General features: G+C 38.0%; 3 protein-coding genes across 4 annotated transcripts; 1 reads left to right on the top strand and 2 right to left on the bottom strand.

The window, feature by feature from the left end:
* Window positions 1–13,044: 13,044 nt before the first annotated feature.
* Window positions 13,045–25,289, bottom strand: LOC145999998 (uncharacterized). Its single transcript, XM_083137298.1, has 2 exons — window positions 25,174–25,289; window positions 13,045–13,834 (listed from the first exon to the last, which is right to left on the bottom strand). The coding sequence occupies exon 2, from the start codon at window positions 13,816–13,818 to the stop codon at window positions 13,303–13,305; it is 516 nt and encodes a 171-aa protein (XP_082993424.1). The 5' UTR covers window positions 13,819–13,834; window positions 25,174–25,289; the 3' UTR covers window positions 13,045–13,302.
* An 11,442-nt stretch (window positions 25,290–36,731) lies between these two features.
* Window positions 36,732–44,270, bottom strand: LOC145999997 (ribitol 5-phosphate transferase FKRP-like). The gene is made up of 2 exons (XM_083137297.1): window positions 43,363–44,270; window positions 36,732–37,597 (listed from the first exon to the last, which is right to left on the bottom strand). The coding sequence occupies exons 1-2, from the start codon at window positions 44,135–44,137 to the stop codon at window positions 36,906–36,908; spliced, it is 1,467 nt and encodes a 488-aa protein (XP_082993423.1). The 5' UTR covers window positions 44,138–44,270; the 3' UTR covers window positions 36,732–36,905.
* A 7,747-nt stretch (window positions 44,271–52,017) lies between these two features.
* Window positions 52,018–127,140, top strand: Task7 (TWIK-related acid-sensitive K[+] channel 7). Of its 2 annotated transcripts, none has more exons than XM_083137296.1 (5): window positions 52,018–52,078; window positions 82,055–82,210; window positions 94,781–95,124; window positions 97,327–97,445; window positions 126,525–127,140. In XM_083137296.1, the coding sequence occupies exons 2-5, from the start codon at window positions 82,072–82,074 to the stop codon at window positions 126,799–126,801; spliced, it is 879 nt and encodes a 292-aa protein (XP_082993422.1). In that variant the 5' UTR covers window positions 52,018–52,078; window positions 82,055–82,071; the 3' UTR covers window positions 126,802–127,140. The 2 variants fall into 2 exon arrangements, with proteins under 2 accessions (XP_082993422.1, XP_082993421.1); XM_083137295.1 differs by lacking the exon at window positions 52,018–52,078 and adding an exon at window positions 71,242–71,515.
* Window positions 127,141–144,179: the final 17,039 nt, after the last annotated feature.

Here is a 144,179-nt window from a genome sequence, read left to right as displayed (position 1 = left end):
CCAAATTTATAATAACATCCTTCAGATCGGAACTAAGTTCCTTCACCTTGCCCATTTCGAACACGCTGATAGATAGACGGCAGGCCTACAACAATACCTACGCCAGCATTCCGCTTGACGGGGAGCGCGCCTACATGTTCAAACTTGTTACGAAGTTGCAAACTGCACGAAATCACCCGAATAGCTGTGGCGCTGTATGCGAGAAAGATTGAAACTCCTGCCTGTACGAATAACAATGTTGCATGAAACAGCGTGTTTTTCTCTTTTCACACAAATTATATGCTCTGTTTATACACTTTGAACATACATTTTTATTGACATTTGTTGGTGAAACCTTATTTAACATTAATTTCCAGGTACATATGAAAATGATTATATTTACTAGTAGATATGACATTTTTTCCTCGGAAATTCTATGTGTACGAATAACAATGTTACATACTGTATATATCTCGCAGGGTTGCAATTTACGAGCAAAAGAAATGCTGAACTGGTGACAGTCTTTGTTGTGTCGGGGGAAACCACCATGCGCCCGCCTGGGGCAAACTCAGATTTAAGATCAGATAAGGAGAGGCTTGAAATACCATAGCTAGACCCCGTTTGCACTGAAAATCCTCGTTGCATATTTTAATTGAATGTGCATGTGCTATCATTTGGTGCCCTTTTTTTTAAAGCAAGATTGCATTTTGTTTAATTTAATTTTCATTTCAAATTTTAAACTGAAACTAACAAATTTGATGGTCATTTCTTGCATTTTACGTCATTTTTTCCCCATTTTTTAGGATATTCTATAGGTCATATACCTATATTTTTTAGGTCATCAACTTCCGCTCCCTACTTATAAATATATTAAATTATGTGGATACCTGATGTGAAACGTACGATGCACGATCAGAGAACCTGAATGTTGCATTGAAAACTGCAGAGAACAATGACTGACTTATGAACAGTGAAAGGTTTTTCCATGCTCCAATGGGATTTTATTTATAACTATAAATAAACAAGGGAGAATGTCACAGGTTGGTATGATGAACTAAATTGTAATCTAAAAGTTTTAATTGAAGAAACAAAACACGTTCGGGGTTAAAAATAGAGCATTCAATTTCAGACACATTACACTAACTGAAAGAGTATTTTCAAAATTAATAGTATCCTTGTTCTTCACCTTTTTCTCAGTTGTGACACATGTCAATTTCCTCTATATTATCTGTATTCTCATTGGGACAAACACCCACATCCATGCTCGAACCGAGTACGCGGTTTAGTGGTTCCAAGTGGTTAAAATCCCACTTTAAACTATAGATCCAGTTTTCTTACTGTGCATAAAGTGGACTTAAAAAGAAGGAAAAAATCGAGGAAAAGCGCTTGAAGGTTTTGATGAGTTCCAAGTGCCTTTATGAGGCGAAGCTATTACATGATTTTCAAGTGGTCAAGTGGCCCCGTGGTAGCGGATAAGTTTCACGTACACAATTGAGTTCGATTCCCGTTCTATTGCCCTATGATTTTTTTATATAACTCGAGCAACTAATTATTGCATTTTATTTAATAATTTATTTGAGTAAAAGTTAAATACATTTTTACTTTATTTTTGGGTGGAAATCTTTACTTTACCGTTTTAAATTTTATTTGTGAAAATTATTTTTTGCGATAGTTTTTTCCATATATCTCATCATTTTACAAACATACTCAACAAAATGTTATGCCTGGCGAAAAGTATACATTTATTTCGAGAAAATGATCCAGAAATACATATAATATTATTCACAAGAAATTATCGTAATCGTTTGGGAAACAAAATTCAACAATTCGCACAGCAAATAAAATAAGAATGTTCGCAATAAATAAATTCAAATATATAGTCGCTCGAGTTAAGAAAAAAATTGGAGGCAATCAAAGGGGAATCGAACCCAGTATCTCCTGCGTGTTAAACTTACACGCTACCAACCCACCACCTGGTCTTCTGTCAGTCAGACAATCTAATCGTCTTATGAGTAACGCTTGCTAAGTTTCTAATCTTTGAAGCGCTTGTAATTTTTGTTGTGTGTCACGGAGTTATGTTTACTGCAACATTTGAGCACACAATCCAAACATACGTAAATTTTATACATAGAAAACATGGGTTTTCTGCACATAATTACGGAGCATGCGCTCTGTCAAGGACTAGAAGGAACCTCGCAAAAGTTACTGAAGCTTGTCTTCGGTGCTGACAGTTGGCCCCGGAATCACGTGGTCTATCTCGTTATCAGTCGACATGACCTTGAGCCTGCAGAACCAGCACACTGAAGTGAACGAAGGTATTTTACGTGATTTGTAAACTGGAAGAAAACATGCCACGCGTTACAACAGACACAGGTTTGTCTTCAGCTTTGGGACAGACAAACCACACTAGGCATACAGACAGAGTATAATGTAAGATAAAAGGAAATTATTTCTCCGTCTCCTCACACTGACAATTTTATTGCCTTTTTTTTGGAGGTATTTGGCCACAGAAACGGGATTATATTATTGAAGTCGTATCTCGTGTGATGGCTTGGTTCAGTATGCTGATCAGGTTTTCTGACAAAAGCAGGACGATCTACCCAAGAACAGTAATTGTCTATCTTTTATATCTGCTTCCTTCATCATCCGATATAAGGCAGACAAGCACATACCACAAATATGTAAGATAACTATTGCTAATTTGGTAACTTGTCTTGCAATTGAATTTCTGTCATGAACAGCTGCAAAGAAACAAAGGCTTTCCTTTTAAAGGATTACACTGAATAATTGTTATTTGATTAGGAAACTAAAATGACTTCAGTATTTACATGCAGTACACAAGAGATTCTAAACACACTCTAAAACATACTACTGTTCGTTTCAACGTATTATTTCAACAATCAAGACACAAAATAAAGGGCATGCTCAAGAAAAATTATGTTTCTTTGATTATCAAGTGCATTACGTGGTTAACATCAACTTTGGATTTGCCGGTTATCCAAATATTATTAATTTTGAAAATAGTCTTTCAGTTAGTGTAATGTGCCTGAAATTGAATGCCCTATTTTTAACCGCGAACGTGTTTTGTTTCTCCAATTAAAACTTTTAGATTACAATTTAGTTCATCATACCAACCTGTGACATTCTCCCTTGTTTATTTATAGTTATAAATAAAATCCCATTGGAGCATGGAAAAACCTTTCACTGTTCATAAGTCAGTCATTGTTCTCTGCAGTTTTCAATGCAACATTCAGGTTCTCTGATCGTGCATCGTACGTTTCACATCAGGTATCCACATAATTTAATATATTTATAAGTAGGGAGCGGAAGTTGATGACCTAAAAAAATATAGGTATATGACCTATAGAATATCCTAAAAAATGGGGAAAAAATGACGTAAAATGCAAGAAATGACCATCAAATTTGTTAGTTTCAGTTTAAAATTTGAAATGAAAATTAAATTAAACAAAATGCAATCTTGCTTTAAAAAAAGGGCACCAAATGATAGCACATGCACATTCAATTTAAATATGCAACGAGGATTTTCAGTGCAAACGGGGTCTAGCTATGGTATTTCAAGCCTCTCCTTTTCTGATCTTAAATCTGAGTTTGCCCCAGGCGGGCACATGGTGGTTTCCCCCGACACAACAAAGACTGTCACCAGTTCAGCATTTCTTTTGCTCGTAAATTGCAATCCTGCGAGATATATATACCTTGGTGAAAAGATTCAAGAATATTACCAAAATTAAAGAAGTGACAAAATATAATGAAACAATATACCAAATATTGCAAAAAATGACGGGTAAATGCCGAAAATCCGGGAAAATGACCTAAAACCTGACAAATGGCAACAAATGCAAAAAAATGCACTTTAAAATTACCTTTTTTGGGTTCTAGATGAAGTGTAATATTGTGTATATTTAATGGGCATCGTGTCCGAGATGTCAGAAAAGAGATGACATTTCATCAACTTCCGCTCCCTATTTATAAGTTGTATTAAGCGAAATTCTCCATTTTTATTCTTTCTATATATGATATCAGTATCACATTTCAAACAGTTATTAATGGTTTGAAGTCCTCCTCCGTAGTCGAGCAGCGGGTTAAGGCGTTCACTCGTCTTGAGATCGTTCGCTGCTGGACGGCGTAGGTTCGAATCCGGTTCTGGTCGGAACTTATTCGGCCTACGTATAGGGCCGATGGCAACCCACCATCGTGAGGAAATTGGGGAGCTCCGAGTGAGTGAGCGTAACCCGGTCGAGAAGACCTACAACAACGGCTGGGGGTTCGTCAGGCTGATCACTCGTCACCCCAATACTGGTGTAAGACCTCCACGCGATACTAGGTGACGGAGGAACAGTGTGGGAGGGAGACCAGCAGTCGGTATGTAAGCCATGGCCCTTCAAGGGCTGTAGCGCTGTGGGTTATGTTATTCATGGTTTGAATGTCATTTGTTGGGAAAAAAGTTTCGTATTACTTTAGATTCGAACATGCAAACGCAAGTATCAAAGTATTGCTTTAGACAGCACTCATGATTTTGAAACGTGGAAAGGTAATCATTTTACGGGAAACGTGAAAGTTGGTGTGTGTTGACAGACTGTAGTTACTGCCATATTAGCACTGACAACTAGGAAGCGTTCTCAATGATCACGTGGCTGCATGTTTTTCGTTAATAAATAACTGCGTTTTTTCAACACATGCACAAATACATCGTCGCTTCGAAACATCAAATTTTCGTCTTTGATGCTTTCAGATTACCAACATACGAAGTGGCATGCAATTCAAAAGGTTTTGCAGAAACCTCAGTTTTATAAATAAGGTTGGATGAAATTAGACAAAAAAAAAACTTGCCTTCCGCTGGGCTCGAACTCGGGTTGCCCGCATGCTGGTCCGACACGATAACCAACACTCCAAACGAGAAAAAACGAAACTCTTTCGCAAGTAGTCGACTGAAACGCAAGTTAATTTTCAGATTGCTAATTCCCAAGGTATAACATGCCTAAGCAGATGTGTCTTGCATTTTCTGTACTTTTGTTATTTCAGTCGCTTTGGTCTCTCCCTAGGTTAATCACGGCAATAATGAGGAATATTTTTTTGACAAATATGATAAACAAACACACAAGAATAATCACCCTCGCAAAAAAAAAAAAAAAAAAAAAAAAAAAAAAAAAAAAAAAAAAAAGCCAGAACTCGAGTCTGGAACCTTCGACGCGAGGTGTGTTTCTTGTTCTAACTATATCTGTGTGTTTTCGATAGATATGAAATGAAGTAAATAAATAAGACAAGTGGGTGTAAGGGACTGGAGAATCGCAGCTACTTAACCATTGAGAAGATATCCATCGCCTAGATAGATAATCTCTATATCCCATTGCTACAGAGAACTTATTAGAAGAATGAAAATACAGATTAAACGAACAAATTTGATGCGTATCCTTTCGTCAAAATGCCTAGAAAACAATATTACATACTTCTTCACTAATAGAAAAGAATAAAAATAAATGTCCTTGGTGGGGATCGAACCTAGACCTCACTGATGAAAGCTCTGTACGCTAACCAAATGCCTATCAATAGCACCATGCTTTCTTTTTTCCAGTCAGTCTGTTTCCTTCCTCAGCACCTGAAGACGAAAATGCATGTTAATTTCTCTCATAATTGTTTCATTGTCTATTAATAGAAACCACGTATGTCACAAATAGACGCATTCTTTCTGCGAAAAATCCCATGTTTCGCACATCGTGCTTCTCCATTTACTGTTATTTGGACATTCACTTGGAAGTTAAAACTTAGCTTTGTGTGTTTGTTTTCACGTGCATGTGTGTGAGAAGAATGGTGTGAACGTGTGTTCGATGTTTTTCTGGACATTATTTTCGTTCAAAGCATTAATATAATTGTAAAATATGGAATTTACTGTAATGCAAGGATTGAAAATATAAACCTATACCGTCAGGTTCATTCCCAAACAACATTAAATAATGGAACGTAACGTGGACCGAGTATTATTCCATGTCGAGAACACGAGACATTACGATCGACAATCTTCATCTCGTATTTCTCTTTGGCATCACTACTCAATTTACAGAGATGTATACCCGTGACTGGTATACAAGCCGCAAAATTGCAATGCTGTTTGGGTTGTCTAGTCACAAGGCGCTTGGTGGTCAGACATGCATGGCTTGCTTCACTGCTTCTTCAATAGGGTCGTTACAAGCCAGCTGTGTCCAAGACTGTACATCTTACCTCTCGGCCAAGCGGTTGAGTGTGGACGTAAGGCGACAGAGCACGGAGTCCTGAGTTCGACGGCCCACGGTTTTCTTGCCCGTGGCTTGGCTACGAAGCACACGCTGGTCCTGAAGTATCGGCCCTAGAAAAGGCGCCCGGACGACGGTCTGACCGACGGCTACAAGTTGCAGGCCGTGGTACTGAAGATAGTCAACTCGCGAATGTACTGCGGTTGCCTTAGGCGAAAGCTTCGTCTCGGTTTCCCGAGCCGGGCTGAGACCTGGAAGGTGTCGAGGGGTCTTCGCCTGGTAGCTGGTATTCTTCTGGAGGTCCTTTGAATTCTGAGACTTGACTGAGGCCCGAATTCTGGTGCTTAGCTCTTTTAAGCTGCTGGCAAATACTTCCTAGCTGCTTGGACAGCACTTCCGTATTTGCCAGCCGATGACGGGCTTGAACCCGGTAGTATTGAAGAATGCCGTGTCTCCTGGTGTCATGTGTTTTCGCTATTTGTGGAATGTTACCTTATATTTGTAAATTGTCGCTTGACCGAGCACTGATGTCTGGCGAGGGATTTTACCATTTTTACAGAGTCTCCCTTGAATCGTTCCACAATATATACACATACATGTACATATAGTATATACACACCCATCAATGCAATTAAACTAAAACAGTGAGATAAAATGAGGTTTGCTCCCCCTAATCAGAGGGTCTGCGCACGCCTATTGTTGGAGCACAAGGTAAAATACATCCATTTGTGGGAAGTGTGTTGTGTAGGTAAAGGTGTTTTGTGTAGTGAAAGGTGTTAGTGAAATTTTGGACAAATATGTTTGTCACTGCAGTTACATTTCAGCTACTAACCTATGATCCGTTTTCAAGGACACGTGATCCTGTTTGCAGGACATTTTTTACAAAAAAATATTTTGTAGTTCCTTTAGTTTTCAATATGTACCTTTATTAATATACAAATGTAAAAAACAGCGTTTCGGGAACATATGTAGCAATGATGTACCTGTCGGATGCTGTTCAGTTCTTGTCGAAAGAAATGACTACTTTCGATTTTATGTGCGTTTCATTTGAAAGTGATCCGATTTTGAGGACTCCAATCAGATAATGTTTCATTTCTGTTTTAATTACGATAATTTGGGGAAAAACCAATGTGGTAACTGAAACTCTCTCTTAAAATAACTAACGATTACAATTTTTGTCTTTGAACAAGCTGAGACGAAATTAAAAATGGTAATTATAAAATATTTTATAGTGTATCACGCCCTTCTAGATAACTTTTCCGTGATTAAAGATAGATTGAAAAAACTTCACCTTTGCATTTCTCGTGAAATTCTAGCCTGCACTGATATATCACATCAATTCTTCCCATTTAGCAATTTTGATTTGAATTCAATATGGTTGACGTCGACTTGTAACACACCAATATGGTTCCCCCTAGGCCTAACCTGTTTCTATCTTGACCAATTGTACCTAGTCTAACTCCTTTACATTTTGTAGAGGGAGTTAAGGGACTTTTGAATCACCCTGTATATCAGTTAATGTAAATATGTAATAGTATTTAACAATGTAAGACAAGATTGTAACATTTATATTGACTGTACTTTTACTTCAGTCTAGGAATCTGTTGCTAGCTTCTTTTCGTATGCAGCAAAAGAAAAACACTTTCATCATTCCGAACAGAAAGAAGGGAAAGAGTTTCACCGTCACTTGAGGCATCCACACCGTCACTGAGAAATTCAGAGCAGCATGAAAGACGATCTGGCGGTTTCCGCCTCCAGTCACGGATAAATTCCTTCCACGTTTCCAGGGCTCTCTATGTTAAAGAAGCTTCAATCAGGCGCCGGCGGCTCCAATATACAACGTGTCTTGTTGCCTCCTCTTCTGTTACCTGACACACGTGATCCACATGGGAACTAGAAGAGGCTGCAGTAAAATTCATGTACAATGCAAAGTGTCGGAGTTCAGGGGCCTCAATAATATTCAATCCAGAACTGAATTTCTGTTCAGTTACTGCAAATTCATCAGCAAAACGTAATAATAATAATAGCCTGCGAATGAACGGGGGGTTCCGGGGACACCCCCTCCTAATCCTCACACACACACACACACACAAATTATCTCCGGGAGGAGAATTCTTTTTAATCACTGCCAGGGGTGCTTGTATTACCACTAAACAAAATGAAATTGAGAGCATTGAGTGGTTCCCAAACTTTTTCGTTTCACGGAGCCCAAGATTTTTCCGCGGGGCCCAAGTCAGAATGTACATTTCTCCACAATAATATTTCTTATCAAACTGTAAATTTACAAACTCAAAGAAAGAAATGTAGAACACTGTAATTGGGCATTCGCCTGTTGTGTTTAATAATAAATAAATAAATAAATAGGCCTATTTAACACTTGCAACGCTCAGTAAGTGTGATTAGATTGCTTGCCTTATGTTAAAAAAATAGACACATGTTTCAAATTCAAAAACATTATGTATATATGGACAGGTTAAAGTTACAGTGGTGTAAGTCACTTTGTTAAAAGGAAAAACAAGTCTGACTCACAGCACTTTGCTGATCAACACAACAGCTGTTTCCTTTATCACTAGACCTTAAACTGTCATCTGTAGACAGTTGAATGAATCTCTGATATAATTCACGTTTTCTGTTAACAGATTGACTTATATAGATCTGGTTTCTGTGTCCAAGTCTTTATTTTTTAAAAAAAGTGACTTACATTACTGTAACTATAACCCATCCATATATAAAGTACTAAAATCATGGGTAGACTAAAAAGCAAATGTCATTTCAGTGAAAATATTGGAACATTTCATGCGCCCTGTAAATTAGCAACGACGCACATATTGGGGATCACTGTGGTATATCATTTCTTTTAACTGTGGTACAAACAGTACTGAAAAATTATTCGTGAAAACAGTTAATTAACCTTCAAAACAATTGCATCCTACTTCACGTCTGAAGTTCTATTTTTAAAATAGCTCATTCACTGTTTATGTGTTTATTGTCGTCGGGTGCAGAGGTTTTACAAAGAGCTCTCAGACTAAAGCTGTTGCTCTGTCCATTGTCAACTAAAGTACGAAAAGCTACAGCCATGACAATTAGGGTTGATTTCGCAAGTTTTATTAGTCGGAGGTAGATCGCATATTTCGCCGCACGCCATCATTGAGTTGAACGGGCAAGATATATTTGGTGAAGGTTTCTCAGTGAAACTAGTTCAATAGCTCTTCTTGTGTGTGGGTTTAGGCTATTTTAGAATGTAAATATATTGGTTTCTGAATTGCGTGTGAATATCATCTTAAGATTTAATGTCCTAGAGCATTTAGAACTGGAAGGCAATAGTAGAGTTAGAAAAAATCACAAATATAGCACTGAATGGGCTTTTCCCACAAAGCAAGAACAAATTATATTGCTATACACTGTCCCGGGAATCTGTGGAGCAAGACTGCGCATAACGGTAGAGAAGGGGAGAAAGCGAGTGGGCGGAGCGAAGCCGTATGGGTTGCTGCTAACAGATGGTAGCTGCAGCCGAATTGTTCCCCTTTTACGTGTTCATTGGTCGAGCCCTCTCGAGTCACTACTTCCGTGGAGACTTGTTTTCGTTTCCATGCTCCAAAGCTTCCCGGGTATAACTCTAAACACGAACCATATCTACTCAATTATGCCATTTTAACAAGTCTTCTTTGACTGTAGTGTCTTATGTAAGGAACTCATGATATTGAACCCATGTCTGGTCCAGTTACCAAAAACTCACTAGGACGTGATTATTTATGCTTTCTTATGCATGGTGGTTCATAATGTATCTAACAGTCAGTCATGTATCTAGAAATATATTTCGGAGGGGCTCCGAATCAATGTCTAAGAAATAATAATAGTAATAATAATAATGTTACAATTAAAATAATTAAATTATAATTAAATATTAAAAAGTATTAAATTAATTGATATTGTATTGTTATCATTGTATCAATAGGTAAAAAGACGGTATAAGAATAGAGATGTAACAATGTACTCATTACCTAACTGCGTGTATTCAAGATAACCAAAATTTATGTAAAACAAAGCAAGGATATTAATGTAAAATATATAAAGAATTGAATATGTATTGAATAACAAACAATAATGTTAGATCCAGTTTATTTTACTTTCACTGGAAGAAAAGTTACTGAAATTATTATAGTTTCATTAACACACTCAACAAATATTTTCATAATCGAAAAGTAAAGTTTCTGATTAATATGTTATGTATATTGTCATAAGAAGTACTATGAATAATCTTCAGTCATATGATTCCAATATAACCCTTGCCTTCCATTATGTTCAAGGGAAATAAATGAACATCGATTATAAAACAAATAATAAACAAGTACATTTTCATTGTTTATATACTTGCTAATATTTTCGGGGGGTCAGGACCCCTCGACCCTCCCCCTAAACACGTCCTTGCTAACAGTGTCAGTTATTAAGCCAGTCAACACGCAAGCGCACATGTGCAGGAATCTCCCATGCTTAAACAGTTGAAAGGTCTTTCATTTTCCTAGTGGCTTTCATCACATACATATAATAGGTTTCATGTTTATTATAACACTACATCCTAAAATTGATTGGCTTTACAATAGGAATAAAGTTTCAGAGCTAAACTTAATCAAGTTCAACACACATTCCAATGCAATCTGATGATCAATGTATGCTTTTAAGTGCACAAAGAAACTAGTTGAATTTACACATAGTACTACGTTAATGAAACTGTGAAAACATTAGAAGTGCATAGTTATTAATTATAACTCTGAGAATCGATTTCTAAAAGAAATGCATTATAGGTACGGTTCAATTTAATTCTTAACTCTCCAAAAACACAAAAAGTTTCAACTTTCTCTCATTCTTTACTATCAAACAAGTTAATAATTAATATAATATTTTATGAATATAACCTAATACTATTATTTTCATGGCCTTCACTTCAATTTAATAATCGCTCCAAAATCCAAGGTTGCTCAAATAAGGCAACATTTAAACCTAACTTACCTGGGATTTAAATAGGAGAGGAACATGTAATTTAAGGATTTTTTACAATTTTCTCTATACCACAAATTATAATCATGTTCATTTCAAACATTTATTTATCACAAATGTTACAAGCACTTTGAAATTGTCAGGAACTTGTGTAAGGCAAGCAACACACTCTAGCACCAACAGACAAATGTTACATTTAAAGAAATGTGTAATTGAGAATAAAAAAATAAGCGTAAAATATTTGTGCGAATTTTCCATAGGAAATTTTTAGGAATAGTTTGCCAATAATTCACAATCCAAAATTTTGGGTATATTTAAACAGAATACAAAGACACTATCAGTATTTAATCAAAATTTCCACAATCGCATTATGAGCATAGAAGAAAATAACACATTAAAAACAAAAACCTGCTTCCGATTGGATCAAATGTTTCGAATGTACATTAAAACTACATTTAAAAATTTTGGAATGGTTTAATATGAATTAAAAATTCTTGAAACATGAGTACATTTCAAGATAAAAATGTGGAAATTGCAACAGTTGCTCAACCTAACAAATTCTTCAGGTAACGCTTGTTAATGAAAAAACAATATATTATTTTCTTTAAGTATAACATCAAAACATAGAGAGCAAAATAATTTTATAGTAAACTGTGTTATCAAAATAATTATTTGAATACAGTGGCGGCGATTGGGTTCCAAAACTTCGGGCAACGTGCCAAAACTGGGGCAGGTACGAAACCTATGCCGGCATGGTGACAAAACTGTGGGAAATGTGACAAAACGTGGGGGCAAGGGGACAAAACTTGGGGGCAAGGTGAGAAAACTGGGTGACAAGGTGACAAAACTTGGGGGCAAGGTTACAAAATTTGGGGGCAATGGCAACAAAAATTGGGGGCAAGGTGACGAAACTTGGGGGCAAGGTAACAAAATTTGGGGGCAATGGGAACAAAACTTGGGGGCAAGGTGACGAAACTTGGGAGCAAGGTAACAAAACTTGGGGGCAAGGGGACAAAACTTGGGGGCAAGGGGACAAAACGTGGGGGCAAGGTTACAAAATTTGGGGGCAACGTTACAAAATTTGGGGCAATGGGAACAAAACTTGGGGACAAGGTGACGAAACTTGGGGGCAAGGTAACAAAACTTGGGGGCAATGGGAACAAAACTTGGGGGCAAGGTAACAAAACTTGGGGGCAAGGGGACGAAACTTGGGGGCAAGGTAACAAAACTTGGGGGCAAGGTTACAAAATTTGGGGGCAATGGGAACAAAACTTAGGGCTAGGTGACGAAACTTGGGGGCAAGGTAACAAAACTTAGGGGCAAGGGGACAAAACTTGGGGGCAAGGGGACAAAACGTGGGGGCAAGGTTACAAAATTTGGGGGCAAGGTTACAAAATTTGGGGCAATGGGAACAAAACTTGGGGACAAGGTGACGAAACTTGGGGGCAAGGTAACAAAACTTGGGGGCAATGGGAACAAAACTTAGGGGCAAGGGGACAAAATTTGGGGGCAAGGTAACAAAACTTGGGGGCAAGGGGACGAAACTTGGGGGCAAGGCGACGAAACTTGGGGGCAAGGTGACAAAACTTAGGGGCAAGGTTACAAATTTGGGGGCAATGTGAACAAAACTTGGGGGCAATGTGAACAAAACTTGGGGGCAAGTTGACGAAACTTGGGGGCAATGTGACAAATCTGGGGGCAAGGTGACAAAACTGGGGGCAATGTGACAAATCTGGGGGCAATGTGACAAAACTGGGGGCAATGTGACAAAACTAGGGGGCAAGGTGACAAAACTTAGGGGCAAGGTGCCAAAATAGTGTGGGGGAAAAGTAGTAAACATTGCCTCAACTGCCTCCCCACGCCCCCCTAATGGCCGCCACTGTCTAAAAACAAACTCTCTTCGGTGTACTACAAATACGGGGTAGAGAAAATTACTCGCATCTTGAATGAAGTGGTTACCAAGATCGGACAGTGGTAAAGTAGTCTTGCATATTATCCTTTTATCTCTTGAAGTCTAAGATAAAACTTGGCAACTTAGAAAATGGAGATTCTCCATTATATGAATCTCTACACCTGCGGGTGATTACGGTGATTCCTCCACATGCAGCGAGGCCAGGGTTTGTTCATGGCGTTCGCGCAGGCTGGTGAAATTAGCAATTAGGTTCTCGTGGTTACGCGCCAGGTCGAAAAATATATTCCGAGCAATGGCGTTGGCATCCGTCAAGATGGCGACTTTTTCTTCGAGCACAGCACAGCGTTTCTGGAATAAATCCACCCTGTCATTAAGAATCTGATGGATGTCTCCCATCAAGACTAATTGTTGCTTTCGAAGTTCGCACTGTTCTTCACGCAGAACTTTTATTCCCTTCAAATGTACGTTTTCGTCCTTAACCGTGCTTAGTTCACCAAGCATGCGCACATTCTCAGCCCTCAGTTCTTCCTTCTCACGTTTCAACACTTCGTTTTCTGTCTGTGCTTCGGCGGCCTTAAGTTTCATGCGAAGGTACTTCCCTTTCAAGTGGTTTCTTGCGCTTCCTCGCTTCTTGTCGATTTTGCCATTTTGCTTAGCAGCAGCATGAGATCCCACAGCCCCAGGCATCTCTTCTGTTTTGGACCTGGAATATTAATGAATTTTCCATTGAAATTAAACATGATATTCCAAATAAGATAATACTATTAGAAAACTGGACAAGAGGTGCTTACTCATACTCTCTCTTAAGCCTAGTGTCCACACCCACGCCCCAAGTTTCTTAGTAGTAATAAAAATAGCAATATAATTACCGAAAGTTATGAAGGACTCAGCGGTAAAACATGTAAGTGACATTTCGGTCATTATTGAGTTCCAAAGTAAAAAGAGCCATGCTTCAATTTTCACATGTAGTTGCCATGTTATGTTTTGCAACAGACTCATTTAACCCTTCTGAAATTTGTAAACACAACACGGAAACTATTTATCTTCAGTATAGCTTCTAATAACTTCTGTTTAATATACTCAATAATGACAAAATGACCATGTTCCCCCCCCCCTCCCCCGAGCTCTTTATATAATAAATATTTTGATTGTCTTCTATTTTTGGTATATATATAGGCATGTTCAAATTGTAGGTCTAGTCCAAATTGGACGCTAAACATTCAAAACAATGTCTTTCAGAGGATTTGTAAATAATTGATTGATTGATTTGGCTTAATTTACTTCACATTTCTGAAACTTTTTGACTATTCTCGAAGATGAAGATTAATGATGAAGATGAAGGGACACTCACAAGGAACACCCATGCCCAGGCCGGGATTCGAACCCGCAAACCCTTGCGTCGTCGCTCGCTGTGCTAACGAGTGAGAAATTATATTGGATGAGGTACAGTCTTGCGTAAGGTTCAAGTCTATCAAAATCGTTGCGAGTTTTAGAAAGAAAGAGGAACAAGTCCTAAGTTATGGATTTCTCGTCACTTTGCAGTTGTAAGCGGATCTATAAGCCGAATAAGGTAGATAAGCCTAATTATTAGCGTCACTAATAAATGTATTTCCATTTCTGTGTATTCTATATGGAGAACGAAACCGCTCACTTATCAACTTAAAGTTTTCACTACTGAGAGGAATGTTTTGGTACTTTCCGTAAATTTAATATCTTGTCTTCTTCCCGCCTATATGCTCCATGTAGTTATATTAAGTGAAAAAAAAAGTAAAGTGCTGCCCTGTGCTTTGCACCACGATATGAAAGCGTATAGGGGTGTGGGGTTAGGGCCCAAACTCTTTCTTGATCTCGGCCGAGCTGGGGTGATGTTATCAGCACCAAGCCCCTGGCCGGCTTTACCCCCCAGAGTTTCCTCCAGGTACACACTTTATACGACGCTGGGCCAGAGCCTCTTGAACAGGTTGAAAAAATCCAGGTTCTCCCCCGCCGGGGATCGAACCCGCTTTTATACAGTACTTTGAATAATTATTATTCCAGAAGCCTCCGTGGAAATTAGTCTCTCTATGCCAAGATCAGTGGTTCTCAACCTTTGTGAGCCCGCGGCCCGGTAAATTCATTTTTCAAAGTTTCCTCTGGCTAATATCATTAATTTTATTTGATAAGTGCTGATTTTCATTGGTATGTTCCATTTCTGATAGAAAAGAATATTTGCAAATGTACAGAAAGTATCCGCTTGGTTTCTGTGTTCAAAGTTTGATCCATTTTGCTATGCAAATATGAACCTATTATTTAAAGTGCAATTTAAGCCACTGAAAATGTACCCCCACCGAGAATCGAAGAAGACTCTTGATTACAAAATAGTAGCGTTGGTCGATACACTCCTTGGTGAATAGTATCATTTGCAAGCAGGCCCGCAGCCAGAATTTTATTCCGGGAGACCTCATCCCTTCTCAGCAACTGCCATCTAAAAGTGAAAAGGTTTGGGTGGGTAGATATTTGTGAATTGAATGTTTACAGCAGTTATTATATATATATACTATATATATGCATATAAATAAGTATGCTATGCGTACACAGAACTTCATTACGGAGGGGATTCAAAGCATCAGGTTTGTAAACCAACGAAACGTTTGTAGTATTTCGGGAGGCTTCAGCCCCAAGTGCCACCCCCACCCACCCGTGCTGGTTTGCGAGGAACAAACACATGGTTGGTGCAGAAATTGTGGAAACCTGTTCTTATTTATATTGGGTTGCAGCAGAAAAAAATTGTAGAATTTCGATAATGGACAGGGCTCAAAATAAACCTTTTTACTTCCTTGAAGCACATATATTTTAGAGTTCACTTCTTCATTTTAAGATTTCCCGGACCAGCAGATAGGAAACACGTACAACAGAGAGAGTTACAACGTTTTCCTGCGTTTCTGCACATATTATGATGATGTGTACTGTCGATCATTTGCAAGCTATCAGTTGCCACCTCATCCTCAATTTTTTAGACACAAATTAATATTTCTGACTAATAAGCATGAAGAACTATCACTAATTTCTACACAAAACGATAAGCGCCTCAATAACTCAGCTTTCGCTTAACTTGCCACTTGGCTAGTACAATTATATTATTACATGAAGTTCAAATGACATAGGGGAAAATGGGGTAGCCCCGGACATGTTCACACAGTCATGTGCTTCTTGGTAAGAAGATGCAAAATTGCTTTAAAACAAGCCTGAAATATTTATTTGGAATGTGATCTTTATTGACAAAGCAAAGTTATCGAAAGAAATGCAAAAAGAAGTACATAAACAAATGACAATACAGATCGCTACATTTTACATATTTTCACATATTGGCGGGTACCACCGGACACTTAAGATAATTGAAAAAAATCATATTCTACACTTGGAAGGAACAATAAGAACACCTACCCACGAAGTTTACAGTGATCACATGTGTAATGGATATCAGATGATTCGATATCGGTGCAGTTGTCATGGGCCCAGCCATCGCAGGATTGACACTGAATCCAGTCTTCATTGAACGTTTCACCGCAAATGATGCATTCAGTTGTATCCTGTTCGTCTGGTCGTATGTCCTCTTTGTTATTGTCACGAGCAAGCTGATCGTAGCCCATTAGCTACGATATATACTTATACTTATATGCTGAAGATGTTAGTATCTCACTCACTGCAGTTCTTCTTGCTCGTGACGCTAAACGTCTCTTACGATTTTCTGGTAATGGTGATAACTTTTCGATAATGAAGAGCCCTTTGCTAGTTGATGGACGAGGAGATTCAGGTTCCTCGGTGACTTGTAGAGAACGTGGATCCACTGCGGACGACGGAGAAGAAGCAGCCCCCGTTGCCTCCACCGCTGCTGAAGTTGAAAGTTCTGAGTCTTCACAGGTTTGCGGAGTGTAACATCTTTCAACGCGAGTCACGTTTGCGGGCAGGTAGTCAATGTCTGTGAATATATTACGTTTGAATGGATATATTCCAGTGCACGCAAATACATTGAGAGCAATGTCCATGCGACCCACCTTACGGTATGCCTCTGCAACAAGGTGCGCTACATCATAATCGGTTATCTTTACTCAAGCATTCTTGCGCATCCACATCGAACAAGCTTCATTGTATGCTCCTTTAAACGGTTTCATAAAAGACCTGTCAAGGGGCTGAGTCTTGTGCGTGGTATGTGGAGGAGTACTGAGAATATGAATACTGTGATCCCTCGCATATTGGATCACTTTCAAATCCTTATGACTGCAATGTCCGTCAACAAAATAGCAGAACTGGAACGCTATCACACAGTGTCAAGAACTGCTACATTTTGTCCGCTGTTACCCTCCAATTGCCTGTCCGGCGCTACCCGACACGTACCATTCGACAATATCATGCCTCATACTATCACACAGTCAAATATATACTTGCGGTTTCACACACGATTTGTTCAAACCCTAACCAGTACACTGACAACTATTTGTGTTTCATTTACGTACCTTTTTAATAGCAATGACCTTCCTTAAGTTACTTCGGGACGAACACCGCATACGCAGAAACAGAGCGGCTTGCAGCACGTCCGCTATTCTTCACCGACCAACTCCTACTACTTGCACGTGGAGGGGAGGACAAAGTCATTTTTTTTTTTTGCTGATACAGTATTGCTAGCTCATACCGCAGTTTCGAAACTCACACTGTCCGATGGTACCCGATGTCCGGGGCTACCCGATTTTACCCTACACTGTTTTCATTCATATATGCCAGGAGGCCCTGGTTCGAATTCCGGCCTCGGAATGGATGTTTGTGTTTAGTGTCATTTCATCATCATATCATCACTCATCCTCATCGTCGAGATTAGCAAAAGTGGCAAACAGGCGTGCTCAGTATTAAATGATAAGAATAAAAATTTCAAAAAAATAATAAGGGGTGTCTCAGAAATATTTTCGTTTTTGAATCCGCCCTACGGGGCAATTCGCACATTACGGAGATATTAGATAGATCTCAAACGCTTGGCAACATTGTCAATATTTAGTTGCCATGGAGCCAGCACGCGAAGATACCTGTTTGTAGTTTTAATAAGTAAATTACTACGTGATAGGATCATGTTACCAACTACCTAGAAAAGTTATCAAACATGAAAGCAGTCGCGTAAAAGTGGAAAAATAAGCATACCAAACTTTGATTTTGTTAAAACATGTTGGCAAGCGCGTCGCCTAATAATAAAAAATTGAGAGCATTGAAGCAAAGCATTACAGATAAAATCAATGCTATTCCTCGTGCAATGCTTCGGCGAGTAATCGAAAACTTTAGTTCCAGAATAATTGAATGTGAAAATATGAACGGAAACCATTTGTCCAATACTCTTTTCCACAAATAAAAATTAAATATTTAAGATTTCTTTTGGTAATAAATTTATCTTTATGCAAAAAATTAAGTATTTATTTTAATAGTTTTAAAAACGAAAATATTTAATATATTTTAGAAGTGATTTTTCGTGTTTCTTCATGGAATTTTATAATTAGAAGTGGAAATAAAATGCCCTTATCTTGTACAAACTTTTATAAGGAATCCAAATAATGTGTTATTTTTGGCCAAGCTAAATTGAAAAGTACAGAGACGTAAAGAAATTCAAAAAAGGTCAACTTACAGTTTATGGCAAAAATGATACGAAATGAAACGGGGCCCTAGAAAGCTTAGACCCGGGATGCAGACATGTCTACCCAAGATTTTTTCCCTTTCATTAAGCATGCTTTTACAGGATCAATAGATAAAACTCGTCCACCTCAAAATTTCTGTGGTGGCCATAGACCAAAGAGCATGTTCCCATTGAAGATTCTCAAGTGATTGAAGTGACCAGTAGTTTCTTCCTTTATGTCACCACGTGAAATTGATGTTACCATTCAACTCGGTACTTGATGGTTCCTGTTCGACCACGTCACAAAAATATCTCTATTATTAATTCTATTTCGATTTATGATGTTGAGCAGAGTTGCATAATTTTAAATTAAAATTATTTATTTATTATTCTTAACCTTCACTCTAATTTTTCAGTTGTAGGCTTATATTCTGGTAACACACTTCTGGAATTGTCTGTTTCCCAAATTAGCAGTAACAGTAGGATTTTAACGATGTCCTTAAGCACTAAAACATGACTGAAATATTCATAAATATGCTAAACTATTTTTTAAATCAGAAATGCAAACTACGATTGACTGATTGATAGGTTGAGTTGGTGTTTTAAGTCTACTTTATGCACAGTAAGGATAAGCGGGACTGGACCTACAGTTTAAAGCGTGATCCGCACCAATCAATAGAACCCGAGACCCCTTAAGTACAAGGCGACGACGCTACAAATGCATACTACGAATCTTTAAGTATAGGATTGTTTTAATGAGTTTTTCATTATTTCCTCATTGCAAAATTTGAAGGATGTGAATATCACAAACTTATGCCATAAGAAGAAAATATCGAAGAACGCACATAAAATGTCGGTGTCTGGTAGTGCGGGGATGGGGACAAAATATCTAGCTATGGGGCTGTAACAAGAGCATACCTCGTATATGTACAAAAAAAGGCTAGTGCAATTTAGTCTATCAGTGTTCCGATCCAAAGAGAATCGTAGTAAATCAAATACCAGAAATTAAAGTTGACAATTTCAATTAACACAGTCTTCTTCTGAATTAAGAAACCTAATCTTTGAATGATTGAATTTGAAGTTTTGGGTTCGTCAGTTCTTAGGCTATCTTGCAACCGTCACATTGTACGGGGTCTAGCACCTTACCTTAACTACAATGTAAAATACCGTGCGTCCATTTCGATCTGCAGCCGAGAGATCGGGAGAAGCGTGGCGGGCGGCGCTGACGGAGATGCCGACATTTGCGGCCTGTAATGCCCGCTTATTTTTATAGACATATGCAGACATTTATATAAATATTGCAAAACGATCACTAACCTGTGTTATAACACGCAAAAGTTCTTCTGTAATTCATCCAAGTTCTGCTCTTATATACACAAATAAATACGCTATAGAAACGATGTTAAGAGCCACAGATAAAAAAGCATTTTAATCATGGTTTTGATCAGTAACGTCCTGCTTAAGTTTATATCCTTCAAAGAGTTTTGTGGCGATGGGAATCGTTTGGAGGTTTAGAATGTGCAACACTGTATCAGGATTACACTGCAGACGAAACCGATGAAAGTGAATGGTTTTCGTGAGCTTCCTTGCAATCCGAAATATCCGAGCTGGAGTTTTTTGTTCCTTCGCGACTAGATGAAGACAGAGTTGTAAATATAGTGGCGAGCAATGTAAACCAAGAGCGTGTTAATTTCGTACTGTGCGCAAGAGTGTTATTCTTGGTTACTTGCAGTTACTTGTTTGTGTTATTGTAGCGTGTATATGTGACGTGTCAGTGAGACGATTGGAATGCCACCCGCAAGATTCACGTTAGAACAAAGATTTTATTTATGTATGACACGTACCTACGTGAAAACAAACTCGTGTCGAGACGTGTGTAGGTAATTTGTACAGAAATTCCCATGCGTTTCAACTCCACACAGAGATACGGTTAGACATCTTGTCCTTAAATTACGAAAAACTGTATCGTTAAATTTTAAAACACCTAAGCAAAAACGACGGATTCTAACCGAAGCGAAACTCGATGATATTGGTGCAGCGTTAGAACGTTCTCCAAACAAACTTCTACGCCGTGTTTCACAAGAGGTGGGCGTGTCAAAATCATCGGCACATACAGTCACTAAGCTACTAAAATTAAAACCATACTCTTATAACATAGGTTAGTGCTCGTTTTGCAATATTTATATAAATGTCTGCATTTGTCCATAAAAATAAGCGGGCATTTCAGGCCGCAAATGTCGGCATCTCCGTCAGTGCCGCCCGCCACGCTTCTCCCGATCTCTCGGCTGCAGATCGAAATGGACGCACGGTATAACTAAATATGACGTAACTGTAATGTTGAGGGACTGAAATATGCTCACTTGGGTTAAAAGCTGACGCTGTAAATGGGTACTCAGCACACTTAAGGAAAACACACACAGTCCTATGAGGATTATACTGGCCGTAGGTCCAGGCGCCAGAGCCTCGTTAGTCTGCAAAATACAGTCCAGGGTGTACTACGTGGAAGTGAGGTTCATAATTGGGTGGCTACTCTTTTGAGACCAATAAACATTCGTATACCTCTCTCACTCTAATTTCCTCCTCAGCTAAACTAGTCCTTTACAAATCAAACCACACACTTTAGGAAACAAAAACCTTTATCCCCCCGGACGCCCCCCTCATCTCGAGCGCTGACATGTTGAAGTTGTTATTTGACTCCACCAGCAAAGTCGTAGTTTTGGAAATATTGGCCTTATACCCTCCCAATGCAGCGAATTCCCCTTCACCTTCAGTGCTGCAATGTTGAAGTGATTGACCTTGAAAACCTCAAAACAACTCCCCATGTGGTCTATCCCCTTACCTACAAACATCACTTTCGTTCGAAAAATTATTATTCCCTCCCTAAATTGAGCCCTAAATCACAGTTTTGGAACCAACATCCCTTCTCCAGTTGGCAAATCGCCCCTCACACCTCGTGTATTTTAAAGCGGTTGTTTAAGCCTTAAACCTCAGTGTTTTGAAAAAAGCAACTTACTCCTCACAATGCAACTAATATACCCTTGACTCCTCCTCACCTCATGTACTAACTAGCATGTTAAATACTGTTTTGAAACCAATAACGTGGTTCGGATTACTCTATTTGTGCATGCGAAAAAAGAAACTTCTTATATACCGCCCAATGTGGTTAATTCCTCCTCTCTCAGTGCAAGCAGTAGCATGTGGAAGTGGTAATTTACCCAGAACACCTCATCTCTTTAATATCCAATTTACAACCTGGCAAATCACCATAAATACCCTACAGCCATTTACCACCTTCTTGAACCCCGGGGACTTCCCTGAAAAGGAGCATTGCTACTTCACGATAATGTCCGGGCCCATACGGCTGAGCATGAGGAGGATATACACCACATGCCATGAAATTTGAAGTGTTTAAACATCCACCGAGCAGTCCGGACTTGGCGCCATCTGACTTTCACTTGTTTGGACTTTTGAAACAACATTTGCGGGGTCAAAAGTTTGCAGATGACAACGAGGTAATGGAGGCTTTGCAAAGTTGCAAATCGCACCGAAGATCTTTTTTTCAAGAGGGCATCCACAACCTTGTGGAAGGTGGACTGCGAAAGACGTTCTTCACTACTTCAAGGGCGACTCAAGATAAAATTTTCACCCGGGCGAGGTGGATCCCCCCCCCCCATACTTGCCACTCCAAATAAGAAAGAACCTTCACCAAGTTACACATTTCCGGTTTTAAGTAAGAAAATAATAACGTCATTTTTAAATACTTCAAGTATTAATGTTAAAGAATACTTTTATTGGAGGTATAATATCTACATAATGATATCAAAATAATAGGAATCTCTTAGCTTAAATTACCACATGATTTTGCAATGTACGTATTATGTTATTCAGCACTAAATTCAAACATTTCCTCTTTGGAAGGATAAGAGCTGTAGCAACAAATCCTAGTCCTGTGCTACTGAAGTCCCTGAATATTTATTTACGAGTCCCTAACAATTGAATGCAGGCTTGAATATGTTGAATGATGAAAATCACTTATATTTTTCTTTCTATCTATACTATCTATTTTTTACACATCTACTTCATCTTTTCTGCATCTGTCCATCATATTTTACTTTCACTAAATCTATATTTATCCTCCCACAATTTACTTATATTCTTTCACTTTGTGCTTCCATCTATTCATCTTTTCCGAAACTCCTCTCTTTTCATCTCGTGTTAATGTTTCCAATATGAAATATGTGGTTTGCTTTGTAACAAGTTTTTTTGAAAACAGATAACCACGCTTATATACAAACAGAATTAAGGTTTTTGCGCCAGTCAAGGAGACACCCAGGCAGAGGGCAGATCCAGGTATGGCGTCCCGGGCAGCCGCCCCTGAGTACTTCAACAGTTCCAGTACTTGAGGTTGTGGATGAAAGTAAATTGAGGCGATGTGATCTGATGACGGTCCGATAGAAAGGTGAACTTATCCAAGAGAACCTTTAGTGTTGTTATACTATGTACGTAGTACATGTATATTAAATTGGCAGAACCGAACATGCAAACTCGTGTAAAGAAATGCTAAGTTCCTAATGTCATTTTCTTTCTTCTTTCCGTGTTAGGTAATTCGTGTGTGTTTCGAGCAGCTATTTCTGTATTCAGAGGGTTTAATATCTACATATTGGAACAATCATTGGCGAATTTAAAGGGAAGCATAGGGGCAAGTGTCCTTCCCAAAACCGATTACTATTATGAACATCATATCCGAACTAACTAAGTAAACAAAATGAGAAACATAAAACAGAAACCTTCGATAATATCCTTCTACATTTTGAGTACAGGTCATAATAGTTAAAACCACAATAATAATATTAATACACACCATCAGAAACAGTGGGGCGACACGGGTTTTTGGCCCCCCTGCAGAACTGAATAAGATAACCCCATATAAATCGAGTTTCTCAACTTTTTCCCTGTAACAACACCATTCAAATGCAAGAAAATAGAATAAATGAGCAATAATGATGTGGTTACGGCTGATATTCAGACATTAGTCTTCCCGGAGGATTTTTTCAAGGGTGTATTTGGAGGGAGGCGGGAGATCAGTGTTTAAAGTGCGGGAAACGTGGAGTGATGCTTTCTCCCGAATCCGAGACGTCTCACCCCCCAACACTAGGATAATTTGCATAGGCACTCAATCTGCCGTCTTTCACTGCACCTCTAGTCTATGTTTTCACGCTACAATTTCAAATTTTGAATTGCGTGAACTATTTCCAAATATCTCATGGAGGTCGGCAAGTGCCCCCTGGCCCCCTCTGCGGGTGCCCTTGCTTCCAGAACATTTTAATCTAAAGTGTTTGAATCCTGTAAATAAATTTCACGGAATTTTATTCTTTAAAGTTGTCGAGCCTCCGCCTCCCCTGTATGTGCACGCATGTACAGTCAACGGCAAAGATATTGGTAGACGAATTATCCATCGTTATTTTCATTAACTTTTATTGTATATCCTGTGTTGTTTCAAGGAATGAAATTATGTTCGTGCGAAACAGGCATTGCTTTCTGCTTTTTGACATATTTATTCCAATTCATTATCATCATATTGTGCAATACAGACCTAATGAAAATGATGATGGACAATTTGCCTACTGTTTCTTTTCCCGTTGGGTGTACACAAGGCCGCCCGCAGGATTTTTTCTCAGGGGGGCAGCAGTGGTCAAGGTAGGGGAACGTGGGGATGATGCTAAGCCCCAAGTTAAGAAAATTCCCATAAAAAGACTCCCACTAGGACAATTTGCATAGGTACTCCACACCCACTGAAGTATCTCCATGTTCATCCATGCGAGCATCCCTCATCTTTTCCTAAACTGCTTTTTTTTTCAGATAACTCAGGGGAGCAAGTGGACCCCCCTTTGCACACATACACTCACACGCGCGCGTGTACACATACGTGTGTGCGTTTGTATGCTTACTACACGTGTTGTTCATCCTCCCTCCCAGCATTCTTTTTTGATCCATCCAGTGGGGGCGATTGGGTTCCAAAATGGGGCGCAAGGTGCAAAAACTGGGGGACCAAAGACAGTATATTTCCCTTTGTAGATAAGATTTAGCATAGTGCGGGGGAAAAAGTGGCGAAAAGTCGGGGCGCAACTGCCCCCCGCCCCCTCCCCAATTGCCGCCACTGGCATCCGCCTATGACACCAATGTTGTTTTACTATTTATTGATGAGTTGATATACACATTTTCAATCCACATGTCATCAAGTGTTCTACAAAAGGCAACTGTCGCTATTGTACCGTCGACACATGTATACCCATCATATGATTCAACATGGAAGTTGCGATTTCCCGCCAAATTTCGAAACAAAAATATTTGGCCAGAAATCACTACTTCGACGTCACACTAAATCTTCCTTAACATGCTTCGATCTCACGTACCTTGGCCGGTGTGGTGATGAGTTGGAAATATTGATGTTGAACGAAGGTGTCGATGCGTTGACGCACACCCTACAGAAAGCACAAAGAGCACTTCACTGCTTGAAGAGGTAGTAAACACTGACGTGGCTGTCCTGTACCTCCTGTATTTATCGCCTGCTGGTAGAAGCTGGTGCATTCCAATGGACATATTCACCCTCCTTCCACCATTGTTCCCTTGTAATCATTTTGTCCAGACATTCATTTTATTATGGCGTCGTGAGTTTATCGCAAGCTGGCTTCTTATCAGTGGCATAACCGTTAACGCAATACCTCTCCAATGAAATGTAATCCAACTTCCTTTCTATTGACACGAAATGAAGCTTACATAATATACTCATTGTCTCAATATTATTATGCACTTCCGTTCCCTGTTTTCGGGGTGAGAATTCAAGTTGCTCGGTACATATTGGCGTATGCATTAGGAATACAACTTTGGGGGTGTGAAAAGAAATATTTAGCAACGTTTTAAGTTTTACATGACTGAAAGTAAGAACTCTCAACTTTAAGGAAATAGTACCTTAACGACATCTTGTTTATATTTTTAATATAAAATGACCTGAAATTTATCAAATTTTCTACTTCTTGTATTCACTTTAACTTTAGTTTTTAATGCGTTTTTAAGTAAACCTTGGCGTAAGTTTCGTTATATTACTCAGGGAGGATGAATATTTATAAAAACAATAACATTGTACCTATTTAGAGAAAAATATTTCATTACAAATCAGGGCTCTTACCGATATCCATCGATACGGATACTTGAAAATTGCAATAATTAAAATTTGTTCAAAAATATTGATCAATATTGGTTTGTAAATATTCTTCTCCAATTATATGCATTTTTATCAAGAGATTTGCTTTTGAATATTCAAGAATTACATCAGGATATTAAAATAGGTGCTGTGTAATCACAAAATACAGTTTCTCCTACAAAAGTTTTGCAAAATAGAAAGGAAGTTTCAATTTTGCATAATTTCCACGATAATTGGACTACGCGAAAGTGTCGCGCAGCATTTTTGCGGACCCCGTGAAAGACCAAAATCACGGAAAAGTATCGGCTGGTATCGGTAGATCAATTCCAACCGATACTTTCCAATACCGATACCACTGGTATCGGCCGATACCGATATATCGGCATCGGCTTAGCCCAATTAAAAATAATCCCATAATTTGTACTTGAGTCAGTCACAAGAGTAACAAAAACATAAAAATAATAACCTATTAAATAAACAAATAGGTATATCCAGTTGAATTTGTCAAATCTCTTAGGAGGTATTGTTAGCAATATTTTACTATTAGAAACATTTTAACCTGCTTGCCCAAGAACACAGCTATACCAAAATATAAACTGTCACAAGAGTAATACAGATATAGTGTCACAAGCATAATATACCTTTTTTAATTATTAATTGTTGTTCTGCTCGTTGTCAGTTTTTCGCGAGAAATCTATTTATTAATATTGGATATTTGATTTGTTAGTTGACAGCTAAAGGGTAGTTTGTGGGTGTAGATCATATGTATAACAAATGTACATCTAAAGTAGATTTTATTTGCGGGCACAGGTAAAATGTACGTATTATTATTAGTTGACTAACCAGTTCAATTTAATAAATAGTTTGTTTGAGTTTCAGGTTCACTATGCATAGCTAGGCTAATCGGAACTGGACTTAAAGTTTATGGTTTTGGTGCTGTTAATCTAATAGATTTGAATCATTATAGGTAGACTTTGCAATCCCCATGAATGCCTTGGAGTCTGAGTTACGTACGTGCTCTCAGCGCCCAGAAAACCTCATCCTGAAGTTGGCAATTTTGGAAATTAGTTTGGTGTTTGTGAAACTTTCTTAACTATACTATATACCACACACAGACAGAGACACAAGATAATTAACTAAAAATTCACAATGGCAATATTTTGAGAGCAGATTTAGATATTCATGATGCACCATGTGAGAAACAATGTAAAGTGTATTGCCACTTCAGAACAAAATGTTACATACTTTATAAGTTATAGAGGTCTAAATATTGTCATTAAAACAACCAAATATCACTTACCAACAAGATAGAGATTGCAGGTCTGCGTAGAACACTTGAAGCTCAAAATATGATTTAGCTTACTGTGACACAGTCGTGCCATAAATACGTGAAGCAGGAATTGCAATTGATACAAGCAACAAATATTGCTCTTCCCCCTATCCAATGCATTTGTGTGTGTGTACAAATAATGAAAAAGAAACAAGAACGTCAACTGTGTTTCAATTATGTACTTCCAGAACATTGAGAGAACATGGTAAATAACTTGAAGATGACAAACACTGCAGAGTAACTTTACGGTACTACTGTATCTACATTATAGTATCGTATATATCTATATATTGTGCATTATGTAAAATCAATTCCTGTGCTCCTCTTTGGTGATATATGGTATTTGGTAACATCACTTTAAATATCCTAAATGTTCAAAATTTGGTAACCTCCAGTGTAATTTGCTTTATTTAGATAACTAACTAAGTAACTCTCTAACCTTCTAAAACCCGAAAGTTTATGGCTACAGCAACACAAGCCTTCCATCTGTTCTACCCTGGGGAAGAATAATCCAATCTTTTCCATCCTTACCGATTTCCTTTAGGTTCATCTGAACGTTATCTCTCTATCTTCGTCCTGTCCTTCCTTATCTCCGTACCAGCTAACTGTAGACCAGACGAACGAGAACAAGTCTCTGCGCAAGTAGTGACGCGAGACGGCTCCACCAATGAACAGTGAGAGAAACGGGATTGCGTAATGGACGACGGGAGTTACCCGCTTTCCTCCTTCGTCATGCAGCGTTGCAAATTTTGAAAAGGATAATACCGAACGCACGTGGCAAACGGACCGTATTTTTGTCTCCAGGTCCGTACGATTGGTTTAAGAATTTCTTAGGGAAATATTAGGGATGAAACTGCAAGAGCAAATTTTGACAAGCCGTGCATTTAGCGTACGGACTAGGGTCTGGACCGTACGGTTGGCCTATATCAGTTGTACAGTTAGTGTAGAAGTGTAGAAGGGTCGAAACAAGGAGACGGATGAAAGAAACGTCAAAAAAGTCCTTGTTTGCTGATTCAATCATGATCGATGAAGCCTGCAGCGTGAATGAGAGCCCACAGACCAGCACCAGGACAATACCAGAACTGAAGTTAATTTTGATTTGGATGCAAATTTCTTGCACGACAGCCAGTGCCGGGCCTACAAGCCGCAAAACCCTGCAGTGCGGGGTCGGGGAGGCAAGTAAACCTTTAGGGGACCCACAGCCATTGACATAGTAGAGGGTTCGTATATGCGTACGTAAGAAACAAACTTAGTTACTCAGCTGTACAGGAACGAATACAATATATACAGGTAAAAGAAAAGTTAAATTCCCTGTGCACATAGCACCGTGTCATGAAGGCACATTTAGGGAATGTGAAGGTAGGGCTCCACATATCTTCGATGTTGGTCATCTTGGAGGTGGTGTGATCAGCACCACGCTGTGGCCGCCTTTAGCCCCCATACCATTTGATTTGAGGCTGGGTGGGCCCTAGAGCCGCTGCTTTATGCGAGGACAAAGCCAGAAAAATTCCGATCATAGATTACCCACCCCGGGTCTCCCGCGTGGCAGTCAGACTAGAATCAAATCAGGCAACAATTTCACGAGAAATGCAGTGGTGAAGGTTTCTTCAACCAATCTTTAATCAGGAAAAAGTTATGACTGCATGATTGTAACAAATGTATCATTTTCCAGGTGTGAGAAAACAGTGTCCTTTCACATAACCCCTTATCAATTAAAAATTTTGAAAAAGCCTTTGGTAATATTTTGCGGGGGACCCCAAGACTTGTATATCCGGCACTGACGAGAGCGATGATGATTTACTTGCAGATATTAATTTAAAGAACTCGTCGGAGACAAAAAGTAATAAAACCTTACATGAGTTCCAAGATTGAAGATAAATCTAAATTTAAGCATCCATGTTCGATTGATAATAAAAATGGAACACTTTGTGATATTTTATTTTGTTTGTCCTTCACGTAGTTACATTCTTACCAAAGCAAATCGTAACATTTTGCTTGCTTTCAATATATACCAGCCTTAGCCTTAAAGATTATTACAAAGGGAACTGGAAAATGTCACAAGAGTAGCGCCCAGATATAAATTTCAAATCTTCTAAAATATTTGATTTAGGTTGCTTGAATGACTTCGAAATCTATCTTCGTATACGAGAAGAATAGGTGTTGCTTGTGTAAACGAGTCGATAAAATACCGCTGTGAAAACCACAGGACTTTAAATTTTAATTTGATCTTCAAGTTAAGTGTGTTTCTGTGGTCAAAACCTTAACATCTTTTTATTAAAAATATGTTACTACTATTTACTATTTTTTTTATTTTTAACATGAAGGTTTGATCATATAGAAAACACTATGCTGTAGAAGAATATAGAGAATATATCAAAGTCCTATTGTATTAAACTGATCAATTTTATGTCATAAGTGAAAAATTTTATCTGGTGGTCACAAGAATGCCAATATGTCAACTGAAATTTCAAAAACCTTAAAATTTCAAATGGACTCTCCCGGAGGAGGTGTTGTTAATAAGTCAGGAGCGGTCCGAATCCCCATTAGTTTCGGCTATATGCTCTTCGCCAGTGAATTGTGTTATTGTGTAACGTTTAGCATCATAGCACATAGTGAAGAAAGAGGTCCTGTTTTCGTAACTAGGTATAGAGAAACCTGACCTGCCTAACCTATTCACGTATGTATCTGAAGGTCGAATCACACGGAACTGGATTTCCAGTACGAATGCGCTAGTTGGCGCTGAGCTGGCTGCTTGACTGGTTTTGACGAATGGGCCATGTTCTAATTGCAACTGGCTTTCCCTGCTAGGTTCTTTGGAACAGACAATCAGAACGAAAGTTTTGTCATGTAAACATAATCTGTGAGTTTGGTTTCAAAGAGATGTTTTTCTTCGCATCTCGATAAATGAAAAAGTAACAGAGATGATGTACATTCGTGTTCAGTTAATTCATACAAAGCGATGAGATTTGTACACCACAAATGTAATTAGCCGATAATGAAAATCTTTATTATTACAAGTGTATTAAATGTTTGACATATTTAGTTCAGTTGAACATTTCTTTTATCAATGATTCCTACTCTCATGTATGAACAGTGTGGTATTTAAGAAATTTCCAGAGGGGAAAAATTATACTGACTGTCTAGAGATAGCTTGAGATAAAATATATATTTATATAAAGAGAGGGGGTTGCAGGGGGAGGATCTCGATAATTTTTAATGGAAAATGGGGTCACTCCACACTTCGTTTTATGTCACTCAATATTTTTAATAATTGCTCAAAAATTGCCAATTTAAATTTGTATCTTGACAGAAAGATAAGGCCAATTCCACGTTCTAATCAGAACAGCTAATTGGGACTAGGCTTACAGTTTTGAAAGTGAGGTTTTGACACCCACCCCCCCTGAAATCTAGTCTGGGAACTAACTTTTGAGTATCTGAATCGAACTTGGGTATAACTTTTTGGGGGGAATCAAAAATTTTTCTACTCCATAAATTGATTGATTGATTGATTTCCTTTATTTTCGCTTTTTGTGCCACTTTTGGCTAATTTGCGAAGATGAGAATGAGTGATATGATGAAATTGAAGAATGGACACTCACAAACATCCATGCCCAGGCCAGGATTCGAACCCAGGACTCCTGGCGTCGCAGCGCGATGTGCTCTACCCCATAAAAATAGTAACCAAGTCTATTTTGCTAATTTACTGTTACATTTGAAAATCGTAAAAATTACTCATTAACTTGCTTCTCAGGACCTAGAAGCTTAACACAAATTACATTAGCTTATTAACTGCGCAAATTTGTTAGGTGGGAAAGTGCCCCTGCCAAGTTACGCCTTATTAGACCGGGACTCCTTGAATACAAGACAATATCGATTACCACTATTATCCGGTACCGGGTTTCCCAGAAGTCTTTCCCTGATTACAAACTTGATTCATATCCGCTATATGCAATGTAGAGATGTGAAAGTGGTGTCAAAATGTTGGAAAACTAACCAAGTTTATTTGTTGAAGGTTTCAGTAATGTGTCTGTAGTGTAGCAGTGTCAGTGCCAAGCAATCCGGAATTAATGCTCTTGACATCAGGTGGCATTTTTCCATACAATGTTTCTTGGACTTGACAGGATTTGGGAATGAAGATAAATTTCATTTTTTAAATACCAACTTATTGATGGCAGATATTCTAGACGAAAGAATTCTGTACATTTGAAAGTTCCTCTGCACTGTTATCGGTGACCGGGTCTCGTGATACCAGAGGACATGCTGAGCTTTTTCCTGATTTGTGAACATTTCCGGTTTTCTGGGCACTGACACTGCTACACTACAGCCTCGTTACTCAAACCTGCAACAAAAAAACTTGGTTAGTTTTCCATCATTTTGGCACCACTTTCACATCTCTACCTTGCATATAGCGTATATGAATAAAGTTTGTAATCTGGGAAAGACTTCTGGGACACCCGGTATATCTAACGTCCATTATCAAATAAATCGGCAGGTTTAAGAAGGGAATAAGTCCAAAAAGAATATTTATGGGAAATCAAGAAAAACTGTATAAGTGGGAGAGTGTGCGTCCAAGAACAACAAAATTCGTACTGAAACGGGAGAACCCTGTGTAGGTATAGAGGAGTAAGTGAAAAACATTGTACATGTAACCAGAACTTGTATAAAATGTAAAAAAGGTGGTGGATTTATTTCCTTCCTAAAACGTATGAAGTCTTTGCTAGAAAAAAGAAACGGAAATAAAGTGTACAATGGAAAAGAAAATATATTATCGTGTAGTTTACCACAGGAAAGTGCACAATGGAATGAATAATACAAAATAATACCCAAATTTTGGAAATTTGAAGGCAAGTCAAACAACAAACAGTCATTCATCCAGCGACTGACCTTCATCGTGGTGAGAAGTTGTAGACCAAGTTACCATGACGTCGTAGAAAGGTTTTTTGTCGTCTGGAATGTAGGGGATGATTTTCCTCACATCATTCACTTTCTTTTTCGTTGATTGGTAATGTGGCATCGTAATAGGTCAGGGATTCATTTCCTTCTTACACCATACTTTGATTTCAGGGTTCTATACCTTCCTCTAGGGACGATAGAGCAACGCTTTCCGACGATGTCGAGTACAAAAGGTCATTTTTGGTACCTGCCGATTCAATTGTTGTTACGGAACTGATAAGAGAATGAATTCGATAGCTATTCTTCTGTATTTTTAGTCATGATATTTTATAAATGTGTTTAGCTTGCTGCAAAATTACAAAACTAACAACTTGACAATGCATGGTGAAACCGAGAAATATTTCCAACAAAGGATCCCCTCACAACTCGCCCATGTGTTGATAAAGATTATGTGTGTGAAGCTTAATCACTAGATACATCAAACCATTGCCGTGTAATTTTCCACTTATTAAATTTTTCATGGGCAACGAAAAATCAAAAGGAACTTACCGCTTTACAACTACTGAATTCCTATGTAGATGCACTTTTCACCAGCTATATGAGATTTTGTTAATTTTTAAGGCAGGTTCCCACTGTTGCAGAGTCTGGAACTCGTAATGCTAACATTTTTTTACTAACATTATAGCTTCACAAAGAAACCTAGCTCAGTTCTAAATAAAAGCACACTGTTCTTTAAAAATGACTTCATAAAGGGCTATCGCGTTCGCGTCAAAAAATATATGTAGGCTATCTTCATGTACGTACTATTGTTCCACTCGTACAAATACAGACATTCTGTAGTGACAAGTTAGAGTCACGTGACAACTCATTCGTAACTTACACATGCATTTTCCTGCCAAATTCCGTGGACAAAGAAAAGGGAAGAAGGGAGGTGGTCTTCGACACTTTCCACTTGTTTGACAGTTCCAGAAATATAGCAGCGTTAGAGAAAATGGAGCTTCCAGGTTTTTTTTACAGAAAGTGTTGCAATTGAATTGCGAAGTGGGAAAAGTAACTAAATTGCCAATAATTTCTTGTTCCCCCCAAATATTATCCCCCCAGGGATAAAATTTCTCAAGCAGAGAGGGGAACACATGTATCCAGAGGGGGGAATTCCCCCCCCCCATTCTCCCCTACAAATACCACCCTGTGTATGAATATGCATACCCGAGTTCATTAAAAGCTTTTTCAGTACGCATTGATTACCATATCTTTTTCGAGCGAATTCTAGTCCATACTTTTGTTTCATTATTTTAATGTTTAATAACAGCAGTAGCTATTCTTGTTCTCCTACAATGTTCTTCAAATCGTTCGTCCATCTTCTTATCTTGTCTGCTCTGCGCAATGTCTTATGGAAACAAAGTATACCGACAAGTACTGTAACAAGTATCATGTGAGGTGAAAACTAGCAGCTGAGCCAGTACCACACAACTAGTTCAAGTCCAACTGGAAAATACAGCAGGAGATGTAGCCTCGTGTGATTCAGGCATAATTGAAGAAATAAACTTGTAAATAGGTTAGGCAGGTTAAGGTTTCTTTATAACTGCTATTAGATGCATACGTGAGTAAGTTAAGTAAGTCAGATTTGGTCTTATTAGCATATATTTCCAAGTTGTTGTACCTTTCGCTAGTCGCTCGTCACGGGGAAGCCTGTAGTTAGCATATTTTCCGAGGTTTCAGAGATCTTGGTGCTAGTATATTATCATTGTTCAGTTTTATTTTTCGTTTCTTATTTTTTTAGCTTTGCTACCTCTTTAGGGTGATAGAATTGATGAGGAGCGCTCTCTAAGTAACACCAGGACTCGAACCTGGAACCGTCGGTGATGAAGCGTCTCATTGGTGCGTTTGGCAGCATAATTGGATCATCTAACACTTAAGCACCATGAAAGCGGGGTTCTCAAAATACGAGGAGTTACATCAAGTCAAGGGATTGTCCAAGAACGAACAAACATTAAGGAAATTTGTCTTCAACGGAGGAAATGAACATTCGCCTTCCCTTCCGTGGTCACATTCTTAATCGAATTTTGATTGCTGAAATGGCTGACATAAATCTCGGGTTTTTACCCCTCTGAGCCATTAGAAGGAGGAATTACAGTGATTCCGAAACGAAGGAAGGAAGAGAAAAAGGAGGTCGGCGGCTGTATCTTATTTGCTCTGCCACTTGCAGCTGGTGCGTCACACGGTTGCAGCTAACCAGGCTTAAACGGAAACGAAATGGAGTTAAGTTACTCCTTCCTTCAGCAAGATATCTAGAAGTAAATGATAAATATGCCTCTTTCATAGGCTCCATCTTAGTTTCTTGTGACGTGCGGATCAGAAAACGCAATTTTCAATTAGCTCTCCCAGAATGCTCTGTCCTTGTCACATGAAGAATATCTTAGAAATCCATGTTTCTTTGCCCTAGAAGAAGTTAACACAAAAGACAGCACAAGTGTGTTTTTTAAGCCCACTTTATGCACAGAAAGCCTAATCGGGACGAACCTACAGTGTAAAGTGAAATCTGAACTACTACTAACACGGAACGTCTTGCTTACAAGGCCACGACTTTTTCACTACGCCATCAGGAAGGTCCACACATTAAAATGAATGGACAAGATTCAATTGTACCACATTGCTGTAATTGTACAAACAAGTAAGGCTGTTCACAACATTGTACCGTGAAGGCATATAAGAATTGTGTGGATACAGATCCACATATTCGCGATCTCGTCCATTGTGTTGTAATGAGCATCGCGCTCCTTGGACCCATTAATGAAAACTCTATATCTCTATGCAGGGACATTAATAAAAAATATTACTTAGGAACACTCAACTGGCATGACACTCAGGTCTCCTACATACTGATTCTTCTATTTATTAACATCGTAAATTGCGTTCACATACACTTACATACAGTATTGTTTCTTTTCTAGGAAAAATGGTTCCGGTACTCTGCAAGTTGGTTTGTTATTGTGTTTGTTCATCATAAGTACTGTTCAAAATATTGTGGTATGTTCATAAATTATCGTGCATCCATGTACATACACACACTTATTTTTTTTCGATGAAATAAAATGTTACTTGCTTTATACTCACATGTAAAAAGGTGCTGGTACGGCGTACAGCTCCATACCATCAGAAAGAAAGCACTCAATATATAATAATTTTGTATTGTTGTCTGTTGATAAAAGTGTGCAACTACAGTTATTTGTCGCATTATTATTGCGTTAGATATCGATAGCAATAAATAAAAATACACTATCATGATAATTATAAACATTATTCAATAACACACATTGTCATTGCGTAAAAGTGATATACGTCTAACCATGAACAAATTATCTTCATGAAATGTCTGTGTAGAACACACGGTAGAGACAGACAAACGTCCCAATTTTTCCCAAGGTTGTAGAGACCTCGACTGTGGAGGAATTTCCGTCCTTCGTTGCTGCCACTAATGCAATTTTCCCCTGCTGAGATTCCCATTGAGAAAGACTGACTGTCCCTAATTTTCTTGAGAGGCAAGTTCTCTGTAATCTGTAATGGTTTCTCGTACGATGGAATTTTCCTGGCTCCACATTCTCAGCATTTGTATGTACATTAAATAAAAACATCATATTTCTAAGATATAATACATATCTTATTTCGATAAATCTGGTTTTGCTTCTCGAACGTATTTGAGGAATTGAGTCTTAGATTGGCAACTCTCGCGATTGGTATCTCGATAAGGGTTACTTTCCATCAGTTGTTAGAAATGCACTCGCATTCCATAATAACAATATCAATTACAGGTAAAATACGAACTACCTTTGTGAATGTTCCCTTTAAATATTGACAATCACATTCAAAAACAACGGATGTAGAATTCGCTATTAATTTTAAGAATATTGTGTCTTGAACCCAAAACTGATTTTGTGCAGTACATTTTGATGTTAAAGTGAACATAATATAGGTGAATGATACCACTGTAATAAATAAAATATCAGGTAATCGAAACCCACAAACAACAACAATTTTGCCTTTTATTTAATTTACATTTTCATTCGCAAATCAGCAACTGATTTCTAAGAAGCTAGAACTAATACAGCTGAGTCACTTCTTCATTTTTATGCATCTAATATGAATTTTTCGTTTGTCGTAAGTTTCAGATCATGACAAATTTGCACAAAACGACAGTTCTATAGTGTTTTATTGTGGTTTTGCAAGGAAAATTCGATGTAAATACATGACCCTATGGTTCATATTAATTTCTGGAATAGAAAACGTTCGTTGGAAGCGGCCCCGACGCCCACCCAGCGTCGAATGACATGGGTACCTGGGAGAAACCCTGGGAAGGTAAAGGCGGTCAAGGGCGTGATGCTGATCACATCACCCCCACTCACGACCGGATCAAGAAAGTGTGGGGCGTTACCCCCACACCCCCTATACGCCTTCATGGCGTGGTGCTAAGCACAGGGGAGCACTTAACCTTTTTATATATATATTTGTCTATACCCATAACACTGAACCAAGTGTAGACGTTACTTGCTCATATCAATTTTCGAACATCAATCTGAAAACTAACGCACCAACAAAGGCCACTGAAATTATACGTGGCATAAAGTAAATTTCAAATCCAAAGATTCGTCTGTAGAATACTTATCCAAATAATCATGTGACAATATGCTTATTATAACATAAATACTATTTTCCAGATACCCAATTTACTCCTTTTCTGGATTCTCTATCACACCTTTCCCATAGGAATTTTCCAAATACTCACGTATATTGTTCATTGTCTTAAACTTTCTCCCGACAAATTCAACAGTTGTCATTGGCTTGAGGTAACTCTCTGGAAACTCATAAGGCCCTTTCATCATGCCATCCTCTGGCGAATACTCATATATATCCACATAATTGTGATTCACCTTGCTGAACCGCACGCGCCAGATGGTAGAATCTCGCAACCACAAGAAGCCTTCGTCGTCCTCCACAGAGGAACCATCTTCTTTGGTCTTAGCCAACCACTCGCACTTGTCGACGTCCTCCTTGTAGATCCCAACGTCTGCGTCGTGGTCCCAAGGGATGATGCCCCCGTCCCTCATGGCGCCTATCAGACTTCCGAACGTCAGCCAATAGCGAACGTTGCACCTCTCCAGCACTTCCGCCACGTGTGTCACCGTCTGCTTCATGGCCTCCAGGCAGCAAGGAGGAGTCCATCGCCCACCAAACTTTTCGTCGACCGAGCATTTCCTTGTGGCCTTGCTGCAGCCGTACCACTCCACGTTGTTTTCTTCTGTTACGACTTTCTTGAAACCAAATGACTTATACATACGACGCTTCTGCTCATTATATAATCTCTTGTCGAATTTAATGGTCTGGCGTGTTCTGAAAAATGTGTTCTTCATTAAGTGAGCTGCAAAACAAAGATGATTACATTAAAATTCTTGCGATGTAAAATGCTCAATATAGTGCTCATAATTTCCGTCACATTACTATTTCCTACGGTATCAAGCTATTCTCTACTCAAGGTGAAACATAATGTGTCAATGGCTAGTACATTTGAGCATCAGCTCTTTGGCTACAAGCAATACTCTTCATACCAAGTAGCCAACGGTACGAGACGAATTAATTCATTCAGTAAATACGAACTACAATCGACTTAGTGAAGATAGTCACTAAAGTGCTCGTGCAAATGTAGATATACGTGTATATTCACAATCAAATAAAATAACATTTAAGAAGAAAAGATCAGTAACGAAGAATATACCTAGTCATATCATAAATACTGTCACAACTTTGGAGGCTGGTTGGACATCTTCAGGGCAAGGACAGCACCTGCCCATGGGGAGGTGTAAGACCTGAGTCATTCTGTGGTGAACTGCAGACGGGAGAAGGTGATTGTGATACAGATCAGGATGGAATGGGGCGAGAATTAAAATCGAGTGGCTGTCATTGCACTACATAAGATAGGCGAAGAAGCAGGTGAGATTTTCAAATTTCTCCAGAAGCTTCAAATCTCAAAGAGGTTCGTGTATCCTGCGTATACACTGAAACTGGAACTGTGAACGACCGGCCCAGGGCAGGGCGGGCTCGAACAGTACGGACTCCAGAGGTTGTGAAAGCACTGACGGTGTCTGTGCGACGAAATACTGTCAGGAGACAGTCAATCCTGCCTCAGGAAAATGAGATGTCAAAAATGTCCATGTCTCGTGTGTTACGTTGTGACCTAGGACTGCAAGCTCACAAACGACGTACAGGTAATATCCTCACTGATACGTTGAAGCGGCAGAGGTTGATCAAAGCAAAGCGCCTACCAACGCGGTACGCAACAAATGGACACAGACGAATCCTCTTCACCGATGAGAAACTGTTCAATGTTGAGGAGGCATTCAATGCCCAAAACGACATGGTATATGCGAGGAGTTCACGAGAAGCTGCCGACAAGCTCCGAGTGTCCAGAGAGGCCATCATCCAGCGTCAGTTATGGTGTGGTGGGGGGGGGGGGTGAGCTACGAGGGCATCACTGAGCTGCGTTTCTGTGAGCAAGGGAACAAAACATCGGCCAAGGTGTACCAAGAGATGGTCCTTTGAGGAATCTCACGAACACCCTCTTTCGCAGTCAGGCCTGGAGGCTCCAGCAGGATTCGGCACCAGCCCATAAGACACCCCAACATCGCCAGTTTGAATCGCTCTCGTGAAGGCAGTGGCGGACGTCCCTGTAAATATCGTGCGTAATGAAATTGATGCGTGGCCACAAAGACTGAAGGACTGCGTGCGTACTAAAGGTGGTCACTTTGAGTAGCTATAGGCGTTCTGTGTTCCTCACATATCCATGTATCACATTGTCTATGACTATTGCACTATCCCAAACCATCTTGTGTCTATTTCCTGCAAACCTTGTGACAGTATTCATGATATGACTAGGTATCGTATAGATATCCTAGGGTACAGTAACGCCCTCCACTTGAATGCCAAATTGGACACAAGGCGTCACAAAGTCCGCTACTCCCTGCGACGGGAACATGAGACTCAATTCTAACTCCCAAGGCTTGGGTAAAGATAGTACGAACTTCAAATATTAGACATCGTTGTATGATCACACATGTGTATCCATTTCTATATATCAGTTTACAAACAACATACAGATTTATGTTCATGTCAGAAAGAATGTAAAGATCAATTCTTAAAACATTTCAAACGTCATTCAAAATTAACTTTGTGCGATAACACGAAAGTTTGTGAACGAAATTGCTCCTCCACTTCCGCGTATCGCCAATAAAAGAGAAGGCATTCATTCATTCTTTATTGGATTTAGCTGAAATACCAGCTCTACACCAAGTTGTGACGTTCCCCTCTGGTGTTCGCCACTGGATCACGGATCACTACGTCACGGTAGCTACCCAATCTTCCTGTGCGGCGGAGTTATGAGACTCTCCTTAATGTTATGCTACACTGAGCATTGTCAGGACGTAACGATTTGAAAAAAGAAATAGCTTCTTGCCATTTTACAAATTTAATAACCCATTTTACCTTTAAACAATCACTGCAAAATAACAACAATATTCACAAACGCAATCACATTTAAATTAAGCTGCTGCTTTTCCTTTATAACAGTGTTTTTCACAAAATTAACATCATCTCACGCAACTCAACTTACTTTTTCCTTTTCACGCACTGTTGTCCCGGCAACGGAATCAATAAAAGATTGAACAGTTCTAAAAATGTTTATAAACCGGAAATGACTTCCGCTTCCAATATTGCGTGTAACAAATATACAGCCAGATTTACAAATTTAAATCAACACAAACAACAGTATTGAAACTAATAAATAAATCAAACAGATTTCTGTGAAATTAACAGAAAACAAATAAAATATTACAGATGGCCAAAATATACAAGGCGTATCAAAGTGTCCCAAAACACGCAACACAAGTCACACACGACACTGCCACATCGAATCACAAATCTTCAATGTGCATAGTTTCTACACGTGTAAATTAATATCATAAAGTAATCTAAAATTATAAATACAATTGTTATGTCTGGTTCCGATATTAAAGAGGATAAAGAAGAAGGGAGTGGTATTCCTCTTTTTATTAGATTCTTGATTAAGGATCTTCCTTTGACTAGTATAAAATGGACATTAAAATATAACATGATGAGCATCTTCCTGGTCCAACCTAAATTAATTTTATATAAATGGTGGTTTAATCTGATGTGCTCCAGTCTCAATCTTAGTATTAAAATTAAAAACAGGAAAAAGGCAAAAAAATATTCTTGGACTCAGGTTTCAGTTACCATGTTCTTGACGATTTCCCTTCCTTCTTTTGTTTTACAGACTCAGCCCGTCGTTAGGTAGTAAAATACAGAAGTGTCCATTCACTTGGTCAGGCGAGTTGGAAGTGTGACGTCATCGGCAGTAGGTTGTGACCCATTCTAGATTATTTATGTTCACCAAGTTGAACTGTGTTATAATTAACTTTATTAGAAGTAACAAACCTTTTAAAACATCTTAACATTTCAAGAGTACAAATCTTAATCACGCAGGTTCATTACAACAGGCATCAAACAACAATTTTGTTTCGACTCGCTGACGTCAAGATGTAAAGTATTTCCTCACTATTTAGTTTTATTTACTTCAGACTACAAAATAACTGAGTAAACCAATTTCTTTCAATGCATTGAACATATAAACAGAAATTACAAAATATTGCAGGAAATTAAGAGTAGATAGAAAGTGAACTCTGGAAGTGGCTGAAGAAAATCATCCACCATGGAGAACAATAAAGAATTATTCTAATTCAGTGAAGGGTGAGATTAACGCTCTTGGTATGTCTTTTAATAGTACGGAGGTAGTTGGCCTGAATTAAGGAAATAAAACACTACAAGGAAAGTTACTTAGTAATACATGTATCACAATATTGGAGATATTTTATCGGTATAGCGAAAAGGTGAGTTGTGAAATAGCTCCAGAGCTTTCGGGAGCTAACCTTTCCTCCATTCTCGGTTCCTTCGTTTTTATCCCTGAAGATGACCAAGGCATCTTCTCGAAAGATCACGAACTTTTCCAGAACTCGCTTGGTTCGTATTCTGAGAAAAAATTCTACCAGTTTCATAGCTTTCAAGAGCTAACGTCACCCTCAACTTGAATTTGGGTCCTACTTGACATGAATAGCATTTGCTTCCTTCGTCTTCGGGAAAGCATTAGTCAACTTTGCCCCTCCCAAAATTTTATTTGGAGTCGGCGTCACTGATTACGGGTATTTAAACTTCAAAATATGGATATCTCAATATGCGATACACCTCCAGAATCATTCCAAAAATTACAAAATATAATGATTTAATTTGCCTTGTTATGAGCTGCATTAGGTCATTGTCAAATAAGACTGATTGTAGCTTCTTAATATGCATGAAGAATATTAATAAGAATATATTATGAAGTTGTCACGTTAATTGAGAGTGTTAGCTTCAGATGTCTCAAAGTAAATCGCCCAACTTTCCCTTTCCAAGATCTTCAAGACACAAATGCACTATCACAGCAACTAAACGAACAAGAATTGTGATTAGAATCGGTACTTACAAGATAAATGCGTAACACACCACTGCACAGAACACTGTCTGTAACAAATATTTGGCTGCATCTTCACAATCACACACTAGCAATTTTGAGGAACTGTACCATACTATTATGTGGACCAAGCAGCTTATGCAACTCATTTAATTTGTTGCCAGTAAAATATGTAGGGTATTCTCTTTCAAAAAATTGTCTGGTTGACAATAGTTTCCAATTTTAAAGAACACTGTTTTTATACATACCTTCGTGTATTGATTTAATTGTGGGTATTACTGAGAAACAATTTGATTTGCTTTATTTTACTTCGCCTTTTGTGCCACTTTTTGGCTAATTGCGAAGATAGTGATGAGTGATGATATGATGAAATTGATGAATGGACACTCACAAATATCCATGCCCAGGCCAGGATTCGAACCCGGGACCAATGGCGTCCTATGCTAACCACTCCGCCAAGAGAACCGGCTGCACTTCTAGCTATCTAAATTTTATCACCGATGGCAAAAACTTTGCTCAATTGATTGTGTAGAAGATGAAGCATAGCCTACCTAATAATGATGACTGGTAAAACTAAGCCTTCATTTTGTGACGACATTATTGGTCGTAAAGATATTAAAAGTCGAGTCAAGACTGGCAAGACCTTTCTGTATATAAGTTATATATATCCTATTGATACATAATGGTTGCCACTTATAACAATGAGCTAACTTTCGGCAGAATGATTAGCCTACGTTGAATAACTGTTACAGACACTAGAGAAAATAAATATCTCAATCAGCAGCATCCGTTTATATACTTGAAGACCCAGGGGGAAAAACGATGAATGTCGATTTTTCGCCCATTTTTAGATCACAGCGCCATCTGATAGCTCAAAAGCTGTACTATAAGAATGAGAACGCCTTGGTTGGGAAACGGTGAGAAGTGCCTGAAAAACGCATTATTATTTTGGCATATATTGACGTATTTATGAAAGAGAAATACTTGTTTTTGATTTCCTGGCAAATCGTCTCGAATGAACATTCGTCGTTTTTCCCCCTGGCCCTTCATTTGTAAACTTTGTTAATGTGTGGGTACGAAGTTACAAGAAAGGGTAAAAATTTCACACGTAGCAACTCTGATAATACGGGCCACTGTTAAATGGACGCAAGGAAACGAATTGTTAATATTGCATGGAAATGGCATCTAAAATGCACGTTACTATAAAGTAACATTCTCTAATGAAGACCAAAAAATACATCAAACATATCAAATTGGACAGTGGTTTTAATCTAAACATACACGTTTCTACAAAGTAATATTCTATAATGCAGATATAAAAAATAAATCAAGCATAGCAAGCAATATTTGGACAGTAATGTTAATATAAAGAATAAAAATACCTACAACCTAACCTTGCTACCGAACTTAATCGTAAAACATAACCTGAATATGCAATTAATCTTCGTGTCATATTAGGAGTTTCCACAATAATTTATGTAAAATATTATAGGAGGTTACATTCACTAGATCATCATATTTAGATAAGAAACAATAAATACTAAATATAACGTATGCATGTATTCATATAAACACCATGTTAAATGTGAACAACACTAGATTGCACTTACCTTTATAACCGTGAGGTATAGCTTGAAGATACAAGGATTCTGGAAATGGTTGCAAGAAACCTTCCGATAATTGTCGAAGCATTATTACTTCAGCCATAATAACTTGAAAACCTTGTACCATATCACACATCTTGGTATCGATATTATTTTCATATCTCAGCGTCCATTCCTTGACATTCATTTGAATCTTCAAACATACAGGAAAGTTGTGTCCCTCAATAGGAGCTGAAAGTATTGAATGTCTATTTTCTTCGAGTTTCAACAACATATCGTGCACTGATTGCACATCAAAAATCACAGTCTCTAGAAGAAATAGTACATATCTAGTTTTAATAAAATATAAGAGGTTTTTGTTCTCGTACGTATTTGACAAATTGAATCTTAAATTGACAACTCTCACATTATGTATGTCAATAAGTTCTTTCCCTCTTATTTGTAGCAAAGGGCACTCCAACTCACCAATAATAAGAACATCAATAGCAGGTAAAGTTTTGAATACTTCTGCAAGTGTCTCGTTTATACATATACAGTCACACTGATACATAACAATTGATATAGAATGATGTATTAGTTTCAAGAATATTTCGTTTTTAGTTGGAACTGTGCTGATCTCCAACGGATGAAATTTTAACGAGATTTCACTTTCTGTCGGAACTGTGTTGATCCACAACGGATGTTCTCCAGTACGTCTTGAAGTTAAAGTGAAAACAATTACAGTGAATGATATCACTGCACTGAATAATAAACAACGTAATTGCGACCTAAAAGCAACCATTTTGTCTATTAATTATCTTGACCTACATTTTCAGGACACTGATCGAAAACATTCTTTACCAAGTGGAAATACACAGAGTTGAGACGGTTGAAAATGTTCGACATTTTCATTGTTCATGTTCAGAATGTTTGGTTTGTTGTAGTAAAATCATGAAAAAGTTGCAGAATACGACTGTTCTAAGGTTGATGTTTTTTAAATTAGGGCCTCGTAATCTTATTTCTAAATAAACTTAACGTATAGATGATAAATTAATTACACACACGCAAATGTATAATACTATAATAATATAATTATTCAGGACACCTACGTCTTCTTCTTCTTTTTTCTGACCCTATCAACTGTTAGTCGATTTTAGTCATCTCTCTGAATTTTTGGCAAAATGTATTTAGTTCACTATGCACTTATTTTTCACAAGAAAGAAACAGAGAGACGAAAAAAATTATACCGTGCGTCCATTTCGATCTGCAGCCGAGAGATCGGGAGAAACGTGGCGGGCGGCGCTGACGGAGGTGCCGACATTTGCGGCCTGTAATGCCCGCATATTTTTATGGACATATGCAGACATTTATATAAATATTGCAAAACTAGCACTAACCTGTGTTATAAGAGTTGTTCAAAGTGATGTCCACCTACATTCACACATTCCTGGCATCGTTTGATGAAATTTTGATTCACACGCAAAAGTTCTTCTTCCGTAATTTTTCCTAGTTCTGCCCTTATATTGTCTTTTAGTTCGTCGATGCTATGAGGGTTATTTCGGTAGACTCTATTTTTAAAGGTTCCCCACAAATAATAGTCACATACGGTAAGATCTGGCGAACGTGAAGGCCATAAACCTCTTGAAATTATTCTGTCATCAAACACCTCCCTTATAGCGTCCAAAGAATCAGCGGCGGTATGGGCTGTGGCCGAATCTTGTTGAAAATACCCATATTGTCTCTCATTATCTGATAACAACTGAAAAAACGGCGCGAGTATTTGTGTGCGGTACCTCTCTGAATTTATTGTGTCTTCAAAAAATATAGGCCCTATTATTCTTTTGGCACTTACAGCACACCACACACCAATTTTTGCATCGTGTAACGGAACTTCGTGTATTATTCGGGGATTTTCAGTGCTCCAGTATCTATTGTTCTGTGAACAAACATGACCACGCAAGTGAAACCATGCCTCATCCGAAAAAATTATTAACTGTGGATCAACAATACCATCTACAATATTCTGCAAAACCCAATTACAGAAATTTACTCTACTTACGTTGTCAGCGGGCCGTAATTCTTGCACTATAGAAACTCTGTACGGTTATAATTTTAGTAGCTTAGTGGCTGTATGTGCTGATGATTTTGACACGCCCATCTCCTGTGAAACACGGCGTAGAGGTTTGTTTGGAGAACGTTCTAACGCTGCACCAATTTCATCGAGTTTTGCTTCGGTTAGAATCCGTCGTTTTTGCTTAGGTGTTTTAAAATTTAACGATCCAGTTTCTCGTAATTTAAGGACAAGACGTCTAACCGTATCTCTATGTGGAGGTGAAACGCCTGGGAATTTCTGTACAAATTGCCTACACACGTCTCGACACGAGTCTGTTTTCACGTAAGTGTCATACATAAAAATTCTTTGTTCTAACGTGAACCTTGCGGCTGGCATTCCAATCGTCTGACTGACACAACACACATACACACTGCAATAACACAAACAAGTAACGGCAAGTAACCAAGAATAACACTCTTACGCACAGTACGAAATTAACACGCTCTTGGTTTACATCTGCCTGCCACTATATTCACAGCTCTGTAGTCGCGAAGGAACAAAAAACTTGAGCTAGGAGATTTCGGATTGCAAGGAAGCTCACGAACACCATTAGCTTTTAACGGTTCGTCTGCAGCGTAATCTTGATACAGTGTTGCACATTCGAAACCTCCAAACGATCCCCATCGACACAAAACTCTTTCAAGGATATAAACTTAAGCAGGACGTTACTGGTCAAAACTATGGTTAAAATGTTTTACAGAGTATTATCTGTGGCTCTTAATATAATTTCTAAAGCGTATTTATTTGTGTATAAAAGGGTGGAACTTGGAAGAATTACAGAAGAACTTTTGCGTGTTATAACACAGGTTAGTGCTCGTTTTACAAGATGTCCACAAAAATAAGCGGGCATTACAGGCCTCAAATGTCGGCATCTCCGTCAGCGCCGCCCGCCACGTTTCTCCCGATCTCTCGGCTGCAGATCGAAATGGACGCACTGTATATATCGTATATATGCTGTTTGCTAGATCGTCAAATTACATCTTCTTGCATATCAATAAAGAAGCCATATAGTGGGAGGAATGGGATCCGTGAGCAGGGCAATTAGAGATGTAGGGAATGGAACTCCATGGCGACTCAAACTATTATATAATTTGTCTCGTTCTCTGTCCAAATTAGGACATTGTAAAAAAAGATGTGTGGCATCTTGGTTAATTTCTCCACATGTGCAGGCTTGTTTTGTTGTAATATGTAATCGTGCTAAATGTTCATTAGAGCGAGCATGACCTGTACGTAGACGTATTATAAAGACAATAACTGATCTTGGAAGATTATATGAGTAGTACAAAGGATTATTTTGTGAATGTTCTGAAAACCATTTATATGTATTGCCCGCTGATTGAAATTGTTCTATACACCACTGTTTTCATTATCTTGAAGTTTATATTTAACTCTTGGGAGTAGGTCCGTGTATGGAAGCCTCGCAAGTAAAATAGATTCCGATGATCGGGCAGCTTTGGCATATACGTCCACACGTTCATTTCCCATATTTACTTGGTGAGCCTTTCCGTAACTAAACTGAACGTTGATATTTCTTCCATAAGCATACTGGTTTGTTGGATTATAAGGATGACAAATAAAGGATGTTTACAAATCTGAGGATATGAGGAACTCAGCGCCATTAATACGCTTAAAGCATCTGTTATGATACGAATTTTTGTGTAATAATTATGGATAGCGCATGTGAGAGCTATATATATTGCGTTACTTTTGTAACTTTCTACAGTGAAATTAGAAGGACACCTGAAGGACACCTACATGGCGTCATCTTGTCATTGGTTTTCTGTCATTCAACCAAGTCATGTAAAAACAGGCGAGTCAATTGCTCTTATCAAACACAAACTGGTTAACGAGAGATGACGTCACGTTGGTATATAGAAGTGTGAAATATCACACTATTCCTTGTATTCATGAAATATGGTACAGGTGTTCACAAATGGAACACTACATAAGCAACGAAAACCTGTATCATGTTGAATTGTATACTGAGGATAGACAGTCAAATATAAAGCTGTAAGTCAAATAATATGCCGATGAATGTATGAAATCAATCAAAGATATTTATAGTCCTCGAAGTGTAATCATTCTTCTCTTTTGCAGATAAGAACAAAAAAGAGAAAGTAAACAAACATACAATTAAATAAATTCGAAATATACAATACAAAGAATAAATCCAACACATTACAAAATTGTTGATTCAACTGTTGATCAACAGTTTCGAAAAGTTCATATTAAATTCCACAAATGCGTACTCCAAAATGTTGTGACGGAAAATTTGAAACTTACAATATTCCAATGCTTTACCAGACCAAAAATCGGAAATATCTACATACTAGTATTAAACTTCAACTCAAATGTTTTAAATTTAAGGCAGTTATGGTGGACCCAATTTAGGTGATTTGCCTTCTCTAACTACTAAATCACGTATTATTTCTCAAAGTTTTGGTTAAAATAGTATGGTTAAAATGATCCAGTAAAATATCTGTGAACTTTCGTTTCTATTCTCGGAAAATTTAGTGTACACAGAAATGTGACCTTATGAGCAGAATTTGGAGCCCTAAAACATAGGGAAAATTATTATTTCTTTTAGTCCCCCATTTTCAAATAAACTCCATATCAGACCTATAATCCTTGAAAGCTGAGTTAAACTTTTACCACTTGTACCACACTCCCCTCCTACATCATGTACTCCATTGAGTTTGGTTGCTAAATTGTAGTTCAATTGCTACCCTAGAAATATTGTGTTCTTAGTTCCTTATCTTGCAAAAATGTAGTATGGACAGTACTACGAAGTATACCATAGTGAGATTGCGTATGTTCATAGTTTCTTCCCGATGCTCCAAATTACTGGTTGTGAAGTTTCGTGTATGCAGGTTGGTTTCTCTGCTGTAGAATGAAACATGTATAATTATGATCACTTATATTTATATACGAATAGTACAGAAGTATTTGATACCATGACTCCAAATTATCCACACTACGCATGCGCAAGGATGGAATGGCAACAAAATATGACAAATGGCTGTTTATTCTAACAGACGTATTTTAAAGTGCAATGTAATCCACACGTGCCAACATATGTAGATGTATATTTATAGGGTACGGCAGTGTACTTTACTACCAGTAATTAGCTAATAATATATTTCTTACAACAATAAAACGGAATTTGTGTTTGTCTTTATTCATAACCGAATCAGAAGAACAGAAACAAGAGGAGAAGAAATAAGAGAAGAGAACAGAAGAATAGAGAAGATGAATAGGAGTTGAAGAGAAAAATAACTGTGAGGAAGAAAATAAAAGAGCATAAGCAGATAAATCTCAGGAGTAAGCGCTTACGACTTTGGAGAATTTTCTTTCAGAGATTTCAATTTTCAGAAATTTCTGTTACTGAAATACAAGTATTTAAGATAAAGGTTTGAGTCTATTCTTTTGTTTTGTTTCTGTGATCCTTCTGTAAATACGAGAACTTCTCAGATGTCGGGCTGGGTTCTCTGAAGTGAGAGTTGTTTGTTGCGAATATCTGGCCATCACGTCTCCGTTAGCGTGAACCGAAGAACGTTTTTTAGGTGCGAAACGCCAACGTAGGTGATCTCATGTTTGCAAGACGAATGCAGTAGTTTCAAGTGTAGCTCTTGTAGAAGAGCCAGCAGCGACTCTCCTGTGGTGCCACCTGTCGTGGTTCTTTCTCACGAGGCACACTCGCGACTCCTCGTACTCGTCGCGCCTCCAGGACCGAACCCTTCCCTCGAAGTCGTAGTGGTGGCAGGGGGTGGCCTTCGAAGGACCCTGAAGAGCACTGAGCTGTCTACGGAGAGCGCCGTCAGAAGGAAGAACACGTATCTGGCCGAGAGACCACAATAAAAGCTGACGCTGTGAGAGTACTTGGTCTCTCGCATAAGCCATTCCGCGTCCTTTTTGACCTCCCCGTCGTCGATAAAGATCCTTGGCTCTTCTTACTCAGCCGCCACTTTCAGTGCGGGCCATGTCATTCTGGGGAGCTGTCGTCTGGAGCAATCTGTTATCAACACGCCGTCTTCCATATCGCTCATGGCTGCTCATATATTGGCTTCAAAGCAAAAGTGTTATGTCTCTCCCAAATTTGAAGTTCCGAAGAACCAAATTTGGCTTCTAGGAAACGTAAGTCTACGTTGTAAACACTGTTTCTAAATTCCAGATTATTGTTACATTGTTGCATTCTAATTGTTAACTAACAAATATAGAGGCTGGTTTTGTCATATTTTTTGCATTCTTTCTCTTCAGCAAAGCATAGATGTCATAGTTAGAGATTAGTTTGTTGTACAGTGGAATGCATAAGTATTACCAAACACCACCACCACGCTTACTGTCTTTGCTTTAGGCAGTAAGAACTTTAAGAATTGAAACACAATGCCAAACAAGCTACTGACAACCTCTGCACTGAGTAAAATTCCAGTCCTCAAAAACACGTAGGATACAAGAGAAAATAAATAAAAAATAATGAAATAATGTTTTACTTTAATGTATAAATGAGTAAAAAGAACCTAAATTTAAATTGTCAATTTGTTAAGAAAATAAAACTATGAAAATCTATATAATAACACGGTTAGTTAAGATCTAGTCATAAATATTGTCATGTAAATTTTCTATTTCAGTACTGTTTTCTCCAGATAGACAAATCCATGTCAATAATAATGTTCCTTTCATAGTGCCTTCTTTACCCGTTAAACATGCGCCCCCTATAATTTATTCCTGCTTTTGATTGCCTTTTCCATCTCTATGAACGTGAGTCAAGATAAACAATAATTTTCATTATTATTATTTTGTGATTACTGATTTCAATTTTTAAATGAAGGGAATAATTGTACGCAATGTCACTTCACTTCAAATACCCTAAAGCTAGAGTATTGTGAAATGGCCCAAGTGTTGGGCTAAGAGGAGTAAAAGGGTTGACTCTTGAATAAGGTACCCAAAAGTAAACCTTACTTCCACGCAGTACACCCGGTAACTACAGCGTTTTAGGCCAACGAGGCTCTGGCGACTGAACCTACAGTTAGTATAATCATCCGTAGGGTTCTTTGCTGTCCTGTGTTTTGTCCTTATACGTATGTGCTGGGCAAACCCGTACCCAGGATTTTTTTGAGGGAGGGGACTAATCCATATATATATATATATATATATATATATCAGTGGCGTATACTGGGTTAAGAACCTGGGCTATCGCACCATATCATAGTGTTCGAATGGACAAAAATTTGCTGGTGGGGGTGTTTTTGTTTTTTTTAACTCATTTGGGGTGGCGGGTTAAATATAAATACCTCATAAATTAAACATGGAAATGTACACTGTCTGTAAGGGAAGGATTTCAAGAATTTCATTCTTATTTGCATAAATAAGAGGCCCATATTGTGAAATATTATGTAGGCCTATATATGATAATAAAAATAAAATTTCAACCTACCTATTCTTTGACGATTTTAAGTTCGGATACTCCTTGTTGGCGCAGTGGTAGTGGTCTTGAAACTAAAGGGTCCCGGGTTCGATGCATGGTGAATTAGATACCACTTTAACTGTAGGTCCGATCCCCATTAGCTTATCTGTTCATAAAGTGGACATACAAGAAAAATCCACAACGCTTTTTTTGCTTATCGTCATTCGTAAGCCGAATAGACAGCTTGTTAATTATGTCCCTCATTTCAGTTCACTACACAACACAGCACATATCATTCACAAAAATACAATCCACTCACTACTGTATTCACACGCTGCCTCTAAATAAATTCCAAGCACCAAGACCACTCGACGCGATCTAGACCAGAACTGGTCCTTGTCATTTCGGTAATTTTTAGATGCACTCATAAACCATTCACGCTCAGCCAACAATTTTCTACTCCCCACTGTATCTCTAGTTGTTTGAAGGTCAACGACCTCTTTTTCAACTCCTCTGCAAGCGTTCAATGATGTTCTTGTCTCTGCCACAAGGCAAACTTTCCTCTTGCCTGCGATAATTTGGCTTTACAATTCCCCATTCCTGAAAAAATTACATGGTGGGAAAAATTGATTTGCAACATTGACGAAGACTGTTGAGGAAGTTCAGAGGGTTTTACCCCGCCATATGCAACCCTGTTCACTCTCCTGTAACAGTTTGGCTCCACAATTGGGGAAATTACATGGTGGGAAAAATTGGTTTGCAACATTGATCAGAGCCCTGTCAAGCTTGCCCGTTCCCCCCGTGGAGGCCAGCCGCCTCGCGAACTCAAAGAAAGCGGGCAATGTTTCCAACTTCTAAAAAATCAAGTACCGACAAAAAAGTTTAAGACCACCATGAAAAATGGCCAAAAATTCAGTATGGAGTGTTGTATGGAACCAACGGTTCCTGTCCAAGAAAGACGTGACGATGATACACATGGAAAATACAATGTAGTCTAGTTTGAACGTCGCAAGACACGAAACCAATTTTTTTCCGAATGTGTAACATGTGGTTGGCAAAATGGAAAGTGACAAAAACGTTGCTGAAGCTGGCAACATTGCAGCTGTGTGCGTGAAACCGGTCAGTACGGTAGCCAGTCTCTTGCGCATCCTTATTAGTGGCTCCAGGTCAGTTGCTGTTCACGCAGGCAACATTGCGAGCGCATTATTGTGTGTCAGGTGTGTAAGGTAAGTGGAGCTGAGTGAAATGGCCCGTCATCGTGGGGAACAGGCGATTTCGGTTGAAAAGCGTGCTGTGATATGTGCACTGAAAAATGAAGGTTATTCGGAACACGAAATAGCAAGAAAACGGAATATTTCCAAGACTGTGCATTGGACAGATACCGTAAAACCAACAGTTATGCTGACCGTGCACGTAGTGGAAGAGCTCGTGTAACGTCTGCAGCTGACGATAGATATATTACAGTAACTAGCAAACGGAGCAGGCGCCTAACAGCACCAGTCATCGCTGCTTCCCTGAATAACAGCGGAGTGACGCCTGTGTCTGTGTCAACGGTGAAGAATAGGTTACGTGAAGAAGGGCTTTATGGCAGAGTAGCTGCTAGAAAGCCATTGTTACGACGTGTGAACAAGACGAAACGATTGGCTTGGGCTAAAACGCACCAAGGTTGGACTGTGGATAACTGGAAACGGGTACTCTGGACCGACGAATCCAAATATGAATTATTTGGCAGCAATAGGCGAACCTTTGTGCGCCGAAAGGTCGGTGAGAGAATGAAAGAAGAGTGTATTGTTCCCACAGTGAAACATTGTGATTGAAATGCAATGGTGGGGGGATGTTTTTCCGGAAACCAGATGGGGAACCTTCATAAAATTCAGGGAACATTGGTAAAAGAAGGGTATCATAAGATATTGATGCACCATGCCATCCCCTCTGGTCGTCGTCTTGTTGGTAATGGGTTCATATTTCAACAAGATAATGATCCCAAACATACATCCAAATTGTGCACGCGGTATTTGGAACGCAAGGCAACAGAAGGGTCATTAGTTCTCATGACGTGGCCACCGCAGTCTGCTGATCTTTCACCAATTGAACTGCTATGGGACCAAATCGAAAGGGACATCAGGAAGAAGTTACCCAGCAACACTCAACAGCTATGGGAATTCATCAACGATGCCTGGCGTAACATTCAACCATCCTATCTGGAAAAACTATTGGAGCCCATGCCACGTGTTTGCGCTGCTGTCATTAAGGTCAATGGAGGACATATTAATGAAAGCAAAATATGAAGTGACATTAGTATGTATAGTGGATGTACCTATGTTTGTACATTGCCAAGCAGATTCTTACATCTGTTTCTTGTACATTCATTACGAAATATATTCATTTCTACTGATTTTTGGCACTTTTTCCTGGTGGTCTTAAACTTTTTGTCGGTAGTGTATGTATATATATATATATATATATATATATATATATATATATATATATATATATATATACATACAGTGGCGGCTATTTGGGTGGGCCTCTGAGGGTAACTGCCCCGACCTTTTTTTTTTTGTTGCCACTCTTGCCATCGTACAATGGCCTCTTAATGATTGTCTACCAAGATAAAGTAACTCTACTTGCCTCCCGAACCACAGCGAAAACTGGGTGGCAAGAACAATTTTCTGGTTTTTAGTATACAAGTTTGAGTTTGAGTTTTAGGTCCTCTTTTATGCCCAGATAGACTAATTAGGACTGGACCTATAATTTAAATTTTAGCATTAATATTGATTAATTGATTGATTTGGTGTTTTAAGTCCACTTTATGCACAGTAAGGCTAATCGGGACTGGACCTAGAGTTTAAAGTGGGATCCGAACCACTTGGTATGTGCCTCCACCGAGTATCGAACACAGGACCCCTTGATTACAAGGCAACGACGCTACCACTGCGCCATCGGGGAGGCCTTTTTAGCATTAATAGGTCATAGTGCAGGAGCAAAAGTGGAAATAATGGAGAGGACTGCCTCCCTTGCCCCTCCAATTGACGACACTGCTGGTACCCTTGCATCAATGGTTATAAAACTAAAAGTGCCCAGTATTGCAGTCTGCAGTTTTCTGGAGACTGTCTCTCTACACAACACATCCATTTATGCAAGGACAAAATTGAAATTTTTACAAGTTTGAAAAATCGTCGATGTTATTTTCGTAGCTTTTTATAGGTTCACATTTAAGAATTTTATGGCTCGAGGGGGCTCATGACCCCCATGGACCCTCCCCTGGGTTTGGGCCTGGTGCTGGGTGCCCCTATACAGCCACAGCTTTAAACACGTTCCCTGCCAGGGTGGTTTCGCCAATTTCTTTTCCCTGCGACAAAGTGGTAATTGGGCTTTCCTGCAGAATGGGAAAATGACACTTTTTCCCTGTTAAAAAATAGAACAGCCAAAACACTAATATGCGTTTTCGGCTCCCCACACCTTCTCAGTCATGCCTGATGCGGATCGGCGCGCAAGCTACATGTTTAGGTCATAATGAGAACATGGCAAGATAGGTTTGCGCCAGTTCAGTCATTATGACCGACGTGGCAGAGCACGTGTCCTAGGTAAAAAAAAAAAGAAGTAGTTCTTGGAAAAAAGGTTGTGATTTTAGTTATGTTAAGGGGTTGACCCTGCATAATGTGATGGGGAAATAGCCAGATTGCTGACGCACACAAAATGTTTGCTTCAATCAATCGTGGACTCAAAATACGCCACTTGCATATAGGGTAAGCATACCACTTTTTGACACATTAAGAGGAACTAGTTGGGGAAAAATTAATTACACATATTGTATCAGTACATCTTTTTGGTTTCGGTATTTTATAAACTTTGACACCTGTTCTTAAGTGAAATCGATTGAGACATAGTAAAAACAGAAATCAGTTATTTAATTTTTTATTCAGAACCTCATAATGTCTAGTTGTTGGCATAAACTGACCAGTTATTGTCACATATGTGCCCAGTTATTTGCACTCCATATTTACAACGTGCTAAACCTCTAACATTCACAGTTATTGTAGGTTACGTAGTAGCTAAGCCTATATTGTAGTTACAAAACAATTCAAATAGCAATATGCCTAGTGAAAATTATGAAAGAACTCAGAAAAGTAAATCAGTGAAATGGTTTAAATACCGAAAGTCTGTACCAATAGTTGTCAGTCTGAATGCTGGTACTTGGCCCTGGTGGCAACTACTGGTTAACATAAAGCTATCAAAGTCAGAACGCTCGCATCGTCATTCTTATGTTTTAAATAGCACCATGGTAGTGTTAAAAACATGAAAGGCCTATTTCTTCCAAATTGCGAGTTATTCCCTTGTGCCAAGTAAATGGGAATCATGCACATTAGCAATTGGCACCCTTGAAAGCGTGCAGCGATTAAACAATTTGTTGGCAATGGGACGTCAATGCACTTCCTTTAGGGTCTAGCTAACCGTTAAACAAGAACCATGTGCAATAATTTCATTACAACAATAAATAACAAGAGAAACATGAAAACATATTCCTTAACCTACCTGCTTAGAATTGAGCAGAAATCTTGAAAATCACAAAAGCCTTCCAGATATACGAGATTTTTCGACAAGAAATAACAAATGAAATAGTTGCCGCTTGCAAATGTCATCAACGGAAGACAGGTCAGGGCAACAAGGTGGGAACAAGACCAATGTTGCCAGTTTTACACAGATCTTAATTTCTACAAATATTCCTCAACGTGCCAAAAAACTGGGCAGTGCCAATTACAGGGAAGCTTAACCTACGTTAAACGAGTAGTATTCTCGATATTTTTTTTCAATAAAGGACCCGCAATAATTTACTTTGGGTGGGGCACAGAAAACTTCGCCACGCCACTGATTCAGCTATTCATTCCAATGATGTGTAACGCCATGCCTGCTACAAATCAATGTATAAACTAGGGATGGCTTCAAGATTCGGATAACGGGTATTCGGATTTCAAACTATCCAATATCCGTTTCGGTTGTAACGGATAATCCGAACATCCGAATATCTTGATAATTCGGATATCCGGAGAATTCTGATATCAGACTATGCGATATCCAGGTATTTGAAATCCAGATAGAAAATTATCCGATATGTGGATGAAATCAGGGGTGCCCACAGGGTGGATTATGGCGCAGGTTGCGCCATCGAGATTTGGGGGAGGATTCTTTTCCCTTCAAATAATATAAAATTCAACATTTATATCTTTTTCCAAAATATATGTAAGGATTTTACACCTTAAATGCACCATATTTAATCCATTAGATGAAAAATGGAAGTGTTTAAGAGTAGGCCTGTTATCGAAGGTGGGGGGAAGAGATTTCCAGCTTTTACATATTAGACCTTAATTGACATGTTGGTTCTGGGAGGGGATTCTGAATTAAATTTTGGGGGGACAGTATCCAATTTAGCTCTTAGATTATGGCGGATATTTTAGTTAGAGAGCGGATGAGCATTAAATTGAGGGGATATCCAAATCTTGTGTATTTCTATTGTCTTAGACTGTTGCGGAAATTCTGGTGTGGAGAATTTTTTTTTTTTTTTTTTTTTTTTTTTTTTTTTTTTTTTTTTTTTTTTTTTGAGGAGGCAATGTCCACTCTTCAATATCAGCAGTAAGTCTAAAATTGATTGAGTATTAAATTTAAAGGGAGAGATAGGAAGTTCTTTATAAAGTGTTAGATTGTCGAGGGACTTCTGTAGTGAAGAGAGAGTTCGAACATTAAATTTTGGAGACTGTATTTAGCGATATGGTACTCACACGTTTTCGACCCCGAACGTGCCAAAGGAGAAGATGGAAAAGACTATACCGCGTTTGTTAGAACCTGTCCCGTTTCCCGCGCTAGAGATCGCTCGGTAGTTTCGCTGCCAATGAGAAACGAGGAAAAATCGTCTGCTGGACAGCGAGGAGCGAATGGAAGCCAGAAGAGAGGCGCTTACGTAGACGCTGTTGCCACGTTGCGTATTTTAATTGGCTGCCTGGCTTTGACTTTCCCCAGCACCGAGAAAAGCCAGCGATCAGCTAGCGCGGGAACCGGGACAGGTTGTAACAAACGCGGTATAAGAATGTATTGACATCCTATTAAATTAATATTCTTGAAAGCCTGCAAAGAAATTTTCTTGCTCGATTCGCTCGCAATTTTATGTTGATAGGATGCGTGTTTGGCGCTTTAATGAGGTGAATGTGAAGTTTTATACTATAACTGCATTACAAGACAAGCGATATTCTCGATTATGATCAACGATTTTAGGGGCGGTCTTGAGTGATGGGCCCCTGTTTAGGTCGGAGGAGCAGATCAAGTATAGGGTTCAGTAAAGCTAGGAAAAAAGTTACTTTCGGTAGACACTCTGTCGTAATTAAATACTTTGTGGAGATTATGATATGGTTTGAGGGTACGAATGACATGATTTTGGGGGGGTACGCATGACATGATTTTGGAGGGGACGCATGACATGAATTTGGGGGGATGGGCACCCCTGGATGAAATTGTTTCCAGATTTGGCCATCCCTAGTACAAACCCAACCCGAGCACCACTTCTGCGCTCTTCGCTGGCAATCAATCACGCAGAAACTTGGCTAAACAGAACCGACATTTCAAAAACCCAGAACATGCATTCGTTGAAAGTACAGGAAACATTTCGAGTATTTGGACGTTTGCCAAAATGCGACCACTGTCCCTCGTCTGCGTTTACGGTTGGGGGAGAGAAGGCCAGGAGAATGGCCCATGACGTCACATTCTCAGGCAGGGGATGCAAGCCACGGTTTAATGGAATTTATGTGTCCTAGTTAGGGAAATGCAGGTTGTTTTTTTCCTTCTTTTTTCACGCAAGGATCGTTCTTCATGATGACTGCTATTTCAAGTTGCCAGCTGTTTGGAAGAAGTGGAATCAATGCTAAAGCATTATCTTAGAGGGGAGGGTACACAGGCTGTCCTGTATGCGCATTAAAGATTTATTTTTAGACGTCTGGGGGAGTACAGTCAGTTAATACGATGACAAAGGTGCCAATCGCAGTGGCGACTCATGACTCTCTTGGGATGTAGGGAGAAGTTATAGTAAACAGAGGAAGATTTGAAAAATGCGTTCAATTACAGTCACACGTTTCGCTTGTGCTATCCTTTGCATTTAAAATGTTAGCTACAGGCTCATGCACAAGAGAGGTGAAGAGGCCCTTCCCCCCTTGAAGTATGGAATATTTAAAAATGCGAAACTATAAGGTACTACGAAAATAACATTGACGATATTTCAGATTTTGCAAGAATTTCTTATTTTGCCCCCCCCCCCCCACCCTTGTCGTCGTGTGGGTTGACGATATTATTCATTATTTATTTTTTCCGGATAACTGTAGTTTTAAGTTCAATTATGCATCTACTTTTCGAGTTTTGAACTTGCGTTACTCTCACTACAGTTATGTAATATTGTTAATTTTCCCACAAAATTGTTTCCAATGGCTAAACAAACGAAATGGGTTCAGCATAGAACATGAAAAGTTTTGAGAAAATTGTTTGTTTACTCCCAATTTTCTACCGATTTCCTGTCCTAAAATTTCTTCACGAACAGAATCGGTCACAACAAAGAAAAGATAGAGGATGGATCGTGGCATGGTCGTAAAAACCTTGTCACCGGGTCGAGATATTCGCTTTTGTTTGAAACTTGTCCGCTGGTGAAGTAGAAATAAGATTTGGGCATAATTTTATTTCTATTTCCTGAAAACATATTCCTTTGAATTCGATTTCCCTCTCCCAGAGACTCACGTTCGCATATCATTCTATATTTTACCATTAAGCCGGGAGCAGGGTGCTAGGTGGCAACAAAGATCAAACTGTGCTAGGTTTAGTACCATTTTGCTGGGGTTGGCATCTCTGAATGAGGAAAAACTTGCTGGTTGCTCGCCGATCTTCGCAACCTTCCCCCCTCCCTTGCACTACCCCTTCCACTCCTCACCCATATAGCTATAGTGTGACAAACGAGGATCCTCAGCGGCAGCAAAGCCTTTGTGTACATCGTCTTTGGGCTGCGGCTGGAGCGAACAACAACAGTTAACTATTGACAGTAGCTTATCTTATCAATTGTAAGTACTACATTGTGCTCATAATTTTATAACTCATGTTAGACTCCTAAAGAGCAGAGAACTGGAAATAAGCAGAGACGCAACCACGAATTTTTGCCAATAATAATAATAATAGACCTAAAAATAACTTTCTTCTTCTTATTACTAGTAGTAGTACTAATAGCAGTACACAAAGGCGTTATTATCCTTGTAAATCACGCAAAAAGGGGGTAGGAGACTGTGCTAAACAATTTATTTTGGAAGAAACCATTTGAAATATTTTTTTCAACACATTCAATTTCACATTAGCTAATAATGGAAAACAAGCACACAAACTGTATTTTTGAAAGACAGAAAATGCTTGATGAATGCAATTATTTTTGCACATATGGCATGCATTAATTTCGGAAATTGTATTACAGAAAATAATCACATTGCGAGCGAAGCGATAAAAAAATTTTAGATCCAAATATTTGGAAACTGAAAACAATATTGATTTAATAGGGCGCAAATAACTTCACGGGGCACCATGGCATTCTCTGTTTTACCACTAGCTACGGCTCTGAACTTGAAGAGACTGTAAGGAAATGAGACATTGCGAATGAAGCGAGCAAGAAAATTTTACAAAATGTATGTTTATTTCTGTAAAATTTCAAACCGAGGAGGGCAATTGCCACTCCGTGCCCTCTTGCAGGAGCCCTTGCCCGTCTGTAAAAAAAATGCAAGAAATACGTGAAAACTAATTTCATCTTGAGTATCCTTTTGTCCTGCTACTCTTAGATTCTGTTAGTCTTGCTTTTTGTACTTAAATGTTTGCCCCCCTAGAATTGATTTCCATCCGAGGTTGGGGGGGGGGGGCAATGCCCCTCTACCCAACCTGCGGGTGCGCCACTGGAAATAAGTATAAATGAACTGTATGTAGTTCCTCACTTCCTACATGGAGGAATCGCCCCTGGACAATCGTCAGGTAGAGGCTCAGAGTTGCGAGGATCGTATTTATTTCAAAACTGACGATTTATTCCTAGTTTCAGTGGCGTACGCAAGGGGGGTTACGAGGCTTAAACCCCCCTTTGAGTTTGTGAAATATTATGAAAAATGCTGTGGGGAAAAAAATTAAATGGCCAACTTATTACAGAAAAAATCTGGTTCAATACTATTACTATTATTACTACTACTACTAATAATAATAATAATAATAATTTGAATTATTATTTCCATGCAGCACGGAGAAAAGCGCAGCATTCCAAACACACTTGTCTTTCAGAGTGAATGGCTTGAAAAATAACACGAATTCTTGAAAGTAAAATATGAGGGCAACTATGATTTAAAAGAGAGAAAAGTTGTTTTGTATCTCAGTTGCAACAATCTTCAATACACTAGCGTACACAGGATTTTATTTTTCGGGCTGGAATAGTAAATATGGAAAGCACATGATTTCGTTTTGGAGGGCAGGACGCATAATAAAATATTTCGTATTTTTTGAGCTTTTCAATCTATGAAAATTGTATTCAAAGATAAAAAATGGTAATCGGGACTCACTTTAAATTAGGTTTCGCATTTACACATTTTGATTTTTTAAAGTTCTTAACGGATTTTTATTTGAAATTTTTTATTTTCTCAAAATTTCGGTACGGGTTCTAACCCCATCAGCCACCCCTCTACGTACGCCAGTGTTCAATGAACATGTATTTTTTTTGTGTGTGAACAATGAGAATTAACTAAAGAAAGTTCTTGGTTCCTTGTAAGCGGCTAATGTATAGACAATTCCTAGGCGGAGAAGAATAAAGTCATCAGTCCGCCTTCCCATTGTTTACCGCAGCACGTTTGAATATTTCTCTTTAAAATGTCTCACCTTGTTGACTAGACAATTATTCAAACGACAATATGCTTAATATTGCAAAATGTTTTGTTGGTAAGAACAGCGAGACAATCCAGATGTGAATTATCGGGAACATTTATGTGGGGAAGAAGCCGGAAAAATTCCAACGTATTCTAGGAATCGAACAGTGGCGTATGCTGGTTCTAACGAGTGGGTAATCTCCGACCCTTGATCCTCAAACTCCAAAAGTTTCCGTGCAATTTATGCCAGGATCCATATTGGATTTAGGAATATTGTGTCGGAATGTTTGTCTTGAAAATTAATTTTGTTCCAACCTCCCAAACTAACAGACACAGCACACACTTCAGCAATGGTTTCAGAGTATGATTTATCCACCAACTACCCCGTTCAACCAACACATCATCTCATAAATGCTGGAAAACATTGTACATATCAGTTATGCATGCCACTATATCTCCTAGACCAGCACATGCAAAATAATCTAACACAGTTGTTTTTAGTGGTTTTTATTTGATTTTATATGTTATGTTTCATTCTGTACAAACGTTGGATTGAGATGTTCGGGCGTGTTTGATACATATTTGAAACAACAAAATTTTAGTCGCCAGCTCCAAACTAGCTCAAAATGGCCATTTGTGCTGTATCTGACATTTTCTCAATAAATAAATAAATAACCAGGTATGATTGTATGTCTGAAGACGTCGCAGAGTAAAATATATTTGGTTTAGGTAAATATTTTAATTAATAAATAATTTAATTAATAAATCAATCAGTCAGTCAGTCTCTCTTATGGACTGGCACATATAGACATTAACTCACACAAGACACCATTACCTACTCAATCTTTCTTGTTTTTCCAAACACGGTTAAGTAACTGGACAGTTATGTAAACAACTGAATGAAAACTTGATTTTATGCCTTCCCTGAAAATGTTGCAACAAAATTTGCATACAGAAGTCAGTCAAGTTTTCTTGTAACCCTACAACCATATAACCCCTAGAGAAAAATATATGCTTCTCGTGCTTATGAATTCTATTTAAATGCATCATCAATTGTAACCCAATACCACATTGTTTACAAAAACTTTGATTTCTGTTATTTTTTACTGTGCATTTAAAAAAAAGCCCTACAATGTATCCACATCATTTTCCAGCCACTTAGAAACCACAACTGTATTATTTACACATACTTCAATTATCTACCGGTTTTCTGCTAGCCAGTCCAAAACTTGAGGAGTGAAATATGATATGATCACATGAAAAATAAAGTAAAAATATGGTACTAAAAAGATGAGAAAATTTCAACAAATATGACAAACATAAAACCTCACATGATATGCTGTTAATATCAAGAATATAAATTTGTGTTTGGTTTTGAAAACCGTGGCTACACTTTCCATTATAGCCAGAACATAATTTTGTTTTTAAAAATCCAGCTGCTAGAAGTATGTGTTTCTGTTTGTCTTGTGTAGTATCGGTGGTGTGTATGTATGTGTCTTGTGTTGTAGCTGTGCTGTCTAGTATGTTTGTGTAGTAGTTGTGTTGTCTAGTATGTTTGTTTTGTCTTGCGTAGTAGTTGGGTTGTCTAATTTGTTTGTGTTTGTCTTGTGTAGTAGTTGTGGTGTGTTTGTGTTTATATTGTGTTATAGTTGTGATGTGTTTGTGTGTGTCTTGTGTAGTAGTTGTGCTGTCTAATGTGTTTGTTTGTCTTGTGTAGTAGTTCCTCCATTCATATTGGGGGTTAGGCGTAGAGCTGACAACTCTGCACTGTAAAAAGCCATGTCAAGAATCAGCAATATAAGGCCATGGATGTTCCCAAGGTAAAATATTCCCGAGGTAAAATAGTCCCCCGTTCGGATCTCCGGGTGGGAACTACTTTGGGAGGTCCCTGGACTAAGGATAAGATCTACATTAGGAATAAGGATATTAAATTAGGCACCTGGAATGTTCTGAGCCTTTACCGGCCTGGGGCATTTCAGTGTACAGTTAATGAGATAGTTAGGTATAAATTAGATGTAGTAGCTGTCCAGGAAGTTAGGTGGCCAGGAGAAGGGAATTGTAAAACTAAAAATTATACTTTTTTCTATGGTGGTACTGAAAATCATAATTTTGGAACAGGTTTTTTCATAAATAATAGAATTATCTTGGCTCTTAAAACAGTAGAATTTATTAATGATAGGATATCATATGCAGTTTTACAGGGTAGGTGGTGTAAAATTATTTTAATAAACATACATGCACCAACGGAAGATAAAGATGATAATACTAAAGATGATTTTTATGCAGAGTTAGAACAGATCTTTGATAAATTTTCTCAGTATGATATGAAAATTCTGTTAGGTGACTGTAATGCACAGATTGGCAAAGAAGAGACATTTAAACCCACGATTGGTAAAGAAAGTCTTCATGAATTAAGTAATGATAATGGTATAAGATTGATTACTTTTGCAACCTCAAAGAATTTAATTGTGAAAAGTACCACTTTTAAACATAAAGATATCCATAAATATACCTGGTCTTCTCCAGATGGTAAAACTCATAATCAGATAGATCATATTCTCATTGATAAGAGAAGGCATACTAGTATAATTGACGTTCGTACACATAGAGGTGCTGACTGTGCCAGTGACCATTATTTAGTAATTGCTAAATTAAGAGAAAGACTCTCAGTGATAAATCATAAGCAACAAAATCTAAAACTTCTAAAATTTGATACAGGAAAGTTTACTGATGAAAGAATTAAGAAAGATTACCAAATTAAACTGTCAAATAGATTTGATATTTTGCAGGATTTAAATGATGATGAAAATATAAATGAAACAGACGTAAATAAGAATTGGGAGCACATACGTAATGCAATAGAATCAGCAGCTAAAGAAAGTATAGGATACCATAAACCGAGAAAAAGTAAGCCATGGTTTGATAATGAATGTCATAATCTAATAGAAATAAGAAATCAGGCTAGACTTAGGTGGTTAAATAACTCTGATGATACAAATCTAAACAATTATAATAGAATAAAGCGAGAAGTTAACCGCACGTTTAGAAGTAAAAAAAGAGATTACTTGAAAAGCAAAATTAACGAAATTGAAACAAACAGCAAAAATAAAAATATCAGAGATTTATATAAAGGTGTAAATGAGTTTAGAAAGGGGTGTCAACCTAAAGTAAACTTGATAAAAGATAAAGACGGTGATTTTCTAGCTAACCCAAGCGATATTCTAAACAGATGGAAGAACTACTTTAATGACCTATTAAATGTCCATGTAGGAGATAAATCAGAAGTGAATGAAGTACACACAGCAGAACCTTTAGTTCCAGAACCTAACTTGACTGAAGTTAAAGATGCTATTAAAAGGCTAAAGAATAACAAAGCACCTGGCATTGATTTAATACCAGCTGAGTTAATTAAATATGGTGGAAATTCATTAATATGTCAAATTCATAAATTAATTTGTTTAATATGGAATAAAGAAGAAATCCCTCAACAGTGGAAAGAATGCATAATTGTTCCTGTGTTTAAAAAAGGTGATAAAATGAACTGCAATAATTACCGTGGAATTTCTCTACTCTCAACAACATATAAAATATTATCTAACATTCTTTTAACAAGACTAACCCCATATGCTAATGAAATTATAGGTGATTATCAATGTGGATTTAAACGTAACAGATCAACTACAGATCAAATTTTTCACATCAGACAGACACTTGAAAAAAAGTGGGAATATAATCAAAATGTCCATCAGCTATTCATTGATTTCAAAAAAGCATATGATTCGGTCAAAAGAGATAAATTATATAATATATTAGTAGAGTTTGGAATACCTAAGAAGCTTGTTAGTATGATAAAAATATGCACCAGTGAAACAGAAAGTAAAATTCGTGTGGGTAGTAATATGTCTGACAAATTTACAATTCATGATGGGTTAAAACAAGGAGATGCATTATCTCCATTGCTCTTTAATTTTGCCTTAGAATATGCTGTTAGGAAGGTAAATGAAACTAAAGAAGGACTAAAATTAAATGGTGTGACTCAGCTGTTAGCATATGCAGATGATGTAGATTTACTGGGGGATGATGTGAATACAATTAAGAATAATGCTAAAATATTTTTCAAAACTGCTACAGAGATAGGTTTGGAAGTTAACAAAGAGAAAACTAAATATATGCTTACAGGCCGAAACCAAGTGTTAGTTAATAATCAAAATCTAATTATTGATAACAACTCGTTTGAACCAGTTTCCAAATTCAAATACTTAGGAGTAATATTAACAAATGAAAATTATATTAAAGAGGAAATAAAAAGTAGGCTTAATTCAGGAAATGCATGTTACTTCTCTCTTCATAAACTTTTGTCTTCTCGTTTAATATGTAAGAAACTAAAAGTTAAAATATACAAAACAGTAATTTTGCCTGTAGTATTATATGGAAGTGAAACTTGGTCCCTTACATTGAAAGAGGAACATAAATTGAGAGTATTTGAAAATAAGATCCTTAGGAAAATCTTTGGACCTAAAAGGGATGAGGAGACAGGTGAGTGGAGAAGGTTACATAATTTAGAACTACATAATTTGTATTCATGTCCAGATATTATTAGAATAATTAAATCAAGAAGACTTAGGTGGGCAGGCCACGTGGCACGAATGGGAGAGGAAAGAGGAGTTTACAGAATTCTTGTTGGGAAACCTGATGGTAAGAGACCTGTAGGAAGGCCAAGACGAAGATGGAAGGACAACGTTGAGATGGACCTAAGGGAAATCGGTAGGGATGGAAAAGAGTATATAGTTCTTGCTCAAGATAGGGAAAGATGGAAGGCCTATGTTGCTGCAGCCATGAACCTTCGGGTTTAAGAAGGCTAGAGAGTTAGTTAGTTAGTTAATGTTTGTCTTATTGCTACGACCACAATCAATTAATTCTCGTTATTGCGGTTTACTATACGTGTATAATTTCAAATAATAAAACAAGACAGTATTATAAATCTATAAAAAAACAACCTGTGAAATATAAAATGAAAGACGTGCACTAGTGAAATAAAAACAGCAATATTAATTTAAGTGCAAAATTCAACTTACTCCAGGACCCGATTACTTGTGCTGTACCACATCCAAAGCACGCTGTTTGTCCAGTTGCACGTCAATACGTGTCTGTGCGAAAGATTGCAGCTTAACAAAGGAAATTATGTGACTTTTGGATTTTTCATGTTTGGCACAAGCGTTGCAAAGATTACAGTATCCGCCACGCGTCCATACATTCTTTTCAGCCCCGAAAAGTAAACACGGCCAACAAAAAAGCAAAGCTTATTAACTTCCTGTCAACCATGGTGTTTTGTCATAATTTGCTTGCGAAAATGCCTCACATATTCCCGATTTTTGTCTTTGTGTGTAGAAATAAGTTCATGCGATGACACTGCCCTACCTGTATTAACAATTTGCAACTTCTCCTGAAAAGATCTTGTTCCGAAAGGTTTCACCAGCAAATCTTGTATCACATCCATTACCCTTTAACACAGCACTATCACGACAAACACTAACACCTACATAAATAATAAACACGAAGCACAGCACGAAGTCAACGACTACACGCATTCAGTTTCACGCGCCAAACTTATGTTGTTGTGTTCCTGGCTCAGAATGAAATTCCCTATGAATGATAAAAAAAAAATCCCTTTCCGAGCTCGAAATGACAGGTTTTAAAAGTTCGAATCATTGCAGGCCAGAGCCAGAATTTTATTTCGGCCTACGTAACCCACCATCGTGAGGAAATTGGGGAGCTCCGAGTGAGTGAGAGTAATCCGTAATCCGGTCGCGAAGTCCTACAACGGCTGGGGGTCGGTCGGGCTGACCACCCGTCCCCCTAGTCTGGCTGCAGATCTCCACGCCCCCTTGGTGGCTCGCGTGGGATGGAGGCCAGCAGTCGGTAGGTAAGCCTTGGCCCTATATTGGGCTGTTGCGCTATTGGATTATGGATTTAGTGGGGTTAGAAGTCCTGAAGATGAATCTCAGATTATTACAACGTATTGTGTAAGGTATTTAATCCTGCTAATGAAGAAAAATTAATTACCACTATACACTTTTTAAATTAGATGTTTGTAGGATTTCGGGGAAGGGGGTTTCAGCCCCCCGAGTCCCCCACCTGGCTACCTGATGTTTTGCGTTTTATGTTTAATTCGTTCATCTTCATCACTATTAATCTAAAGAGGCGGAATATAGCAACTTAAATTAACTAATATATATAATATGTTTTTGATATCTTTCCCTTTAAAAAATATTCAGTTCCGTGAAAGAAGTATTCTCGCTGCTTTTGAAGATGAAGATTAGAGAGGAGAAACAATCACTATTTTTGTAAATACAAGAATGGGGAGAGTCAGCATATAGGTGCTTTAATTGCTTAAGCTTTGAATTTTAATTTAGTTTGCTTCATCTTCAATATTTAAGCTTTTTCCTTTTGATAAATTTATGTTCAAGTAACAGAAATCAGCAAGAGAGAAGGACATGTAAAGTGAAAGTTAGCGTACAATTGGTTTGCCCATGTTATTCAATTTTCCTGTTCTTCGCACTCTACCGGGTATGTTTTCCCTAGTTCTGCGGAGGGAACGGGAAAGGTTCTGAAGGTTGAGGGCGCGACCGGTGGACTCTCACAAGAAGGAGGTTACCCTGGGCACGGAATCACCGCGCCTGAGAAGCAGTGTTTCCTCCCCCTCTTTCCTCTCTCCTCCCTCCTCCCCAAGGGTTGTAAGGGAAGCGGGAGGAATGACGTCAGGGTGAGATTCCCGGCTAGAGAAAGGTTCCCGAACATTCAGCGGCAAACAAAAAAAAAAAAAATACAGCCGGGTCATCTGCGATTACCTAGATGACCCAGAGTATACGCCGCTGGAATCGAACCCGGATCTCCCGCGTGGTTGTCAGATGCTCTACTGACCAGACCATCGCAGCTCCTTGGATGAGTTCCATACTTCGATTATTTCAATTTATTTTAATATATTTTCTTGTTTTTATGGATTTTTTTCACACTTAAAATGTCTCACCTCGTTGACCACACAATTATTTCGTAACAAAGATACAAAGAAATGCTCCCAGAATTTCATAAAAATCGAATGACTAGAAAGTAATTTCGTCCTATTGCTTTCATAAATACTCTACTACTTAATAATAGTAGTGGTATTAGTAGGATTATTAGTAGTAATTTAGCTAATTAATTAATTATAAGTATTATTAATTAATTATGAGAATTATTATTTAATTAAAGTATAAAAATCAATGGTAATGTAAATTTTGAGAAAGTTTTAGAAATAACCCCCCCCTGATAAAATTCTGCGTACGATACTGCTAGTTTTATGGCCGTTTGTCTCGTAAACATTTTAGTTAACTAATTTAAGTTACCCCCAATCTTAACCATCACTGTGATTTCAATGTAAAAGTAGACGGTTCAGTTGACCTTATATTTGCGCAGAACAACCGAGAGTTCGTAAATGCTTGTTTAAAATAATCGATCACTCTGCCATCTAGATGTATCACCTCAAATTAAATTTCGATTGCCTCACGACCTGGTGTGAAAATTTAGAACTACAATAAGGAGAGTGACGAGCGGCTAGGGACAGGAATAGCACCTTGGGAAATACATGCTAACAGCACCAAACTTGACCTGCCTAACCTATCCACGTAGGCATATAATAGCTTAAATAAACAATATATAATTTGCCAAACCTATTTACATACTCATTTATCCTATTATATGCCTACGTGAATAGGTTAGAATGTTACGAGCGGCTAGCGAGGGATACCAATTTGAAGATGCCTGCTAATAGCACCAAACCTGACCTGCGGAGCAGTGGTGGCGATTTGGTGCAAAAACTGAAGGGGGAAGGCCCAAGGGTAGTTTACTTTCTCTTGATAGACAAGGCTTATCATTAAGAGGTCATAGTTCGGGGCAAAAATTGACGGGGACAACTACCCCTAAACGCCCCCCATCATAATCGCCGCCGCTGTACTCACGTATGATGTAATTGATAACTACAATAATTTTAATTGCATGGTAATTCATTTAAAGCAAATATTTATATTTAACCAATAACGTAAAATTGCCTGTTTGTGACTAACTTCCCCTGTTGTAACTTTATTATCCATGGAATATCAATAATGATTTTTTTACATGTACCTCTCAAGCACTCTTTAAGCTATAAATATCAAATTTTTATCAGGTCCCCCACCAGAGATATTGGGGCCGAAATTTTGAACAAAAATGTAAAACTAGCAATTTCAATGAGTTATAACTAACAGGTCCCAAATATTTTATGCTAAAACTTTATATATACATATTTCCTTTAAAAAAAAGTTATAGCTATGATGTTACATTACTTCCCTACTAAAAAAATTCTAAACTTTGATTGTTCGAAATTTAATATCAGTTTTGGCGCAAAATTTCAGCCATTTGCAATAGAGATGGTAAAAAATGGTAGAGAACATAAATTGAAGCTTGAAATTTACTGAAAGCAATGTTTTTTTACCGTAGCTTTCTACCATTTTTCTTATCTGAGTTATCATAATTATCGAAACTGTCTGCAAAGGCCAAAATTGTTGCAAGTCATAAAATAAAAATTGCCGCCATTTTAAAATGAAGTCAAGTTTTGGAAAAATAATGCCTATTTTGAACTAACCGTGCATAGGGTTTACAACAACAAAAACATGAAAATTTTCAAAAATGATCCAGCAACCAGTGCTGGACCACTTGGTATGGATTGACACATATACTTTTATGAAAAAGTAAACAATTTTAAGGATTTATTCTAGCGAAACAGTGCAAGCCAAAAGAAACAATTGTAGTATTTGAGCAATATTGATTATTCCACTCTAAAATGGTAATACATTTGGTAATTTCCTCTATTCATTAGAACGTATAATTTTAGTCTAGGTATTATTTCAGCAAACAGCAAGAAAACAATCAATCACATAGGAACCATATGTCATGACATGGTCCTAATGAATGTGATTGTTTGGAATGCTAACAACCTTGCCATCGCTCGGCAACACACGTGATCAACCACAGCCAAGAGCGTACTCAAGAGGAGGTCTAAGGGGGCTGTACCACTTCCCAAATAAAATAGTAAATAAAATAAACTACATAAAATATTTTCGGAAACAATTTTGGATAATTCACTGAGACATACTACATGTGAATTTTTACTGCAAATAATTTGCACTGCATTTTTCATGTTCTATTTATTTCTACTAAAACCAGGGTCGTTAAAAGTCCAGGAATTTAAAATGAATTGAAGACTAAAATTGGTAAACGCTGTAAGTGCCAGAATAATTCAAACACCGCTTTCCACGTTAAACTGTGAAATGTGCCATGCATTATAATGTGGTAAACTTGAAAAGTGGCTGGGAGCCCTCTAAGTAGTTCAAGGGGTGTGTAAAGAGGTCACTAGTGTGCACGTTCTTACGGGCTGATGTGCGGAACGATGCGATTTCCCAACACTTTCGCTTTTGGCACTTACAACGTTTACCACTTTTAGTCCTCAATTCAATTCCGGTCCAGGAGAGAGAGAATCAGCAAGCATAAATGGTCCTGGACCGTAAGGAACCTCTTTATCTGTAAAGTATATCAGTTCGGTCCAGGAATTTTTTTTTTCCATAATAAGGTCAACGAACTTTTTCTGGATAATTTAAATACGGTCCAGGAACCTTTCTTTCCGGACCATTTACATACGGTCCAGGAACCTTTTTCCGTATGATTTTTAAATACGGTGCAGGAACCTTTTTTCCGGATTAATTTAAATACGGTACAGGAACCTTTCTCAATGAAACAATACGCAAATTGGACCGAATTTAAATTGTGCGAGATAAGAGGTTCCGCTCCTGTTGCGGAACCCAATATAACCCATTACAATTTATGGCTTCCGGGACTTTTAACAACCCTGATGAAAACATATTCTTGAACCATACGTATTTGCGTACCGTGTCGTAAATTAAACAATTTTAGTCTGCTCTGTGAGTTTCTATTCCTAATCCAATACGTGTGAACATTATGAATTCTTCAAATTTGATTCTTATTATCTATAATTTCTATTCTTGAAGCTAAGAAATGTACTTAGATCCACATTTTATGGGCAAGTTCAATTTTTTCCGTTACTTTGAACCGTAGTATTTCAACTCTATAATTGTACGTCTAGCTGCAATACTGCCATAGCGTTGATGGTAACATCTAATACTCCAACAGTACTTCGGACCTTTCCTATGTTCCACATTTAAGATTTACCCCCGCCCTCCCAAAAGAATCCTGGGTACGGGCCTGTGCGGAATTGTTTTTCCTACTAGCTTTTCACACAGAAAAGTTGATGTGAATTTAATAAATCATCGAGAACTGCGTATGACTGGAAGTAGTTGCCGAAACTCACGCTAGATGTCGGAAGTGCGCGAGGGAAGCAGGACGATCGATACAGGGTTCCAGAGCAGTGTCCAAACTAGTTGGGCTTCGGTGGGTGGGGGGTAAGAGATAACCAGGTCACAAAACACCAACAGCCCAGCTGACCTGTGGATATTTTCCAGCAAGTCACTGACCTCGATGCGTGCCACTCGCGGACGGTGAAAAGAAACTCGAAGGCAACATGAAGTGAGCGAGCGTGAAGGATTATGAAGCGGCAAAACGTTCGGACCCTGTCTCTCGTTGTGTGCACCTTCACCTATCTCCTCATCGGTGCGGCTGTGTTTGATGCTCTGGAGTCGGGCACAGAGAGCAAGAGGCTGGAGTTCCTAAACGGTAAGAGATACAACGCCATTCTTGCATGCACGTTTCATGTAGGCCTATATCTTGAGATTGCACGAAGCATCTGTGATCGTTAGTGTTTACAAACAACAATTATATCACATGTATGCTTACGAGCTTACCTATTCTCAAACACGAAGAAAAATGTGTTTTCTTGCTACCTTGCCACTCTGTCTCTTACTTGTATTCATATGTTTATAGTATGGAACGTTTTAAGTGTTGTAAACAACATACAGACACAGCTCATTGACAACATTTCAAAAATACAAGAAACAAACAAAACACATGCAAAACATAAACCTAAAATAACGCACACAAAAAATTGTAAAATATATATTTACAAAAATAGTGATCAGAAAATACAAGGATGCAGGCCCGTAGCCACGATTTTATTTCGAGAGGGGGGCTCATTCCTTATCAGCACAGGCGTCGCCAGAAATATTTGTAGAGGGACAGGCCACTGATCATTAGTAGAAATAATAATGATAATAATAATTATTACCACGGTTATAATTGTCATTTTATAATAATAACTATTATAAGGTTTTAAAAATAAACCAATTTTAATCCAAATGTATTATTATTATTACTATTATTATTATTATATAAATGGAGATACTTTGCTACTCGATCCACTGTACGAGTGAATATCCAACACAACTGTTGTCTATTATTTTTCTTACATTTTGTGCAGTTAGTGTACTGAAATTCATAGTTATTGTATTTTGTTATTAACTTTAACACGTCCCGTTAAAAAATGCCTTTAAAAGTTAGGGCCACATTTTACTCATAAAGTTTATATTGTGTGACCTCTCACAAAGAAAACTATAAGATTTGGAAACTGTGGATCCATTTATTCTTTGGATTAAGTGGTAGAATATAAAACTATAACCTGGTTCCTCTATTATACACTATACTTTCTTCTATCTAATGTTTAATCCTGCTAAGGAAGGAAGTAAAATTAATTACCACTATTTAAATTAGATATTTGTAGGAATTCGGGGGGGCTTCAGCCCCCTTAGCCCTCCCCCTGGCTACGTGCCTGAGGATACGACTACTCAGTAAAATCTTATTGGAATACACGAATGGTAAAAAGTTAAATTACTTACATGTAGATCCAAACACGTTTTGTATTTTTATTATTATCCACAGCTTTTGTGCCACTTATGGCTAATCTCGTCTTGTAATCAAAGGATTCCGGTGGATACACAGTGCACAGTGGTTCGGATTCCACTTTAAACTGTAGGTCCAGTCCCGATTAGCCTCTCTATTCATAAAGTGCACTTAATACAACAATTGAAGCAAACAAACTTTTGGCTAATCGTGACGATTAGATGGTGTTGATGAAGGTGCATTCACAAAGAACACCCATGCCCACACCGGGACTCGAACCCGCGACTTGTTGGCGAGATCGAAAGTCAACCACTTAACACACTCTACCACCAAGCTGACACAAAAAAGTAAATGCAACGAAAAAGTTATTTTGAACGAAATGGTGGGCCTTAGAAAATCTTCTATCCAACTTGTAATTATCTACTACAATTATGGGTAGACAAGTGTTTTGTGCCCTTTTTACTTATAAGTCGAATGTTATATTAGTGGGCCTTAACATTCACAAGCGACATCCAATTCACTTTATGTTACGTGTTTAAAACTAGCAAATAAAGGTAACGTGTTTTATCAACCTAGAGTTGACGAGCTCTAACTTTGCGGGTGAACCTTGAAGCAAAACCGGCTTCCCAATAGTAGCAGCTTTGTAATAGCTGTCAACCACTCAAACTGCGACTCTCTGACTCTCTCTCTCATTTTGCGATGAGTAGCCAAAGTCACCTGCAAAGATACAGTTAGTCAACTCTAGTTGTGTGTTGTTGAATAGGCAGTGACGTGGCGTGCCCAAAGGTGGGTTGGCGGGGGTTATAACCCCCCCCCCTTGACTCAGTATTACTAAAAAAAAGAACATCAAATGCAGGGAAAGGTGGCAAAATAAGGGCTGACCACTAAAAAATGTATACCTAAACCTCTCCTTTTGAAATTCCTGAGCATTCCACTGTGCATAGGTAAAATGTTCTTCTTTAAAATTGATGTTATTTTGAACTTCAAAAGTACTACGAGTAGTTCCGAGCTCAAATATCATATTTTGAATGCATATGGTCATCATCTATCATTATCATCACATCAGAAATCCAACTTCATTGGCGAGTTAAGGGACAACAGAGGAGTCGCAAGAAAATTTCGTTCAGATAGGCACAAGGCTGGGCGAATTATCATGAAGTGGGCTTTCGCTCGCTGGTTATTGCTGCAAAGATCTCTCTTTCTTACCCTATTTTTCTTTTCACCTTTCTTTCCCTACCTTTCCTTCTTTCGGTTTCTCTCTCTTTCTGTCATGTTTCCTTTCCTCTGTTTCTCTACCTTGTTTTCTTTGTCTCTGTTGCTTCCTATCTCTTTCTTCTTTCTCTCGCTCTCTTTACACTTCTCTTTGTCTTTCTGTTTCTCTCTCATTTTGATTGTTTCATTTTCTCTGTTTCTCTCTCTTTTATTTTTCCCTGTTGCAATCTATCATTCTCTTTCCAATCCTCACTTTCTTTTTTCTCAGTTTCTTTGTCTATGTTCAATTGACCGAAGTGAAAGATTATTTCAACGAAGTCAGAAACTCATTGTACATTTTCTTCTTCCTATTACAGAGATGACCCAATTCTTAAGACAACAAAACAGGACATTTTAAACATTTTCCTGAAGGAAAGAGGGACTCTGTCGTCACAAATACTTATTTTTGAACCTAATGAAGGTAAATAAATAAATACTGTGTAAATAACTTACATAATATGGTGATATGCACTCCACTCCAACCAAGCATTCCTTTAGAATTTGAAGTCATTCATTGATATTTTCCGATAAATGGATCTTCTTCAGTACATCCTTCTTTTCAAATAACAGGGCCTCCCCGATGGCGCAGTGGTAGCGTCGTTGCCTTGTAATCAAGGGGTCCCGGGTTCGATACCCGGTGTAGGCACAAAGTGGTTCGGATCCCACTTTAAACTGTAGGTCCAGTTCCGATTAGCCTTACTGTGCATAAAGTGGACTTAAAACACCAACTCGTTACTTTACGTTACGTTTTCAAATAACATTTTGTAGAAGTTTACACACGTGTGATTAAAGTTCACCTTATTGATCAACGTAGCTTTCAAAGTTTGTACTAAAAGAACCTGAAAAACTCAATATGCTGACCAAGGCAGTAATTTATTTTATTATAAAGCGTAAACTAAACGTAACGTTTCAACCTTCTAGCAAGGTCTTCTTCAAACTCTGCAACAAGTACAAGTACATTTTGGCGTCCCGTTTTAAAAAAATGGGATATAGACTCAAAGCAGGGACTGTTCGGTTAATATAGGACGTCTGATCACCTTATTTTGTTAACCCCCTCCTTATTCTGGAAAATGTTCTTTACCAATCTGTGTAGATGTCCACTTCCTTCTGTTATTTCTAATCCGTTTATCCCATTGTTTCATGTCCAGATTCCTCTCCTCTCTTTCCAGTCTAAACCAATCCTCTGAATATCTCATCTAATTCACTTTATCAAATGCTTTCTCCAGATCCACAAATACTACAGAGCATTCCCTGACATTCGCTACGAGACTCGGTGGCAAGCGGCCCGGCATCAGCGCTTGTCTTTCCCGGTGAACGGGTCCGCGACAGTCACTAGAGTCGGCTATTAAAATTACAGTTTTCATATTGTGTACTAACCTTGACTACAGAAGGTGTTGAAAATGATGTCCCTCTTCTGCAACACATTCCTGGCATCTCCGAAGGAAATTGGCATTTACACGTGCAACTTCGTATACTGTAATTCTTCCGATTTCTCGTACAATACTCTCTTTTAACTCACGGATGGTGTGCGGATTGTCTTTGTATACTTTATTTTTAGATTTCCCCATTTTTCTTTCCACTTTTATTCAGAACTGACCCTGTTACTCTAAACTTTTTTACGAGGTTTAATATAGTGGTCCTATTTCGTTACAAAACGTCGTCGCACTTCTCCACAATTCCTCTTTCCGAAGTAACGCTCGACAAGATAAATCCTTTGTTGTAATGTAAACTTTTGTGGTGCCATATTAAGCCAGAATCTTCAACACACGGACACGACACGACACAACTTCCGAGGAAGGATTATACTGGCGTCAGTCTGCAACGTCAACAGAAAGGGAAAGAGAGCGAAGCCAGGGAGAGCGAAAAAAACAGACTGTAGCGTGCGACTGTCGCGGACCCGTTCACCGGGAAAGTCAAGCTGACGCCGGGCCGCTTGCCGCCGAGTCTCGTAGCGAATGTCAGGGAATGCTCTGTATAATTACTCTGGGTATCTCTCGCCACATAACTTTATAATAGCTAAGTTATCTATTTGTTTACAAAAAGTAAACAGGTGCCCTTTGGCCCTGCAACACCCGGAATTTCCCAACGGAGGGAAAATCCCCTCCCTTCAAAATATTCGGCGAAATGGGATTTCCCTTTTCGTCGAAAATTTTACTTAGGTGGGAAATTGATATAATGCGCCTCTGGGCCATTCGACGAAAGACAAGATTGCCAAAGCTGTTTGACTTGAGAGGTTCACCCACGAACAGCACCAGAAATACCCCCCAACTTTCCCCTGCTACTCTCTGTATATATCTAGGTCACTTTTCAGGAATTCAAAAAAACATTCCTCTTCCACAACAAAGCATGTTTCGCTTCCTGGCAAATAAATACTCCAGTTCACTGTCGTACGCAGAGGGGGCTGGACTGATGGGATTACAGCCCCCTCCCGGAATTTTGGGAAAATCAAAATTTTCTAATTAAGGCAGTAAAGAACTGGGTAAAAAAATGGTAACTGAAACGATGCTTTGAAATGATCCGCGATTACATTTTTTTTAACAATCTTTGGGACGAAGGTTAAAATGGTAATTATGAAATGTTTTATTGTGTATCACCCTACCCTAGTACACAGCAATACAATCCCAGCCCCCCTCCCAGAAAAAAAATCGCGTACGCCAGTGTCAATTTCTCACTTCAGAAGGAACGTAAGTGAAGTAACGGAAGTGATTAACGTTACTTGTAAAAATAGTGACGAGTACAGCAACAGATTCGGTCACGCGATACTAACTCAATCCAGAAAACTTACCACGTTAATTTTGTCACATTACGTCCCAACTGTCAGAATATCACACATGAATTATTCTTTGTTGTTGCAGGGGCGTGCCGTGAATTTTCGTGATAAGCAAGCGATGGGTCAGTTTTTCATTTCGGTTAATTGTAACATTTTCAAGGTAATATAGGGGTTGTAAGGGTAAATTTGGAGCCAAAATCACTGGTATACACACAGGAGGGGGCTGGAATTTTAAAGGGGGCTTTTGTTCCCCCCCGCTAACCTGGCCCCTACAATGTGTATTTTGTCATGTTTTCCTGCCTTTAGCCTGTTGTTTTTTTTTAGGAATATTGTGCCAATCCCCATTTTGTACGTCACTGCACGAGTATGATTTTTGGAATGTTCATGTCTTTGCACTGCATTATGGAAATTACTGAAGTCATTTTGGCCTGTAAAGTTCCATGTTCCAACAAAATGATTTATAAATAACTTTGCTACTACATAACCACACTTCGTTGCCTTGTAATTGAGGGGCGTCGGATTCGATGTCGAGTGGTTCGGGTCCCACTTAAACTGTAGGTTGAGTCTCAATTAGCCTTTCTGTGCATAAAGTGGACTTAAACAAATTCAAACATAATATTGTTTCTTGCTGGGACACTTCTAACTACTTAATGAAAACTTTCCCGTTTTTCTTACTTGTTTTGGTTACGCATAGTTTAGGACACAGTCTCTCATGATTCAACACCTCCAGCTTTTCGGTACAAGTTCTTGAACTGAATGATTTTCATAGATGATCCCTATAGTCCAGGCAATCTAAAGCAATTTTCCATCAAACCTGGCAAAATTGCTTCAGAAGGTTTTTAAACAGTTTCTACCTCAGAAATCATTTTTGAATAACATATCCAAAATTAGACAAAATCGGACCCCGAGAAAAAAAAACCAAAAACTGATTTCAAAATGGCGGACTGGCTATTGTGAATTTCCTTACATTGTATGTTAATTTTTTAATTATTTTTAATATTTTGTGTATTATTACTTAAAATTTGTATTTTCTTGTGTCAAATTATATTTTGCCTTTTAAGAATGAAAATATCTGAATTGTGCACGATTTTTGAGAGAAAATTAGGCAATGGACAAGATGTAGTTAAAATATGATCACCACAAATGACCAGCATTACATGTAACTTGATAGATGCTGATAGGAGCCGGCTCGTGGATGATTTGCAGTTGCAAGCTATGGTGAAGATTCTCTCCATCATTGCAGCAGCGATAGATTACAATTACCTCAAGCCTCTATAGCTGTACTTGCAGAGAACGTTGTTTGTCGTCTGAAAATCCAACCGTACAGAAAATGTTGCTGGGAGGTAAATTTGTGACAGATTATGGACCGGACTAGGATTGAATTTTTGTTTGAAGTCCACTTTATGCACAAAAAGGCTAGGCTAATTGGTCCTGGACCAAAAGTTTAAAGTGGGGTCGGAACCACTATGTGCCTCCACCGGGTATCGAATCCGAGACCCTGCGTGCGACTTGAATCAGACCTCGTGGCATTCCCTGCAAAGCAGCTGAGGACTGACAGGAGGAAACGGTTTTACAGAAATCCAGAAGGCAACATGGCTGTTTTCTATACACTTGTGTTCCCCTTACAACTTAGTAATGCAAGAATATAAAAGAGTTTTGATGAAGGGTAGTGAGCAACACAATGAAATGCGAGAAAGTAGACAAACGGAAGACCGTAATGTTATTAAAAAAAGGAAAGAACGACTGGAATCCATATCCCCATTCCATTTTGACTCAAGTTTCTGCAACACTAGTACAGCAGTTAATTTTGATGAATTGCATGCATTACATTGGTACGGATACCATCTTCAAAATAATTGAGAAAGATTGTTCTCAAATATTCTGCCAAAAGATTGACAAAGTTAAAATAATGGGATTTTCTGCTGCTGCTGCGTTGTCGGATACGATATACAAGTAGATGCAGCACTCTTTCAGAGAATTACAAGCTTCGTGCATATCCTCGTGCATTATTCGAATGATAAAGTATGTTGAGAGCAGCCCAGAATTCTCAGTTAGGTCATGAAATAACTTTCGAATGGAAGTTGAAGAAATCCAGTGCACAAGTCAGTGCGTTTTGGATGATGGAACCCTCCAGCATTCCGTTCCGTGGCGTAACAATGAAACGCACAAGAACATGGCAATCCCTTGTTAAGATTTCACTCTGAAAACAGATGGAAGGGCTATCGTTTTTGATGATGTCTGCAGAGGCTATCCTACGAACAAGGGTTTAATTCTCAGGAGATTCTGCATCAAGACTGGTAGGGATGATAATTTCAGCGCCGGCAAGAAAGAACACTCCCTAGCTACTGAAGAAAACAACCAAGCAATTATTTCCCTCACAGGTGAGATGTAGAAGCACCGGTGTGCTGTGTACAACGCAGATGAGGATGATCGTGTGGGCATCGTTCGTGCTGCAGTCGCATTACAAAATGCAAGTGTTTGTACAACAGTAATAGAGGGGAAAGACCGAATTGCTCCTGTACCATGCCAAGGACAATGGTTTCAAGTTGTACTATCGCAGTGACATAAGACAGGGACCATCTCCCAATACTGTGTACAATATCTTCGAAATACAATCATTGCTGGGTTGACACATCCGCAAGCTGCTCCTCTTTCTGTATGTTTTCACTGGCTCTAATACCAAACCCAGAATTTATCTGGTCTCCCCGAAGGCGTAGTGATAACGTCCGTCGCCTTGTATTTAGTGGGCTCAGGGTTCGATGCCTGGTGGAGGAATGTAGTGATTAGCATCTCACATTAAATTGCATGTCCAGTACTGATTAGCGTATGTGTGAATAAAGCGGACCTGAAACAAAAACTCGAAACCACATCCACAATGTGCTCAATGGGGAAATCCTCAGCATTAGGCAAACTGATGAACGTAAATGAACTCCGTTCAGCTGTAAATTCATTTTGTTTCCATTCCTGCCAACATTCATATATTGCAGCCGTTGGAAGTAAAGCAATGCTTCTGTTTTATGACTGCGAGTCGTCGCAATCCACGAACAAGGTACGTATGTCGTCGAATGTTAACTGAAAACATTAGCTGCAGCTATATCGTTTGTTACACCTGACTGTTTGTCACCTACCGATTCGTCCACAAAGTACCTTAAATTTCGCACACACTTTCAAATAAGAATCTTCTATACAGAAGAGATTACGAAGGCAGAAGGGTGGGGTTGATATGTAAAGAATAATTCCTGCTATACTGCATTTAGCACTTTCGTTATTCCCAAGTTCTTTGCTGCTTCCATTTAAAAATTTTGATTTTCCTCAAAATGTCGGTAGGGACTGTAGCCCCCCCCCCCCCCCCCCATGTGTAAGCCAGTGTTTACGGTGATGAAGACGATTAATGAAACTTTGTCCATCCTTAGAAGTTGACTTTATAATTAAGAGAACTTAAAAGAATATTATTTGAAGTAATTGTTATTTTCTCAGTGTCTAACTTCTATAAATAACTTTTAATATCAAAATTGCATAAGAAATGGTATATTGTTGAAAGATTGTTTTAGTTTAAGTATTATCAAATGTAAATAAAAGCATTTCCTCACTAAAATCCGTAAATTACTTTATTTTTTGCCTTTAGTAGAAAAGAGCCAGTCCGGCATTTTGAAATCCGTTTTTGGAGGTTTTCCCGTGGTCCGATTTTGTCTGATTTTGGATATATTATTCAGCAATGATTTCTGAGCTAGAAACTGTTTAAAAATCTTCTGAAGCAATTTGGCCTGGACTACTAGAGTCCTTACATTCACCACTCCAAATCGATGGCTTGTCTCGTTTGTCAACCCTGGTGGTTATTTTCAATGTAGACCATACTTTAACACAAGACAGCAAAAACCCCACACGAAAGAACAGAATAACACAGGACGATGGCCAAAGTAAAGAAAACACGCATCCGCAGCTCCCACGCTTCCAAATGTGCCCTCTTCCTCACCCTGTTTGCAGTGTTACATACCCTCTATATTTCGGAGTTACTGACAACATGACGGATATGTCCACGTATTGGCTGGTGATTTTGTTTCTTATAAATATCATACGACCGGCACTCATTGACTTAACTTCATAAGCTGATTTGATCATTTCTGTTAAGTTCCACACGTGATTATTCGTACCGAGCGGATGCATAGAAAATTCTGGAAGTTAGCAACACTTGTGGCCAGCGTGGACGAGGTGTTTCCAATGCCAAAGACAAAGCGGGGGAAGGACACGGAAATGCAAGAACTGTATAAGTCACCCGAAAAGCGGGGAGAGAGGAGAGCAGTCCTCTTCCTTCCAACGCGGATCAGCTGTGCCGCGTTGCTGAGCCTCGTGAAGGGTGCAGCCTGCAGCCAATATGACAGGAAATATGGAAATTGAAAAGTCTGCATATGTAAATATCTTAAAGTAGACAAATTCCATTACAAGGTGTATAACTTAAGATATCAAAATTGTTTTCAAAAAAAACAACGGAAGAGACGCTTGCTCCGCCTTCCTTTACCGCACGCTTCTGTCAGTGACTGGTGGTTAATGTTCAATTGTATTTGACTGAACCTATTTTTCAATCCACCGTTTCGGAGACTTGATATATCTCCGTTGTCAGTAGTAGAGTCAGAGAGCTCGCCGTCTGTCACTATCTTCTGCCAAATTCCTTCCTTCACTCCACGAGATGTTCCTCCTGCTCAGGATATCCTTCATTCACTCATTCCATGTCCTACGTGGTCTTCCTTTCGGTCTCTTTACATCCAATCCATCCATTCTTCCCTCCCATATCTGTTTAGGTTTTCGATGTTTAGGCATTCTGCTGAGATGTCCAAACCATCTGAGTTGGGCTTGCTCAACATCTTGATGTATTGGTTCTGTATTTAACATTATTCCAATTGTTTGATTTCTGATTTTGTCCCTTTTTGTTTCTCTCACAGTTTTCCTCAAATACTGCTTTTTATAAGTTTTGTTCTTGTTTTTCATTAATTATCCAAGATTCGCTTCCATACATCAATGTTGACAACTGAGTTGCCGTTACTGTAAAAAGGAAATATAAATTAGTTTCAGCAGCCCCCCTATGGCGTGGTGGTGACGTCGTCGTCTTGTAATCAAGGGGTCCCCGGATTCCATGCCCGGTGGAGCCATTTGGATCCCACTTTAAACTGTAGGTCCAACCCGGTTATACCTATCAGTGTATAGAATGGGCTTGAAAACAAATTCAATACACAATTTATTGAAAATACTTGCAAGAATGTCTGTAAATTAACGCGTTACTTTCTGTGAAAAGTAATGGTAATATGTTACTTTTGGAAGCAAAGTAAGTGTAACGGTTCGCCCTATTTATGTAAGTTAACTTACCCATCTCATGTTATTCTCTCTCCTTCCTTCTCTTTGTGCAGACGCGAAGAACAACCTTATGAGAAAGTACAACATTTCGGAGGAAGATTACAAAGTCATCGAGATCGTGATCATAGAGAACAAACCTTACAAAGCTGGGCCGCAATGGAAGTTCGCAGGAGCCTTCTACTTCGCCACTGTAGTTCTCGCCATGATAGGTAAGTGGAGGCTTCATATAACTACAAATTAGTTTTTAATTTATTTATATAATTCGATATTACGGATATTAGAAGCGAATAGTTGACACGCACCTTCTGCCTTTAGGGCTTTATGTTAGTCTGGTTATAACCCTTTCATCGGACTTCTCAAAGGCTTCTAAGGGTTAGTAGGACCAAGCCCTTGCGAGGTCTGTGGTGTAGGATTTATTTTTAATTATCACCTATGTAGGTTTGAAATTAAAGATCATTAAGACCTTTTACTCGAAGATTTATTTAAACTGCTGATGTTATACAGACACTTTTTCAAACAGACAATTCACCCGGTACAACTTGTAGGACTAAACCTATTAGTTGTACCGAAGTTTATAACCCTGGTCTTTTTGATGATGCTGGAGAACGCCTTATTCAGAGTTGGGTTTGTGGAATATCTGCCAAATGGAGTACAAGTACACCAGCCAATCCGAAGTTTGAAGCAAGATATTCCCCAACGTCCCCTGAACCATCAGCTTTTCGGCAACCAGGAGAATGTCCCGTAGGCTTACAAAAGTCCAGCTCTTTTATATCATATTGTTGTTTACAATTTACCATGGTTATTACATAGTTGTTTCATATTTCCATAGTTTCAACATTTTTTCTGATTTAAGTTAAACAATTCATTTCCTATTGTAACATTAACAATAACACATTTTTTAAAGAAAAGATTCCAACATAGATTAATACAATACAGATTGAATAGTTCTGTGCTTGAAAAAGTATGTGTTGACAGGGGCGACACATAGTGTTTTTTTAGGTTGTTGCACATAAAATGTCGGATTTGTAGTGAAACTTCAAGCAACAGTAACTCGGTGGAAAGTTCGACGTTTTGGACCGAAACGCGAGCTAAAGGCGTTTTTGACAGCTACTTCAATGGTTAAACTTTTCCCCCCTCCCAATTATGTTTCAAATGCTTAGAAAAGTGGTAGACGGTTGGCGACAGATCTAGTAAAGATGGTGTATGCGGAAAACTCTCATGGTGCAAGCTGTGAAGTTCTTGCACTGTTGTTGTTGCCACATGGGGCCTCGCGTTGTCGTGAAGCACTATAACTTCATTTCTGTTGACCAATCTAGGATGCTCAATTCATAAAGTTTGATGGATTTCACCCAGCTGGGCGCAGTACTTCGCAGCATTCATTCTTTTACCAGTTTTCAAGAATGAATAGTGCAGCAGCATACCAACAAACAGTGGTATCTTCCGCGAATGAAGGGTGTGTTTCGGCATGTGTTGTGCGACCTCATCAGCATCTAGCCATTATGCAGAGCGGCGACGATTATCGAACACTATCCATTTTTCGTCACATGTCACTACTCTGTGCAAAAACGGAACATTTCGGTTCCGGTAGAGCAGAGAAAGACACGTGTGTTTTTCAGTGAACCCACTTATCCAGTTTCTTGACTTTTCCAAGTTTTTGCAAGCGCCGGGGAACTGTGAAATAATGTACACCCAATGTCACTGCCATTTCCCTTACAATTTGGGTGGGGGGGTCAGACTCCACTAGTGCTCGCAGTACGTCATCCGGAAATCCGAAATTTCATGTTCAATAATATCATATTTTGCGATTGATAGTTACTATCATGGAATTTCCAAAGATTAATTTCCAAAACAGGACTAGCGCCCAATAGCGATTAAAAATTGCTCTGGTTGGAATAGAAAGTAGGGTTGGTATGGGAATGCGCTCACTGGCAACTTTTAAATCACGGCGACGAAAAAGTAAGAGCATGCTCCATTTTCAAAATGACGGAATTGTTGCCCATAGAAAAGAAACACACAGGTTAGCCGCACTGGCGATTTTTTATCACCCGAATCGCTGTTGACTCCGGACAGAGGTCGGTCTGACGCTCGAACTAGGCAACGCAGCCTAGATGCCTATTTTCATGGCCATGCGAACAGTTGTAGGGGCAAGGAAATCCCAGTGTATCTATAAGTTTGCCTTTGTTCTGGGCGAATGTAAAATGTCATTTTTTTTTTAATATTTACATATTTATACGTAAATGTGCACATAAGAATGTAATCCTGTTTTCGTTTTTTTGGGTCGCTTTCAGGCAAATCGGGATGACGAATATGAGTGCTGATTGGATGAAACTGATGAAGGACACTCGCAATGAATATCCATGCCCATCCCAGAAGTCGAACACAGAATATTCGATGCAGAAGATTATATATAAGAAGAAGTGTATCGCTTATCACACTCAGCACTGAGACGGCGTATATTTGTGTGTGTGTGTGTGTTGCGAACATTTAAGTCCACTTTATACTCAGTTACGTCAATCGGGGTTTGGGCTTACAATTTGAAGTGCGATCCGAACCACTGTGGATCCACCGAGGATCGAACCCGGGACCCCTTGATTGCAATGTACCACTACATAATTGAGACAACTCTGGAAAGACAGTAGATGGCAGGCCTCGCCGCTTTTGCCACATACAAATTATGGTCGCGTTCGTAAAACGAAACGCAAAAATTCGAAATTAACTGACTTCATGAACCTGGTAAAACCAGTTGTTTAACCGACTTATGGAACTCATTGGGCGAAAGCATCAGTCAGTTCTCAGTGTTTTATTTATAGAAATTTTCAGAGGAAAGCATGACCTTCTAGTAGAAAGGAACTATATTGCAGAGAATCATGTTCATTTTAATAATATATTAAGAACAGTTAAGGCACACTCATGTTGTGCATGTTGTTTCATATCGGCCTCTGTTCAAATTTTATTGTAGTTTCCTAACTAATGCAGTTTGAAGCCAACACGCACGCCCGTTGCATGAAAGCAGCAGACGATTTTCAGTGAACAAAGCAGCCTCCCGGTTTCGTGTGTTTCGTGCGAGAACGAACTTGACGCATCGCACGAAAATCGACTTAAAGGCACGATGAATAGTTTCAATGTCAAGCCAGACGCGAGGTTCTAAATAGCCCCTCCCTCACCCACCTTTCCCCGCGGCGAAATGGGGAAAGAGAGGTCTGTGCTCTGTCTGGTTGTAGGACGGAGAGAAAACTTAGCATTACGCTTATGGGAGTATTATTTTACTGGTCTTCTTGGGAATACCAACCTTCCGATGGCGTAGAAAATTACATGAACGGAAAGAGGATACGTTGAAGATTTCAGTTGTCTTAGGAAAAGTCCATAAGGAATCCATGGGATTCTGTAAATTCTTACTCATCATATTGTTCAAAAATCGTGTCTTACTTAATAACCAACTGGAAAAAAACGCTTCCACTTGCAACATGGGGAGAAATGCATACTCTCTTATACAGGGTGAACATAAACTATAGGGACAAACTTCAGGAGGTGATTTCTGACAGGTAAAGGAACAAAAAAGTTCATATCAACATATGTCCGGAAATGGACGGTGAGTCTGCAATAAAGCAATTAGTACCGGTACACATTACATGGCATGACTTTCATCCATGTTACAACAGGTGCTCAAAGTGGCCTCCATGGGATGGAATGCAAGCGTCGAAACATCGCATCATGGATTGCCTCACTCGTTCGAATGTTGCAACCTGTATCCGAATAGCGTCACAGGCTACACGGACACGCTCTTCAAGGATCTGCACATGAGGAAGTCGCTCAGCATGCGCAACACCTTTCAGATGCTCCCACAAGTAAAAATCAAGGAGGTTTAAGTCCGGTGATCGAGTGGGCCATGCTACAGGGCCTCCTCGTCCGACGAACAATAATGCGAAAGTGGGCTGGCGCTCCATCATGCATAAGCCACATTACTTGTATTGTCAAAGGCACATTCTGAAGCAAATTAGGCAGAGTGTTCTGCAGGAAATCCAGATACGTCTGTCCATTAAGGCGTTGTGGAAGAACAAATGATCCAAGTAGGTGGTCGCCAATAATCCCTGTCCATACATTGATGCTGAACCGTTGCTGATGTGACGATTGAATCATTTCCCGAGGATTGGCTGTAGCCCACAGATGACGAATGTGTAGGTGGACGATACCATCTCTATCAAAGGTCGCTTCATCGTTGAAGAGGACTGATGACAGAAATACCAATATGGTGGTGGCTTGTTGCAAAAAACAGCGACAAAACCGTTCCCTTGGAGGAAAATCCGCTTGTGATAATCTTTGCACACGTTGCAGGTGATAGGGATAGTAGCGGTTTTCATACATGATTCACAACACCGTCGCTTGACTTACATCATGCTGGCGGACCTCTCGACCGTTTCCATCTGCTTGACCATATACGAAGACCATCTCAGCTTGTTCCTGGTATGAATAACGGACCATGGTGCTTTGACGTAGCTCCAATCACTCAATCTCCAACACAAAAAAGCACACTGTGAGTGTTGTTATGAGAGGATGATGTCATTCTTCAGTGCCATCTACCTTGCAAATATACGTTTTCGGACATATGTTGATATGAACTTTTTTGTTCCTTTACCTGTCAGGAATCACCTCCTGAAGTTTGTTCCTATAGTTTCTGTTCACCCTGTATAGTCGGATATTTTCTTAATAGCAGTGCTCATTCCGACGATACTGAAATAAATGTACCTGGTGCGAAATTGTCACTCTTCGCCTTAAGGAACGCCATAGCGAGCTTCACCAACTTCAAGCTAGGACTTATGGAACTGCCAACGGCCATAACTCGTTTAATGCGTGAGTCCTGTGACTTTGCAACGCGTCCCATACGTACACATACATACACACCTATTAGGTATATGCAGGAGACTCAGGATCGATATCACCGGAGTGGCTGATATCAGGTGAGGAGTTTTTCCAGCATTCTCCTCGCATGGAGCGGCTGTGGGGTGCACAGAGCCTCTAGTAAATGGGGGTAAGGCGACCGGAGGGTGGTGCCGATCACGTTTACAAATGGTCAAGATCCCCCCATATTCCTTCACGGTTGCAATGTGTTGTGCATGATTTAGGCTTACCTTTATATATAACAGCCTTGGGTTCAGCAACATATAATCCTCATATTTCTTTTACCAAGGAGAATGTTGTTGCACTGTGCAGTGCCAGGCGATCTCTCGCTCCCTCCCTCCCATTCTCTTTTCCCTCTCTTCCTCTTTCTCTTACTCTCCCAAACTCTCTTCTCCAACTCTCTCTTTCTTTATCTATCCCCGTCTCCCCCTCTTTTTTCTCTCTTCTCAATCTCATCTCATCTTCTTCTCTCCCTCTTTTTTCTCCTAAAGTCTCAATCTCCAAATTTCTTTCTCTCAGTGTGTGTGTCTGTCTGTCTCTGCCTCTTTCTCTCCTCTCCTTCCTGTTTCCCTTGGCAGCGGTGTTTTCACACTAGGGATGGCCAGATCCGGATCCTAAAATTTTTCGGATCCGTATCCGTTTGGCCATCCCACACGAGTGCTTCTTTGGAAAGTAAGAATGTGTTATAACATATTGTTACCTGCTGATATACATATATATATATAGTGTGTGTGTGCGCGTGCGCGATTTGTAATTAATACACTTTTAGTCTTAACACTGCATATACGTATTATAATGTTTTATTTTAATTTTTAAAACTGTAACTGTAGAACAATTGTATATAACATTTCTATCTTGTTAAATGTGTTAAAGGTTTCATCTTGGAATGGAATGTCTCACATTTATGTGTGTTTCCATTTCCAATACATTCGAATGAATACATATTCGTTTCAATGGCATTTACAAAATCCTCTCTGACATTTTATGTTAAACAAGTAAGATTATTTTTGTGCACGAGTGCGTTAGCCGATGCGTAGCAAAGTATTTTCAACACTTGAAAAGAAAATCTTGCAGGACTAACTAATGAAAAATTTCTTTGTAATCGAAGATCATAATACCTTTTAAGGTGTGGTAATATTATAATGGGATTGAGATACGAAACTCCCGGATCCGGATTTTCAGATCCGGAACATTCTGACCCGGATCCGGAATTTTCGGACCCGGATTCCGATCTGGAACTTTCGGATCCGGATCCGTTTTTTTTTTGTTTTTTTAAAATTTTCTTTATTGAAATTAGCTACTACTTACACAAATTTTACATTTGGACGTCAATTTCAAAGTATCACATGTAGGAAATTTGCATACAAGGCTTTACAGGTTATCTGATCATTGTGATAATATTGTTCACTGTCATAGAATTTGAATGACAGTTTTTGTACATGAGGTTGGTTGCCAAGCACATAATACACGTAATGTCCTATGAGAAATTGCACTGCACGTGTTCTTGTGAGAGGAAAATACTGAAACTCTGGAGTTAATAAATGGTTCACAGTGAAGTCGTTCGGGGAGCGGCGGCATATGATTCCAAGTAACTTCTTAAGGTGTTTCCAATGTTCCACGACTGTCACACATGTCGTCAGTCGATGCGCTAAGGTGTCGTCCTGTGCACATTTGGTACAATGGGAGTTGTCTGCCATAAGGTATCTCTGCAATCGTACTCTAGTGATGATAGCATCGTGTACAGTTAAGTACCATATGGAGCGCACTCGATTGGGGAGGTGGGTCGCGGCTATGTTTCTCCACACGATGTTCCAGCGCACACTGGGGAATAATGGGACAATACGCGGAATATGTTTCATCCGGGTTTGCAGCATTTTTGATAGAGATTTGACTGTTATATCAGAAGGATCCACACTTGGAAGGAGCATCAACATGTAACAAATTTCCACTATGGTTGTTCGTAAATAGAGAAATTTAGTGGGTATAACACCTGGGTAAATTGGAGCACATAGTTCCACTTCATCCAGCATGGAGCGTAGCACACGAGCCGTAATGCTATCCTGATGCTGGACTATCATGGTGATATGGCGGTGCAAAAATAAGGCTTGCGCTTGTCGGTCGATACTCAGCAGGTTTAGTCCTCCAAGGCGATTTGGTAGGCATAGTGTGTTATGAGCTACATGGAACAGGTGACCGTGCCAGAGAAAGCGTGTGATCATTCTCCGGATTCTCGCAGCCGTTTGGATAGGCACGGGTAGTATTTGCGCCACATACCATAGTTTCGAGAGTGCATAAGTGTTGACATATTTGATTCTAGCGCTTAGTGACAGTTGGCGTAGTCGGTTGAAATGTAATACTGCTTGTATTTTGGGCACTATGGTTTGAAATGTGTGGTTGGAAGTCTCGACCAGGTTTCTCGAGAAGTAGATCCCGAGTACTTTCAATACGTCCGTCACGGTCATTGGGACAGATTCTGTCCAGTTCCTTGCCATTCTCCCCAAGGGTAGTATTTTTTATTTTCTCAGGTTGAGACACTTTGGCCATCTCTACTTCACACTCGGCATTGAGATTTTGACGCCTATGAATTTTTCACATTGAACAGTGACGTTCTCGAGGGAGGCACTTGTAAGGGCCATAAACTCCTTTCCGCTTTGGTCTTATATACTGTCGTTTTAAAGAACATGAAATACAGATACAATCGGCAAAATATAGGACTATGTGCTAAACAAGAAAAGAACATACATTCCCAACCTTTTGAAATTCATGGCCATACTACTGGCATTAATTAATGTGTACGTTTTTCCCTGTTGGATTTCAAGTCTAAGTGGAAATGCGATAAAACTGAGACAAAAAGTAACGCACAATGGCTTTTTGCAACTTATTATCCCCGATCGTGCAAGATATATGAACTTCCTTCCTTTGAAAAACATGCAAATAGAAAATATAATATCATAAACTCCGTAGTCTATTAATTATCAGGTTTATGTAGCGAGAGTAAGAGGAAAGATCACCAAACAAGAATTTGTTGGAATGTAACTATTTGTTCATTAAATTTCTTGAAGGAAACGGCCCTCTTGGACAGGACCGGGCCCTTTCGCTTGAGAGACGACCGTTTTGCTTGGAGCAGGCTCGCTGAGTGTAATGTGCTGCATGGCAAGGGTCCAGCGGCTACAGAATCTGGTTTATTAACTCGGACGGGGACAACACAGCTAATTATCGCTCGCAGCTTCAGTATGGAGCGCAATCTCTCACTCCTCCCGGTTCCTTTCTCGACAGATTAAAGTGTTTTGTAAGTGACCACGTTTCGTACAACGTATTCACGGTGGTCGGTGCCTCAACAGCTGGAAGCAGTCGCTGGAGAAGGGTTTATTGTGAGAGACCGCCAACAGAAATACTTTTGCTCTTTCTTGTTTTTCTATTCTTTTATTGGTTGTTTGTTGATTTGGTTTATTTAACTTAGCTTTCCTGCCACTTCTTGCTGAAGATGAGGATGAGTGATGATTTGATGGAATTGATGGAAGGACACTCACAACGAACACCCATGCACAGGTGTGGTCTCGAACCCATGAAGTTCGGTGGTGCTCGGTAGCCGAACCGTCGAAACCGGAGCTGTGATGCATTCAGGAAGAACCCCCCCCCCCGATATTAAAAAGTCCCCCCCATAAAATTTCAGTAACCTGACAGAGCATTCGGACCAGTGGCGTGCCCAAGGGGGGACGTTGGTGGGGGTCATAACTCCTCCTTTCGGTCCAGTATTTCCAAAAAGGAACGTTAACGGCAGGAAAATGTGACAAAATGAAGACTGATTACCTATAAAAGTACCTATAACCCCTCCCTTTCCAAAATCCTGGGCACGCCACTGATTCGGACAATAGCGCCCTTGTCACTTTCGGTTTCTTTCATTCACTTTTACTTAGAACGTACTTCTGTTTTTTCGGTCCTCTTTATAAATAAGCCGAAATAATGAACACTTTTAATTGTTGTCCGTTTTGATAACTGCTAAACTAAGAAATATGATGGATCAGGATACGCTTCAAGCTTATATGAAGGTGCCAAGTTCATGGGCGTCTGGAAGGGGGAGGCAGGGGGGCCGTGGCCCCCGATGGAAAATGAAAGTCAACCAAAAATTATATATTTCGCAGATATAATTTCATTTCAGCCACAATAATATGTGTTAATTATTGCATGAATATGATAAATTAAGCAATTTTTTTGAGGGAACAACACTATTAGTTGGGAAAATGTGCCTTGTTTGCCCCCCCTGGAAAAAATACCTTCCTTGCCCCTCCCTGGAAAAAATCCTGCGGACGTCCATGGCCAAGTTGCATTGATGATGTCATCCACAGATATGCTGTAGAAAGCCTAAACGCCTTAGTGTAGTGTAAATGTAAATTATTGCATGTTATATTATTATTTTATTGATTCTCATAATCTCATTCTTAAAATGGTACTTCATTAAAGCTAATTACATATCACAAGTAAGAGGCAATTAAAAATATTGGTATTGTCTTATTGGCATTATAATTTAATACTTATGACACCCCCCCCCCCGTGAAGTTTGATGTCCCCCCCCCCGGAGGAATGTAGCTGGATTCAACACTAAACCGGAGTATGGCAATAATAATTGATTGTTAAGGAATTGATTACACACAATTTGATTCAAATGTACATAACGCTGAAAGCTTTCTCGCGTGCGTAACACCTTGAGGTTGAAGTAGGGCTCCTCACATTCACGAATCAGACCATCATCACGACTCTCAGGAAACCTCTACCTCCCATTGCCCCAAAATATTCATTTTCTAGAGGCTGGGTTAACCCCGGAACTGCTTTATGAGCATTTTGAGAAAATACTTGAGATTACTCATTCCGGGAATAGAACCTGGGTCCCACTTGTGGCAATCAGTCAGACTACCTACAGACCACTACGGCTGTCTGAAATATGTATATTATAAAGTAACAAAAAAGTAACCCATTCCATTACCTTTTCATATTACTGATGGAAGAAACAACGTATTACAAGCAAATTACTTGTGGTTTAGATTCTGCGTGTTTACCCAGTTGAAAACTCTTGCCATGATATGACCACGTATCGCTTACCTCGGTCTGGGACAGTTTCGCATTGCGGTGCTGAAAATTTCAGGCCCGAACGAACCACGAGCAAGCAGTATGTGGTGGATAGCAGCTGTGCATTAATATACATGATCTTAGACTTCTGTGTTTTTCGCGTTTTCGCAGCTTGTTTTGTTTGTATTTTTTCCTCCATTCAAGTCCACAAGGGTCCACGTACAGATTTGAAATTGCTTCATGTTTTCAGAATAATGCAAATATACGTACTTTCCTTGGTAAGTTTTCATTAGCTATTTAGTTTTACTTTAAATAAAACTAATTAGTTCTACTGACATGGTTCACTTACAAAAGTAAGTACACGGGAAGTAATGAATATTTGGAATAAGTAAAAATACATGTTCTGGTAAGCAAATCTGTCTTTAAACAAGCAACAAGAAATAACTGTTCATCTGAAACAATTCATGTTAGTCATTATGGGCAAATCTGTTCTATTATCATATAATTTAGTCAAACTTATCGAATTAAGGCCAACATTCGTTTGTTCTAGGTTAACGAAAGGATGAACTCAATACTCTTCGTTAACTCAAAGAAATCTGTTTTACTGTACGGGTTTTTAATTTAGTATTTGGACTTCAAAGAAATTAATGAATAGGGGAGTGGAGAAGGTTATATAATATAGAACTGCATATATTCATTTCGTGTTATTATTAAAATAATTATTAATATATCAAGAAGACTTCGATGTGCAGGTCGTGCGGCACACATGGAAGAGGATAGAAAAGTTTGTAGGGTTCTTGTTGGGAAACCTGACGGTTAAGATACATCCAAGACGGATAAGTCAAAGCTGGAATGACAATGTTAAGATGGACCTAAAGGAAATCGGTGCGGATGCAGTGTTCTGCTCGAATGGGTGTAGTTACGTATCCTTTCTTTTTCTAGATGTCCTCATTTTGCAATATTTTCCTACCTTTGACATTTTCTCTTTTTTTTATAAATACTGGACCAAAGGGGGTTATGACCCCCATCCCCCCTTTGGGTACGCCACTCTAAGGATGGTCAAGAATTGATTCATCTTACCCAGAATAAGCGCCAAACTATTATCACCACCTTCGATTCCTTGAAAGACACGCTCCCGAGCGGAATCGAGTCTGATGTGAGCAAGTAGTGGAAACGCTATGTGCCTGGAGGACGTTCATTATAAATTAAGATCTTACAATTACTATCAGCATTTCTTTCAATTAAACAGATAATTATTTTACCTGAAGTTTATTGATTGTCTGGCGTTAACAAACTTTTCAAAATATATTAAATATAACAAAGTCCCTTTAAACCATTCTACACAGTTCAATTATACATTTACATGCTTTAACCTTAATACTAGGGGTGTGCGGGATCCCGAAAAGTCGGGACCGGGATCGAGAAAAAAAATACCCGTCCCGATCCCGAATTTTCGGGATCCCGACCAGTCGGGAAATACTGAATGGTCATTTTAAGAAGTCTTTAATTCTCGATGTTTTCTGCATTGTAAGTATCTGGAACTTATTGGAAATTGTTAGTTTGTATTCCTGAAATGCAAAAGCAATCACTTAAGGTGAAAATGAAGTGTAGAATTCGAAATTTACAGAGGTTCGGGAAATTTCGAACATTTCCCGTCCCGAAAATCTTCCGACTTAGTCGAAAATTTGCGATTTTTTACCGTCCCGATTGTTGGGATTTAAAAAAAATCCCGTCCCGAACAAAAAAAAAATTCTGTCCCGCACACCCATACTTAATACACAAACAAACCTATAACATCATCAATTTCAACAGTTTTACTAATTATACCTAACGAACTCATTAACAATAACTTTATGGCGTGTGTGAACGTGCAAGAACTATAGAATATGGGTGACACTAAAATTTGGCCCCTTCTTTACCAAAAGGCCCACCCATTACCTGAAGTGTATTTGAGCTGTTTATGTGTACGGCGTACTACCCAGAACTCGAGTGGACGAGACTTCTAGGTCGCTCTTGAACACTCGAGTTCGTATCCGATAGCACCAATTAGTGCACGCCTGACGATATATACAGGGTGTTTCCGTGACCATGTTACAAACTTTCAAGAATGATGGAGAGAAACAAAAGCATCAATATGATATAAGCAACCCCTGTCCGGAAAAGCCTTGTTCAGAAGTTACAAGCCAAAACCATAGTAACGAGAAGGGTATGCCAGCAGGTTCTCCTGATCTGTTCCCACTTGATTTTTTTGTGGGGGTCACGTAAAAAGTGTTGTGTACGAGACAACTGTGGATAATGAAGAAGAACTCCTGGCAAGATTTCTTGCTGCCAGTGACATCGCACGAACGGCTCCAAGGATGTTAGAGCGTATATCTAACTGTAGAGTTCGCTAGTAACAGATAAATACTAAAAACACTAAGTTGCTGACCAAGGCAGATTTATTAAGAAATATAAACACTTAACAAGTAAAGTTTCAACCCTGTATCAGGCTCTTCCTCAGCTATATGTATGTAATTTTTCTGTATCTGTATTTTGTCATTTTAGTTTAGTTCTTCGTCTGAGGAAGACCCTGATACAGGGTTAAAACGTTACTTGTTAAGTGTTTATATTTCTTAATAAATCTACCTTGGTCAGCAACTTAGTGTTTTTAATATGGAAACAAGGCTTAATTATATTACTATTAGATAAATACTCTTTAAGGCCACTTAACAGCAACATGGAATGGTCTTACTAAATTAGTCGCATTTTATTTATTGATTCATACTTGACTATTGTTGTTCGTCACTTAGTAACTGTTCTTTCCTACATATATTCTTCAGGTTACGGCCATTCGACGCCAGTCACCTACGGCGGGAAAGCCTTTTGCATCGTGTACGCAATGGTGGGCATTCCTCTGGGTCTCGTGATGTTCCAGAGCATCGGCGAAAGGCTGAACAAATTCGCATCGGTCGTCATCCAGAAGGGGAAGCGGTGGCTCAAGTGTCAGAGGACGGAGGCAACGGAGATGAATCTTATGCTCGCTACGGGGCTCCTTTCATCCATCATCATCACCACGGGTGCTGCTGTGTTCTCCCGCTATGAAGGATGGAGCTATTTCGACAGCTTCTACTACTGCTTCGTTACCCTCACCACCATCGGCTTCGGTGATTACGTGGCTCTTCAGGTGAGTTCAAACTTATACTTGGGAGATTCTGGCTTTGGGGTCAAATTTCATTTGAAATTAGTCTACAGATACAGGATACGTACCGAAAATTCTAGTAGCACTATTTAGTCATATATTGCATGTTCTCTTTAGAACTGGCCCACATTAGCGTAGACAACTTAAGCAAAGTAAAGGAAACAATTTGCAATGAGATAACAATTGACAGAGATTATGTGGAACGATGACTTTAAAAGCATAGAGCGCGTTCTAAAGTCATGGCAAAAACACACAAATCAAACGAAAATTATTGGCCTCGTGAGCCTGGCGAAACCAGTTATTTTACCGACGTGATTTATGTGTGGTGAGTTGGGCCTTTTTAATAAGAGAAGTTATTAATGAGGGGTTATTTGCGAAATATTTACTATTCAGTGTGCTTCGCGACCACATTCCAATATGATGGGCGTGAATTCAGTTCTATTTCCTACGATTCTTAGTATGTTGTGTGCCTTCGTGATAGCGTTGTCGTAGCGTAGTCGCCTTGTAATCAAGGGGTCCCGTGTTCGATACCCGATGGAGGGACATAGTGGTTCGGATCCCACTTTAAACTTCTGTCGGTCCAGTCCCGATTAGTCTTACTGTGCATAAAGTGTACTTAAAACACCAACTCAACCAACCAACTTTTAGTATGTTGATTATGAAATAATTCTACCACATTTCTGCCAACTTTTAACCAGCTCAGTGACCGAGCGCGTTAAATAGTCGACTTCTGATCTCACCATAAAAGTTCCTGGGTTCAATTCCAGCTAATCATCACTCATCCTCATCGTCGCAATTAGCCAAAAGCGACGCTAAATAAGAAGATTACGAAATTTTATCTCATCTCTTCCGTTATTTATCCAAATTATGTTTAATTTTCCTTTACTGTATGCAACAGATGTGTTTGAGTTCTTGACTCTCTGAAATGTGGACAAATGCTTGGGAAAGAAACAAAATAATTGTTGGGGCTTTCCTGGCGAATAATGAATTTGGCTTATATCCAGAGAGAACCTTTTCAAGAGACATAACATTTAATGGTAAGATCCCAATTACAAACCTTGCAGTATGTTGATTTATCTCTTTGTCATGAGCTGTCTTCCACTGTTACTTTATCTATCTCTTCCTATCCTTTATTTCTTGTAATCAGGGGGTCTCGGGTTCGATACCCGGTGGAGGCACAAGTGGTTCGGATCCCACTTTAAACTGTAGGTCCAGTCTCGATTAGCCTTACTGTGCATAAAGTGAACTTAAGACACCAAATCAACCAACCAACCTATCCTTCCTTTCTCTGGTTCCTTTTTCTCTACCTCTTTCTTTCTCTCCTTTTCTTAGTTTTTCCTTTGTCTCTCTATATACTTCTTTCTTTATTGATTTCTTTCTTTCACACACACACCCGTTTCTGCTGTTCTAACGTACTTTTTATTTCTTTGTCTTCTTTCACTCTCTCTCTCTCTACTTCTCTCTTTGCTTATTTACACTTCTTTTGTTTTTTCTGTTGTTTCTCTTCCATTTTTCTTTCGCTTCTCCTTTTCTCTGTTACTTACTCTATCTCATATCATTTTCTCATTATTCCTGTTTCTCTCTCTCTTTCTTTCTCTCCGTCCCTTTTTTGTTTATCTAACACTTCTTCTTTCTTTCCTTCTGTCTCTCTCTTTCACTCTCTAGTTACTTCTTGCTTTGATTCTTTCTATTTTTCTCTGTTCCACTTCCATTTTTCTATCTTTCTCTACTCCTCTCTCTTCTCTGTTACTCTATCTTCTTCTATAATTTTCTTTCTATTCCCGTCTCTCTTTTTCTCTCCATCCCTTTTCTTTTTGTTGTTTATCTAACACTTCTTCTTTCTTTCCTTCTGTCTCTCTATTTACTTCTTGCTTTGTTTCTTTCTATTTTTCTCTGTTCCACTTCCATTTTTGTAACTTTCTCTTCTCCTCTTCCTTCTCTCTTACTCTATCTTCTTCTATAATTTTATTTTTATTCCCGTCTCTCTCTCTCTCTCTCTCTCTCTCTCTCTCTCTCTCTCTCTCTCTCTCTCTCTCTGTGTGTGTCTTTCTCGGGAAGATAAAAAGAAAGAGAGAGATGAAATAGAATTGTTCGTGTATTGCATGATGGACGAATAGCTTAAGCGCTGACGCATCCACTGTTACTAAATGTGAACATATGGAGTAACGTGTGTTATTCTAATTGCAGAACGATAAGGCGTTAATCAACAAGCCAGGTTACGTCGCCCTAAGCTTGGTCTTCATTCTCTTCGGACTGGCAGTCGTCGCTGCGAGTATCAACCTTCTAGTTCTCCGCTTTATGACAATGTGAGTACGAAATAACATCTTCTGCCTTATGTATTTGAAAAGTTATTTTTTAATGTTGTAATAGCGGGCAGAGTCAGTGACGTCGTCAGGGAGAGCACCTAACAAATTCTCCATGGTCTAAAAGTCCCTCTCTAGCTACCAACAAGAAAATCTAGATAAATAAGTGCTTCTTTAGATCCGATGTGAGTTATTTGATATTTAGGGATATCAAATGTGATCCTGCTAAAAATGTATCCTCCTACAATATCACACCACGGTCTCCATATCAAATTTCTACATAGTCTTTCAGTCCCTGGTGTCCAGTTTCCGCTGCCTTCTAAGGTTCTCAGCTCCCCATGTGTCTGGGCCTTCGGCAGCTTCTGCGTTTAAACTCCAATTAGTCCTGCACTAGCCTGGGATCTAACCATATCAGCTCCACAGCTGTACTTGCGTCGGCGGCCTGCTTCAAAGTTCCAAATGGATCTCCCCTGGCCCCACATGTCTTGAGATTTAAAGTTTTCAGCTCCACACCTGTAGTTTCGTCGGCGGCCTCTGGTTCCAAGTTCCAACTGGGCATCCAGTGGCCCTATTCTACGATGTCTACATATCCTGGGCTTTAAAGTTCTCAGCTCCACAGCTGTAGTTGCGTCGGTGGCCTCTGCTTCCAAGTTCCATCTGGGCATCCAGTGGCCCTATTCCACGATGTCTACATGTATTGGGTTTAAAGTTCTCAGCTCCACAGCTGTAGTGGCGTCGGCGGCATGCTTCAAAGTTCCAAATGGATCTCCCCTGACCCCACATGTCTTGAGATTTAAAGTTTTCAGCTCTATACCTGTAGTTGGGGCGGCGGTCTCTGCTTCAAAGCTCCAACTGGACCTCCAGTGGCCCTACTCTCCGATGTCTACATGTCTTGCGCCTTAAAGTTCTCAGCTCCACAGCTGTAGTTGCGTCGGTGGCCCCTGCTTCCAAGTTCCAACTGGGCATCCAGTGGCCCTATTCCACGATGTCTACATGTCTTGAGCTTTAAAGTTCTCAGCTCCACACCTGTAGTTGGGGCGGCGATCTCTGCTTCCAAGTTCCAACTGGTCTTTTAGTGGCCCTACTTTTCGATGTTTACATGTCTTGGGCTTTAACGTTCTCAGCTGCACACCTGTAGTTGGGGCGGCGGTCTCTACTTCCAAGTTCCTACTGGTCCTCCAGTGGCCCTACTTTTCGATGTTTACATGTCTTGGGCTTTAACGTTCTCAGCTGCACACCTGTAGTTGGGGCGGCGGTCTCTGGTTTTAAGTTCCAACTGGGCCTCCAATGGCCCAACTTTCAGATGTCTACATGTCTTGAGATTTAAAATTCTCAGCTCCACGCCTGTAGTTGGGGCGGCGGTCCGTGCTTACAAGTTCCAACTGGTCATCCAGTGGCCCTACTTTGCGATGTGTACATGTCTTGAACTTTAACGTTCTCAGCTGCACACCTGTAGTTGGGGCGGCGGTCTCTGGTTTTAAGTTCCAACTGGGCCTCCAGTTACCCTACTTTCCGATGTCTATATGTCTTGGGCTTTAATGTTCTCAGCTCCACACCTGTAGTTGGGGCGGCGGTCCGTGCTTACAAGTTCCAACTGGTCATCCAGTGGCTCTACTTTGCGATGTGTACATGTCTTGAACTTTAACGTTCTCAGCTGCACACCTGTAGTTGGGGCGGCGGTCTCTGGTTTTAAGTTCCAACTGGGCCTCCAGTTACCCTATTTTCCGATGTCTATATGTCTTGGGCTTTAATGTTCTCAGCTCCACACCTGTAGTTGGGGCGGCGGTCTCTGCTTCCAAGTTCCAACTGGTCCTCCAGTGGACCGACTTTCCGATGTCTATATGCCTTGGGCTTTAAAGTTCTCGGCTCCACAGCTGTAGTTGGGTCGGCGGTCTCTGCTTCCAAGTTCCAACTGGGCTTCCAGTGGACCTACTTTCCGATGTCTATATGTCTTGGGCTTTAATGTTCTCAGCTCCACACCTGTAGTTGGGGCGGCGGTCTCTGCTTCCAAGTTTCAATTGGTCCTCCATTGGCCATACTTTCCGATGTCTACATGTCTTCAGCTTTAAAGTTCTCAACTCCTCACCTGTAGTTGGGGCGGCGGTCTCAGCTTCCAAGTTCCAACTGGTCCTCCAGTGGCCCTACTCTTCGATGTCTACATGTCATGGGCTTCAAAGTTCTCAGTTCCACAGCTGTATTGGCGTCGGCGGCCTTTCCTTCCAAGCTTCAACTGGGCCTCCAGTGGCATTACTCTCCGATATCTACATGTCTTGAGCTTTAAAGTTCTCAACTCCACACCTGTATTTGGAGCGGCGGTCTCTGCTTCCAAGTTCCAACTGGTCCTCCAGTGGCCCTACTTTCCGATGTCTACATGTCTTGGGCTTTAATGTTCTCAGCTCTACACCTGTAGTTGGGGTGGTGGTCTCTGGTTTTAAGTTCCAACTGGGCCTCCAGTGGCCCAACTTTCCGATGTCTACATGTCTTGAGATTTAAAGTTCTCAGCTCCACAGCTGTAGTTGCATCGGTGGCCTCTGCTTCCAAGTTCCAACTGGTCCTCCAGTGGCCCTACTCTTCGATTTCTACATGTCATGGGCTTCAAAGTTCTCAGTTCCACAGCTGTATTGGCGTCGGCGGCCTTTCCTTCCAAGCTCCAACTGGGCCTCCAGTGGCATTACTCTCCGATATCTACATGTCTTGAGCTTTAAACTTCTCAACTCCACACCTGTATTTGGGGCGGCGGTCTCTGCTTCCAAGTTCCAACTGGTCCTCCTACTTTCCGATGTCTACATGTCTTTGGCTTTAATGTTCTCAGCTCCACACCTGGAGTTGGGGTGGCGGTCTCTGGTTTTAAGTTCCAACTGGTCCTCCAGTGGCACTACTCTCCGATATCTACATGTCATGGGCTTTAAAGTTCTCAGCTCCACAGCTGTATTGGCGTCGGCGGTTTCAGCTTCCAAGTTCCAACTGGTCCTCCAGTGGCCCTACTCTTCGATTTCTACATGCCATGGGCTTCAAAGTTCTCAGTTCCACAGTTGTATTGGCGTCGGCGGTCTCAGCTTCCAAGTTCCAACTGGTCCTCCAGTGGCACTACTCTCCGATATCTACATGTCCTGAGCTTTAAAGTTCTCAACTTCACACCTGTAGTTGGGGCGGCGGTCTCTACTTCCAAGTTCCTACTGGTCCTCCAGTGGCCCTACTTTTCGATGTTTACATGTCTTGGGAGTAGATGTTGACCGACTTAACGTCGGTCGCTGCATGGGTGGTCTTTAATTTGCACGTACTTATAACTAATTTGCACGGGTTTTAATTAATTCGCATGTACTTAGAACTAATTAGCATGTACTTAGAATACTTTACATTTATGTATTTGCTTAATTATAACTTTTTATGAATATATAATTATTTATTTTATGAAAAATATGTATATAGAAGGTAATTAGAGGTACTAAACGCTATGCATATGGTTTTATATTCATTACTGCAAAGTATGTAATGTATAAAACGATAATAATTAATGTTTATAGTATTGAAAATAAGAGTTTACGGTTTATGAACCGCTATGAGAGGTGTTAATGGTACGAAAGAAGACGGTCCCGGTACTCGAACCCGCGATATGTAACTGTAATAAATGGTTAGGCCTATAGTGTATACATCGTATGTAATAATGTATGTTATTATTGTATGAAAGACGATGGTCTCAGACGCTAGACAGGAGACTGTGAACTCCGCTCTGAGGGTTGACGAGAAAGGAATTTGGGGGAAGTGCGTTCAAGGTCAAATGACGTCAGAACGTCAGAACAAAGGAAGAACCCAATTGACCAATCAGAGAACGCGTCGGTAGATTTTCAGAACCGGTTTTTCCAAGGTTAACTAGTACGCAAGAACAGAGGAAAGCTATGCAATACTGTAGGGCAGGGGAGGGATTGATCCAGACAACAAAGGATGTCTGGAATGCGCAGCAAGGATCAAATTTTTTGAAGCTATGCGTCGCTTGTATAACCGGTTTCAGCCGCCAATTAATATTCCGCTCAGGGTTGCCCCAAGGCACAGGACGCTTTAGCGCGGGTTTGGGGCTAGAACGCTTGCATGCTAGAACAGGTTTCTGTCTAAGTAGGCTAAGGTTACCGAGAACACAAGGAAAAAGGATTTTTGGATACCCAATTAGATTGGAGCGAGAACTTTAAATTGAACAAGGAGAACGAAGCGTAAGGGTTTATTATTTGTACTATGAAGAAGGGAGAGCTCTCAGGGACTGGGCCTACAGTTTTCACTATTTGCTTTTATCACGGGGTATCGAACCTAGGACCTTTTCATTATTGATTTAGGTAGTAAATTTATGTTACTGTGTGCTATTTAACATATTATTGAGTTTATTTTTTACCAAACTTTGACTTTATGTCAAACATTTTCACAGCTTATTCTTATTTTTACCAAAATAACACAATTTCATCTCTTCAGGCAACATTTTTTATTATATTTTCAACACACAAACTGTGTTCTCAACTTTTATCTGTTTATTTCACAAATTTATACCTACTTTTACCAAAATAACACTATTTATACTATTCAGGCAACATTTTTTATTAAATTTTGGACTCACAAAGATATTTTTACAACTTTTTAACTTATTATTTTACAATTTTATACCTATTTTTAACCTAAATAACACTATTTGTACTATTCAGGCAACATTTTTTATTAAATTTTGGACTCACAAAGATATTTTTACAACTTTTTAACTTATTATTTTACAATTTTATACCTATTTTTAACCTAAATAACACTATTTATACTATTAAGGAAAGATTTTTAGTTATATTTTCGACACACAAAGTGTGTGGTCTCAACTTTTATCTGTTTATTTCACAAGTTTAGGCTTATTTTTACCAAAATAACACAATTCAATCTGTTCAGGAAAGACTTTTAGTTACATTTTCGACACACTAAGTGTGTGTTCTCAACTTCTATCTGTTTATTATTCTTATTATTACTCAAATAACACTATTTATACTATTCAGGCAACATTTTTTATTAAATTTTGGACTCACAAAGATATTTTTACAACTTTTTAACTTATTATTTTACAATTTTATACCTATTTTTAACCTAAATAACACTATTTGTACTATTCAGGCAACATTTTTTATTAAATTTTGGACTCACAAAGATATTTTTACAACTTTTTAACTTATTATTTTACAATTTTATACCTATTTTTAACCTAAATAACACTATTTATACTATTAAGGAAAGATTTTTAGTTATATTTTCGACACACAAAGTGTGTGGTCTCAACTTTTATCACAAGTTTAGGCTTATTTTTACCAAAATAACACAATTCAATCTGTTCAGGAAAGACTTTTAGTTACATTTTCGACACACTAAGTGTGTGTTCTCAACTTCTATCTGTTTATTAGGCTTATTATTACTCAAATAACACTATTTATACTATACAGGCAATATTTTTTATTAAATTTTGGACTCACAAAGACATTTTTTCAACTTTTAACTTATTATTTTACAACTTTATGTTAATTTTTTACCAAAATAACACTATTTGTACAATTCAGGCAACATTTTTTATTAAATTTTGGACTCACAAAGACATTTTTTCAACTTTTAACCTATTATTTTACAACTTTGTTAATTTTTACCAAAATAACACTATTTGTACAATTCAGGCAACATTTTTTATTAAATTTTGGACACACGGAGTGTGTCTTGTCAACTTTTAACTTATTAATTTTACCAAAATAACGCAATTCTATCTATTCAGGAAAGACTTTTAGTTACATTTTCGACACACAAGTGTGTGGTCTCAACTTCTATCTGTTTATTTTACAAAGTTTAGGTTTATTATTACTCAAATAACACAATTTCATCTGTTCAGGAAATACTTTTTATTACATTTTGGAGATACACACACACACATACACACACACACACAGAAAGAGAGAGAGGAGAGAGAGAGAGAGAGAGAGAGAGAGATTTTTTCCAAGTTTACAGGATTATTCTCCACGTTTACTCAAATAACACAATTTAAATGTGTTTTGAATTAAATTTTGGTACACACGAAGTATGTTTTGGCAAGTTCTACCCTTTTATTTTACAAGTTTAGGCTTATTATTACTCAAATAACACGGAAAGTTTGTTTATTTTAGAGTTTGCTGAGTATTTTTGTTTACTGTTTGTACTAGGTAAAAGTTTTCTAAATATATCAGATAGGGCTCTGTATACTTTTGTTTTTTGCTATTTTGGAGATGATGCGATCAGCATCACTCTCCATCTGCTTTTTATTTATGTACCCAATATTACTTTGAGGCTTAGTGAATTCTAGAGCCTATTTATGCAGGAGAGAGGGCTTGAAACTTTTGATCTCAGATACCCATCCATTATTTTAAAGGATATTTTATACTTATTATATGCCACTAGAATATCAAAGCTTGCTTAATTTTTATGTCTGTAACGCTGTTATTGTATTTCTAGCTAAGGCTTACTAGATAAAGTACACGAAATGTTTAACATTTCGACTATTTGCCTTTATACGAGGGCAATTTTTAGTGTAACGAAAATTATTATGTGTCTATGAGATCTGAAACCCCTTTATCGAGGGTCCATATTTGGACGCTTACTAATATTGTTTTTTCCCCTTAAATATAACAATTTAACAATATAATAACAATACGAAGTTAACAGACGGCTTAGGGGCCTAGGTCCACTTTCCAAACCTTTTTTACTATTCTAGAAGAATTATTTAGCCTTATACCCTTTTTCAGGGTACTTTTGAAGTATTACTGGCTTTTTTGGGTGCATCAGTATCTGTGTTATTTGCATTTGTTATATTATACGAGGTTTATTTTTTACTCTAAGATCAATATATGTCTCCGAGGACTAAAATACATTTATTGAAGCTAAAAGCTTAGGCTGTAACTAGGGACTTAGCATGTATATCGACAATTTATAGGACAACACGAATTTTACAGAGGATTGTAGGTGATGTAGGCCCACATGCCAGAGCCTTATTCGCCTGCAAGAAGCACTTGCAACTAATGCTACGAGGATATAATGTTAATTTTTCATTGTTTCACAAGGAGGCTATTTTTTACACAACCAATATTTGCTTTTTCAAGTAACTACATGTGCCAGAAGCACACAGGCCAACACTAACTAGATTTTGATTTATACTATCTCAGGTGCTAAATGTATCAAGAACACTGATTGTACATATTTTTGAGAATCCAACTATATCAGGATTTTTCTATGTAAGTATATTTTTATTGATTGCTTTGTTTAACAGATCAAACAGGAAGACTGCAAATTTCATTAAATGTAGTTCTATAGTATAGGTGGTTTCAGAGATATAAAAAGAACAAATATAAGATTTCGCTTTTTTTTTGCTTCTGAGGCTAATCGCGACGCTAAGGGTAAATGGCGAGGAATGTAGCGGAGGAGAAACAGTCCCAAAAGTTATGGGCTGCATGTAAGTTAATACCACAGAGATATTACAGTAGGTGTAGGTTCTACCACCAGAACATTTCTATTATAATAATACTGGTTATGCTGTACTGTTAGCTAAAGATGCTGATATTTGAGAAACTTAAAAGGTTATTTGCAAAATTTTAGATAAATAATAATCTGTTAGACTGTAAACATATTTTATATCCATTCTGCTAAAGACCCGATGACAAAATTTAAAAATTGTTATCGCCCAGACAGGGACTCGAACCCTGGACAGATAGGTTAAAAGCCTAACGCTATACCAACTAAGCTATCTGGGCACAAGGTATTCTTTTCTTGAAAAGTTAGTTATGTTGAGAAATATATTGAAACACTTGAGAACACTCTTGGTCTGGTTCGACAGAGAAGGAGACAACATTTCCAAATTTTTACAGACTGGGTGTATTTTTCCACTATAGAGGCCTTCACTATATGTAATTCGAAACGCTAAAGTTCAGCTAGCTTCCAAATTGAGGTAAAGATTGTGTTTGGCGAGATTAACAAGTTACAATTATATCCAGTTACGGACAAATAAAGCTAAAACTCTCAGATTTACTGTACTAGCCAAGTTTTAGTAACATTTTCTTCACTTTAGTACAAATACCAAAGAAATAGGTATATTTTATTTATAATTTGACAAAATGTACTAGTATTTAATTCACAAAGTTAGGTAAAAAACAGTATTTTTAAAAAAATATTGTTACTGCCTTCAAATTTTATGTTATTTAGCCACTAACAACTGGTTTACACTGTTTTGCATCCTTTAAATAGGAAAAGAAGGAATTATTGTTTAGTATTTTTACTACTTTATATTATTTAAGAAAACAATTCTACAGTTTAACTTAATTTTAACAAATTGTTACTAATTTATATATCAAAGTTATGTTATTTAGAGTGTATGAAGGCGTATAAAGTTAATATTTGTACTTATCAGTGCAACTAACAATTATATTTTACACACAAAAGATAATGTTTACAGTTAAATTACTTGAATCAGAGAATAATATTTTACAGTAATTGATTCATTCAGCACTAGTCAGTACTTTTATGCATCAGAAAGTTTCCTTAATTTTCTATTACGCATGCTATTTTGTGCTATTCTTAAAATGCATTTCTAAGGCAAACTGGTTTAATTTTCTGCTTATAATGCAAAGTTGACATAGTTTTCGCACAATGCATTGTACATTTGTTATATTCTCTATTTACAATCCAAATATTATGCTTATTTAATGTATAACTAACTAACTCTCTAGCCTTCTTAAACCCGAATGTTTATGGCTGCAGCAACACATGCCTTTCATCTGTCCCTGTCCTGAGCAAGATCTATATACTCCTTTCCTTCCCTACCAATTTCCTTTAGGTCCATCTCTACATTATCCCTCCATCTTTGTTTTGGTCTTCCTATTGGTCTTTTACCATCAGGTTTCCCAACAAGAATCCTGTATACTCTTCTTTCCTCTCCCATTCGTACCATATGATCTACACACCTAAGTCTTCTTGATTTAATCATTCTAATAATATCTGGACATGAATACAAATTATGTACTTCTAAATTATGTAATCTTCTCCACTCATCTGTCTCCTCATCTGTTTTAGGCCCAAGTATTTTCCTAAGGATTTTATTTTCAAATATTCTCAATTTATGTTCCTTTTTCAATGTAAGGGACCAAGTTTATTTACTGTATTTAACTTTTATTTTTTTTGTAATTAACAAAAATTAAAAGCTTATACTGTAGTTATTATATCTTTTTCTATCAGCTTATTTTGAAATTAATATTATTAGGTATAGTCTTTGATTTATAACTATATTGCTTTTTTATCAATTTATCTAAGAGTACACACAGACAAACACATCTGTTCACACTTTTATGTACATAGATATGCCTTTTTTCAATATTTTAGTATGAAGATTGCACTTTAGCTATTCAAGCAAGTGTAGGAAAGGTAGGATTTCTGAGAATTTCTTGCAGGATTTTGTTGTCCAAGTATAGATGAGAACTGAGCTGGGAGACTGCTTTGAACCTTTTCATGAGAGTTTGCATGTGAACTGTATGCAAATTGAGCACTATTGTTTGTGCATGCTTCTAAGTTTTGCTGTTATTTTACATCAAGTCTGTGAGACTGTAGTCAGTTTTCCCTTTTCAAGTAGTTTTTATTGATTGTATTTGTATATGTTTTGGGAACTTAGCAGTTTTATGTTATGAGGCAGTTTGTTGTAGAATATTTTTACCTGATTGTTTTGAGATATTGAGTGTCTGCTGTTTCACTTGTAATTATTTTCCTTCTTGTGTTGTGTATTTGACTGTATTTTACCCAAGTTCGTAGTATTTAGAATAATTGTTATTGAATTCTAGATGTAGGGAGTAATAATCCTTTGCAAGATGACTTATACTTGTCTGAACATTATTTTTAGTGTTCACTTTTGAAGCCTTAGTATTCTGGTAGTAATTAATCTGTAATGTAGGCATTTTTCTGATAAATTAGACTCACTTAGTTGTTTCACCACATAGAAGTTGCATGATGGTTTACTGCTGATGATGCTAATCTGCTCTTCTTATGTACTATGTACGATGTAGCTTATTTGAGTAATTGGAATTTTGTACTGAACATAGGATTGCTTGTCTATTTTATTCCTATGTTGTTGAGTTTGTCCATATATGCCTTGGAAGAATCTAGATATATTGTGTTTGAAGTTTTATGTTTCTCTAAGGTTTCAGCTATGTAGTTTCTCACTCTGCTATCGGTGTGACTAATGATTTCTCTTTCTGAATGCCATGTTGGTTTCTGTTTATTCTTTTTTGCTGCTTGAATCTGACTTAGGTTGTTTGCTTTTTTTTTAGATCTATATTTGTTTGTTTGTTTTGTATTTGTTATGGCTTTACTATTTTGATATTTTGAATGCTATTTTATAATAATTCCACAATTTTTAAATTTTAATTACTTTAATTTTACATTAACTAACATATTTTACTTTAACAACAAAACAAACTACTAACAAACAATACTAACAACTTACCAAAAATGTACTATTATAACTTTCAATTTTAAAAAATTGTACTTTTAAAACTTTAACTTTGAAAAAAATAATTTTAACACTTTGACTTTAACAATGTACTTTGAATTTTTTTATGTAAAAAGAATATCTAAAAAAGTAAAAAATAAAAGATCTAAAAAAAAAGCAAACAACCTAAGTCAGATTCAAGCAGCAAAAAAGAATAAACAGAAACCAACATGGCATTCAGAAAGAGAAATCATTAGTCACACCGATAGCAGAGTGAGAAACTACATAGCTGAAACCTTAGAGAAACATAAAACTTCAAACACAATATATCTAGATTCTTCCAAGGCATATATGGACAAACTCAACAACATAGGAATAAAATAGACAAGCAATCCTATGTTCAGTACAAAATTCCAATTACTCAAATAAGCTACATCGTACATAGTACATAAGAAGAGCAGATTAGCATCATCAGCAGTAAACCATCATGCAACTTCTATGTGGTGAAACAACTAAGTGAGTCTAATTTATCAGAAAAATGCCTACATTACAGATTAATTACTACCAGAATACTAAGGCTTCAAAAGTGAACACTAAAAATAATGTTCAGACAAGTATAAGTCATCTTGCAAAGGATTATTACTCCCTACATCTAGAATTCAATAACAATTATTCTAAATACTACGAACTTGGGTAAAATACAGTCAAATACACAACACAAGAAGGAAAATAATTACAAGTGAAACAGCAGACACTCAATATCTCAAAACAATCAGGTAAAAATATTCTACAACAAACTGCCTCATAACATAAAACTGCTAAGTTCCCAAAACATATACAAATACAATCAATAAAAACTACTTGAAAAGGGAAAACTGACTACAGTCTCACAGACTTGATGTAAAATAACAGCAAAACTTAGAAGCATGCACAAACAATAGTGCTCAATTTGCATACAGTTCACATGCAAACTCTCATGAAAAGGTTCAAAGCAGTCTCCCAGCTCAGTTCTCATCTATACTTGGACAACAAAATCCTGCAAGAAATTCTCAGAAATCCTACCTTTCCTACACTTGCTTGAATAGCTAAAGTGCAATCTTCATACTAAAATATTGAAAAAAGGCATATCTATGTACATAAAAGTGTGAACAGATGTGTTTGTCTGTGTGTACTCTTAGATAAATTGATAAAAAAGCAATATAGTTATAAATCAAAGACTATACCTAATAATATTAATTTCAAAATAAGCTGATAGAAAAAGATATAATAACTACAGTATAAGCTTTTAATTTTTGTTAATTACAAAAAAAATAAAAGTTAAATACAGTAAATAAACTTGGTCCCTTACATTGAAAAAGGAACATAAATTGAGAATATTTGAAAATAAAATCCTTAGGAAAATACTTGGGCCTAAAACAGATGAGGAGACAGATGAGTGGAGAAGATTACATAATTTAGAAGTACATAATTTGTATTCATGTCCAGATATTATTAGAATGATTAAATCAAGAAGACTTAGGTGTGTAGATCATATGGTACGAATGGGAGAGGAAAGAAGAGTATACAGGATTCTTGTTGGGAAACCTGATGGTAAAAGACCAATAGGAAGACCAAAACAAAGATGGAGGGATAATGTAGAGATGGACCTAAAGGAAATTGGTAGGGAAGGAAAGGAGTATATAGATCTTGCTCAGGACAGGGACAGATGAAAGGCATGTGTTGCTGCAGCCATAAACATTCGGGTTTAAGAAGGCTAGAGAGTTAGTTAGTTATACATTAAATAAGCATAATATTTGGATTGTAAATAGAGAATATAACAAATGTACAATGCATTGTGCGAAAACTATGTCAACTTTGCATTATAAGCAGAAAATTAAACCAGTTTGCCTTAGAAATGCATTTTAAGAATAGCACAAAATAGCATGCGTAATAGAAAATTAAGGAAACTTTCTGATGCATAAAAGTACTGACTAGTGCTGAATGAATCAATTACTGTAAAATATTATTCTCTGATTCAAGTAATTTAACTGTAAACATTATCTTTTGTGTGTAAAATATAATTGTTAGTTGCACTGATAAGTACAAATATTAACTTTATACGCCTTCATACACTCTAAATAACATAACTTTGATATATAAATTAGTAACAATTTGTTAAAATTAAGTTAAACTGTAGAATTGTTTTCTTAAATAAATATAAAGTAGTAAAAATACTAAACAAATAATTCCTTCTTTTCCTATTTAAAGGATGCAAAACAGTGTAAACCAGTTGTTAGTGGCTAAATAACATAAAATTTGAAGGCAGTAACAATATTTTTTTAAAAATACTGTTTTTTACCTAACTTTGTGAATTAAATACTAGTACATTTTGTCAAATTATAAATAAAATATACCTATTTCTTTGGTATTTGTACTAAAGTGAAGAAAATGTTACTAAAACTTGGCTAGTACAGTAAATCTGAGAGTTTTAGCTTTATTTGTCCGTAACTGGATATAATTGTAACTTGTTAATCTCGCCAAACACAATCTTTACCTCAATTTTGGAAGCTAGCTGAACTTTAGCGTTTCGAATTACATATAGTGAAGGCCTCTATAGTGGAAAAATACACCCAGTCTGTAAAAATTTGGAAATGTTGTCTCCTTCTCTGTCGAACCAGACCAAGAGTGTTCTCAAGTGTTTCAATATATTTCTCAACATAACTAACTTTTCAAGAAAAGAATACCTTGTGCCCAGATAGCTTAGTTGGTATAGCGTTAGGCTTTTAACCTATCTGTCCAGGGTTCGAGTCCCTGTCTGGGCGATAACAATTTTTAAATTTTGTCATCGGGTCTTTAGCAGAATGGATATAAAATATGTTTACAGTCTAACAGATTATTATTTATCTAAAATTTTGCAAATAACCTTTTAAGTTTCTCAAATATCAGCATCTTTAGCTAACAGTACAGCATAACCAGTATTATTATAATAGAAATGTTCTGGTGGTAGAACCTACACCTACTGTAATATCTCTGTGGTATTAACTTACATGCAGCCCATAACTTTTGGGACTGTTTCTCCTCCGCTACATTTCCTCGCCATTTACCCTTAGCGTCGCGATTAGCCTCAGAAGCAAAAAAAAAAGCGAAATCTTATATTTGTTCTTTTTATATCTCTGAAACCACCTATACTATAGAACTACATTTAATGAAATTTGCAGTCTTCCTGTTTGATCTGTTAAACAAAGCAATCAATAAAAATATACTTACATAGAAAAATCCTGATATAGTTGGATTCTCAAAAATATGTACAATCAGTGTTCTTGATACATTTAGCACCTGAGATAGTATAAATCAAAATCTAGTTAGTGTTGGCCTGTGTGCTTCTGGCACATGTAGTTACTTGAAAAAGCAAATATTGGTTGTGTAAAAAATAGCCTCCTTGTGAAACAATGAAAAATTAACATTATATCCTCGTAGCATTAGTTGCAAGTGCTTCTTGCAGGCGAATAAGGCTCTGGCATGTGGGCCTACATCACCTACAATCCTCTGTAAAATTCGTGTTGTCCTATAAATTGTCGATATACATGCTAAGTCCCTAGTTACAGCCTAAGCTTTTAGCTTCAATAAATGTATTTTAGTCCTCGGAGACATATATTGATCTTAGAGTAAAAAATAAACCTCGTATAATATAACAAATGCAAATAACACAGATACTGATGCACCCAAAAAAGCCAGTAATACTTCAAAAGTACCCTGAAAAAGGGTATAAGGCTAAATAATTCTTCTAGAATAGTAAAAAAGGTTTGGAAAGTGGACCTAGGCCCCTAAGCCGTCTGTTAACTTCGTATTGTTATTATATTGTTAAATTGTTATATTTAAGGGGAAAAAACAATATTAGTAAGCGTCCAAATATGGACCCTCGATAAAGGGGTTTCAGATCTCATAGACACATAATAATTTTCGTTACACTAAAAATTGCCCTCGTATAAAGGCAAATAGTCGAAATGTTAAACATTTCGTGTACTTTATCTAGTAAGCCTTAGCTAGAAATACAATAACAGCGTTACAGACATAAAAATTAAGCAAGCTTTGATATTCTAGTGGCATATAATAAGTATAAAATATCCTTTAAAATAATGGATGGGGTATCTGAGATCAAAAGTTTCAAGCCCTCTCTCCTGCATAAATAGGCTCTAGAATTCACTAAGCCTCAAAGTAATATTGGGTACATAAAATAAAAAGCAGATGGAGAGTGATGCTGATCGCATCATCTCCAAAATAGCAAAAAACAAAAGTATACAGAGCCCTATCTGATATATTTAGAAAACTTTTACCTAGTACAACAGTAACAAAATACTCAGCAAACTCTAAAATAAACAAACTTTCCGTGTTATTTGAGTAATAATAAGCCTAAACTTGTAAAATAAAAGGGTAGAACTTGCCAAAACATACTTCGTGTGTACAAAATTTAATTCAAAACACATTTAAATTGTGTTATTTGAGTAAACGTGGAGAATAATCCTGTAAACTTGGAAAAAATCTCTCTCTCTCTCTCTCTCTCTCTCTCTCTCTCTTTCTGTGTGTGTGTGTGTATGTGTGTGTGTGTATGTCCAAAATGTAATAAAAAGTATTTCCTGAACAGATGAAATTGTGTTATTTGAGTAATAATAAACCTAAACTTGTAAAATAAACAGATAGAAGTTGAGACCACACACTTTGTGTGTCGAAAATGTAACTAAAAGTCTTTCCTGAATAGATAGAATTGCGTTATTTTGGTAAAATTAATAAGTTAAAAGTTGACAAGACACACTCCGTGTGTCCAAAATTTAATAAAAAATGTTGCCTGAATTGTACAAATAGTGTTATTTTGGTAAAAATTAACAAAGTTGTAAAATAATAGGTTAAAAGTTGAAAAAATGTCTTTGTGAGTCCAAAATTTAATAAAAAATGTTGCCTGAATTGTACAAATAGTGTTATTTTGGTAAAAAATTAACATAAAGTTGTAAAATAATAAGTTAAAAGTTGAAAAAATGTCTTTGTGAGTCCAAAATTTAATAAAAAATATTGCCTGTATAGTATAAATAGTGTTATTTGAGTAATAATAAGCCTAATAAACAGATAGAAGTTGAGAACACACACTTAGTGTGTCGAAAATGTAACTAAAAGTCTTTCCTGAACAGATTGAATTGTGTTATTTTGGTAAAAATAAGCCTAAACTTGTGATAAAAGTTGAGACCACACACTTTGTGTGTCGAAAATATAACTAAAAATCTTTCCTTAATAGTATAAATAGTGTTATTTAGGTTAAAAATAGGTATAAAATTGTAAAATAATAAGTTAAAAAGTTGTAAAAATATCTTTGTGAGTCCAAAATTTAATAAAAAATGTTGCCTGAATAGTACAAATAGTGTTATTTAGGTTAAAAATAGGTATAAAATTGTAAAATAATAAGTTAAAAAGTTGTAAAAATATCTTTGTGAGTCCAAAATTTAATAAAAAATGTTGCCTGAATAGTATAAATAGTGTTATTTGAGTAATAATAAGAATAATAAACAGATAGAAGTTGAGAACACACACTTAGTGTGTCGAAAATGTAACTAAAAGTCTTTCCTGAACAGATTGAATTGTGTTATTTTGGTAAAAATAAGCCTAAACTTGTGAAATAAACAGATAAAAGTTGAGACCACACACTTTGTGTGTCGAAAATATAACTAAAAATCTTTCCTTAATAGTATAAATAGTGTTATTTAGGTTAAAAATAGGTATAAAATTGTAAAATAATAAGTTAAAAAGTTGTAAAAATATCTTTGTGAGTCCAAAATTTAATAAAAAATGTTGCCTGAATAGTACAAATAGTGTTATTTAGGTTAAAAATAGGTATAAAATTGTAAAATAATAAGTTAAAAAGTTGTAAAAATATCTTTGTGAGTCCAAAATTTAATAAAAAATGTTGCCTGAATAGTATAAATAGTGTTATTTTGGTAAAAGTAGGTATAAATTTGTGAAATAAACAGATAAAAGTTGAGAACACAGTTTGTGTGTTGAAAATATAATAAAAAATGTTGCCTGAAGAGATGAAATTGTGTTATTTTGGTAAAAATAAGAATAAGCTGTGAAAATGTTTGACATAAAGTCAAAGTTTGGTAAAAAATAAACTCAATAATATGTTAAATAGCACACAGTAACATAAATTTACTACCTAAATCAATAATGAAAAGGTCCTAGGTTCGATACCCCGTGATAAAAGCAAATAGTGAAAACTGTAGGCCCAGTCCCTGAGAGCTCTCCCTTCTTCATAGTACAAATAATAAACCCTTACGCTTCGTTCTCCTTGTTCAATTTAAAGTTCTCGCTCCAATCTAATTGGGTATCCAAAAATCCTTTTTCCTTGTGTTCTCGGTAACCTTAGCCTACTTAGACAGAAACCTGTTCTAGCATGCAAGCGTTCTAGCCCCAAACCCGCGCTAAAGCGTCCTGTGCCTTGGGGCAACCCTGAGCGGAATATTAATTGGCGGCTGAAACCGGTTATACAAGCGACGCATAGCTTCAAAAAATTTGATCCTTGCTGCGCATTCCAGACATCCTTTGTTGTCTGGATCAATCCCTCCCCTGCCCTACAGTATTGCATAGCTTTCCTCTGTTCTTGCGTACTAGTTAACCTTGGAAAAACCGGTTCTGAAAATCTACCGACGCGTTCTCTGATTGGTCAATTGGGTTCTTCCTTTGTTCTGACGTTCTGACGTCATTTGACCTTGAACGCACTTCCCCCAAATTCCTTTCTCGTCAACCCTCAGAGCGGAGTTCACAGTCTCCTGTCTAGCGTCTGAGACCATCGTCTTTCATACAATAATAACATACATTATTACATACGATGTATACACTATAGGCCTAACCATTTATTACAGTTACATATCGCGGGTTCGAGTACCGGGACCGTCTTCTTTCGTACCATTAACACCTCTCATAGCGGTTCATAAACCGTAAACTCTTATTTTCAATACTATAAACATTAATTATTATCGTTTTATACATTACATACTTTGCAGTAATGAATATAAAACCATATGCATAGCGTTTAGTACCTCTAATTACCTTCTATATACATATTTTTCATAAAATAAATAATTATATATTCATAAAAAGTTATAATTAAGCAAATACATAAATGTAAAGTATTCTAAGTACATGCTAATTAGTTCTAAGTACATGCGAATTAATTAAAACCCGTGCAAATTAGTTATAAGTACGTGCAAATTAAAGACCACCCATGCAGCGACCGACGTTAAGTCGGTCAACATCTACTCTTGGGCTTTAACGTTCTCAGCTGCACACCTGTAGTTCGTGCGGCGGTCTCTGGTTTTAAGCTCCAACTGGGCCTCCAGTGGCCCTACTTTCAGATGTCTACATGTCTTGAGCTTTAAAGTTCTCAGCTCCACACCTGTAGTTCGTGCGGCGTTCTCTGCTTCCAAGTTCCAACTGGTCCTCCAGTGGACCGACTTTCCGATGTCTATATGCCTTGGGCTTTAAAGTTCTCGGCTCCACAGCTGTAGTTGGGTCGGCGGTCTCTGCTTCCAAGTTCCAACTGGGCTTCCAGTGGACCTACTTTCCGATGTCTACATGTCTTCAGCTTTAAAGTTCTCAGCTCCACACCTGTAGTTGGGGCGGCGGTCTCTGCTTCCAAGTTCCAACTGGTCCTCCAGTGGCCCTACTCTCCGATGTCTACATGTCTTGGGCTTTAAAGTTCTCAGCTCCACGCCTGCAGTTGGGGCGGCAGTCACTGCTTCCAAGCTCCAATTGGGCTTCAAGTGGCCATATTTTCCGATGTCTACATGTCTTGAGCTTTAAAGTTCTCAGTTCCACAGCTGTAGTGGCGTCGGCGGCCTTTCCTTCCGAACTCCAACTGGGCCTCCAGTGGCACTACTCTCCGATGTCTACATGTCTTCACTCCTGGGGTTAGTTTGAAGTTTGCAGATTTCACAGACTCGTAGACAATAAGATGAAATTAACGCAAGATAGCTCCAATTTTTTTTGTCCTTACAATTATAATTATTTCGTTCGTTAATATGAAGTTTTTGTTTCCACGGCATTATTAACAATTCTTCTTCTGATTGTTGCAAACAATGGCTTTCTAACATTGTTTTCACAATACGATGACTCCATCTAGTAGTCATCACAAGATTAACATATTTTTGTCATTTTTGAAGAATCGGTCTCATATGACCTAATTGCATCTATTGTTATGTAAACGATTCTTCTCCACCTAAAGCAGCCTTATGTATCTCTTATGATTTCTTCTTTTGCGTTATTCCATTCATCTAACTAGTAATTATCTAGGATAAATGGGTTTTCATCCCTCTTGAACAGGAGAAACTAATCGCAAAACTGGCTTCAATTTTCGTGGTCGATAAGTATTGCAGCGAACGTTCCAGTCTAATAGTACATACTTCATTGGCGAAATCAAAATGAACCAAGAAAACAATGACTACATGAAAGACTTGAGATCGTACATTACGAAATTTCATTAATTCTTTAGTTGACCATAACTTGAAAGCTATTCCAAGGACAAAGAAAGTGTTATTTTCTTCGTTCAGAATTTAATGTACATATATTTTACGTAACTGTATACCGGGTGTTTCATAAATAATTGAGGGGTACAAAAATTTATTGCAAGTTAACTATTGAACTTACGTTAATGAAACCACACCAGAACGATCGAGGAACGCAAACAGTTTGTGCGTGTATGTTTTGTTAAGCTGAGAGTTTATATCCCTGCCGCTAGGCGACACTCAAAACACCCACATCACTCTCAGTGTTTTGTGCAATGTTTTGGTCCCCAAAATCACCGGACCTTACACTGTATGACTTCTTTCTGTGGGGTTTCATCAAAGACAGGGTCTTCGTCTCACCGATGCCGCGTGATATCGCAGCCCTAAGAAAGCGTATCATCGCAGCGATAGACACTGTTGACAGGCCCATGTTGATGCGAGTGTGGCAAGAAGTAGAGAATATCGTGTCGATGCGTGCCGTGTCACCTGTGGTGCACACATTGAACATTTGTAGGTGAAAAAGAAAAAAGTTTGAGTTTCTCGTTCGTTCTGGACTGGTTTAATTAACAACAGTTCAATAGTTTACTTGCGATACATTTTTGTAACCCCTCAATTATTTATGAAATACCCGATACATGTATTGTCATGTCTACGGTTTCCGCACAAAGATGGCGGACTATGTCAAAGGAAATCAATTATGGATTTTCAGGAAATTAAACTTTTTGACGCACTTTGACAAAGAAATAATTTATGGTCCAATTACCTCTAAGTCAAAGAGTATATTTCCTCTCCTAAATACCTTTGACATTAAAGCAATTTCTTGAAACAAGCACTTTTACCCTCCAATAGCCTGCCTTCTGCTGCCGCCACTTTCAGTTGCCAAACACGTCCTTCCAGAACGCCCGCTAAAAGGGGGTTGGCGCTGTCCCAACGGACTTGATGAAATGGGCTCTTTAACTGTCCAGGACAGCTGAAGGCGAGTTTCCATCCTCTCTGACTTTCCTTCCTCAAGTTCTGAACAGAAGAACAAGCGAGAGAAATGGGAACAAGGTGTAATGAATTAGTGACTATACAGAATTCGAAACCCCTATTCTGTTCCCCGTTCTATCTTATTCTAATTTCTATAGTAGTTAAGAGTCTGTCGTTCATGAAGCTGTCATTTTTTTTTTCAAAGTGATATAACCCCATGTTGTCTCATTTAAGATTTTTTAAGGAATTAATTTTCTATACAACCATTCTTTTTCTTCGTTGAGATTTATTTTGTTCCATATTCGTTCCAAATTTGAAATATGTTTTTATATTTTTTTTTTCGTTTTGTCTTAAAGAGAACTTCATAATAATTCATATTTATTAACATCTAAGCCTGTCCTTTTGTTCTACATTAATTGAAAATAATCGGTTTGGAAGCAGTGTAAACTGAACACCTAGTGTCCTGTGTTCGGTGCGAAGGAATAAAATGTAATTAATTGTTCTTAAAAATATGTTTGTTCAGGTTACAAAATGTTCGCCATTTTTATTCGCTAATAATAAGATTTACTGGTAGGCTACTCTTAGCACGAAAAAAATTACATTCTTCTCGTTTCATGAAATGTATTTTGGCAAATTCAAAAAAAAAAAAAAAAAGATCCCAAGTTTGTTTCACTTTGGATCCCACAGAACTAAAGCACATCTGCAAATATGCAAACACAAAAGACTTGTTCGTTTATTATTTGCAAGTAAATTTCATATCTAATAATAATATGCAATCTAATATTTGCCTGTATTAGTAAATTTGAAGAGCAGACGAAGGTTCGAAAAACACGGTAGCTGATGATCTCTGACGTCACGTAAAGCCCGTCTAAGTATACGTCTACGCGGTGACAATGCAATACGCTTATAAAATGTAAATAAATTGGCGACGACTGTAAGTTTGTAGAAATGAAATAGAATTGTCTTCAATGAATGAATAAGATAGAAAAAAATGCTAGAACAGGTCTCGCAAACATTCTATATTTGTGAAAGAGCGCTCTCCCATCCGCTTGCGGACTGAAAGGAGAGAGAGTGAGCTATGCAGAAGGCTTCGTCGGTCGCGTCCGTACAGTGGGAAACCTCTCGTCATCTGATAGTGAGCAACAGTGCACTTTGACATTGTACTCATGGCAGAAGAAGCCTGTTCCGTGAACAGGATGACGCCTTTCCCCGCAGTAATTTTTCCCACTCAACACAAGCGTCTCCCCCACTCCTGCTCTGCTGCTTACTAGCCTTGACGTGTAGCATGCAGGCGGGAACCTCGCACCGTACGGAGTTCTTCCTGGCCTCCACAATTTCGAGTTGCTCAAAGCTATGCTAGAAAGAGATTGTGAAAGTATTATTTTTATAAATAGGGATGTTTTAAGCTGAATACTAATCGACATGATTGTAAAATGGGACTTGGCTGCATACTATTCTCACATATTACATTGTCTACACGCACTGGCGTACACTGGGTAGCGCTGATGGGGCTACAGCCCGTCCGAAATTTAGAGAAAATCAAAATTTTAAAATGAAAGCGGTATGATAAATAGAAGTCCACCTTAAAATAACCCCCGGTTTCCATTTTATTATCTTTGAACAACTTTTAAAACGAAAGTTAAAAATGATAATTACGAAATATTTTATTGTGCATTCCACCGCCTTAGAACACAGCTGTGTAATAAATATCCACCTTTACAATTCCAGTGACTTCCGAAAAAAATCCGTATACTACTGTCTACACAAATGATAGTACATTGTCTACATTTAGACGTAATTATCACTGTTTAAAAGTATCGCACATCACTGCAGATCACCACCGTAAAACCTGCAAGCTGTCTCTTTTTAACCTGAAGAGAAAAACATTTTTACCCCAGAGATACTTCCCCGAAGAGAAAAACATTTATTCAACGCGCCCTTCCTCACCACAGAAGCTTGTACAGACATCTTGCAAGTCTGTTGCAAACAGAGCATCCTTATCTTGCTCGGAAATAAAAAAAAATCGATTTCCTCTTACTTTCATACCAGGGCTTACAGTTCGGATCGATATGTCGTATGAGGCAACGTCATTTTATTAAGATGCTCCACCATGCCTCATACTGGCGCTCGGAAGGACATCTACAGGAACCCAGCTGCAACCTGCGATATCTTGGCTGCATAATGAGCGCCGCAGCGGTTTCGTGGCTTTCGCCCGTTCCCCGTCGCTGCCCGTGTATCAAGCGGGCGAAAAAACAGCCGCATTACCGACTCGGTGCGCAAGTCGATTTTTTTTTTCAGGGTATTGTCCGTTCGCTTGAAGAATTCATGTCTAGAACTTCCAGGCGTCCTCTTTTTCACGTACATGTTCTACACCAGAGGTCTCCAAACTCACCGAGTCATTGAGCTACTTCCCACATTTGAAAATACATGATGAGCTACCAAGTGTGGATGGAATATTTACAATATTATGTTTATCAAAACTTTAACATGTTTAATCATTTTATTTTAGATCACAAAAATTAATTTCATTTTCATCCACAATATTTGATTGGTTGGTTGAATAGGTTGTCACAGATATTGGAACGAGTTGTCCAGGTGTCCATCTATGGACAAAACCAAAGTTTCACTCAAATATTGTCGCTCTTATCTAAGGTCAATTGTAGCCAAACCCCTCACGAGCTACCGGTAGCTCGCGATCGACGGTTTGGCGATCCCTGTTCTACACAGTACGGCGATTAAAACGCTGTGAGCCAAGGTGTGTGCCCCCACCCTCCCAATACCTCAGCCAAAGTTTTTTTTTTTTTTCGATATGAGGACGTTATTACAATAGAAGCGGCTTTCATAGTGTATTTAAAGGCCTCCTCTATGGTGTATTTGCAGTGGCGTAGCATGGGCATTTCGGGTGGGAACGCCAAGTCCGAAGGAAGGGTCGGTCCTTTTTTGCTTAATAATTTACTTATGGCATTAGTCGCCACAGGTATTGTTTATTTGCCTGAAGTCAGCTGGGCTTTCAATAAAACATCATCCATGCATGTTTTAGCTAGAAAATTAAATGCCTCACTATGCCACAAATGTTTTGAACTCTGGTGTTTTATACCTTTCGGCATGACGCAAATCATTATAAAACCTACCTGAATCACAAGCGCCTCTGCACAACAGTAGACGTCATTGTTGTGGATGATCCAACTACTGATTGATTTGGTTTATTTTACTTCGCTTTTCTACCACTTTTGGTTAATCGCGAATATGAGTGATGATATTGATGAAGGGATACTGACAAAGAACACCCGTGCTCACGCCGGGATTCGAATCAGCGGCCTCTGTCGCCTTGACGCGCTGTGCAAAACACTCTGACAGTGTGTTTGAGGTGGGCGGATGATACAACTATCGTACACTCTACTAACGTAACAGTGCCGAGTAGTAATTCAGACCACTGTTTATTACGTCTTGAGAATGCTTATAAACATTTTAAAATAATTTTGTCCAGAGACCATTCGATGTTAAGAGTTTTCAAATGAATGCTAAACATTTCCATTGACACAATATTAAGCAGTTACATAATAACGAAAAAATAATAACCCGCAAAACTATTTTTTTTTCTATTAAGTGGTAGAGCAACCACAGGCTGAACTTCTACCACGAGGACTTCACCAACTTATTTGACAAAAACTGTGTTGATCTTTTAGTTTTTAATGCACATCGCTGTTCGTGCGATAAATTATACAATGCAGTGGCCATTAAGAAGTGCTATATTTCAGTTTGGTAAAGTTACGTCAGTCAATATTTCGTATTGTAGCAACACATAGCACGAGTGGCACGAGCGCGAAGAACCGGGTAGGAATTCTACAATACCTGTGGTCACGTGAAGCAATCACGTAGCCGTCTGCTCCATACGCTGGCGTACGAGAGAGCATTTGGGCGCGTGCTTTAAAGATCCAAGCTTTCCCTCCAGAAAGGCAGCAAGGAATATAGGGTCCTGTACGCCGAACCTGCTCGGCGTCCGGCCAGGAAAGGCATTGAAAAAAAAATGCTAGAACGGGTGTTGTTAGTGGAGCGTTGCAAGCGGATCGCGAAAAATAGCTATTATAATGCCATGAAGGTCAGACATATATGAAATTAGTCAAGATTTACTTTATATTGACAGCATTTACGCATTTTTGAAATTTTAAATTGGGGAACTCCGGTCGTACGGGCGTACTATAACGCTACGCCACTGTGTATTTGTAACGTAGTCGAATTGTAATAAAGGGGTTTCGGGTTGGATACGGAAGCACATAGTAGTTCGGATCCCACTTTAAACTGTGGGTCCAGTCCCGATTGCCTTATCTGTGCATAAACTGAACAAAACACAAACTCAACAAAACTCAAAAATAGAATGTTCTTCCTAATCAAAAGCGTAACTAGACATCTTGGTCTGGGTATGCATAAGTATTGCTTAGCAAATTAATTGTCCATGACTATTTTCGTCAATTTTTCTCTTGCATTCTGCGTTTTTTAAAGAACATATTTTTATGTACGCTGGTTCAGAGGTTATCAACAGTTTGTTTGGTATTTTGTTTCAATTCTTGAAGCTCTCATTGGGTAAAATAAAGTGCATGAGCATGGTGATGGACAATTTGGTTATTAATACTTATGCATCCCACTGTACATAAAGTTAAAAATAAGAAATAAATAAATCAGATGGGTTGAATATTAACTACATCAGCAGGAAAAAAGTTGTATATGGTTCTTGCATGCTCTTTCCAAGGTATTTATACAGTAGTATTTCGGTATTTATTTGGTAAATTTTTAAATAAACTTATTTTTTAAGTTAATGCTGGGTAATTGATTGAGGCAATAGTGTCCGTAAGAATAAAACATTTCAAAGATTCCCTTTATAGAGCTGTTTTTCTTTTCTTCTTGAAATAACAACACTTAGTTGTCTCTATTAGCATCATGCGTCCGACATTTATCATAAAATCTCTCAAGCTCTAAAAAGAAGCCAGTTCATCACTAGAAACCTCAGTTGGAGGATGTATATTAATAAAACTATAATTTTTTAAAAAAACGGGAGTTTACATCTTCAAATCCTATAACCAAATTCTTTATCATCTTACTAACAACAAACCCAGTTCCAAACATATGTTACTTTTCATGACAGCATTAGTATACTGAACACGTTCTTTTCTCAAAACACCCTCTTCCAGTCTTATCTCTTATAATGCTGCCAAATCAACTTTCCATTTCTTCAGTTGGTCTTTAAAACATTTAGGGCTCGACCTCTGTGCAATAACTGTACATTCCAAGATACAATCCTCAAATCCTTTGCCTTTCTATGGTTTCCAGGTCGATTCCAATTAGACAGTCCGGCTCTTACTTCTAGTGACTTCTCAATAAAATCAGTTTTACACTATATGGAGTTATCAGCCCCATGAACAATCCCCAACCAGGTAATTTGCTATCGAGGTTTTCTTCCCCTAGCCTTTGGGATATCATTCTCACCTGCTGGTTTCTAGGTCTGTCCCAATTATTTTATTTCCCTGGTACCACACCCTGGTATCTGGTGGGCATTCCCTTATCTTATCTCATCTTATCTTATCTGCCACCTGGAATGGCTTCTGATGGAGAGCAATCCCACATGCTAAAATTATAATTGGATATTTTAATGCACAATTTGGTCATGAGGAGGAGTACTATCCAGTGATTGGGAAATTTAGTTTGCATGATGCAACAAACTATAATGTAATGTGTGTAATTGATTTTGCTGAATCTAGGACTATGGCGGTATCTTCAACATGTTTTATCACAAAGATACAGAAAATGACCTGGAAATCCCCCTGCTATAATAGCAAATACTGCTCCTATAGATAATACATAATGAAAATGTGCTACAACATAATATGTATCGTGTAGTACAATATCTAATGATGAATTTGCTAGTACTACTCCTGTCAATCCTCCTATTGTAAATAAGAAAATAAATCCTAATGCTGATGACAATACATATAACCAGATAGATCATGTTTTAATAGACAAAAGACACAACTATGATGTAAGGGATGCAAGGAGTTATCAGGGAGCTAATATTGATTCTGGTCACTTCCTTGTTAAGCAAAAGTTAGAGCTTGGTTGTCTAATGTAAGAAATAGTAAAGAGAAAAGGTTAAGAAAGTTTAATGTAGAAGGACTGAAAAAACAAGAAATAGTAATCAGTTTAAAGAAAAGATAACTGTGAGATTGGAAATGGTACCAGAAAGTGGATGATGTAAATGAACAGTGGAGGCAATGTATAGAAGTAATGTGGAATGCATCAGAAAAGGTTCTTGGATGGGAACAGTCCCAGAAGAGAAATGATTGCTATGATGATGAATGTATGAAAGTAACAGAGGAGAAGAATATAGCGCACCAAAAAATGATTCAGAGAAGTTGTACAAGGAGCTCTGTAGAGGAATATAGAGAGAAAAGGAGGATTGGGAAAGCTGTTCACAAAATAAAGAAAAGAGAGCTAAGGAAGAACCAACTAGAAGAAGTGGAGAATTTGAAAAATAAATAGGGTATTAGAAAATTCTACACCAAAATTAATTCTGATTAAAAGGATTTCAAACCTAGACTGAATGCATGTAAAGATAAAGATTGGTCGTTAATAAATGAACAGCCAAAAATTCTGAGAAGGTGGGTGGGACTATTTTTGTGAATTACTAGGAGGACAAAGAGTTACTTACAACGCAGTTGATGGTTTGCTGTTGGAAGAGAATGCCACAATATCCCCTATAGACACTAACGTGGAAGATGTGGCATCACCAACCATAAACGAGGTTAAAAAAGATGTAAAGAAACTGAGGAATGGAAAAGCATCTGGGCTAAATAAGGTACACGCAGAGATGTGGAAAAATGCTGGAGATGACATGATAAGAAAGGTACATGAGCTGTTAGGTCATGGTATGGAATGAAGAAAAAATTCCAGAAGACTGGAATAAAGGGTTATCAGCCCCATACATAAAAATGGAGATTTTCTTGAATGCAACAATTACAGCCCTGTGTGTTAATTTGTTAAGTAGTTGATTTACGATTTTCTCTAATATTTTATATGAAAGAATATTGCCCTATGTGGGAAGTAATAGTGGAAGATATCAGTATGGATTCTGGCATGCAAAATCAACAACAGAGCAAATATTTGTTCCGAGATAAATATTAGAGGAATGCCTGGAATTCAATGTTTCCACATATCATTTGTTCATTGACTTTAGGGCAGCATATGAGAGCATTAAGAGAGAGGAACTCTTTGAAGCTATGGTTGAATTCATCCCTAGAAAGTTAATAAGGCTCACCCAAGTGTCTTTGGCTAAGGTTTTGTGTTGTGTTAGTGTACAATCAGATATATCATACTTTTTCTATACTAGTCATGGTATAAGGCACGGTAATGCATTAGCTTGTCTTTTGTCATTGGACAAAGTTATTAGAAAATCTGGAATGCAGACAACAGGTACAGGTTTTACAAAGTGCAACTTTTGGCTTATGCAGATGACCTTGATATTATAAGTAGAAGTAAAATATCTTTGTTGGAAGCCTTTACGGACTTGGAGGCAGCAGCAATTTAAGAATAAATGAATCCAAAACTAAATATATGTTAACTGGAATGCCATACAGAATGGAATCATTGGATGTAGGAAATTATAAGTTTGAAAGAGTGAACAGCTTTGTCTATTTGGGATCTTTGGTAACAAATATGAATGATAGCACCTCTAAAATGTGAAAACGCATACTATCAGCAAATAAAACCTATTTTGGACTAAAGTAGCATTTCAGATCTCATCTTCTTATTCGTAGTATGAAAATAACATTATATAAGACACTAATTTGCCCTGTCTTGCAGTATGCTGCGGAGACATCGACTATGTCAAAAGCGGATGAAAGCATTCCAAATATCTTTGAGAGAAAAGTCTTGCGTGGGATATTTGGCCCCATACAGGATGGGAAGTGGTGAAGAGCAAGGCATAATGTAGAATTGTATAGCCTTTATAAAGATATAGATATTGTAAAATATATAAAAATATTAAGGCTAAAATGGGCAGGGCATGTTAGGAGGATGGCAGAAGATGAGATTCCAAGAAAAGTGCTTGATGGTAACCCAGGAGGAAACAGAGGAATAGGAAGACCGAAGACTAGATGGGAGGACAATGGAGGAAGAGATGCCCGTACAGCTGGAGTAAGAAATTGGAAAGCAGCATGTATGCATCAGGACCGCTGGCAAAGATTTATTGTGGAGGTGAAGGTCCAACCCAGGCTATAGCATCAAGGACTGAGTGAGTGTTTTTATTAGACCTAGTATATTTCAACCTCATGGACAGCTCTTACAAAAGACCCTTGCCAAGAATGACAAAGAAAAACAATTAAGACATAACAAATTAAAATTAACTACACCACCTTCCCTAAAACTGCACAGTTAGAAAATATTTCTGAAAATTCCCAGTTTCCTTACTCTCCAAATCCGCAGTAAACTATTCTAAAATGAATGTTATTTGGTGATACCGAAAGTTACATAATCTTCCTAAAATTCTACTTTTAATTTCTACGCAAACTGATTGTAAGGGGAAAACAAACAAACATTGTGAACCTTAGGGTCTGGGCACACCCTGTAGACCCTTTAGCTCCAGCTATATTCTTAGTATTATACATATATTAATTACTTTGAATGGTTGCACCCTACATTTTTGCGATAGTTGTAACCCTTGTCATATATCAATAACAATTACTGTCAGAAGTAAATAAAAAGTGATGGGTAGAAAACCAGTTTATATTAGATTATTGCTTTGATATAGAAATATTATACAGTATATTACCTTTGTAGAGATTTCCCAAAATGTGCACTACAGCACTCCTGAGTATTGTAGCCTAAGTATAGGGATCCTGGCGGATTTTTAAAATAATGCCACAAAAATAAATTTATACACCTAAATTGTATTCTTGGATTGCCCTCTCACACTCGTGTGTCATTTTCCATGTCCATGTGTGAAAACCAGTCATAATTATTACTGTACAGAATATATTGAGTTGTGAATTTCTTACCAATATTACTTATTTCTTTTTATTAATAATAATAATAATATTCCAGGAATGCTGAGGATGTGAAACGTGAAGACAATGAACTTCAACCAGCCTCTCAGCACGTTGTAACCCTGGATGGTGAAGTAATGGCTGTGAATGGAAAACTACTTGCTGGTCATGCTATGGTGGGCTCAGACAATGATCAAACATCAGTGTGTTCCTGTACCTGCCTTGGCAGTCACCAGAGGCATGGAAGTCAACATTGCCGCCACCTGCTACCACTGGAGCCAATATATAATCCGTCCAGTGCCAACTTCAATCGTATAAAACGAGCATCTGTATAGCCAGAAATATGTTGCAAATAGATACTTTTTTTTTGTTACGTTTTAAGAAAATAGTTCATAACATTCTCAATTAAATATGAAATCCCTTTCAAACCATGCATTGATTGGAATTGAATATTTATGATTTCTTATACAGTATTCCACCCATATCCGCAGATGATACATTCCTAGACCTATTGCAGATATCCATGTTTTTTTGTTTACATGCTTGCATACATAAATTGTGCACAATATGACATTTTAAATGTCTTTTTCCATCTTAACACCCTTATTAAGCATTGGAAATGTAACTTTCACAGCTTAAGAGCCATGGAATGAGTAGACCTTTTTCTTGCTACCTTGTAAATACAATGGTGAACAGTGCATGGGAGGACTACTGTATATGTGCATTGATGTTACTTTTTCACATACAAGACACTGTGACTTGGAAGAAGTACAAGGTGTTCATAAAGTCTCAGTACCATTACAATGTACATTACATTTGTAATGGTATTGGGACTTTATGAACACCCTGTATATAATCTTAAGGAACGTTTTTAAAATGCTCATAAGTTGGTCTAGTACTATTTGTATTCAATGTACTAAAATGCGGAAACAACAATGGAGAGAGTACAGTAAAAAGTAGAAAGCATTTTAGGAGTTGATTTATAATTCATTGGTGGATAAGCTCGAAACCAAGACTCAATTTCCCCAATGAAGTTTCGTTTCCACTTATTAGCATCTTTCGATGCAAGCTCTTGCACTATATGCTGTCAGTATGCAGTATCTGCATTTCCTTTCCTATATAGACGAGAGCATTTATTACGAGAGATTTCCACAATATTTGAAGAGCTCTGTACAAATGATTCTACACAGTATATTCTAGATTCAACTTATACTGAAAAAGGTATTACAAGGACATAAAATTACAGTTAAATTTTCTTCCAATCAATATTAGAGCAATTCAAGAAGTTTTCATAACATTTTAGCACAGAATGAAATTTTACAATAGGGCAATGAGTCATGCGATTTCTGTCCAACACCCAGTACACAATACTTGGGAGGTAGCAACTTTGCAAAACTATAGAGATTTGGATCAATTGATAAATTGCCTGTTCTATTCTAATGATGTAATCTGGATGTAAGGTGAACTTGTGCATGAAAACTGATATGAAATCTCTGTGCAATATTGCACTACATAAAAATAGCATAAAAATAACTACGAAATCATGCACAGGAATGCTCATTTCATCACGTATGATGTTTTCAGCATAATGAATAATAAAACTCATTTCTAGTTTCTCCCTCATATTTGCATTATTGTGCAATATGTGTATGCTTTGATGTATCAGTTGTTTCTTGTGTATTCTGGCACTTCACTTCTACATATTGTAACATTGTTGTGTCACTAATCATTGATAAGTTCATGTGTATTTCACATCTACATTACATCAGGCACACAAAGAAGTGAAATTTTCACATCTACTCTTTAGAGATTAGTCAGGACTGCTACAACTGAGATCAACTGAAGGGCTTCAAAACTTGAATAGTCAGTTAATGATGTGTGGATTGGCATAATTTTCTTAAGAGTATTTCACCAAAGTTGAAAGCAACAATTTTGCACTGCTTATTTGTAATGAAGTTACATTAAGAAGTTTTAGAAAAAAGAAGTTTTGAAGATATTGAAAGAATTAAAAAAAAAAAACATATTGGCTGTTGGTACATGAAAGTGTGCACAGCAAAACTATACAGGTGTACTGAGAAAAATTCAAGATGTCCTATTGAAATCAGTGCTCGAAGTGAAGTGGGATCCTGTACCCACGTTACAACATATGAGCATCCCCCCAGCTAAATCAATGCTCAATTCTCTCCTAACACACACTTAACAACTTTCACTCTGAGCACTGACTGAAATAAACCACAAAGTAGGTCTCAACTCTCTCAGCAAAGGGGTATTGTTTTATATAATGTATTACTTTTATTCTATACTTTAACTTCTGTTAAGAAATCATGCATAAAGATATAATACGTAGTTAGTGTCGATACATTTTTTTATTATTATTTTTTGTGTGCAAATAATGTATAACTACTAGTCAACTATTACAAATGGTCCATAGGAGCACTTTTATATAACATCACTAAGAGCAGGTGTAACTCATTACATGCATCTTTTTACTTCTTTACACTATTAAGGATGAAAAACACACCTGCAGTTGCCATCTGCATTCAAGAACACATTTTATATCTTATAAACATTTTTTTCCCCATCTATACTGTGAATAGTAGCATACCTAGGATTTTTAAGGAAGGATTTGAACTTCATTTAGGTGCGTACTATATTTTTACATCTTTTAATATGTATCATTGCTCTTCTTGATTTAAGGTATATGAGAATGCAGGAGAAAACTCACTACGAACGAATTGATATGATGAAACACGTACTCCACACTTTCTACAAAAATACATGTAATACTATCAGAGAGAAATGTTACTTTTGGCTAGGCTGGTTTATACAGGGGTGATTCCTCCATGTAGGAAGTGAGGAACTTCCTACAGTTCATTTATACTTATTTCCAGTTCTGTACTTTTTAAGAGTTTCATGCACATTATAAAATTATGAGCACAATGTAGGTTCGCTACTCAACTGTCAAGAGTCAATCTGCTATCACTCAGATTTGCTGCCGAAAGACGACCCCATCTGTCTTTGCCTGCTGCCGAGGAAGGTTTCCCGTGAGGGGCAGTGGAAGGGAGGGAGGGGGGTTGCCCAGTTTTACAAGACTGTGAGGAAGCTTCAGTGGTATCCTCAATCAGTGATGACAACCCTAGCATAATAGTTCTAAACCTAGCATAATTTGAACTTCGTTGGCACCTAGCACTCTGTGTTTGGCATAATGGGAAAATCCACCATCATCTCAAAAACCGGCGTCCGTGGGAAACAAGAGAAATTGAATTCTAATTAAGATATTTTGAGGAAATATACATTAAAAAAATAATCTCCAGATTTTCATTGTACTTATCCAGCGGACTTGTACAAATGAATGCCATTACCAGTCGTCGAATATTCTTCAAATTTTTTAAGCACTTTACTGAACTCATTTTATTGAATGGTCGAAATTCCTAAAGTTGCTTAACTATAATAAATAATCAACAACGCAGTTCACCACTCGCAAATAGCTGCATAAATTTAACTTGAAACTACTACATTCATCAGAAAATGCTAATTACGATAATAATAATAGTATAATAATAATAATAGACCCTAGTATAATTTTATCACATTTAGCATAATTTGAGAGTTGAAACAGCACTTTTCTCTTATCAGGAGGTTGGTATGGGCAAAGCTATCCTCAATCCACACACAACAGGTAGGGAGGGGCTGCAGCTAAGAATATAAATGCAATGGCTAGTACAAGGTACACGTACAAGCGATACATGTGATTGTGTAATTGAACGCATATTCAAAAACTTTCCTCGGTCTGTTTACCATAACTTCCTACACCCAAGAAAATCCACGAGTCACCATTGGGTTTATATATATTTATTAAGAGTGACACACACACACAAATATAAATACACACAAGTTGAAAATATATAAAGGAGCCTCGACAGACAAAACTGCAAAATCTGGGGGGGGGGATTGTATTGAAAACACCGTAAAATGAAAAATATATATAAAAATGTGGTAGAGAAATGTAAAATATTAGAAATAACTAACAATCTGACCTAATATCTCCCAACACTAAAACAAAAATTATGTATCAGCTATCTGTAAAAGAGCCTGACATACTAAATCCAGCTTGCTAGGATTAGAATGTTTACAGAAGGCCAAATTTTAAAGAAAAGTTATTAGTTTTATTATTATAGTGATGGATGAGCATAGCAAAGAATATTTTTGTAGAAGGGACTGAAAGAAAATACGTATAAATTCCATAACAGAACTATTACAGTAAAAACTGACAATTCCAGTATCTCGTGAACATCCCTCCTCACCTCTCAAAGTGATGTTTCTAAAATTATTAGTGGGGGATGGATCCCTCTCGCCCCCACATTTACTTCTTTAGCAAATGCATCTACATACTCAGATAACATCAGATTACTTTTTCGCATCAAAATCAAGATGATTAAATGAATAATTAAATTTATTATTATTTAGTTCTTCACGAAATCTTTCATTTTACGCTATTGTAGAGTTTCAATGATAATTCTGAATGCATGTGACAGTTATGTTAATTGCATTAATCGTACAAGAAAAGTGTCAAATTGTATTCTAGCATCTGGCATCATCAGTGATAATGTGTAAATAGCTACACGTCATTCTCTTTTTTTGACTAGGTAATAAGTCAATATCCATCTTATGATTTCTTGATATGAACATAAGAAATTTATGTTCAATTGTCAAAAGTTGCATTTTTTCGCAGGTAAATTCAGAACTGAAATTGTTTTATCACATAAACATTTATATGACACATGTATCACTACTAACTGAAAGACTACTTTTGATCTTGAACATGAATAAATATAATGCAACCATCTTCCACCTCCATGCACTGAAAATTTTAGTGGATACACGGCATAGTTTAGAAATATGTACAAAAGAAATCAGTATTAAAGAGTATTTTCATTATTTTTTAATTATTCATGAATGAGGTATTATTTTCACATGAAATAAGAATAGGGAAATATGAAGTTAATACTTATTAAACACTTTAATTTTAACAAAATCCTATACTACAAAGCTTATTATTAATAAGGAGGATTATTTTAATGTGCTGCATTCAAACATTGAGGATTTCTCTTTAGATTTTCAAGACAATTATTAAAATGAAATAAGTTTATGTAGTTACAATTATTAACTAGTAGTGCAAGTGCAATTGAAGGCCTTAACTTTGAACTATTTGTAAACTAATGAATGGTTTCCCAAAACTTCACTGCTGAATGAAGTCTATGTTGATGTAATAATATCCTCTTCACAAAATTACCTCAAAAGGAAGCACAAATTTTTTACTAGCATTAATATAATTCATTTTTAAAAGGATAAGAAATGTGCATTAACACATATATACTCGATTATGAAACTACTAGAATTACATCAAAAATATTAATTTAAAAATAATTAACTAGTGTATATTTTGAAAGAATTATATCTTCAAGTTTTATAAAAAAAATATCAATATTTTAAATCCAAATTTACTTAATACTGATGATCAAGCTTTGAATTATCCTATTCATCTAATAAATATGGCTTATGTACAACTAACCTGCTTGCAAATATTTTGTACAAACCAGGATCTATAAGCTATATTGTTATATCATACAATGGCCACAATGATAGGTTTCATGATCCATTATAAGGATTATAATTAGACTGGTTCATTTTTTATGGTTCCCGAATATTTCACAATAGAAATTTGATTTAAAATAAATATTTGATATTAAAATTATTTTTCAATTAACTAATTCAGAAATTTCAAGCAGAAATTTTACAATGAAATTTATAGTTCCTATTATTTTCCTAAGTCTATAATTAAATAAAATTATCAGGCAGTACGTGATGTCTTCCCAGCATAATTTATCTTCCATTGCATTATACACAGTAGAAGCAGAAGTGCAAATTACCTTCCTTTCCTCAAATATTAAAATGACATGCAAAATATTCCTTGAATATTTAAATGACACGAGAAATATCAACAAACTGGAAAAGTACATAATTCCACATCATTATGGTTTTCTTTAAACAAAAAAATGTTGTCTTTAGGGATTCCAGAGCAAACAGCTACGAAAACCTCAAATCTACAACAGAAACTGATGGATTGTACTTTAAAGTCTTCCATGAAGAAATAGGACTTATTTATGGGTATATAGTTTATGCAAGTTATAACAATTACTACATACTATAAAATGATGTGCATACTTATAAAACCCTTCAGCTCAACAGAGACAAAAAAATATAACAGAAATTCATGTTTCTACTGGCAGGTAGTTCACTAATTAAAAATATGCTGTAATTTGCATGCAATCAGCATTGTGGTCAAGCAAATAGAGTACCAACGTAAGTATCAAAAATTGAAAAAAATATCATTTTTGTAAGCCACATAAAGCCTAATAATATTTGTGTAATGTTGAAGTACATGCAGCGATTCTAATGTTGAATAACTGTTACTGTTATAATGTCTGTTGTACAAAAAAATAATAATAATGTGGTGCAAGTTAAATGTGCTGTGATTGTAATGTTATGCTGATTTATATGTCATGTTCTATGTGGTGATAAATGTACAATAATTATATTTTTAGATATGCCTAGGTGGAACTCAGAAGGACTGTGTACAATTTTGCTTTTGTATGCACGAGAAAAGTGTACAATGTGAAATGAACTGTTTGAGGCAGTTATGTTCAATATACTTTACTTTTCATACAAAAGTTGTGTCGTGAAAAATGTTTATTTATAAGATGTGTCTTGGAAGACATTTAAGACACATTTCCAGTTTTATCACATAAGAAAGCAGCAGTTTCTTGTTAACCTTTTTTTATTTCTGCAAATGATTTTTGGAATGAGAATATAAGGATCATACATGTGATACATACATGTTTAATAAGGTATGATAATTCCCACTGCACATGAGCACATAGAGATGTTAGATTTAGCATAGAATTAAAACATAATAATCATGTAAATAAATTCACTGACACTAAATCTTCAAGAGCATCTTTTTTCATGAAATGATATCATATCATTGATGTTAATAAAAAAAATAAAGAATATTTTGAAGTTTATTAAAAATTATCTTACAATCATTGTTCCAGGTTCATGCACATATTTGAAAATATTCAGAAAATGAAGAATAATTAGTACTTGAAGAAACATGTTTAAAACCTCATACCAAAATGATTACCCTATGTGGGTAATCTTGTAACCTAAAATGTGACGATTGCAACATAAAATATATACAAGGGTTGTTCAAGGTTGACAGAGACTTTTATTTGTAGAAATTTCCCATTTTTTCTAGAAACACCAAACTACGTGAGTTTTTCAAATGAATCCCCCTGAGCATCCAGGCACTGCTGCCATCATCGTGTCAGTTCCCAGAGTTCTTTGGCATAGAAGGAAGTTGACTACAGGACATATTTTGTCAGTGCTTCATCTGCCTTCAATTTCTTCCCTCTCATATGCTCCGAAGTGTAAGAACATGGAGCAAAACCCTTTCCAGGAGTTGTTGCTGTCAAATTGACCATGTGGCACCATGCATTGTCATGGTGAAGAAAAACATTTGCAGACAACGTCCATGGTTTTTCTTTGCAAATTGCATTACGTACGGCAATCTTCATCAATGTGCAGGAATACTGGGCATTAATTATGACCCTTTCCCAAAAAAAATCCACATAAAGAACACCTTTCACGTCCCAGTCGGACAAATGTGTCCATGCAATTCATTCGTCAGCAACTAGCATTCTTCACCAATGTGTTGACATCATTCACACATTCTTGCCCGTGTGTTCCCCATACTGTGCTTGCAATCTTCTAAAAATTTCAGCTAGCTTCAGGTTCTCCTTCAAAAGGAATGTGTTCATACACCACTGCTCCACAGCTACACACACACACTACTTTCCGCCATTGTTTCTAACGCTACTGTGCATGCGCCAACTACAACGGGGCAAACGCACAATACTCATAAAGGATGAATTACATCTGTCAGTTTTATCATTCGCCAGTTATTTACCACTTTTTTATTCACAAATGTCTCGCTCAACGTTGAATGGTCCTTCTATGATTTTGTTCTTAGATGTAGTAGACATGTCAATGAAGAAGAGTGGGTGAGAGCAAGATCATTTGTTCCATTATAATCATTCATTTCATTTTATTTTTTATTCTTTGCCAAAAGCATAATACAAAATGTAGAAGGGCATGCACTACATTATGATATACTTCTAGTGTTCACTAAAATCAAACTACCCCACAAAAGTTTAATTTAGTAAGTTTAAAACTTACTATATATATATAATGATGAAACGTAAGAGGGAAAACCCTGAGGTGTAATGTAGAAAATATGACAAAATAGGAGCTCGTAACATAGCAAGAAGGCATTTAGAGAAAATAAACTATATTTTTGCATTAAAACATGCAAACTGTGATGCTTATCAACTTTATGTATATATCTTGAAGCCATTTCTTAATGTACAGCATCCTTATAAATCCATGTTCAATGCACGTTTCCCTTTCCAAAATCTTGCAGAGCTTTCAGACCAAAGTGGCAAGCAATGCTACTACCACAAACCACACACACCACAGGCACTTTCCCCTCCAGTTTGTAAAAAAAACATAACATTCATTGCACATGCCTGACCAACAGACTGAAGCGATTGAGAAAAAAAAGACAAAATCTAAGTGAAACGCAAGTGGGAAGGAGCAACATGTGCAGCTCGTTACATGACTCCAGTATGAAAGGTTGCATTTATTTTTTAAGGTTTGTTCTCAAGTTCTGTCACTTCGTTCTGAAAGCTCCCTTTATGTGTAAAAGTGAATTTCATTTTGTAATAACAAACTTTTCCCTATGAAAATCTTTATGGTCTCCAAGAGGTGTATTTTGACCCACTCAACCTGTTTCAAGAGGTGTATTTTGACCCACTCAACCTGTTTCAATAAAAAAAATTCTCCTTTGGGATCAGAAATTGTTACATGCTATAAAATTACATTGGTATCTGCAGACAAGTTTATTATTGTCATTACTGGAATGAGTATCTCAAACACTAGTATGTTAGAATCAGCAAAGAATTCTGAAAACAGCTAAGCTGATACAACAGTGGAATCTAGATTATACATTCCTCAGGAGACTGCAGTTACAGAATTTATGTTGTGGGAAATGAAAAATATGTGATGATGTTCTAATCCAAAGAAGAAATTTAAATGTATAATGCACATCATATATATTATGAATTGTGGTATCCTTGCTCACACTTAAAATTTAGTTGATATATTTTGCAGTAACAATCATAAGGTTATAACCAAATTAAAGCATCCTACATATTATATATATTGTTTAAGGCAATTACATACTGAGACCTCGACAAAATATTTGAAGTAACTGCCATGAGATTTGCATGACGAAAAAATCACTTATTGTTCATTGTGGTATCTGAATAAAAATGTAAATACAAATAGTACATTTCCTTTTTATATTACAGTTCATATATCTATAAATATATCTTCATATAAACTTCACTGATTCAAGTTTTACTTCACTTACATTATGAAGTCTTTCTTGCAATGTCATCACACATGCTTCTTAAGCTTAGTAAATATCAAAACACAAGCCTCCTTTCAAGGCATATCAAAAATAAAATTATCACCGAATGAAAGTGACCTGTTTTTCATACAAATCGAGTTGATAAGTGATTAAGGTGATGTTAATAGGTAGTATAATCATATCTGCCTCAAACCAAAGACTATTGTAAATTTTGTACTGTTTTACATATGTAAACTGATAATAATGTTGTAATAAATGTGTATATGTTTACACTTTCTTAAGAAATAAAATGTAAACTGTAAGTTGCTTTTCTTTGTGTGTGTGTGTGTGTGTGTGTGTGTGTGTGTGTGTGTGTGTGTGTGTGTGTGTGTGTGTGTGTGTGTGTGTGTGTGTGTGTGTGTGTGTGTGTGTGTGTGTGTGTGTGTGTGTGTGTGTGTGTGTGTGTGTGTGTGTGTGTGTGTGTGTGTGTGTGTGTGTGTGTGTGTGTGTGTGTGTGTGTGTGTGTGTGTGTGTGTGTGTGTGTGTGTGTGTGTGTGTGTGTGTGTGTGTGTGTGTGTGTGTGTGTGTGTGTGTGTGTGTGTGTGTGTGTGTGTGTGTGTGTGTGTGTGTGTGTGTGTGTGTGTGTGTGTGTGTGTGTGTGTGTGTGTGTGTGTGTGTGTGTGTGTGTGTGTGTGTGTGTGTGTGTGTGTGTGTGTGTGTGTGTGTGTGTGTGTGTGTGTGTGTGTGTGTGTGTGTGTGTGTGTGTGTGTGTGTGTGTGTGTGTGTGTGTGTGTGTGTGTGTGAGAGAGAGAGAGAGAGAGAGAGAGAGAGAGAGAGAGAGAGAGAGAGAGAGAGAGTGAGAGTGAGTTAAAAACAAGGTTTCAAGCTCAAGTGCACTTTTTATTACAGGTGCTTAATGTTATCTTTTCTGTTAATGAAACAGAATGAAAAACAGCAAAAAGAATCATCATATGTTATGGCCAGTGTTTACCAAAATTTTGTTCCACTTTATAGGCTAATCAGAGCTGGACATTCATTTTAAAAGTGGGATCTGAACCACTGTGCAATGTTCCTCCACCAGGAACGCCTTGATTACAAAGTGAAAGTGTTACCACTAGACCATTGGGAAGAACCAGTGTTTATTCCATGTCATGTGGACATTGTCAGAGCTTGAAAACTGTAAGGAGTTTATAATTTTTTGCAATTGTCCATACAAACACAGTGGCAGTCTTGTGTCCAATTTACATTACGTCTGTGATATACTTAATGTTTCCAGACTTGATGTCACACACACATTTTTGAGAATAATATTGTGTGTGTGACTGAAAATCAAGAAAATGTAATGTATGCAACTGGACGAATATATACTAGAATCCCCCTCCCCCAAGGAAAAAAGTAATTTGCATTATACTCATTACTTCGTATCATGCCGAAGGCATGACTCGAATCCGGGACCCCGGGCGTCATAGTCCAATAGTCTAATCATTTCATAAAATGGGCCCGAGTATGAAAGAAGCTGGAAAGAGCTTCTTTCAAGCAAATGCCACCTGCGATCTTCAGCGGATGTAAAAATCCGCTGATACGAATTCTTCCGGAATCGCAGGAAAGATACTGCAAACTCAGCTTCACGCTGAAAGCACCGTTATGGAGAGACGCGGTCTCTCAACGGCCGAAGTTCGAATTTCGTTTAAATAGCTTGAGAGAATATTTCTCCCCCCAGTCGGTATCTGAAATCTATCGCGTGCACAGTTAGTGCCTCGGAATTAAACAAGTTGTTGAACTAAGAAAGTTATGGCGTGAATAGTTGTTACCGAACATTACAAAAGGAGTTACAGCGAGGAGTAGTACAATATCGGGAAGGAGTTTTATTTCAGGAGAGTTCATCAGAGTTTCATCAACGAACCAGCGAGTCGATCGTCACTTCGAGATCTACAGGTAACGAACGTTCCTCTATCCTTGTCTTTCATTCTCTCACACCCTTGCCAGACCAGTCAATTGTAGTGTTTAAAGTTAATCGTGAGTGTTCTTATTTCACGGGGCTAGCCCCCTTGCTTGGTTAAGTGTAGACGTAGCTTTTCAGAGTTATACCCCCTCTTACGATACACCTCTCGCAGCTAAATAACTTCGAATATCAGGCTTCACATAGCCTATCTACGATCCCTTAATAATTCAAACATTCGGGTGATTGTACGTTGAAGCCGCCGTCCTTCCGCCATTCTAGGATCTTCAAGACGACCCCCCCCTCTCGTCGAGTCTTCGCTATTTGGGCCCAATGCCCCATCTCGGCAACTCATCTCACCTCCAAGTGCGTCGTTCAGTGCTCACCCTTAACCTCCAGGAAAGCACCCAGTCTGCAGTCGACAGTGTCACCCCCCTGCCTCCAGATGGCAAGGATTCTTCACACATGTTCGTGGGTTCGACACCAGTTCCAGGCTTGCCCAACATACATCGCGCGCGTCGTGTGTTTGGGTCCAATCACCGGAAAATGTCAAAATGGATGCTCTATCAGTGCCGTTTTCGCGTGTCTATTCCTTCTGGACTTCCACTGTTCGCGAGTCAGAACTTTTTCCCTCGCACAAACTGCCAGTGTGTTCTCCTTCGTCCAGGAATAGCCTTTCGGTGACGTTTTTCGGACTCATTGGATAAACTTGTTTCCAGTTTCCGGTACATCTTCTCTGTGCGTGTGTCGCGTCGCGTATACAAATGCGTGTGTCTGCGTCGATTCGTGTGCTCCCGGTTCGACTCTCGTCGCCGGATCTTCAAGAACATTTCGCCGATCTCCGTTAGCAATGAACGCTCGCCATCGCGATTGCTAATGGGGTAGTATCCTTCAGCTACATCAAGAACGCTACCTAAGTGTCTTTTTTTCTGTTTCCCTCTGGCCAACCAACATTTCGGCCAGTACTATATGTCGAAAACACTAACTCGAAGTGTCACATTGGGGATCAGTTTTTTTTCAAACCGGCAGAAAGACTTAAATTATTTTCTACCTCAATTTCTGCCACTACTGTTATTATTTTTTTTTCTCAAATTATGTGTATTAACTAAACAGACAATAGTTTGGGGGCGGAACACCCCATGTATATATATATCATATCGCAATTTGGAAATTCCTTGTATGTGATTTTGGAAGTTTGTACTTGTGAACCCTTCAGGTTGATCCTGCTGTATATATTGCATGCCAATTTTTTTTCTTGGGTGCTGCTTCCCAAGTTTTTTTTTTTTTTAATAACTTATTTAAACAGTTGAAAGTGTATAAACATACTCCGCGTTTCCTGAACTATGCGCAATGGAACTGATCTTGCCCAGGAAGCGAAGAAACTTTATTCTTCCCTGTGCTACAGTGTTTGCGTGTGCTCCGTGTGTATAGTGATAAACACCGCTACGGTGACACCATGAGAAATGGTGACTCAGCATGAGCTGACCCTGCGTACTACGCGTGCCATCAATGTTGTTTATAATCCAGCATGTTTAGATATTTAAGTGCATGATTTTTGGTTGTGTGTAAAATTAATTTTTCCTTACACCCACCCTTGTATAATAGTATTTTTTTTTTTGTTGGGTTGGTGTAAATAAATTATCTTCTAGAGTTGACTGGTATGGTCGGGCTCGCGTTACAAAAAATTAATTTCCCTGCGTGAACCTAATTTTTTGCCCCAGGCAGGTGTGTCGTATCATGCCGAAGGCATGACTCGAATCCGGGACCCCGGGCGTCATAGTCCAATAGTCTAATCATTTCATAAAATGGGCCCGAGTATGAAAGAAGCTGGAAAGAGCTTCTTTCAAGCAAATGCCACCTGCGATCTTCAGCGGATGTAAAAATCCGCTGATACGAATTCTTCCGGAATCGCAGGAAAGATACTGCAAACTCAGCTTCACGCTGAAAGCACCGTTATGGAGAGACGCGGTCTCTCAACGGCCGAAGTTCGAATTTCGTTTAAATAGCTTGAGAGAATATTTCTCCCCCCAGTCGGTATCTGAAATCTATCGCGTGCACAGTTAGTGCCTCGGAATTAAACAAGTTGTTGAACTAAGAAAGTTATGGCGTGAATAGTTGTTACCGAACATTACAAAAGGAGTTACAGCGAGGAGTAGTACAATATCGGGAAGGAGTTTTATTTCAGGAGAGTTCATCAGAGTTTCATCAACGAACCAGCGAGTCGATCGTCACTTCGAGATCTACAGGTAACGAACGTTCCTCTATCCTTGTCTTTCATTCTCTCACACCCTTGCCAAACCAGTCAATTGTAGTGTTTAAAGTTAATCGTGAGTGTTCTTATTTCACGGGGCTAGCCCCCTTGCTTGGTTAAGTGTAGACGTAGCTTTTCAGAGTTATACCCCCTCTTACGATACACCTCTCGCAGCCAAATAACTTCGAATATCAGGCTTCACATAGCCTATCTACGATCCCTTAATAATTCAAACATTCGGGTGATTGTACGCTTATAAGACACATTAATCAGTACTTTATCAACTTTAACAGTATAGTTGAACTCTACGTCCACATGTAAACTAAAGAAATGTTGTTTTTTTCCTAAATATCCAGGTAGATTCACCATGAAATCAAGAATTAAAGAATTTAAAAAATATATTTCATTCCTGATCCATTTCAGAAAGGGGAATGTGCTTAATAACATGCACAAGTTAGTGTATGTGAGTTTGTTTTAAAATGGGAGTTAAAAGTAAGGCGAGGCAGGTCAGCATACAACTACAATCAAGATTCCCATTGGCCTGGAAATTAACTTGTGGGTGAAATTAGTCAGGAAAAATCTATTATTATTTTACGTACTTGCCAGTATTTCGAAGTGAAAAAAATGTCTTGATGGGAGATATTCAAAATAAAAATCTCGCAAGGAATCGAAATTACTCAGTTCAACTCCAGCAACAAGAAACAGATCTGCTATTCAAGCTGTCGATGTTTGTCAAAAGCTATTACTCAACAAAATGTCCATTATTTGCCACTGGTAGCAACAATGAATTGCCCAAATCACATAATGGCTCTATTCCTAACTCTACACATGACATGTCACAGTTCCACAAATTGACGTATGATGGCAAAACTGCACTGACTGTACCCTTATTGAGCAGCGCACTCTAAACAACTAAAATAATGATTTGCATGTATCAAAATTCAAGTTGCACATGGAAGAAATGCTGTGAACTGTCAGAGGACTTGTCCAAGCTTGTGGCGATGAGGCACTTCCACATCCAACAGTAGTTGTTCAATAGTTTGCCATAACAATTTGACAAAACAGTGAAAAAGCACCCAGCAACTTAAGATGATTCTTATTGTTGCCTACGACTATGAAGGTATTCTCCTTTGTCAGCGAGTACTTCAATAACTTTCATCAGAAAGGACAAGCATTTACGATTGTACCGCACAACAATGCAAATTTGCAACTGCCTGCATGTTGGAGTTGGGAAGTGCTAGAACACGTTCCCCTTGCAACTATGACTTGTTTCGCTAAAAGAACCACTATGAGGACATTGTTTCAAGATCGTTCATGACATAGTGAAGGCAGTACATTAGTGACATATGGATAAAAGATTCTTCTGACAGCTCAAGAAAATTGCTAGGCATTTGGCAACATGTGCCACACTCAGACAGACAGACCATTACAAAGGACTGAAATAACTTCATTCTCCACAATAATGTATGCAAGCAGTTATGAGCATGCAGTCACTTTTTCTGATCTGATCCCTATACATGAAAAATTTTAATCAGAATTTTAGCCTTCTGGCTTCCAAATTATATGAATTTAAACTGTGGTGTGGGTTGCACACCACAGTATTGTGACACCAGCTACAGCTACAAACTTTGAAATACACCATGGCTCCGGGGCTCGAGCACCCACAAGATTTTTAGTTTGATAAAAACAAAATAAAATAAATATTTCTCACTTGCCTTTATCAAAAAATTATAAGCAATTAAAACATCGAGATGGAAGTTAAAATTTCTAACCTCTAAAACATAATTGTTTCAAATGTGTTTGTGCAAAGGCAAGGAAGCAACACATTCCCCCCCCCCCCCCCCCCTTCCTTGCCTGTCTCTGGCCAAGTCAAAGGCAGTCCCCACAATAACAATGGAAGTATATTGTATTTGAATAGAATCCAGTCTTTTCGGCTTGCTTTGATGTTTCCTTACCAGGCTGTCCCAGAAGTCCTGCACCATCAGCACACTGAGCTCCACGAGGTGAAGTTTGCGAGGGTAGGTGGCACCACCGGTTAAAGGGTAGAGAACAGGTTTGTGGGATCAAGTGAAGGCACGCACAACATGTGGAGCGAGTGTTCCTGTGAAGTTAAAGTGGGAATGATGAGTGAGGACCAAATTGCATTTCGTGCAGTGCTAGTTTTTTTTTTTATGAAAAAAAATGACTAACAGCAGAAGCAGCAGTGGAGGAAATTTGCCGTGTGGAGAACGAAGAAGTGGTGAATCGATCGAGAGCTTCCCGTTGGTTTAAAAATTCGCTTCAGATGATCTAAGTCTCGCGGACAAGGACCGTACGGGACGACCTCCGATAGACATTGACGAGTCTCTGCAGGATGCTGTGAATGTTACACCACAATCCAGCACACATGTGTTAGCAAGACTGGTTGGGGCATCCAAATCGACATTAACCGTCGCTTGTATAAAATGGATTACACCAATAAAGAGCCCCAACAAAGTCCGCACAAGCTGACAGAGGTGCACGCCCAGCACAGAGTTGCAATTTGCCAGACATTGCTACAAAACCCACGTGATCTTCATTTTTGGAGAGAATTGTGACAGGAGACGAGAAATGACTGTTTCTGAAAAACCCTGATACACATAAACAGTGGGTGAAAAGAGGACAGGAGGCCATCGCCCGTGTGAAACAGGACAGATTTGGGGAAAAGCTCATGCTGAGCGTGCGGTGGAATATTGATGGGATTGTTCATTATGCGTTTGTTCCAAAAGGTCGTGCTGTAACAGGTGAACTGTATTCTGAACAATTACCCCGAATGTATGCCATTCTGAATGAGAAATACCCGGCATTAATGAGGAGGAAGAGGTTACTGCTGCAAATTGACAATGCTTCGAGTCACCGGTCTCTAAGAGTGACCAACATCCTGGCTGAGCTTGACGGGTTTGAGTTAATACCTCATGCCACCTATAGTCCGGATGTTGTACCATCGAATTACGGTTTATTTCGCTTTCTCTAACATTTTCTGTGTGGTAGGCAGTTCAATTCATATGATGAGGTAAATTCTGCCTGTCGCGAGTTTTTCAATTCTAAACCTGCCACCTGGTATCACCATCAGATTGACAGTTGTTGCAGAGATGGGTGAAGGTAATCAAACATGGAGGCCTGTACTTTGCTGAATAAAGTCTGTCTTTGTTTCTGATATTCTGAGTTTCATTTTCCCCCTTGTATGGTGCAGGACTTCTGGGACAGCCTGGTACAAGTGACACACTACAATACGCCCACTCCATTCATCAACAATTCTTTTAAAATAACTACTTGCCGATATTGAGCACTAATAAAGAATAAACCGAAACACAAGGAAGCCAATTGTGACAGACTACCTCAATAGTTGATTTTTCTTCTTTTTTTGTTTCAATCAGATAAGAGTGGCGTTGTTTACGATTTCAGTGAAGTTGTTTTCATGTAATCTGTATTGTTATTGTTTTGTTTGTTCTCAGAGAGACAATTGCTTCGAAGGACGCAGTAGCTTAGATTGTAGACTGGGAAGTCTTCATTTTTCAGAAAAAAGGGGTGTTACCGTGTTAATAGTTAGTACAAAGAAGAGGGTCTACTGACCGGATGCGTGGAGCAAAAGCTCTTCGCCGGGCAAAAATTTTCGCTATTTTCAAACGTGGCACGGGATGCGTGTGGAAAGCTGAAACACAATATTGAGTATTGCTTCTTTACATACTTTCGAATTTGAACAGTAGGTTTGCTAGTCACTATGGATAAATTCGTCATACGTTTGTATTCGTAATCACAGGTGGATATTACTGACACTGAACATAGTGAAAAGCATGTTCAGTCAAAAAATAAGGAACCCAAGAATTTGTCTTCTGCCAGTTCCTGTAGTAGCAACAAGTGTCAAGAAATCATCAGGCAGGTCATACCATGAAGGATGGAAAAAGACATTTCCTTGGATTTATTAAGACAAAGAATTGAACAAAGTGTTCTGTAGTGTGTGTAAAAACGCTTT

Source organism: Lepisma saccharinum, chromosome 16 (assembly GCF_977018435.1).
Source record: "Lepisma saccharinum chromosome 16, izLepSacc3.1, whole genome shotgun sequence".
NCBI lineage: Eukaryota > Metazoa > Arthropoda > Insecta > Zygentoma > Lepismatidae > Lepisma > Lepisma saccharinum.
This window is presented reverse-complemented; position numbering and strand designations above follow the sequence as displayed.

Coding starts and splice junctions, on each gene's coding strand:
- LOC145999997 (XM_083137297.1), bottom strand. CDS start 44,137: ATGGTTGCTTTTAGGTCGCAATTACGTTGTTTATTATTCAGTGCAGTG. Junction 37,598..43,362: donor TATACCTCACGGTTATAAAG/GTAAGTGCAATC, acceptor TTTGTTTTGCAG/CTCACTTAATGAAGAACACA.
- LOC145999998 (XM_083137298.1), bottom strand. CDS start 13,818: ATGCCTGGGGCTGTGGGATCTCATGCTGCTGCTAAGCAAAATGGCAAA.
- Task7 (XM_083137295.1), top strand. CDS start 71,389: ATGAAGCGGCAAAACGTTCGGACCCTGTCTCTCGTTGTGTGCACCTTC. Junction 95,125..97,326: donor GTGATTACGTGGCTCTTCAG/GTGAGTTCAAAC, acceptor TTCTAATTGCAG/AACGATAAGGCGTTAATCAA. Junction 97,446..126,524: donor GTTCTCCGCTTTATGACAAT/GTGAGTACGAAA, acceptor ATAATATTCCAG/GAATGCTGAGGATGTGAAAC.